Source organism: Culex quinquefasciatus, chromosome 2 (genome assembly GCF_015732765.1).
Source record: "Culex quinquefasciatus strain JHB chromosome 2, VPISU_Cqui_1.0_pri_paternal, whole genome shotgun sequence".
Lineage (NCBI taxonomy): Eukaryota > Metazoa > Arthropoda > Insecta > Diptera > Culicidae > Culex > Culex quinquefasciatus.
Window position 1 is genome coordinate 66,920,283 of NC_051862.1, and position 108,552 is coordinate 67,028,834.

Here is a 108,552-nt window from a genome sequence, read left to right on the forward strand (position 1 = left end):
AAAAGAATAGACTCCTGGCAAAATATTTCGAATCACACCGAAAAATGTCGGGAAACCCAACTTTTGCCACGGAGCAAAATATTAGACCTGCTGAATTTGCTCAATTTGTTTTACTCAAAAAAAAAAATAATCAGGAAGATTTTCAAAAATTAAAGAATAATCAGTTTATTAAAATTTTGCAACTTTTTTTTATTTTTCATCCACTGTTGATGAGTTGTTTTTTGTCTCAATTTTCCATATCAATTATTTCTCGTGATTGCACAGCTTTTCCTGCCAATCCAAACATTCTACCAGAACCATATCACAACTTCAGCGCTCCCGAACTAAATCACACAAGCAGCAGTTGCTGCTGCTTGCAAAACTGACCTCTCCACGGCTTAAACCCACAGGACCCCGTGTATCTTCGTACAAAAAAAAACTTTTGAAACGCACTCGCTGCAGGGAGCACGAATGATCGATACTAATAGAATTAAGATCTTGTCATTATCCGAGCGCATTATGAGCCGGCCGGCGATGGTGGGCCACCGATAGTCCAATGACCAGCTTAAACCCGCAGCGGGACATTTCTTCCCTATATAGTAGAACTCCGTCTGGACGGTAGTTATGGGCACTGCATGAAGAGCAATCAGTGACCGCAATTCTGCGCATAATTGAATACCGATCCCAAAGGGTAATGCTGCTTGTTCGACGAGTTGATTGCGTTTGAAGATTAAAGGTATTTTATGGCGGATTTGGATGGGAAGGTTTGCTTACCTTTGATGATGTAGGGATTGATCAAGTTTGAGGGAAAAAGTGGTTGTTTTGAATTTTTTTTTTATTTCATATACATAATTTCATTTGAATACTTCACCCTTAAAAATATAATGCTATTCAAAAACTTCATATCGTTGCACCTGTAAAATTTAGACCAATTCTCTCCTCACGGATACCGGTCATGCTTCATCTTTATCCCTCCGGGAACCGCCGAAGGAGCCAGCGTAAACACTTCATAATCGGCAATGGAAAAGTTGTAATCGCCAAAAAGGTTTCCAAATGTGGCATTTGGTCCATCGTACGAGTGAGGAAAGTTCGAATACGATTCCATGTTGATATTGCAATTGTTCGAAATTAACAAATCTGCTCCGGCGCCGAAAATTGGTCCACAACTGAAAAGAAAAAAATCATGACAATTACTAAAATATTATCAAAATTTTGCCAAACTCACTCCGGGTGGTAGCAAATCGCGTACGGTTTCTTCACGATCTCGAACTTGCTCGGCGGCTCGTTGTTGTAGTTCAGCGCGAACAGAAACGCCTTCTCCGAGTGGATGTATCCGCCCTTGCGGTTGGTTTTGGCGAAGGCCACGTCCGTGAAGCCACCGCTGATGGCGCCCTGGGAGCCCTGAAAATTTCAAGATTTATTAGTTTATTAGAACCAGAACACTTCAGAACCAGAACCAGAACCAGAACCAGAACCAGAACCAGAACCAGAACCAGAACCAGAACCAGAACCAGAACCAGAACCAGAACCAGAACCAGAACCAGAACCAGAACCAGAACCAGAACCAGAACCAGAACCAGAACCAGAACCAGAACCAGAACCAGAACCAGAACCAGAACCAGAACCAGAACCAGAACCAGAACCAGAACCAGAACCAGAACCAGAACCAGAACCAGAACCAGAACCAGAACCAGAACCAGAACCAGAACCAGAACCAGAACCAGAACCAGAACCAGAACCAGAACCAGAACCAGAACCAGAACCAGAACCAGAACCAGAACCAGAACCAGAACCAGAACCAGAACCAGAACCAGAACCAGAACCAGAACCAGAACCAGAACCAGAACCAGAACCAGAACCAGAAACCAAATTCCTCACCTGTGCAATAATAAACAACGGTGCCACTCCATCACAGTGCCGATGAAATGCCGCCGCCGAGAACCCGTTCGTCGACGCCCGGTACATCAATCTCCAGGTCTGCTTCGGCGCCCCGTAGAACCCGTTCAGCGTGCCCTGCATGTGAATCTTGTCGTTCTTCAGAATCGCCGAACCATGAAACAGATTCAGCATCAACCGGGGCTGCAGTCGCTTATCGTTCTCCGCCAGTCCGGGACCAGCCTGGATGGGTGCGGCCGACGCCGGAAGTTTGTTCGAATGTAGCGCCGCCCGACGGTACCGTTCCAGGGACAGCTCGATCGGAACCGCTCCCGTCGGTTCGACTTCCTCTGCGAACACTTGGCTATCGATGAGGAACAACCGCACGTGGGAAATGACCGGTGCCAGCTGTTGGCACACCCGTTGACGCTCCTCCTCGGTCCAGTGGGCCGTCGGTTGGGTCACTCCGGCTTGGTTCTTGGCCCAGGCCAGCACGCATCGCCACACGTCCTCCTCCTCGAGACCGAGCTGGGGGTGGAAAAATGAACAATAAAAATATGTTAGGCAACAAACAGAAGCGTCAAGAAACTGCAATCTTCCACCCCGGTGCGTAAAGTGCGGTGAGACCCACTTCACCGAAAGGTGCAATCTTCCGCGGAAAGACCAGCTGGGGGAAAACGCCCAGCAGCACAAAGCGCGCGTCAAGTGTGCGAACTGTGGTGGAAACCACACGGCGAATTTCCGTGGCTGTGCCGCGCGGAAAAAGTACATCGAGGAGCAGGACAAGAAGAAGAAAGCGCCAGCGTCCCGCCAACCTCCAAAGACATCGAGCTCGAACGCTGCAGCAGCTGGCGGTGGAGCGGTTCCATCGACCAACCCAGCGTTCCCTCCCGGTTGGGGAGGTTCGTACGCTAGAGTAGCCGCTTCTGGGAGTGGTACTTCACCGGGACAAGCAGACGTCACCGGAGATGACCTCTTCACGCTTCCCGAGTTTTTCGCTCTTGCTGGAGAGATGCTCACGCGCTTTCGTGCCTGCCGGAACAAGGCAGAACAATTCCAAGCTCTTAGTGAGCTGATGATGAAGTACATCTACAACGGATAAGCTGCCTTGTGCAGCAAAGTTTTTCGACGTCAATGGACAAAACATACTGTGATTTAGTTTTAAGCTATTCTATTTCTATCCTTTTCCTTAGTAAATCTAGAAGGTTTTTTTTTTTAATTTTTCCTTCTCTTGCCAAATCCATTGTTAGAATATCCAATTACATCAAAATGAATTATAGTTCAAATCATAGTTGAAAGGAACTCCAAAACTCTATTAGGTTATAAGAATTACGAAATTGTGAATTGATTATTTACTAATAAAAACTAATTGAATTGAATTGAATTGAAAACAGAAGCGTCCCCCTTCCATTTTTAATTGGGTCCTAAAATGAAGCTTAGATTGCTGATATTATTGTTTACAGCGATAAAGCTTATTTTTCTGAGTACAATGACCCTTTATACGACCACAAAGAGTTTAAGATGGATTTTTAAATCAATTTCGAAAAATTAAACTCGCGGTCCGTCTTGACAGAAAAGCTCCTACTTGACAGCTTGTTCCAAGGGGACCATAGTTGATCCATCGAAAAAATGTTGTCTTGCCAAAAAAAAAATTTGCATTAAAATGAAAAAAAGTGATCACAAATGGTTTTTAATCGTGTTTTTTACCGTTGTACATAAAAATTTACATAGGGCTTTAGTACCCAATTCTCAGAACCCCTGCAGGCTACGGGCCTGAGTAATATAGGTTTTACACCGTGACGTCATTTGACAGCTCGTGTGCACTCTTTACATGGTCTTCGTCGATTATCGACGAATTTCCCCGAACAAAATCGACGACCGCATCGAACTGTGCTAAGTCCATGTAAACAGTGCACTCCTTTCTAACCTCCAAATCGAGTCGGCGTAAAACCTAATTGCAAAAATCTAAAGAATCACAAATAGTTGCAAAGAGAAAGATGATTTTCTAAATTTAATTTTAATGCGTTTTTGATGCATACCATTTGATAACTTCCGCATGGATATGCATCGTATCGCCAAAAACTCATTAGTGATGAATACAAAGTTCACTATAAATGCAGGTATAATCCTCGACAAACCTTACAGTTTAATCAACTCACAAGCTTTCAAACAGTCCCGGAACAAACCCCATCTCAAACCATGAAGATTTGGCCATTCCTGGCCACCGTCGCCCTACTGGCCTCAACCAAAGCCCAGGACGCTGCCTTCGACCCATTCGTACCCAATGTTCCAGAAGGTGGTTCCGATCCGGTACTCACCGCTTCCATTGATCCCGACTCCACACCTTCAGCGAGACCGTACGGCAACGGAGAGCCCCTCCCGACCATTGCCCCGGAGCAACCGGACCAGAAGAAGACCTGTGGTCAGCGGAACCACGGCATTGGGCAGGGCAAGGGAAAGGGTTTCGATAAGGGAGCCAAGGGCAAGGGCGGCAACATGGGACGGGGGCCGAACAAGGAAAATAAGGGTAACAAAGGGAAAGGGCAGGGACGTGGGCAGGGGAATAATTAGAATTCTGGAGTGGAAAACATGTAATGCATTATAATCTAACAAAGTGTGTTAAATAAATCTGAAATTTTTTTTTTATTTTGCTTTTTTATTTTGTTTTTAATATTTTGCTTTTTTGTGATGTACATGGCGATTTGGTTCAAATTTTACCAAACTAATCGAATTTTAATGTTTATCAAAGATTTAATGGTCTTTCCACTCCGCATTGATCTTTATGGCATTACTCGATTCCATTATAAAGTCATTTGAAAAAAGACCTCGATAAAAAATATACAAAATGTTATGATTCATTAATAACTAGCCTAATAATTCGAGCTTTATAAGATAACAAATTAAATCGTTGATATGGTTGCTTTTTTTCATTAATTTTTAACTTAATTCTCCATCGAATTAAATTTGAAAAAGAAATTATTCCGAGAAAAATTACTTTCAATTATTACATTGAAAAATAACTTTCAATAATTATTACAGGTAACTTTTGTTGTATATAAACATGTTTCGTAACTTTTAGAAGAAATTTCATGAGTAATGTTTAGGAAAAGATTTTTTTGATTTTTCAAGTACGTCCAAAAAAAGTATCAGCTGATTGTACCAGCAAAAAGCTCATGGCATTTAAAAATAAAGGTAGAAAAATATTTTGTGAGCTCAAGTAGTATAAAATAGGTAAAGATAATTTCTTATGAAATATAAAACATGAATTTTAAAATTAATTCATACAAATGATGTCAGGATCTAAACTACAAATTGAAAAAAAAAATCATGCTTAGCGTTACAATTTGCTTCCGCAAAGAGAAACTATGGTTATCAAAAACTCATTAGTAACTAATTTCCACTATAAAAGGTTTTCTAAAATGATTTTTTATCACAGTTACTCTAGCTACTTTAACCAACCTCAGAACCAACCCTAGCCAAACCATGAAGATAGTTGTCCCGACGACACGACAAGACACTCGGTGCAAAAATCTGCGTAAAATCTGGTCCCACCGTGAATCCCGTGAAATCACCGTGATTGACAAAAGTCACGGTAAATTGAAAGACCCCTCGGATTTCGCTTAAATTAAAGTTATCTCGCAACACTGTGTGAATGTAAATATTTACATTGATCAAAATCTGTCAAAATCATTTTATTTCGAAACTTCAAAGGATCAGATTTCTTTCTGGCCATACTGGCAGAACCCACTTCAACATTGCCGGAAGCCACGCACTCCAAGGCTCCAACTTCCTTTTTCGGCAGAAACCCGGTTCCGGAATGTGCCAACGAACCTCTCCCTGGCACCGCAGGATTCGGCAGCGTGCCACGGGCCTCGTCGCTCCGGCCCGGACGGGTTGGACCACCTCCTCTTCTCAGGCCTGTCCTTCGTTGGGTGGTTGGAGTTATGATGAGGGAATCGCTGATTCCAACGATTTGTGTGGAGTATCCGGCGAAGGGACATCGGAAGTGAAACATTGCAGGATCGAGCCCACTCACGCGTGGGAGCTGGGGTTGGGGAGCAGCGGAGGATGCGCCTGTTCAAGTTAGGACGAGGTCCGGTCATTTTGGCCATACTGGCGGAACCCTTGTCGCGATGATATCACGGAAGACGGAGTTGATTATCATTGAGAGATGTATTTCGATTCAGCTAATAATCCACTCCGGTGATGTCATCGCAACAAGGATTCCGCCAGTATGGTCAAAATGACCGGACCCCGTCCCAGCTTGAACACGCGCATCGACCGCTGCTTCCTAATCCCAGATCCCACGCGTGAATGGGCTCGATCCTCCAGTGCTCCACATCCGACATCCTTTCGCCGGAAACTCCACACAAACCGTTGGAAAGCCTAATTTCCATAAAACTTGTGATTTTGACTTTTTTCAAACTCGATTCCAATAAACCTTCGTTTGGTTTTAAAGAATTATGTTAATTATTACGTGGTTTAAAACGTGGCTTAAACTTTAAAATTGAAAATTTGGTTTAATATTAATATTCTTATTATTCCTAATGAATGTTTCTGGAAATCTATGCAAACATTTAACATTTTTTAGGTAACAGATTAAAGAAGCATGGCTTTGAATTTGATTTTTTTCAGTTAGTATCCTATAAAAATAAATGTTGATAATATGCCAGTTTTCCTATCAAACTTGCACACCATTAGAAATAACTTTGATTTTGTTTTAATTCATACATTTACATATTCAGTAACTGAATATGTAAATGTATCCTTTCTTTTTTACAATGCATTTCACAAAAATACTACACCACAAAATTGCAATAATTTATTTTTTTTTATTTTGTATAAATTATGATAATTGAATGAAAAATTCGTCAGAAATAAAATTGCAAATATCTTTTTAATTGATCAGTTTGAGTTTGTTTTACTTTGAAAATGAATAGAATATTTAAAATTTATAATATGTTGTATTCGAAATCCTTTGAAAATTTTACGTAAGTTTACAGTCAGGGGTGCCCAACCTTTTGGCCCTGCGGGCCAGATCTGATTTTTCTAAAGCAGAGGCGGGCCGGAACTAATGTTGGTGAAAGTAAAAAACAGTAAACATTTTTTTTCATAAAATTTATTTTAATAGGTTAACTGCCGTTCTACGCATAATTGTCCCATGTCAGTTTTGGACGATTTTGACTTTATGACATTTTTAAGTTTAGTTTGATGTGAACTTTAAGAAAAACACATAAAATCTGGTACTTTGTTCGGAAACTCATTGAAAACAACACCAAGTCTGTTTGTCCCATCGTTAAACTTCTACGCATAATTGTCCCACCAAGTATTTTCTTACACGGAATCATTAGTTTTACTAAGCATTATGTCTTGTTTACCTGTTGTATTGCAAGAGAATCACAAATGAGGGTGATAAACTGCTAACTGGGGCGATTAGGGACACATAGGGCGAATAGGAACTCACGGGACAATTATGCGTAGAAACACAGAAATCGGTCGAAAAATTTCAATCGCGTTTTTCTCAGTTGCACTTTTTTGAACATGGGACAATTATGCGTAGAACGGCAGTTAATTCAAGTAAACAAATACATAAACAAGTGTTGCAAACAAAATTCAAATAACTTGATTTTAAGAAAGAAATACAAAGATTACTTTAAAAGATGTGTTTATTTGATTTACTTTTATTTTGTTTTGGACAAAATTGTATTGTAATTTTTTTTTGTCGATTGAAATTCAATTCCCTGCCATCATTAACTAAAAAAAATATCAAAATTTCGTCGTTGCAAGTTTTTATTCAAGTTTGAAAAATCAACGAGACAAGATAAAATTTATTAAAGCGAAATTTGGACTCAAATCTTCTCTACGAAAAAACAATTTTTGCGTTGTGGTGCACCTTTATTCAAAAATTTTACAAAACATTTCAAAATTATTTTAAAGACATGAAATTTAAAAAAGTGTATACAAATATATATCTGATTCGTCATTCTTCAAATTTCTTAGAATTATTGAAGATTATGAAAAAATTCTATCTGATGTCTTGACTTCTTTAGATTGTTTTTTTTTTATTTTTTTTTCATATTTACAGCGATATATATTTTCAATATGATTAATTTGCCTTCTTTAAGCTTTTTCCCAGCAAAACTTTATCATTGAAAAGTTGCTCTGAAAAAAATAATAATTTATCAAAATCTTCAAAAAAGAAACAATTGAATTAGAAATAAAAACAGCCAAAACTGTAAGAAATTAGAATTCAGTGTCTTTTGCAATATTTTTGCATATTTTTCAAGTTTAATAATTAATTCTGATAACATCAATATTGAAATGATAAGAATTAAATTCAAACATAAAGAATGTTTAGATGTGAAATAAAATCATTTAAAAAAATACAAAGGCATAATCCTAACAAACGTTGAATGAGCAACATTGAATGTCAGAAGCAAAATAAACAAATTAATGTTTTGTTGTGATATCTGAAAAATTGATCTGAAGATATTTTTTTTTATTTTGACATTCAATTTATTTATTGAATATTTTGTGAAGGGCCGGTCATAGAACTATTTTGAAAGGCCGTCGCGGGCCGGATGAATTGGCTTCAAGGGCCGGATCCGGCCCGCGGGCCGGACGTTGGGCAGGCCTGGTTTACAGTATTGGAGTAGTAAATTCGATTGGAAAAATGCCATTTAGAATGAAAATATTGTTTAACAATTTGTAGGATTAAGTGTGGAATAGGTATTCGCCTACCTACTTGATACCGAATTCGACGTATTAATCCCATATAAATCCTTTTTTCAAAAATGTTTTATTTGATTTTTAATTTATTTGACTTAAGAGCGAGTTTTTCACCGATGTGAAACAGGTCGTATCAAGGTGCTCCGATTTGAATGAAACTTTCAGGGTTTGTTTGTCTATATATGAGATGAACTCATGCCAAATATGAGCCCTCTACGATAAAGGGAAGTGGGGTAAAACGGGCATTGACGTTTGAGGTGCAAAAAACATGAAAAATCTTAAAATTGCTCGCATTTCCGTAAAACTTTATCAATTCCAACTCTCTTAGATGCATTCGAAAGGTATTTTGAAGCCCTTCAAAATGTGCTATAGACATCCAGGATTAGTTTGACTTTTTCTCATAGCTTTTGCAAATTACTGTTAAAAATGGATTTTTTATAAACCTAAATAACTTTTGGCAACAGCCTCCAACACCCATACTCCCATAGGTCAAAAGTTAGGGAATTTCATGGACTATAAGCCTACGGTATTAACTTTTTGGCCAATCGCAGTTTTTCTCATAGTTTTACGATTTTTCTAGAACAAACATTTTACAACGTTAGTTTTTGCCCTGTAGGCCTCCATAGTGACACTTTTTGGTCTTAATTTTGACATATTCGGAATCCTCAGACAATTTCACGTAAGTTAGAAGTATTGGAGTTGTAAATTTGATTGAAAAAATTGCCATTTAGAGTGAATTAAAATATGTTTTAACAATTTGTTTGATTAGGGGTAAAACAGGGTTTCGCCTACTTGATACAGCATTTGACGTATTGATCATAGGGTAAATAAGATCTATTTCTTTTTTCAAAAATGTTTTGTTTAATTATTTTTTAAATCAAAATTACAACTCCAATACTTCTAACTAACGTGAAATTGTCCGAGGATTCCGAATATGACAAAATTGAGACCAAAAAGTGCCGTCTTCTTGGTCTACAGGGCAAAAACTAACGTTGTAAAATGATTGTTCTAGAAAAATCGTTAAACTATGAGAAAAACTGCGATTGGCCAAAAAGTTAATACCGTAGGCTTATAGTCTATGAAATTCCCTAACTTTTGACTTATGGGAGTATGGGTGTTGGAGGCTGTTGCCAAAAGTTATTAAGGTTTAAAAAAGAACCATTTTTAACAGTAATTTGCAAAAGCTATGAGAAAATATCAAACCAATCCTGGATATCTATAGCACATTTTGAAGGGCTTTAAAATACCTTTCGAATGCATCTAAGAGAGTTGGAATTGATGAAGTTTTACGGAAATGCGAGCAATTTTAAGATTTTTCATGTGTTTTGAAACTCAAACATCAATGCCCGTTTTAACCCACTTACCTTTGTCGTAGAGGGCTCATATTTGGCATGAGTTCATCTCATGTATAGACAAACAAACCCTGAAAGTTTCATCCAAATCGGTGCACCTCGATACGACCTCTAGAACAAACCGAGCAGAATCTACAAATACTGCCTCTTAAGGAGGTTCCAAAAACACCCAGCAAGCAAAATACAGTCGAATCTCTGGCTGTCGATCTTCTCGATATCAATAATTCTCCATCTATCGATGAATTCTTCAGTCCCTTCAATCTGCATACTTCAATTATCTTCATTCCTCGATATTTTCCTTTGCTTGAAGGATCTCTTCCTCGACGGTCCCTTGGATTCTGTTTGCTTTAAAAATCTCTTCCGGTTGTCAATAATTTCACTTTCTCATGGCTTGCATAGACATTTTTCTTGGTGAAACGAAGCTTTGAAGGGTGTTTGACATTAGTTTGTTTTTGTTTGATGGACGTTGCCATGTCTCTCTCCTATAGCTGGTATCAAGAAAAAAATATTTTCAATCGAGTCTTCATTTTGCATCGTTCTGTAAACTGATGATTCTCTTCCTCGACGGTCCCTTGGATATTGACAACCAGAGAGTCGACTGTATACAAATTTGGTTCATCGGACCGTTTTTGAAAAAAAAAAAAAAAAACTCCAGGAATGTTGTTAACTGTTAAAATTTTAAATATTCTTAAAGAGAAAAAAAAACATATTTGATTTATTTCAATGAAGTTTGTAAAATTTTAACTAAGAACAAACTTCCCGATTTGTCATTCAGTTTTTCCAGGTTTTCTGCCGGTGGAAATGAATTCCCGTAGTTTTCCTTGTTCTTTTCCCGCGGTGGCCAGTCTGCTCTTGTTTCTCAGAATTCGGAGTTATTAAATCTCCAGAAGCCGACATGAGTGGTTTTTTAATTGAAAAAAGAAAAACTATAGATGTATTGAATCCTAAATGAAGTTCTCAACAATTTCTTAATCATTTAATGACCTCGTTTAATATCCACGTGGCGCTTCACCAACTTTCCGTTTAATCTGACCTTCGTCCATCTCACATTAGTCGATGTTCTCACCGTGCTAGTTGATCTCTTGCCTAATTCTACTCTTCTGCTTGTTTCTGAGTTAAAGTTTCACTAAATAAACAACAACTGCTAGTTTTTTTTTTTTTCAATTTGTTGCAGAGGCTCTCTTGCTAAACTACTCAAAACGTTAGCTCTTCAATCTGGGCCTCATTCAGATTGGTCGTTCTAATTTTACACCGACGAACGAATAAAAATCTTCTCCCAAATTACTCGCGAACTTCAAAGCTTCTGAACGGTCGAGTGCTAGCAAGTGATTTTAAGAATTTTTGACGTCGTCGACGGTGGAACAAACAAATCGTCATTGCCTAGCTCCCACTAAATTGCCCACTTCTACGATGATCTTCTTTGGATGTATAACATCTGCGCCTCCCTTGGATCAACGCCCGGCTCGTGTTGCTCGGCTTTTCCATCATTCTGCTCTGGTTCCGGCCGGCTCACTGCTTTCACCGCTTACGGATGCTCTTTTCGGAGTAAGTTGAACACTGAATTCTACCGGAACAGCGTTTCCGCGCCCTGAAATGACATGGCCAAAATGAATTATGTTTCCACTAAAACTGCAGATATTTTTTTCTTACCTTTCATCGATTATTTGAATCTGATGCCTTCTGCTGCAGAAGACAAATGATCGACGAGTTCTAGCCGTCCACGTACACCCAACTAAAACGGAAATGGACAAAGGACATGGGCCACAGGACATTTGCCACCGTTCCGGAATCAGGAAATTGGAAAAATTAATCCGAACCCGTCAAAAAACGTAAACAAAACTGAATTTCTTGAGGTGACAGTTCTCGATGTCAAAAGTTGCAGTGCTGCCAAATTTGATGCATTTTTGAGGAAACCTCAGTTTGACGTTTCCAGTTCCAAAGGAAACGGAGGGGTACGTCGATTTGGGGCCCACTTTTTGGACGCGAGTGGCTTGTCGTGTCGTCGGTTGTCCTTTTCCCATTTCTGGCCACCGTCGCCTTTCTGGCCTCAACCCGAGCCCAGAAAGCAGCCATCGACCCAACCATACCGATTGCCTTGATTTAGGAGGTCGTTTCCGTTCCAGTTTCGTCTGCTCTCGCAGTGCCAGAGATTACACCTTCGGATGCGCCATACTCTGGAGGGGCCAAGGAAGAAGTGGTTAAGCAGGACCAGAAGAAGAAGGATTGTGGCAAACGGAACCACGGAATTGGCCAGGGTAAGGGAAAGGGTTTCGAAAAGGGAAATAAGGGTCAGGGTGGCAATGTGGGACAAGCCAACAAGGAGGGCAAAGGAAACAAGGGACATGGACAAGGTCAGGGTAAAAACTAAGATAAATTTATATTCAATTAGCCTTCAAAATTGGAAATAAAAAGCAAAAGTACTTCTGTCTACTCTATTTTTATTTTATTTGGAAGCATATTTGGGCCACTTATAACAGAAGGTACAGTCATGCCTCGGTTTAGCACCGCAAATGGCGGATGCATAAACGAGGTGTGCTTAAGGGGTTACATACATGTAGAAAATCGCAAAATTTCATATTACAGATTTTTTTTAAATCCACTTAAAAGATGATTTTCAATCACTCCTGAAAGTTTCATAAAGATATTTCATGATTTAACTGAGTTAGAGACGATTTATGCTCAGAATTTTGCCATGCGCAAAGCCAACTGTCTAACTTTCTGAGCGTTTTTCTCTGAACACCAAGTTGATTTACGGGTGCCACAATATCTCGAGGACCAAATTGGCTGAAATTTTGGGTGAAGACTCCCAAGACATGTTCCGTGTGCATGAAGAAGCCCGATTTTGAAACGTTGAATTTTCAAAAAATACAAAAATAAAAAACTGGCGATTTTTTATATGAAAAACAGAAAAATATTTTTATCTTTTTTTAAATGAACTTTTTGAAAATCGGCCTTCGTCATGCACACGGAACCGGTTTATTGAATCTTCACCAAAATTTTGAGCCGATTTGGTAGAAGCAATGTTGAGATATCGTGGCACCCGTTTTCTAAAACTTCTAACTTCAAATAGCTATATCTCGGCAATGATACAACCAAATGTCTTCAAATTTGTTTTGTTAATAGGTGAAAATGTATATTTCAATGCCCTGAAAACAGATTTAGAAAAAAGTTTAATTGTGTGCTCAAACCGACCTCCGACATTTTTGCCGATTTACATGTATGTAACCCCTTAACTGAGCACAGAGCTAATGGGATTTTAAATTGAATAAAACTCATCTAAATTTGAAAAATTATAGTGTTTTGGAATCGGGATGATGTCAGTTATCCATTATAATTACATGAAAGAAATACTCAAAATTATTGTTACTGAATTTTTCTAATATTTCGAAAGAGATAAAACAAATTTTTGAAAATACTCAGCATTTTCTCAAAACTACGTATTTTCGAAAAGTACTGAACAATTTAGTTTTCTACAATATGGGTATTTAACTATCCGAATTTTTTCATACATTTATGATATTTTTTCGAAATGCTCAACATTTACACAAAACATCGTAAATTTGAAAAAAAAATATGAAAATACGCGTAAAACAAATATTTTTTTTTTTATTTTTTTTTACTCAAAATTTTCACTAAACTACGTATTATCGAAAAAAAATTCAACATGTCATTTTTTTCTGCAAAAAGGGTAACAAATGATCGGGAATTTTTCATACATTTATGAGAAAAATATTTTTTTTTGTTTTTCACAATAAGCTCGATTGCAAAACACTATAATTTTTTTAAGTTTGGATGATTTATCATAGTATTATAGACAATGTTTCCCATGTGACCAAAATCGCATTAGCTCTAAGGCTATTGTATATAGAAATCCCAAGTTTGGTGCTGATTGGACCATCCCTCTATTTTTGGCACTGTCCTCTTTTTTGACGATTTTTTAATATTTTTTTAATCATAACTTTGCAACTATTTGAGCAAAAGACTTTCTACAGGTTGCATTTTATAGAAAATTGTCCAAGGAGAGAAAATCTCTGTGCTTAAATGCCCCCTAATATAATATTTTAACTTTTTAAGTACCATAAACTGGGGTGACTTTGATAGGTTTTTCAAATGCCCGTCAAATTAATATCTAAACATTTTTGAGAATTTTGAGTATGTAAGCATTAAGGGATAGCTTATTATCAAACATATATGCAAAAATGTGACTCTTACATTGGATGTAATCAAATTTATATCAATGTCACCCCGGGCTATCAAAGTCACCCCAGTTTACGGTATTAAAGTTCAATTTTGACAAATTCCATTTTTTTTTATTTTATCACTATCGTGTTCCCCGAACAATTTTACATAATAATCAATGTAAACCTCAAACTAAAACTATTGGCGAGAAACAGCGATATTACTGAAAAAACCCGATTTAATCCCACCTGGGGTGAGACAGAGCCTTTCTTACTAAAGAATATAACAATGGTAAAACTTTTTTCAATTCATAACATCGACTTTGTTTATTTATAACGTCAGCACAAAAGAAAGTCTTATGATGAAAGCAAAGTATTATAAATGATATGATTTCCAAAAGAAATAAAAACGCAATTTTCACAAAAGAAAATATTCAATCGTACAATATGCTTGTACGTTTGTAATCAAACAAGCGTTTATGCCAAACGCGATCATAGCAAGCTTCCCATGCGCCATTGACAATGCACACCGCGGTTTTGGTTTTTAGCTTCGGTGAAACGCGTGTGCCGCAGGAAGCTAGCCTAAGAAGCTTCTAAGAAAGTGACAGAGTCAGAGATAGCTATTTTCAACAACCGCACCACTACACACTTAATAGCGAGAACCTTAGGTAGAAAGCCATTGGCGTCGCCAGCATTGAAAACTTTGAAAACGATATAAACGATGAAAGCTTGGAAAGCTCCTATTGGAATCCAATGAACCCTGTTAGATAAACTTACGACAAATGAAGTCTACATTTAGGCGTTTTTAAGAGCGCACGGAAAACAAATTGATTGTAGCCGGATGAATGTCCTATGTCACAAAAGTTTTGAATAAACATTGGACAGATATGCAAAAACGGACAGGGCAAAAGAAACCGAAAAGCTACGATATCTTACATATTGAAGGAAACATCGGTGGACAAGCTACTACAAAATGAGTATAAGTCGAGCCAAAATATATGCGCCAGCATTCTCGCGCCAGCATTCGAAGCTCAACTTGACAACTTGTCGCCTTGGCGACGAAGCGATGCAGTGTGATTTTTTGACGATTTTTCCGATTAAAATTCACGCTGAATCGACATATTTACGAAGATGGAAATGACGTCCTGGCTTAAAGTAAAACCTATACCTTTCTTTAGTAAGAAAGGCAAAAAGTAAATCGTTCTAAAACTTGATCGGGATTGCCGATCGATGTCGAATTTGTTTCAGATGCTCACTCATGGTCTGTACTATGAATGTAGCAAGAAATTTTGAATAAAGTCAGAAATGAAAAACGTTGGTGAAGGTCACCAGGTGGGCTTTTACCTTTTTTTAGGGATTTTTTTTCTTTTGGTAGGTTAATCAAATGGCTCTAACTCCAGAACCAGATTATGGATCTGGATGAAAATTTGGGAGGTTGTAGAGCTCGAAAAATGCAATTTTTGAGATAAATAAAAAATATGAAAATGAAAAAAATTGACCATATTTTCATTTGAAAACTGTGTATTTTGTTGAAAAGTCTGGCCGCATCCGAAAACAGATGGATATTTTGAAATTTGCGTGGCAACTCGCCCAGGTTCAGCACACTAGCTTTCATCTGCACTCAGAAAAATCGAAATCGGATTTATGGGAGCTGAGAACGGCGCGACACAAAATTTTGCAAAATTTTACCACATACGAACATCACTCGACCTCCACGGAATTTATTTTCTCAAAATTCGAGGATTCGAGATAGACGAGTTCTGTCAAGGTGAATCGATAGAGCGTCGAAAATCGATGCAGTGTGATTTTTGACGATTTTTCCGATTAAAATTCACGCTGAATCGACATATTTACGAAGATGGAAATGACGTCCTGGCTTAAAGTAAAACCTATACCTTTCTTTAGTAAGAAAGGCAAAAAGTAAATCGTTCTAAAACTTGATCGGGATTGCCGATCGATGTCGAATTTGTTTCAGATGCTCACTCATGGTCTGTACTATGAATGTAGCAAGAAATTTTGAATAAAGTCAGAAATGAAAAACGTTGGTGAAGGTCACCAGGTGGGCTTTTACCTTTTTTTAGGGATTTTTTTTCTTTTGGTAGGTTAATCAAATGGCTCTAACTCCAGAACCAGATTATGGATCTGGATGAAAATTTGGGAGGTTGTAGAGCTCGAAAAATGCAATTTTTGAGATAAAAAAAAATATGAAAATGAAAAAAATTGACCATATTTTCATTTGAAAACTGTGTATTTTGTTGAAAAGTCTGGCCGCATCCGAAAACAGATGGATATTTTGAAATTTGCGTGGCAACTCGCCCAGGTTCAGCACACTAGCTTTCATCTGCACTCAGAAAAATCGAAATCGGATTTATGGGAGCTGAGAACGGCGCGACACAAAATTTTGCAAAATTTTACCACATACGAACATCACTCGACCTCCACGGAATTTATTTTCTCAAAATTCGAGGATTCGAGATAGACGAGTTCTGTCAAGGTGAATCGATAGAGCGTCGAAAATCGATGCAGTGTGATTTTTGACGATTTTTCCGATTAAAATTCACGCTGAATCGACATATTTACGAAGATGGAAATGACGTCCTGGCTTAAAGTAAAACCTATACCTTTCTTTAGTAAGAAAGGCAAAAAGTAAATCGTTCTAAAACTTGATCGGGATTGCCGATCGATGTCGAATTTGTTTCAGATGCTCACTCATGGTCTGTACTATGAATGTAGCAAGAAATTTTGAATAAAGTCAGAAATGAAAAACGTTGGTGAAGGTCACCAGGTGGGCTTTTACCTTTTTTTAGGGATTTTTTTTTCTTTTGGTAGGTTAATCAAATGGCTCTAACTCCAGAACCAGATTATGGATCTGGATGAAAATTTGGGAGGTTGTAGAGCTCGAAAAATGCAATTTTGAGATAAATAAAAATATGAAAATGAAAAAATTGACCATATTTTCATTTGAAAACTGTGTATTTTGTTGAAAAGTCTGGCCGCATCCGAAAACAGATGGATATTTTGAAATTTGCGTGGCAACTCGCCCAGGTTCAGCACACTAGCTTTCATCTGCACTCAGAAAAATCGAAATCGGATTTATGGGAGCTGAGAACGGCGCGACACAAAATTTTGCAAAATTTTACCACATACGAACATCACTCGACCTCCACGGAATTTATTTTCTCAAAATTCGAGGATTCGAGATAGACGAGTTCTGTCAAGGTGAATCGATAGAGCGTCGAAAATCGATGCAGTGTGATTTTTGACGATTTTTCCGATTAAAATTCACGCTGAATCGACATATTTACGAAGATGGAAATGACGTCCTGGCTTAAAGTAAAACCTATACCTTTCTTTAGTAAGAAAGGCAAAAAGTAAATCGTTCTAAAACTTGATCGGGATTGCCGATCGATGTCGAATTTGTTTCAGATGCTCACTCATGGTCTGTACTATGAATGTAGCAAGAAATTTTGAATAAAGTCAGAAATGAAAAACGTTGGTGAAGGTCACCAGGTGGGCTTTTACCTTTTTTTAGGGATTTTTTTTTCTTTTGGTAGGTTAATCAAATGGCTCTAACTCCAGAACCAGATTATGGATCTGGATGAAAATTTGGGAGGTTGTAGAGCTCGAAAAATGCAATTTTGAGATAAATAAAAATATGAAAATGAAAAAATTGACCATATTTTCATTTGAAAACTGTGTATTTTGTTGAAAAGTCTGGCCGCATCCGAAAACAGATGGATATTTTGAAATTTGCGTGGCAACTCGCCCAGGTTCAGCACACTAGCTTTCATCTGCACTCAGAAAAATCGAAATCGGATTTATGGGAGCTGAGAACGGCGCGACACAAAATTTTGCAAAATTTTACCACATACGAACATCACTCGACCTCCACGGAATTTATTTTCTCAAAATTCGAGGATTCGAGATAGACGAGTTCTGTCAAGGTGAATCGATAGAGCGTCGAAAATCGATGCAGTGTGATTTTTGACGATTTTTCCGATTAAAATTCACGCTGAATCGACATATTTACGAAGATGGAAATGACGTCCTGGCTTAAAGTAAAACCTATACCTTTCTTTAGTAAGAAAGGCAAAAAGTAAATCGTTCTAAAACTTGATCGGGATTGCCGATCGATGTCGAATTTGTTTCAGATGCTCACTCATGGTCTGTACTATGAATGTAGCAAGAAATTTTGAATAAAGTCAGAAATGAAAAACGTTGGTGAAGGTCACCAGGTGGGCTTTTACCTTTTTTTAGGGATTTTTTTTTCTTTTGGTAGGTTAATCAAATGGCTCTAACTCCAGAACCAGATTATGGATCTGGATGAAAATTTGGGAGGTTGTAGAGCTCGAAAAATGCAATTTTGAGATAAATAAAAAATATGAAAATGAAAAAATTGACCATATTTTCATTTGAAAACTGTGTATTTTGTTGAAAAGTCTGGCCGCATCCGAAAACAGATGGATATTTTGAAATTTGCGTGGCAACTCGCCCAGGTTCAGCACACTAGCTTTCATCTGCACTCAGAAAAATCGAAATCGGATTTATGGGAGCTGAGAACGGCGCGACACAAAATTTTGCAAAATTTTACCACATACGAACATCACTCGACCTCCACGGAATTTATTTTCTCAAAATTCGAGGATTCGAGATAGACGAGTTCTGTCAAGGTGAATCGATAGAGCGTCGAAAATCGATGCAGTGTGATTTTTGACGATTTTTCCGATTAAAATTCACGCTGAATCGACATATTTACGAAGATGGAAATGACGTCCTGGCTTAAAGTAAAACCTATACCTTTCTTTAGTAAGAAAGGCAAAAAGTAAATCGTTCTAAAACTTGATCGGGATTGCCGATCGATGTCGAATTTGTTTCAGATGCTCACTCATGGTCTGTACTATGAATGTAGCAAGAAATTTTGAATAAAGTCAGAAATGAAAAACGTTGGTGAAGGTCACCAGGTGGGCTTTTACCTTTTTTTAGGGATTTTTTTTCTTTTGGTAGGTTAATCAAATGGCTCTAACTCCAGAACCAGATTATGGATCTGGATGAAAATTTGGGAGGTTGTAGAGCTCGAAAATGCAATTTTGAGATAAATAAAAATATGAAAATGAAAAAATTGACCATATTTTCATTTGAAAACTGTGTATTTTGTTGAAAAGTCTGGCCGCATCCGAAAACAGATGGATATTTTGAAATTTGCGTGGCAACTCGCCCAGGTTCAGCACACTAGCTTTCATCTGCACTCAGAAAAATCGAAATCGGATTTATGGGAGCTGAGAACGGCGCGACACAAAATTTTGCAAAATTTTACCACATACGAACATCACTCGACCTCCACGGAATTTATTTTCTCAAAATTCGAGGATTCGAGATAGACGAGTTCTGTCAAGGTGAATCGATAGAGCGTCGAAAATCGATGCAGTGTGATTTTTGACGATTTTTCCGATTAAAATTCACGCTGAATCGACATATTTACGAAGATGGAAATGACGTCCTGGCTTAAAGTAAAACCTATACCTTTCTTTAGTAAGAAAGGCAAAAAGTAAATCGTTCTAAAACTTGATCGGGATTGCCGATCGATGTCGAATTTGTTTCAGATGCTCACTCATGGTCTGTACTATGAATGTAGCAAGAAATTTTGAATAAAGTCAGAAATGAAAAACGTTGGTGAAGGTCACCAGGTGGGCTTTTACCTTTTTTTAGGGATTTTTTTTCTTTTGGTAGGTTAATCAAATGGCTCTAACTCCAGAACCAGATTATGGATCTGGATGAAAATTTGGGAGGTTGTAGAGCTCGAAAAATGCAATTTTGAGATAAATAAAAATATGAAAATGAAAAAATTGACCATATTTTCATTTGAAAACTGTGTATTTTGTTGAAAAGTCTGGCCGCATCCGAAAACAGATGGATATTTTGAAATTTGCGTGGCAACTCGCCCAGGTTCAGCACACTAGCTTTCATCTGCACTCAGAAAAATCGAAATCGGATTTATGGGAGCTGAGAACGGCGCGACACAAAATTTTGCAAAATTTTACCACATACGAACATCACTCGACCTCCACGGAATTTATTTTCTCAAAATTCGAGGATTCGAGATAGACGAGTTCTGTCAAGGTGAATCGATAGAGCGTCGAAAATCGATGCAGTGTGATTTTTGACGATTTTCCGATTAAAATTCACGCTGAATCGACATATTTACGAAGATGGAAATGACGTCCTGGCTTAAAGTAAAACCTATACCTTTCTTTAGTAAGAAAGGCAAAAAGTAAATCGTTCTAAAACTTGATCGGGATTGCCGATCGATGTCGAATTTGTTTCAGATGCTCACTCATGGTCTGTACTATGAATGTAGCAAGAAATTTTGAATAAAGTCAGAAATGAAAAACGTTGGTGAAGGTCACCAGGTGGGCTTTTACCTTTTTTTAGGGATTTTTTTTTCTTTTGGTAGGTTAATCAAATGGCTCTAACTCCAGAACCAGATTATGGATCTGGATGAAAATTTGGGAGGTTGTAGAGCTCGAAAAATGCAATTTTGAGATAAATAAAAATATGAAAATGAAAAAATTGACCATATTTTCATTTGAAAACTGTGTATTTTGTTGAAAAGTCTGGCCGCATCCGAAAACAGATGGATATTTTGAAATTTGCGTGGCAACTCGCCCAGGTTCAGCACACTAGCTTTCATCTGCACTCAGAAAAATCGAAATCGGATTTATGGGAGCTGAGAACGGCGCGACACAAAATTTTGCAAAATTTTACCACATACGAACATCACTCGACCTCCACGGAATTTATTTTCTCAAAATTCGAGGATTCGAGATAGACGAGTTCTGTCAAGGTGAATCGATAGAGCGTCGAAAATCGATGCAGTGTGATTTTTGACGATTTTTCCGATTAAAATTCACGCTGAATCGACATATTTACGAAGATGGAAATGACGTCCTGGCTTAAAGTAAAACCTATACCTTTCTTTAGTAAGAAAGGCAAAAAGTAAATCGTTCTAAAACTTGATCGGGATTGCCGATCGATGTCGAATTTGTTTCAGATGCTCACTCATGGTCTGTACTATGAATGTAGCAAGAAATTTTGAATAAAGTCAGAAATGAAAAACGTTGGTGAAGGTCACCAGGTGGGCTTTTACCTTTTTTTAGGGATTTTTTTTTCTTTTGGTAGGTTAATCAAATGGCTCTAACTCCAGAACCAGATTATGGATCTGGATGAAAATTTGGGAGGTTGTAGAGCTCGAAAAATGCAATTTTGAGATAAATAAAAATATGAAAATGAAAAAATTGACCATATTTTCATTTGAAAACTGTGTATTTTGTTGAAAAGTCTGGCCGCATCCGAAAACAGATGGATATTTTGAAATTTGCGTGGCAACTCGCCCAGGTTCAGCACACTAGCTTTCATCTGCACTCAGAAAAATCGAAATCGGATTTATGGGAGCTGAGAACGGCGCGACACAAAATTTTGCAAAATTTTACCACATACGAACATCACTCGACCTCCACGGAATTTATTTTCTCAAAATTCGAGGATTCGAGATAGACGAGTTCTGTCAAGGTGAATCGATAGAGCGTCGAAAATCGATGCAGTGTGATTTTTGACGATTTTTCCGATTAAAATTCACGCTGAATCGACATATTTACGAAGATGGAAATGACGTCCTGGCTTAAAGTAAAACCTATACCTTTCTTTAGTAAGAAAGGCAAAAGTAAATCGTTCTAAAACTTGATCGGGATTGCCGATCGATGTCGAATTTGTTTCAGATGCTCACTCATGGTCTGTACTATGAATGTAGCAAGAAATTTTGAATAAAGTCAGAAATGAAAAACGTTGGTGAAGGTCACCAGGTGGGCTTTTACCTTTTTTTAGGGATTTTTTTTTCTTTTGGTAGGTTAATCAAATGGCTCTAACTCCAGAACCAGATTATGGATCTGGATGAAAATTTGGGAGGTTGTAGAGCTCGAAAAATGCAATTTTGAGATAAATAAAAATATGAAAATGAAAAAATTGACCATATTTTCATTTGAAAACTGTGTATTTTGTTGAAAAGTCTGGCCGCATCCGAAAACAGATGGATATTTTGAAATTTGCGTGGCAACTCGCCCAGGTTCAGCACACTAGCTTTCATCTGCACTCAGAAAAATCGAAATCGGATTTATGGGAGCTGAGAACGGCGCGACACAAAATTTTGCAAAATTTTACCACATACGAACATCACTCGACCTCCACGGAATTTATTTTCTCAAAATTCGAGGATTCGAGATAGACGAGTTCTGTCAAGGTGAATCGATAGAGCGTCGAAAATCGATGCAGTGTGATTTTTGACGATTTTTCCGATTAAAATTCACGCTGAATCGACATATTTACGAAGATGGAAATGACGTCCTGGCTTAAAGTAAAACCTATACCTTTCTTTAGTAAGAAAGGCAAAAAGTAAATCGTTCTAAAACTTGATCGGGATTGCCGATCGATGTCGAATTTGTTTCAGATGCTCACTCATGGTCTGTACTATGAATGTAGCAAGAAATTTTGAATAAAGTCAGAAATGAAAAACGTTGGTGAAGGTCACCAGGTGGGCTTTTACCTTTTTTTAGGGATTTTTTTTTCTTTTGGTAGGTTAATCAAATGGCTCTAACTCCAGAACCAGATTATGGATCTGGATGAAAATTTGGGAGGTTGTAGAGCTCGAAAAATGCAATTTTGAGATAAATAAAAATATGAAAATGAAAAAATTGACCATATTTTCATTTGAAAACTGTGTATTTTGTTGAAAAGTCTGGCCGCATCCGAAAACAGATGGATATTTTGAAATTTGCGTGGCAACTCGCCCAGGTTCAGCACACTAGCTTTCATCTGCACTCAGAAAAATCGAAATCGGATTTATGGGAGCTGAGAACGGCGCGACACAAAATTTTGCAAAATTTTACCACATACGAACATCACTCGACCTCCACGGAATTTATTTTCTCAAAATTCGAGGATTCGAGATAGACGAGTTCTGTCAAGGTGAATCGATAGAGCGTCGAAAATCGATGCAGTGTGATTTTTGACGATTTTTCCGATTAAAATTCACGCTGAATCGACATATTTACGAAGATGGAAATGACGTCCTGGCTTAAAGTAAAACCTATACCTTTCTTTAGTAAGAAAGGCAAAAAGTAAATCGTTCTAAAACTTGATCGGGATTGCCGATCGATGTCGAATTTGTTTCAGATGCTCACTCATGGTCTGTACTATGAATGTAGCAAGAAATTTTGAATAAAGTCAGAAATGAAAAACGTTGGTGAAGGTCACCAGGTGGGCTTTTACCTTTTTTTAGGGATTTTTTTTTCTTTTGGTAGGTTAATCAAATGGCTCTAACTCCAGAACCAGATTATGGATCTGGATGAAAATTTGGGAGGTTGTAGAGCTCGAAAAATGCAATTTTGAGATAAATAAAAATATGAAAATGAAAAAATTGACCATATTTTCATTTGAAAACTGTGTATTTTGTTGAAAAGTCTGGCCGCATCCGAAAACAGATGGATATTTTGAAATTTGCGTGGCAACTCGCCCAGGTTCAGCACACTAGCTTTCATCTGCACTCAGAAAAATCGAAATCGGATTTATGGGAGCTGAGAACGGCGCGACACAAAATTTTGCAAAATTTTACCACATACGAACATCACTCGACCTCCACGGAATTTATTTTCTCAAAATTCGAGGATTCGAGATAGACGAGTTCTGTCAAGGTGAATCGATAGAGCGTCGAAAATCGATGCAGTGTGATTTTTGACGATTTTTCCGATTAAAATTCACGCTGAATCGACATATTTACGAAGATGGAAATGACGTCCTGGCTTAAAGTAAAACCTATACCTTTCTTTAGTAAGAAAGGCAAAAAGTAAATCGTTCTAAAACTTGATCGGGATTGCCGATCGATGTCGAATTTGTTTCAGATGCTCACTCATGGTCTGTACTATGAATGTAGCAAGAAATTTTGAATAAAGTCAGAAATGAAAAACGTTGGTGAAGGTCACCAGGTGGGCTTTTACCTTTTTTTAGGGATTTTTTTTCTTTTGGTAGGTTAATCAAATGGCTCTAACTCCAGAACCAGATTATGGATCTGGATGAAAATTTGGGAGGTTGTAGAGCTCGAAAAATGCAATTTTGAGATAAATAAAAAATATGAAAATGAAAAAATTGACCATATTTTCATTTGAAAACTGTGTATTTTGTTGAAAAGTCTGGCCGCATCCGAAAACAGATGGATATTTTGAAATTTGCGTGGCAACTCGCCCAGGTTCAGCACACTAGCTTTCATCTGCACTCAGAAAAATCGAAATCGGATTTATGGGAGCTGAGAACGGCGCGACACAAAATTTTGCAAAATTTTACCACATACGAACATCACTCGACCTCCACGGAATTTATTTTCTCAAAATTCGAGGATTCGAGATAGACGAGTTCTGTCAAGGTGAATCGATAGAGCGTCGAAAATCGATGCAGTGTGATTTTTGACGATTTTTCCGATTAAAATTCACGCTGAATCGACATATTTACGAAGATGGAAATGACGTCCTGGCTTAAAGTAAAACCTATACCTTTCTTTAGTAAGAAAGGCAAAAAGTAAATCGTTCTAAAACTTGATCGGGATTGCCGATCGATGTCGAATTTGTTTCAGATGCTCACTCATGGTCTGTACTATGAATGTAGCAAGAAATTTTGAATAAAGTCAGAAATGAAAAACGTTGGTGAAGGTCACCAGGTGGGCTTTTACCTTTTTTTAGGGATTTTTTTTTCTTTTGGTAGGTTAATCAAATGGCTCTAACTCCAGAACCAGATTATGGATCTGGATGAAAATTTGGGAGGTTGTAGAGCTCGAAAAATGCAATTTTGAGATAAATAAAAATATGAAAATGAAAAAATTGACCATATTTTCATTTGAAAACTGTGTATTTTGTTGAAAAGTCTGGCCGCATCCGAAAACAGATGGATATTTTGAAATTTGCGTGGCAACTCGCCCAGGTTCAGCACACTAGCTTTCATCTGCACTCAGAAAAATCGAAATCGGATTTATGGGAGCTGAGAACGGCGCGACACAAAATTTTGCAAAATTTTACCACATACGAACATCACTCGACCTCCACGGAATTTATTTTCTCAAAATTCGAGGATTCGAGATAGACGAGTTCTGTCAAGGTGAATCGATAGAGCGTCGAAAATCGATGCAGTGTGATTTTTGACGATTTTTCCGATTAAAATTCACGCTGAATCGACATATTTACGAAGATGGAAATGACGTCCTGGCTTAAAGTAAAACCTATACCTTTCTTTAGTAAGAAAGGCAAAAAGTAAATCGTTCTAAAACTTGATCGGGATTGCCGATCGATGTCGAATTTGTTTCAGATGCTCACTCATGGTCTGTACTATGAATGTAGCAAGAAATTTTGAATAAAGTCAGAAATGAAAAACGTTGGTGAAGGTCACCAGGTGGGCTTTTACCTTTTTTTAGGGATTTTTTTTTCTTTTGGTAGGTTAATCAAATGGCTCTAACTCCAGAACCAGATTATGGATCTGGATGAAAATTTGGGAGGTTGTAGAGCTCGAAAAATGCAATTTTGAGATAAATAAAAATATGAAAATGAAAAAATTGACCATATTTTCATTTGAAAACTGTGTATTTTGTTGAAAAGTCTGGCCGCATCCGAAAACAGATGGATATTTTGAAATTTGCGTGGCAACTCGCCCAGGTTCAGCACACTAGCTTTCATCTGCACTCAGAAAAATCGAAATCGGATTTATGGGAGCTGAGAACGGCGCGACACAAAATTTTGCAAAATTTTACCACATACGAACATCACTCGACCTCCACGGAATTTATTTTCTCAAAATTCGAGGATTCGAGATAGACGAGTTCTGTCAAGGTGAATCGATAGAGCGTCGAAAATCGATGCAGTGTGATTTTTGACGATTTTTCCGATTAAAATTCACGCTGAATCGACATATTTACGAAGATGGAAATGACGTCCTGGCTTAAAGTAAAACCTATACCTTTCTTTAGTAAGAAAGGCAAAAAGTAAATCGTTCTAAAACTTGATCGGGATTGCCGATCGATGTCGAATTTGTTTCAGATGCTCACTCATGGTCTGTACTATGAATGTAGCAAGAAATTTTGAATAAAGTCAGAAATGAAAAACGTTGGTGAAGGTCACCAGGTGGGCTTTTACCTTTTTTAGGATTTTTTTCTTTTGGTAGGTTAATCAAATGGCTCTAACTCCAGAACCAGATTATGGATCTGGATGAAAATTTGGGAGGTTGTAGAGCTCGAAAAATGCAATTTTGAGATAAATAAAAATATGAAAATGAAAAAATTGACCATATTTTCATTTGAAAACTGTGTATTTTGTTGAAAAGTCTGGCCGCATCCGAAAACAGATGGATATTTTGAAATTTGCGTGGCAACTCGCCCAGGTTCAGCACACTAGCTTTCATCTGCACTCAGAAAAATCGAAATCGGATTTATGGGAGCTGAGAACGGCGCGACACAAAATTTTGCAAAATTTTACCACATACGAACATCACTCGACCTCCACGGAATTTATTTTCTCAAAATTCGAGGATTCGAGATAGACGAGTTCTGTCAAGGTGAATCGATAGAGCGTCGAAAATCGATGCAGTGTGATTTTTGACGATTTTTCCGATTAAAATTCACGCTGAATCGACATATTTACGAAGATGGAAATGACGTCCTGGCTTAAAGTAAAACCTATACCTTTCTTTAGTAAGAAAGGCAAAAAGTAAATCGTTCTAAAACTTGATCGGGATTGCCGATCGATGTCGAATTTGTTTCAGATGCTCACTCATGGTCTGTACTATGAATGTAGCAAGAAATTTTGAATAAAGTCAGAAATGAAAAACGTTGGTGAAGGTCACCAGGTGGGCTTTTACCTTTTTTAGGATTTTTTTCTTTTGGTAGGTTAATCAAATGGCTCTAACTCCAGAACCAGATTATGGATCTGGATGAAAATTTGGGAGGTTGTAGAGCTCGAAAAATGCAATTTTGAGATAAATAAAAATATGAAAATGAAAAAATTGACCATATTTTCATTTGAAAACTGTGTATTTTGTTGAAAAGTCTGGCCGCATCCGAAAACAGATGGATATTTTGAAATTTGCGTGGCAACTCGCCCAGGTTCAGCACACTAGCTTTCATCTGCACTCAGAAAAATCGAAATCGGATTTATGGGAGCTGAGAACGGCGCGACACAAAATTTTGCAAAATTTTACCACATACGAACATCACTCGACCTCCACGGAATTTATTTTCTCAAAATTCGAGGATTCGAGATAGACGAGTTCTGTCAAGGTGAATCGATAGAGCGTCGAAAATCGATGCAGTGTGATTTTTGACGATTTTTCCGATTAAAATTCACGCTGAATCGACATATTTACGAAGATGGAAATGACGTCCTGGCTTAAAGTAAAACCTATACCTTTCTTTAGTAAGAAAGGCAAAAAGTAAATCGTTCTAAAACTTGATCGGGATTGCCGATCGATGTCGAATTTGTTTCAGATGCTCACTCATGGTCTGTACTATGAATGTAGCAAGAAATTTTGAATAAAGTCAGAAATGAAAAACGTTGGTGAAGGTCACCAGGTGGGCTTTTACCTTTTTTAGGATTTTTTTCTTTTGGTAGGTTAATCAAATGGCTCTAACTCCAGAACCAGATTATGGATCTGGATGAAAATTTGGGAGGTTGTAGAGCTCGAAAAATGCAATTTTGAGATAAATAAAAATATGAAAATGAAAAAATTGACCATATTTTCATTTGAAAACTGTGTATTTTGTTGAAAAGTCTGGCCGCATCCGAAAACAGATGGATATTTTGAAATTTGCGTGGCAACTCGCCCAGGTTCAGCACACTAGCTTTCATCTGCACTCAGAAAAATCGAAATCGGATTTATGGGAGCTGAGAACGGCGCGACACAAAATTTTGCAAAATTTTACCACATACGAACATCACTCGACCTCCACGGAATTTATTTTCTCAAAATTCGAGGATTCGAGATAGACGAGTTCTGTCAAGGTGAATCGATAGAGCGTCGAAAATCGATGCAGTGTGATTTTTGACGATTTTTCCGATTAAAATTCACGCTGAATCGACATATTTACGAAGATGGAAATGACGTCCTGGCTTAAAGTAAAACCTATACCTTTCTTTAGTAAGAAAGGCAAAAAGTAAATCGTTCTAAAACTTGATCGGGATTGCCGATCGATGTCGAATTTGTTTCAGATGCTCACTCATGGTCTGTACTATGAATGTAGCAAGAAATTTTGAATAAAGTCAGAAATGAAAAACGTTGGTGAAGGTCACCAGGTGGGCTTTTACCTTTTTTAGGATTTTTTTCTTTTGGTAGGTTAATCAAATGGCTCTAACTCCAGAACCAGATTATGGATCTGGATGAAAATTTGGGAGGTTGTAGAGCTCGAAAAATGCAATTTTTGAGATAAAAAAAAATATGAAAATGAAAAAAATTGACCATATTTTCATTTGAAAACTGTGTATTTTGTTGAAAAGTCTGGCCGCATCCGAAAACAGATGGATATTTTGAAATTTGCGTGGCAACTCGCCCAGGTTCAGCACACTAGCTTTCATCTGCACTCAGAAAAATCGAAATCGGATTTATGGGAGCTGAGAACGGCGCGACACAAAATTTTGCAAAATTTTACCACATACGAACATCACTCGACCTCCACGGAATTTATTTTCTCAAAATTCGAGGATTCGAGATAGACGAGTTCTGTCAAGGTGAATCGATAGAGCGTCGAAAATCGATGCAGTGTGATTTTTGACGATTTTTCCGATTAAAATTCACGCTGAATCGACATATTTACGAAGATGGAAATGACGTCCTGGCTTAAAGTAAAACCTATACCTTTCTTTAGTAAGAAAGGCAAAAAGTAAATCGTTCTAAAACTTGATCGGGATTGCCGATCGATGTCGAATTTGTTTCAGATGCTCACTCATGGTCTGTACTATGAATGTAGCAAGAAATTTTGAATAAAGTCAGAAATGAAAAACGTTGGTGAAGGTCACCAGGTGGGCTTTTACCTTTTTTAGGATTTTTTTCTTTTGGTAGGTTAATCAAATGGCTCTAACTCCAGAACCAGATTATGGATCTGGATGAAAATTTGGGAGGTTGTAGAGCTCGAAAATGCAATTTTTGAGATAAATAAAAATATGAAAATGAAAAAATTGACCATATTTTCATTTGAAAACTGTGTATTTTGTTGAAAAGTCTGGCCGCATCCGAAAACAGATGGATATTTTGAAATTTGCGTGGCAACTCGCCCAGGTTCAGCACACTAGCTTTCATCTGCACTCAGAAAAATCGAAATCGGATTTATGGGAGCTGAGAACGGCGCGACACAAAATTTTGCAAAATTTTACCACATACGAACATCACTCGACCTCCACGGAATTTATTTTCTCAAAATTCGAGGATTCGAGATAGACGAGTTCTGTCAAGGTGAATCGATAGAGCGTCGAAAATCGATGCAGTGTGATTTTTGACGATTTTTCCGATTAAAATTCACGCTGAATCGACATATTTACGAAGATGGAAATGACGTCCTGGCTTAAAGTAAAACCTATACCTTTCTTTAGTAAGAAAGGCAAAAAGTAAATCGTTCTAAAACTTGATCGGGATTGCCGATCGATGTCGAATTTGTTTCAGATGCTCACTCATGGTCTGTACTATGAATGTAGCAAGAAATTTTGAATAAAGTCAGAAATGAAAAACGTTGGTGAAGGTCACCAGGTGGGCTTTTACCTTTTTTAGGATTTTTTTCTTTTGGTAGGTTAATCAAATGGCTCTAACTCCAGAACCAGATTATGGATCTGGATGAAAATTTGGGAGGTTGTAGAGCTCGAAAAATGCAATTTTGAGATAAATAAAAATATGAAAATGAAAAAATTGACCATATTTTCATTTGAAAACTGTGTATTTTGTTGAAAAGTCTGGCCGCATCCGAAAACAGATGGATATTTTGAAATTTGCGTGGCAACTCGCCCAGGTTCAGCACACTAGCTTTCATCTGCACTCAGAAAAATCGAAATCGGATTTATGGGAGCTGAGAACGGCGCGACACAAAATTTTGCAAAATTTTACCACATACGAACATCACTCGACCTCCACGGAATTTATTTTCTCAAAATTCGAGGATTCGAGATAGACGAGTTCTGTCAAGGTGAATCGATAGAGCGTCGAAAATCGATGCAGTGTGATTTTTGACGATTTTTCCGATTAAAATTCACGCTGAATCGACATATTTACGAAGATGGAAATGACGTCCTGGCTTAAAGTAAAACCTATACCTTTCTTTAGTAAGAAAGGCAAAAAGTAAATCGTTCTAAAACTTGATCGGGATTGCCGATCGATGTCGAATTTGTTTCAGATGCTCACTCATGGTCTGTACTATGAATGTAGCAAGAAATTTTGAATAAAGTCAGAAATGAAAAACGTTGGTGAAGGTCACCAGGTGGGCTTTTACCTTTTTTAGGATTTTTTTCTTTTGGTAGGTTAATCAAATGGCTCTAACTCCAGAACCAGATTATGGATCTGGATGAAAATTTGGGAGGTTGTAGAGCTCGAAAAATGCAATTTTGAGATAAATAAAAATATGAAAATGAAAAAATTGACCATATTTTCATTTGAAAACTGTGTATTTTGTTGAAAAGTCTGGCCGCATCCGAAAACAGATGGATATTTTGAAATTTGCGTGGCAACTCGCCCAGGTTCAGCACACTAGCTTTCATCTGCACTCAGAAAAATCGAAATCGGATTTATGGGAGCTGAGAACGGCGCGACACAAAATTTTGCAAAATTTTACCACATACGAACATCACTCGACCTCCACGGAATTTATTTTCTCAAAATTCGAGGATTCGAGATAGACGAGTTCTGTCAAGGTGAATCGATAGAGCGTCGAAAATCGATGCAGTGTGATTTTTGACGATTTTTCCGATTAAAATTCACGCTGAATCGACATATTTACGAAGATGGAAATGACGTCCTGGCTTAAAGTAAAACCTATACCTTTCTTTAGTAAGAAAGGCAAAAAGTAAATCGTTCTAAAACTTGATCGGGATTGCCGATCGATGTCGAATTTGTTTCAGATGCTCACTCATGGTCTGTACTATGAATGTAGCAAGAAATTTTGAATAAAGTCAGAAATGAAAAACGTTGGTGAAGGTCACCAGGTGGGCTTTTACCTTTTTTAGGATTTTTTTCTTTTGGTAGGTTAATCAAATGGCTCTAACTCCAGAACCAGATTATGGATCTGGATGAAAATTTGGGAGGTTGTAGAGCTCGAAAAATGCAATTTTTGAGATAAATAAAAATATGAAAATGAAAAAAATTGACCATATTTTCATTTGAAAACTGTGTATTTTGTTGAAAAGTCTGGCCGCATCCGAAAACAGATGGATATTTTGAAATTTGCGTGGCAACTCGCCCAGGTTCAGCACACTAGCTTTCATCTGCACTCAGAAAAATCGAAATCGGATTTATGGGAGCTGAGAACGGCGCGACACAAAATTTTGCAAAATTTTACCACATACGAACATCACTCGACCTCCACGGAATTTATTTTCTCAAAATTCGAGGATTCGAGATAGACGAGTTCTGTCAAGGTGAATCGATAGAGCGTCGAAAATCGATGCAGTGTGATTTTTGACGATTTTTCCGATTAAAATTCACGCTGAATCGACATATTTACGAAGATGGAAATGACGTCCTGGCTTAAAGTAAAACCTATACCTTTCTTTAGTAAGAAAGGCAAAAAGTAAATCGTTCTAAAACTTGATCGGGATTGCCGATCGATGTCGAATTTGTTTCAGATGCTCACTCATGGTCTGTACTATGAATGTAGCAAGAAATTTTGAATAAAGTCAGAAATGAAAAACGTTGGTGAAGGTCACCAGGTGGGCTTTTACCTTTTTTAGGATTTTTTTCTTTTGGTAGGTTAATCAAATGGCTCTAACTCCAGAACCAGATTATGGATCTGGATGAAAATTTGGGAGGTTGTAGAGCTCGAAAAATGCAATTTTGAGATAAATAAAAATATGAAAATGAAAAAATTGACCATATTTTCATTTGAAAACTGTGTATTTTGTTGAAAAGTCTGGCCGCATCCGAAAACAGATGGATATTTTGAAATTTGCGTGGCAACTCGCCCAGGTTCAGCACACTAGCTTTCATCTGCACTCAGAAAAATCGAAATCGGATTTATGGGAGCTGAGAACGGCGCGACACAAAATTTTGCAAAATTTTACCACATACGAACATCACTCGACCTCCACGGAATTTATTTTCTCAAAATTCGAGGATTCGAGATAGACGAGTTCTGTCAAGGTGAATCGATAGAGCGTCGAAAATCGATGCAGTGTGATTTTTGACGATTTTTCCGATTAAAATTCACGCTGAATCGACATATTTACGAAGATGGAAATGACGTCCTGGCTTAAAGTAAAACCTATACCTTTCTTTAGTAAGAAAGGCAAAAAGTAAATCGTTCTAAAACTTGATCGGGATTGCCGATCGATGTCGAATTTGTTTCAGATGCTCACTCATGGTCTGTACTATGAATGTAGCAAGAAATTTTGAATAAAGTCAGAAATGAAAAACGTTGGTGAAGGTCACCAGGTGGGCTTTTACCTTTTTTAGGATTTTTTTCTTTTGGTAGGTTAATCAAATGGCTCTAACTCCAGAACCAGATTATGGATCTGGATGAAAATTTGGGAGGTTGTAGAGCTCGAAAAATGCAATTTTTGAGATAAATAAAAATATGAAAATGAAAAAATTGACCATATTTTCATTTGAAAACTGTGTATTTTGTTGAAAAGTCTGGCCGCATCCGAAAACAGATGGATATTTTGAAATTTGCGTGGCAACTCGCCCAGGTTCAGCACACTAGCTTTCATCTGCACTCAGAAAAATCGAAATCGGATTTATGGGAGCTGAGAACGGCGCGACACAAAATTTTGCAAAATTTTACCACATACGAACATCACTCGACCTCCACGGAATTTATTTTCTCAAAATTCGAGGATTCGAGATAGACGAGTTCTGTCAAGGTGAATCGATAGAGCGTCGAAAATCGATGCAGTGTGATTTTTGACGATTTTTCCGATTAAAATTCACGCTGAATCGACATATTTACGAAGATGGAAATGACGTCCTGGCTTAAAGTAAAACCTATACCTTTCTTTAGTAAGAAAGGCAAAAAGTAAATCGTTCTAAAACTTGATCGGGATTGCCGATCGATGTCGAATTTGTTTCAGATGCTCACTCATGGTCTGTACTATGAATGTAGCAAGAAATTTTGAATAAAGTCAGAAATGAAAAACGTTGGTGAAGGTCACCAGGTGGGCTTTTACCTTTTTTAGGATTTTTTTCTTTTGGTAGGTTAATCAAATGGCTCTAACTCCAGAACCAGATTATGGATCTGGATGAAAATTTGGGAGGTTGTAGAGCTCGAAAAATGCAATTTTGAGATAAATAAAAATATGAAAATGAAAAAATTGACCATATTTTCATTTGAAAACTGTGTATTTTGTTGAAAAGTCTGGCCGCATCCGAAAACAGATGGATATTTTGAAATTTGCGTGGCAACTCGCCCAGGTTCAGCACACTAGCTTTCATCTGCACTCAGAAAAATCGAAATCGGATTTATGGGAGCTGAGAACGGCGCGACACAAAATTTTGCAAAATTTTACCACATACGAACATCACTCGACCTCCACGGAATTTATTTTCTCAAAATTCGAGGATTCGAGATAGACGAGTTCTGTCAAGGTGAATCGATAGAGCGTCGAAAATCGATGCAGTGTGATTTTTGACGATTTTTCCGATTAAAATTCACGCTGAATCGACATATTTACGAAGATGGAAATGACGTCCTGGCTTAAAGTAAAACCTATACCTTTCTTTAGTAAGAAAGGCAAAAAGTAAATCGTTCTAAAACTTGATCGGGATTGCCGATCGATGTCGAATTTGTTTCAGATGCTCACTCATGGTCTGTACTATGAATGTAGCAAGAAATTTTGAATAAAGTCAGAAATGAAAAACGTTGGTGAAGGTCACCAGGTGGGCTTTTACCTTTTTTTAGGGATTTTTTTTCTTTTGGTAGGTTAATCAAATGGCTCTAACTCCAGAACCAGATTATGGATCTGGATGAAAATTTGGGAGGTTGTAGAGCTCGAAAAATGCAATTTTGAGATAAATAAAAATATGAAAATGAAAAAATTGACCATATTTTCATTTGAAAACTGTGTATTTTGTTGAAAAGTCTGGCCGCATCCGAAAACAGATGGATATTTTGAAATTTGCGTGGCAACTCGCCCAGGTTCAGCACACTAGCTTTCATCTGCACTCAGAAAAATCGAAATCGGATTTATGGGAGCTGAGAACGGCGCGACACAAAATTTTGCAAAATTTTACCACATACGAACATCACTCGACCTCCACGGAATTTATTTTCTCAAAATTCGAGGATTCGAGATAGACGAGTTCTGTCAAGGTGAATCGATAGAGCGTCGAAAATCGATGCAGTGTGATTTTTGACGATTTTTCCGATTAAAATTCACGCTGAATCGACATATTTACGAAGATGGAAATGACGTCCTGGCTTAAAGTAAAACCTATACCTTTCTTTAGTAAGAAAGGCAAAAAGTAAATCGTTCTAAAACTTGATCGGGATTGCCGATCGATGTCGAATTTGTTTCAGATGCTCACTCATGGTCTGTACTATGAATGTAGCAAGAAATTTTGAATAAAGTCAGAAATGAAAAACGTTGGTGAAGGTCACCAGGTGGGCTTTTACCTTTTTTTAGGGATTTTTTTCTTTTGGTAGGTTAATCAAATGGCTCTAACTCCAGAACCAGATTATGGATCTGGATGAAAATTTGGGAGGTTGTAGAGCTCGAAAAATGCAATTTTGAGATAAATAAAAAATATGAAAATGAAAAAATTGACCATATTTTCATTTGAAAACTGTGTATTTTGTTGAAAAGTCTGGCCGCATCCGAAAACAGATGGATATTTTGAAATTTGCGTGGCAACTCGCCCAGGTTCAGCACACTAGCTTTCATCTGCACTCAGAAAAATCGAAATCGGATTTATGGGAGCTGAGAACGGCGCGACACAAAATTTTGCAAAATTTTACCACATACGAACATCACTCGACCTCCACGGAATTTATTTTCTCAAAATTCGAGGATTCGAGATAGACGAGTTCTGTCAAGGTGAATCGATAGAGCGTCGAAAATCGATGCAGTGTGATTTTTGACGATTTTTCCGATTAAAATTCACGCTGAATCGACATATTTACGAAGATGGAAATGACGTCCTGGCTTAAAGTAAAACCTATACCTTTCTTTAGTAAGAAAGGCAAAAAGTAAATCGTTCTAAAACTTGATCGGGATTGCCGATCGATGTCGAATTTGTTTCAGATGCTCACTCATGGTCTGTACTATGAATGTAGCAAGAAATTTTGAATAAAGTCAGAAATGAAAAACGTTGGTGAAGGTCACCAGGTGGGCTTTTACCTTTTTTTAGGGATTTTTTTTTCTTTTGGTAGGTTAATCAAATGGCTCTAACTCCAGAACCAGATTATGGATCTGGATGAAAATTTGGGAGGTTGTAGAGCTCGAAAAATGCAATTTTGAGATAAATAAAAAATATGAAAATGAAAAAATTGACCATATTTTCATTTGAAAACTGTGTATTTTGTTGAAAAGTCTGGCCGCATCCGAAAACAGATGGATATTTTGAAATTTGCGTGGCAACTCGCCCAGGTTCAGCACACTAGCTTTCATCTGCACTCAGAAAAATCGAAATCGGATTTATGGGAGCTGAGAACGGCGCGACACAAAATTTTGCAAAATTTTACCACATACGAACATCACTCGACCTCCACGGAATTTATTTTCTCAAAATTCGAGGATTCGAGATAGACGAGTTCTGTCAAGGTGAATCGATAGAGCGTCGAAAATCGATGCAGTGTGATTTTTGACGATTTTCCGATTAAAATTCACGCTGAATCGACATATTTACGAAGATGGAAATGACGTCCTGGCTTAAAGTAAAACCTATACCTTTCTTTAGTAAGAAAGGCAAAAGTAAATCGTTCTAAAACTTGATCGGGATTGCCGATCGATGTCGAATTTGTTTCAGATGCTCACTCATGGTCTGTACTATGAATGTAGCAAGAAATTTTGAATAAAGTCAGAAATGAAAAACGTTGGTGAAGGTCACCAGGTGGGCTTTTACCTTTTTTTAGGGATTTTTTTTTCTTTTGGTAGGTTAATCAAATGGCTCTAACTCCAGAACCAGATTATGGATCTGGATGAAAATTTGGGAGGTTGTAGAGCTCGAAAAATGCAATTTTGAGATAAATAAAAAATATGAAAATGAAAAAATTGACCATATTTTCATTTGAAAACTGTGTATTTTGTTGAAAAGTCTGGCCGCATCCGAAAACAGATGGATATTTTGAAATTTGCGTGGCAACTCGCCCAGGTTCAGCACACTAGCTTTCATCTGCACTCAGAAAAATCGAAATCGGATTTATGGGAGCTGAGAACGGCGCGACACAAAATTTTGCAAAATTTTACCACATACGAACATCACTCGACCTCCACGGAATTTATTTTCTCAAAATTCGAGGATTCGAGATAGACGAGTTCTGTCAAGGTGAATCGATAGAGCGTCGAAAATCGATGCAGTGTGATTTTTGACGATTTTTCCGATTAAAATTCACGCTGAATCGACATATTTACGAAGATGGAAATGACGTCCTGGCTTAAAGTAAAACCTATACCTTTCTTTAGTAAGAAAGGCAAAAAGTAAATCGTTCTAAAACTTGATCGGGATTGCCGATCGATGTCGAATTTGTTTCAGATGCTCACTCATGGTCTGTACTATGAATGTAGCAAGAAATTTTGAATAAAGTCAGAAATGAAAAACGTTGGTGAAGGTCACCAGGTGGGCTTTTACCTTTTTTTAGGGATTTTTTTTTCTTTTGGTAGGTTAATCAAATGGCTCTAACTCCAGAACCAGATTATGGATCTGGATGAAAATTTGGGAGGTTGTAGAGCTCGAAAAATGCAATTTTGAGATAAATAAAAAATATGAAAATGAAAAAATTGACCATATTTTCATTTGAAAACTGTGTATTTTGTTGAAAAGTCTGGCCGCATCCGAAAACAGATGGATATTTTGAAATTTGCGTGGCAACTCGCCCAGGTTCAGCACACTAGCTTTCATCTGCACTCAGAAAAATCGAAATCGGATTTATGGGAGCTGAGAACGGCGCGACACAAAATTTTGCAAAATTTTACCACATACGAACATCACTCGACCTCCACGGAATTTATTTTCTCAAAATTCGAGGATTCGAGATAGACGAGTTCTGTCAAGGTGAATCGATAGAGCGTCGAAAATCGATGCAGTGTGATTTTTGACGATTTTCCGATTAAAATTCACGCTGAATCGACATATTTACGAAGATGGAAATGACGTCCTGGCTTAAAGTAAAACCTATACCTTTCTTTAGTAAGAAAGGCAAAAAGTAAATCGTTCTAAAACTTGATCGGGATTGCCGATCGATGTCGAATTTGTTTCAGATGCTCACTCATGGTCTGTACTATGAATGTAGCAAGAAATTTTGAATAAAGTCAGAAATGAAAAACGTTGGTGAAGGTCACCAGGTGGGCTTTTACCTTTTTTTAGGGATTTTTTTTTCTTTTGGTAGGTTAATCAAATGGCTCTAACTCCAGAACCAGATTATGGATCTGGATGAAAATTTGGGAGGTTGTAGAGCTCGAAAAATGCAATTTTGAGATAAATAAAAAATATGAAAATGAAAAAAATTGACCATATTTTCATTTGAAAACTGTGTATTTTGTTGAAAAGTCTGGCCGCATCCGAAAACAGATGGATATTTTGAAATTTGCGTGGCAACTCGCCCAGGTTCAGCACACTAGCTTTCATCTGCACTCAGAAAAATCGAAATCGGATTTATGGGAGCTGAGAACGGCGCGACACAAAATTTTGCAAAATTTTACCACATACGAACATCACTCGACCTCCACGGAATTTATTTTCTCAAAATTCGAGGATTCGAGATAGACGAGTTCTGTCAAGGTGAATCGATAGAGCGTCGAAAATCGATGCAGTGTGATTTTTGACGATTTTCCGATTAAAATTCACGCTGAATCGACATATTTACGAAGATGGAAATGACGTCCTGGCTTAAAGTAAAACCTATACCTTTCTTTAGTAAGAAAGGCAAAAAGTAAATCGTTCTAAAACTTGATCGGGATTGCCGATCGATGTCGAATTTGTTTCAGATGCTCACTCATGGTCTGTACTATGAATGTAGCAAGAAATTTTGAATAAAGTCAGAAATGAAAAACGTTGGTGAAGGTCACCAGGTGGGCTTTTACCTTTTTTTAGGGATTTTTTTTTCTTTTGGTAGGTTAATCAAATGGCTCTAACTCCAGAACCAGATTATGGATCTGGATGAAAATTTGGGAGGTTGTAGAGCTCGAAAAATGCAATTTTGAGATAAATAAAAAATATGAAAATGAAAAAATTGACCATATTTTCATTTGAAAACTGTGTATTTTGTTGAAAAGTCTGGCCGCATCCGAAAACAGATGGATATTTTGAAATTTGCGTGGCAACTCGCCCAGGTTCAGCACACTAGCTTTCATCTGCACTCAGAAAAATCGAAATCGGATTTATGGGAGCTGAGAACGGCGCGACACAAAATTTTGCAAAATTTTACCACATACGAACATCACTCGACCTCCACGGAATTTATTTTCTCAAAATTCGAGGATTCGAGATAGACGAGTTCTGTCAAGGTGAATCGATAGAGCGTCGAAAATCGATGCAGTGTGATTTTTGACGATTTTCCGATTAAAATTCACGCTGAATCGACATATTTACGAAGATGGAAATGACGTCCTGGCTTAAAGTAAAACCTATACCTTTCTTTAGTAAGAAAGGCAAAAGTAAATCGTTCTAAAACTTGATCAGGATTGCCGATCGATGTCGAATTGTTTCAGATGCTCACTCATGGTCTGTACTATGAATGTAGCAAGAAATTTTGAATAAAGTCAGAAATGAAAAACGTTGGTGAAGGTCACCAGGTGGGCTTTTACCTTTTTTTAGGGATTTTTTTTTCTTTTGGTAGGTTAATCAAATGGCTCTAACTCCAGAACCAGATTATGGATCTGGATGAAAATTTGGGAGGTTGTAGAGCTCGAAAAATGCAATTTTGAGATAAATAAAAAATATGAAAATGAAAAAATTGACCATATTTTCATTTGAAAACTGTGTATTTTGTTGAAAAGTCTGGCCGCATCCGAAAACAGATGGATATTTTGAAATTTGCGTGGCAACTCGCCCAGGTTCAGCACACTAGCTTTCATCTGCACTCAGAAAAATCGAAATCGGATTTATGGGAGCTGAGAACGGCGCGACACAAAATTTTGCAAAATTTTACCACATACGAACATCACTCGACCTCCACGGAATTTATTTTCTCAAAATTCGAGGATTCGAGATAGACGAGTTCTGTCAAGGTGAATCGATAGAGCGTCGAAAATCGATGCAGTGTGATTTTTGACGATTTTCCGATTAAAATTCACGCTGAATCGACATATTTACGAAGATGGAAATGACGTCCTGGCTTAAAGTAAAACCTATACCTTTCTTTAGTAAGAAAGGCAAAAAGTAAATCGTTCTAAAACTTGATCGGGATTGCCGATCGATGTCGAATTGTTTCAGATGCTCACTCATGGTCTGTACTATGAATGTAGCAAGAAATTTTGAATAAAGTCAGAAATGAAAAACGTTGGTGAAGGTCACCAGGTGGGCTTTTACCTTTTTTTAGGGATTTTTTTCTTTTGGTAGGTTAATCAAATGGCTCTAACTCCAGAACCAGATTATGGATCTGGATGAAAATTTGGGAGGTTGTAGAGCTCGAAAAATGCAATTTTGAGATAAATAAAAAATATGAAAATGAAAAAATTGACCATATTTTCATTTGAAAACTGTGTATTTTGTTGAAAAGTCTGGCCGCATCCGAAAACAGATGGATATTTTGAAATTTGCGTGGCAACTCGCCCAGGTTCAGCACACTAGCTTTCATCTGCACTCAGAAAAATCGAAATCGGATTTATGGGAGCTGAGAACGGCGCGACACAAAATTTTGCAAAATTTTACCACATACGAACATCACTCGACCTCCACGGAATTTATTTTCTCAAAATTCGAGGATTCGAGATAGACGAGTTCTGTCAAGGTGAATCGATAGAGCGTCGAAAATCGATGCAGTGTGATTTTTGACGATTTTCCGATTAAAATTCACGCTGAATCGACATATTTACGAAGATGGAAATGACGTCCTGGCTTAAAGTAAAACCTATACCTTTCTTTAGTAAGAAAGGCAAAAGTAAATCGTTCTAAAACTTGATCAGGATTGCCGATCGATGTCAATTTGTTTCAGATGCTCACTCATGGTCTGTACTATGAATGTAGCAAGAAATTTTGAATAAAGTCAGAAATGAAAAACGTTGGTGAAGGTCACCAGGTGGGCTTTTACCTTTTTTTAGGGATTTTTTTTTCTTTTGGTAGGTTAATCAAATGGCTCTAACTCCAGAACCAGATTATGGATCTGGATGAAAATTTGGGAGGTTGTAGAGCTCGAAAAATGCAATTTTGAGATAAATAAAAAATATGAAAATGAAAAAATTGACCATATTTTCATTTGAAAACTGTGTATTTTGTTGAAAAGTCTGGCCGCATCCGAAAACAGATGGATATTTTGAAATTTGCGTGGCAACTCGCCCAGGTTCAGCACACTAGCTTTCATCTGCACTCAGAAAAATCGAAATCGGATTTATGGGAGCTGAGAACGGCGCGACACAAAATTTTGCAAAATTTTACCACATACGAACATCACTCGACCTCCACGGAATTTATTTTCTCAAAATTCGAGGATTCGAGATAGACGAGTTCTGTCAAGGTGAATCGATAGAGCGTCGAAAATCGATGCAGTGTGATTTTTGACGATTTTCCGATTAAAATTCACGCTGAATCGACATATTTACGAAGATGGAAATGACGTCCTGGCTTAAAGTAAAACCTATACCTTTCTTTAGTAAGAAAGGCAAAAAGTAAATCGTTCTAAAACTTGATCAGGATTGCCGATCGATGTCAATTGTTTCAGATGCTCACTCATGGTCTGTACTATGAATGTAGCAAGAAATTTTGAATAAAGTCAGAAATGAAAAACGTTGGTGAAGGTCACCAGGTGGGCTTTTACCTTTTTTTAGGGATTTTTTTTTCTTTTGGTAGGTTAATCAAATGGCTCTAACTCCAGAACCAGATTATGGATCTGGATGAAAATTTGGGAGGTTGTAGAGCTCGAAAAATGCAATTTTGAGATAAATAAAAAATATGAAAATGAAAAAAATTGACCATATTTTCATTTGAAAACTGTGTATTTTGTTGAAAAGTCTGGCCGCATCCGAAAACAGATGGATATTTTGAAATTTGCGTGGCAACTCGCCCAGGTTCAGCACACTAGCTTTCATCTGCACTCAGAAAAATCGAAATCGGATTTATGGGAGCTGAGAACGGCGCGACACAAAATTTTGCAAAATTTTACCACATACGAACATCACTCGACCTCCACGGAATTTATTTTCTCAAAATTCGAGGATTCGAGATAGACGAGTTCTGTCAAGGTGAATCGATAGAGCGTCGAAAATCGATGCAGTGTGATTTTTGACGATTTTCCGATTAAAATTCACGCTGAATCGACATATTTACGAAGATGGAAATGACGTCCTGGCTTAAAGTAAAACCTATACCTTTCTTTAGTAAGAAAGGCAAAAAGTAAATCGTTCTAAAACTTGATCAGGATTGCCGATCGATGTCAATTGTTTCAGATGCTCACTCATGGTCTGTACTATGAATGTAGCAAGAAATTTTGAATAAAGTCAGAAATGAAAAACGTTGGTGAAGGTCACCAGGTGGGCTTTTACCTTTTTTTAGGGATTTTTTTTCTTTTGGTAGGTTAATCAAATGGCTCTAACTCCAGAACCAGATTATGGATCTGGATGAAAATTTGGGAGGTTGTAGAGCTCGAAAAATGCAATTTTGAGATAAATAAAAAATATGAAAATGAAAAAAATTGACCATATTTTCATTTGAAAACTGTGTATTTTGTTGAAAAGTCTGGCCGCATCCGAAAACAGATGGATATTTTGAAATTTGCGTGGCAACTCGCCCAGGTTCAGCACACTAGCTTTCATCTGCACTCAGAAAAATCGAAATCGGATTTATGGGAGCTGAGAACGGCGCGACACAAAATTTTGCAAAATTTTACCACATACGAACATCACTCGACCTCCACGGAATTTATTTTCTCAAAATTCGAGGATTCGAGATAGACGAGTTCTGTCAAGGTGAATCGATAGAGCGTCGAAAATCGATGCAGTGTGATTTTTGACGATTTTCCGATTAAAATTCACGCTGAATCGACATATTTACGAAGATGGAAATGACGTCCTGGCTTAAAGTAAAACCTATACCTTTCTTTAGTAAGAAAGGCAAAAGTAAATCGTTCTAAAACTTGATCAGGATTGCCGATCGATGTCAATTGTTTCAGATGCTCACTCATGGTCTGTACTATGAATGTAGCAAGAAATTTTGAATAAAGTCAGAAATGAAAAACGTTGGTGAAGGTCACCAGGTGGGCTTTTACCTTTTTTTAGGGATTTTTTTTTCTTTTGGTAGGTTAATCAAATGGCTCTAACTCCAGAACCAGATTATGGATCTGGATGAAAATTTGGGAGGTTGTAGAGCTCGAAAAATGCAATTTTTGAGATAAATAAAAAATATGAAAATGAAAAAAATTGACCATATTTTCATTTGAAAACTGTGTATTTTGTTGAAAAGTCTGGCCGCATCCGAAAACAGATGGATATTTTGAAATTTGCGTGGCAACTCGCCCAGGTTCAGCACACTAGCTTTCATCTGCACTCAGAAAAATCGAAATCGGATTTATGGGAGCTGAGAACGGCGCGACACAAAATTTTGCAAAATTTTACCACATACGAACATCACTCGACCTCCACGGAATTTATTTTCTCAAAATTCGAGGATTCGAGATAGACGAGTTCTGTCAAGGTGAATCGATAGAGCGTCGAAAATCGATGCAGTGTGATTTTTGACGATTTTCCGATTAAAATTCACGCTGAATCGACATATTTACGAAGATGGAAATGACGTCCTGGCTTAAAGTAAAACCTATACCTTTCTTTAGTAAGAAAGGCAAAAGTAAATCGTTCTAAAACTTGATCAGGATTGCCGATCGATGTCAATTGTTTCAGATGCTCACTCATGGTCTGTACTATGAATGTAGCAAGAAATTTTGAATAAAGTCAGAAATGAAAAACGTTGGTGAAGGTCACCAGGTGGGCTTTTACCTTTTTTTAGGGATTTTTTTTCTTTTGGTAGGTTAATCAAATGGCTCTAACTCCAGAACCAGATTATGGATCTGGATGAAAATTTGGGAGGTTGTAGAGCTCGAAAAATGCAATTTTGAGATAAATAAAAAATATGAAAATGAAAAAAATTGACCATATTTTCATTTGAAAACTGTGTATTTTGTTGAAAAGTCTGGCCGCATCCGAAAACAGATGGATATTTTGAAATTTGCGTGGCAACTCGCCCAGGTTCAGCACACTAGCTTTCATCTGCACTCAGAAAAATCGAAATCGGATTTATGGGAGCTGAGAACGGCGCGACACAAAATTTTGCAAAATTTTACCACATACGAACATCACTCGACCTCCACGGAATTTATTTTCTCAAAATTCGAGGATTCGAGATAGACGAGTTCTGTCAAGGTGAATCGATAGAGCGTCGAAAATCGATGCAGTGTGATTTTTGACGATTTTCCGATTAAAATTCACGCTGAATCGACATATTTACGAAGATGGAAATGACGTCCTGGCTTAAAGTAAAACCTATACCTTTCTTTAGTAAGAAAGGCAAAAGTAAATCGTTCTAAAACTTGATCAGGATTGCCGATCGATGTCAATTGTTTCAGATGCTCACTCATGGTCTGTACTATGAATGTAGCAAGAAATTTTGAATAAAATCAGAAATGAAAAACGTTGGTGAAGGTCACCAGGTGGGCTTTTACCTTTTTTTAGGGATTTTTTTCTTTTGGTAGGTTAATCAAATGGCTCTAACTCCAGAACCAGATTATGGATCTGGATGAAAATTTGGGAGGTTGTAGAGCTCGAAAAATGCAATTTTTGAGATAAATAAAAAATATGAAAATGAAAAAAATTGACCATATTTTCATTTGAAAACTGTGTATTTTGTTGAAAAGTCTGGCCGCATCCGAAAACAGATGGATATTTTGAAATTTGCGTGGCAACTCGCCCAGGTTCAGCACACTAGCTTTCATCTGCACTCAGAAAAATCGAAATCGGATTTATGGGAGCTGAGAACGGCGCGACACAAAATTTTGCAAAATTTTACCACATACGAACATCACTCGACCTCCACGGAATTTATTTTCTCAAAATTCGAGGATTCGAGATAGACGAGTTCTGTCAAGGTGAATCGATAGAGCGTCGAAAATCGATGCAGTGTGATTTTTGACGATTTTCCGATTAAAATTCACGCTGAATCGACATATTTACGAAGATGGAAATGACGTCCTGGCTTAAAGTAAAACCTATACCTTTCTTTAGTAAGAAAGGCAAAAGTAAATCGTTCTAAAACTTGATCAGGATTGCCGATCGATGTCGAATTGTTTCAGATGCTCACTCATGGTCTGTACTATGAATGTAGCAAGAAATTTTGAATAAAGTCAGAAATGAAAAACGTTGGTGAAGGTCACCAGGTGGGCTTTACCTTTTTTAGGGATTTTTTTCTTTTGGTAGGTTAATCAAATGGCTCTAACTCCAGAACCAGATTATGGATCTGGATGAAAATTTGGGAGGTTGTAGAGCTCGAAAAATGCAATTTTGAGATAAATAAAAAATATGAAAATGAAAAAAATTGACCATATTTTCATTTGAAAACTGTGTATTTTGTTGAAAAGTCTGGCCGCATCCGAAAACAGATGGATATTTTGAAATTTGCGTGGCAACTCGCCCAGGTTCAGCACACTAGCTTTCATCTGCACTCAGAAAAATCGAAATCGGATTTATGGGAGCTGAGAACGGCGCGACACAAAATTTTGCAAAATTTTACCACATACGAACATCACTCGACCTCCACGGAATTTATTTTCTCAAAATTCGAGGATTCGAGATAGACGAGTTCTGTCAAGGTGAATCGATAGAGCGTCGAAAATCGATGCAGTGTGATTTTTGACGATTTTCCGATTAAAATTCACGCTGAATCGACATATTTACGAAGATGGAAATGACGTCCTGGCTTAAAGTAAAACCTATACCTTTCTTTAGTAAGAAAGGCAAAAGTAAATCGTTCTAAAACTTGATCAGGATTGCCGATCGATGTCAATTTGTTTCAGATGCTCACTCATGGTCTGTACTATGAATGTAGCAAGAAATTTTGAATAAAGTCAGAAATGAAAAACGTTGGTGAAGGTCACCAGGTGGGCTTTTACCTTTTTTTAGGGATTTTTTTTCTTTTGGTAGGTTAATCAAATGGCTCTAACTCCAGAACCAGATTATGGATCTGGATGAAAATTTGGGAGGTTGTAGAGCTCGAAAAATGCAATTTTTGAGATAAATAAAAAATATGAAAATGAAAAAAATTGACCATATTTTCATTTGAAAACTGTGTATTTTGTTGAAAAGTCTGGCCGCATCCGAAAACAGATGGATATTTTGAAATTTGCGTGGCAACTCGCCCAGGTTCAGCACACTAGCTTTCATCTGCACTCAGAAAAATCGAAATCGGATTTATGGGAGCTGAGAACGGCGCGACACAAAATTTTGCAAAATTTTACCACATACGAACATCACTCGACCTCCACGGAATTTATTTTCTCAAAATTCGAGGATTCGAGATAGACGAGTTCTGTCAAGGTGAATCGATAGAGCGTCGAAAATCGATGCAGTGTGATTTTTGACGATTTTCCGATTAAAATTCACGCTGAATCGACATATTTACGAAGATGGAAATGACGTCCTGGCTTAAAGTAAAACCTATACCTTTCTTTAGTAAGAAAGGCAAAAGTAAATCGTTCTAAAACTTGATCAGGATTGCCGATCGATGTCAATTGTTTCAGATGCTCACTCATGGTCTGTACTATGAATGTAGCAAGAAATTTTGAATAAAGTCAGAAATGAAAAACGTTGGTGAAGGTCACCAGGTGGGCTTTACCTTTTTTAGGGATTTTTTTCTTTTGGTAGGTTAATCAAATGGCTCTAACTCCAGAACCAGATTATGGATCTGGATGAAAATTTGGGAGGTTGTAGAGCTCGAAAAATGCAATTTTGAGATAAATAAAAAATATGAAAATGAAAAAAATTGACCATATTTTCATTTGAAAACTGTGTATTTTGTTGAAAAGTCTGGCCGCATCCGAAAACAGATGGATATTTTGAAATTTGCGTGGCAACTCGCCCAGGTTCAGCACACTAGCTTTCATCTGCACTCAGAAAAATCGAAATCGGATTTATGGGAGCTGAGAACGGCGCGACACAAAATTTTGCAAAATTTTACCACATACGAACATCACTCGACCTCCACGGAATTTATTTTCTCAAAATTCGAGGATTCGAGATAGACGAGTTCTGTCAAGGTGAATCGATAGAGCGTCGAAAATCGATGCAGTGTGATTTTTGACGATTTTCCGATTAAAATTCACGCTGAATCGACATATTTACGAAGATGGAAATGACGTCCTGGCTTAAAGTAAAACCTATACCTTTCTTTAGTAAGAAAGGCAAAAAGTAAATCGTTCTAAAACTTGATCAGGATTGCCGATCGATGTCAATTGTTTCAGATGCTCACTCATGGTCTGTACTATGAATGTAGCAAGAAATTTTGAATAAAGTCAGAAATGAAAAACGTTGGTGAAGGTCACCAGGTGGGCTTTTACCTTTTTTTAGGGATTTTTTTCTTTTGGTAGGTTAATCAAATGGCTCTAACTCCAGAACCAGATTATGGATCTGGATGAAAATTTGGGAGGTTGTAGAGCTCGAAAAATGCAATTTTGAGATAAATAAAAAATATGAAAATGAAAAAAATTGACCATATTTTCATTTGAAAACTGTGTATTTTGTTGAAAAGTCTGGCCGCATCCGAAAACAGATGGATATTTTGAAATTTGCGTGGCAACTCGCCCAGGTTCAGCACACTAGCTTTCATCTGCACTCAGAAAAATCGAAATCGGATTTATGGGAGCTGAGAACGGCGCGACACAAAATTTTGCAAAATTTTACCACATACGAACATCACTCGACCTCCACGGAATTTATTTTCTCAAAATTCGAGGATTCGAGATAGACGAGTTCTGTCAAGGTGAATCGATAGAGCGTCGAAAATCGATGCAGTGTGATTTTTGACGATTTTCCGATTAAAATTCACGCTGAATCGACATATTTACGAAGATGGAAATGACGTCCTGGCTTAAAGTAAAACCTATACCTTTCTTTAGTAAGAAAGGCAAAAGTAAATCGTTCTAAAACTTGATCAGGATTGCCGATCGATGTCGAATTGTTTCAGATGCTCACTCATGGTCTGTACTATGAATGTAGCAAGAAATTTTGAATAAAGTCAGAAATGAAAAACGTTGGTGAAGGTCACCAGGTGGGCTTTACCTTTTTTAGGGATTTTTTTCTTTTGGTAGGTTAATCAAATGGCTCTAACTCCAGAACCAGATTATGGATCTGGATGAAAATTTGGGAGGTTGTAGAGCTCGAAAAATGCAATTTTGAGATAAATAAAAAATATGAAAATGAAAAAAATTGACCATATTTTCATTTGAAAACTGTGTATTTTGTTGAAAAGTCTGGCCGCATCCGAAAACAGATGGATATTTTGAAATTTGCGTGGCAACTCGCCCAGGTTCAGCACACTAGCTTTCATCTGCACTCAGAAAAATCGAAATCGGATTTATGGGAGCTGAGAACGGCGCGACACAAAATTTTGCAAAATTTTACCACATACGAACATCACTCGACCTCCACGGAATTTATTTTCTCAAAATTCGAGGATTCGAGATAGACGAGTTCTGTCAAGGTGAATCGATAGAGCGTCGAAAATCGATGCAGTGTGATTTTTGACGATTTTCCGATTAAAATTCACGCTGAATCGACATATTTACGAAGATGGAAATGACGTCCTGGCTTAAAGTAAAACCTATACCTTTCTTTAGTAAGAAAGGCAAAAGTAAATCGTTCTAAAACTTGATCAGGATTGCCGATCGATGTCGAATTGTTTCAGATGCTCACTCATGGTCTGTACTATGAATGTAGCAAGAAATTTTGAATAAAGTCAGAAATGAAAAACGTTGGTGAAGGTCACCAGGTGGGCTTTACCTTTTTTAGGGATTTTTTTCTTTTGGTAGGTTAATCAAATGGCTCTAACTCCAGAACCAGATTATGGATCTGGATGAAAATTTGGGAGGTTGTAGAGCTCGAAAAATGCAATTTTGAGATAAATAAAAAATATGAAAATGAAAAAAATTGACCATATTTTCATTTGAAAACTGTGTATTTTGTTGAAAAGTCTGGCCGCATCCGAAAACAGATGGATATTTTGAAATTTGCGTGGCAACTCGCCCAGGTTCAGCACACTAGCTTTCATCTGCACTCAGAAAAATCGAAATCGGATTTATGGGAGCTGAGAACGGCGCGACACAAAATTTTGCAAAATTTTACCACATACGAACATCACTCGACCTCCACGGAATTTATTTTCTCAAAATTCGAGGATTCGAGATAGACGAGTTCTGTCAAGGTGAATCGATAGAGCGTCGAAAATCGATGCAGTGTGATTTTTGACGATTTTCCGATTAAAATTCACGCTGAATCGACATATTTACGAAGATGGAAATGACGTCCTGGCTTAAAGTAAAACCTATACCTTTCTTTAGTAAGAAAGGCAAAAGTAAATCGTTCTAAAACTTGATCAGGATTGCCGATCGATGTTTGTTTCAGATGCTCACTCATGGTCTGTACTATGAATGTAGCAAGAAATTTTGAATAAAGTCAGAAATGAAAAACCAAGGTCTTTTACCTTTTTTAGGGATTTTTTTCTTTTGGTAGGTTAATCAAATCTAACTCCAGAACCAGATTATGGATCTGGATGAAAATTTGGGAGGTTGTAGAGCTCGAAAAATGCAATTTTGAGATAAATAAAAAATATGAAAATGAAAAAAATTGACCATATTTTCATTTGAAAACTGTGTATTTTGTTGAAAAGTCTGGCCGCATCCGAAAACAGATGGATATTTTGAAATTTGCGTGGCAACTCGCCCAGGTTCAGCACACTAGCTTTCATCTGCACTCAGAAAAATCGAAATCGGATTTATGGGAGCTGAGAACGGCGCGACACAAAATTTTGCAAAATTTTACCACATACGAACATCACTCGACCTCCACGGAATTTATTTTCTCAAAATTCGAGGATTCGAGATAGACGAGTTCTGTCAAGGTGAATCGATAGAGCGTCGAAAATCGATGCAGTGTGATTTTTGACGATTTTCCGATTAAAATTCACGCTGAATCGACATATTTACGAAGATGGAAATGACGTCCTGGCTTAAAGTAAAACCTATACCTTTCTTTAGTAAGAAAGGCAAAAAGTAAATCGTTCTAAAACTTGATCAGGATTGCCGATCGATGTGTTTCAGATGCTCACTCATGGTCTGTACTATGAATGTAGCAAGAAATTTTGAATAAAGTCAGAAATGAAAAACGTTGGTGAAGGTCACCAGGTGGGCTTTACCTTTTTTAGGGATTTTTTTCTTTTGGTAGGTTAATCAAATGGCTCTAACTCCAGAACCAGATTATGGATCTGGATGAAAATTTGGGAGGTTGTAGAGCTCGAAAAATGCAATTTTGAGATAAATAAAAAATATGAAAATGAAAAAAATTGACCATATTTTCATTTGAAAACTGTGTATTTTGTTGAAAAGTCTGGCCGCATCCGAAAACAGATGGATATTTTGAAATTTGCGTGGCAACTCGCCCAGGTTCAGCACACTAGCTTTCATCTGCACTCAGAAAAATCGAAATCGGATTTATGGGAGCTGAGAACGGCGCGACACAAAATTTTGCAAAATTTTACCACATACGAACATCACTCGACCTCCACGGAATTTATTTTCTCAAAATTCGAGGATTCGAGATAGACGAGTTCTGTCAAGGTGAATCGATAGAGCGTCGAAAATCGATGCAGTGTGATTTTTGACGATTTTCCGATTAAAATTCACGCTGAATCGACATATTTACGAAGATGGAAATGACGTCCTGGCTTAAAGTAAAACCTATACCTTTCTTTAGTAAGAAAGGCAAAAAGTAAATCGTTCTAAAACTTGATCAGGATTGCCGATCGATGTCGAATTTGTTTCAGATGCTCACTCATGGTCTGTACTATGAATGTAGCAAGAAATTTTGAATAAAGTCAGAAATGAAAAACGTTGGTGAAGGTCACCAGGTGGGCTTTACCTTTTTTAGGGATTTTTTTCTTTTGGTAGGTTAATCAAATGGCTCTAACTCCAGAACCAGATTATGGATCTGGATGAAAATTTGGGAGGTTGTAGAGCTCGAAAAATGCAATTTTGAGATAAATAAAAAATATGAAAATGAAAAAAATTGACCATATTTTCATTTGAAAACTGTGTATTTTGTTGAAAAGTCTGGCCGCATCCGAAAACAGATGGATATTTTGAAATTTGCGTGGCAACTCGCCCAGGTTCAGCACACTAGCTTTCATCTGCACTCAGAAAAATCGAAATCGGATTTATGGGAGCTGAGAACGGCGCGACACAAAATTTTGCAAAATTTTACCACATACGAACATCACTCGACCTCCACGGAATTTATTTTCTCAAAATTCGAGGATTCGAGATAGACGAGTTCTGTCAAGGTGAATCGATAGAGCGTCGAAAATCGATGCAGTGTGATTTTTGACGATTTTCCGATTAAAATTCACGCTGAATCGACATATTTACGAAGATGGAAATGACGTCCTGGCTTAAAGTAAAACCTATACCTTTCTTTAGTAAGAAAGGCAAAAGTAAATCGTTCTAAAACTTGATCAGGATTGCCGATCGATGTCGAATTGTTTCAGATGCTCACTCATGGTCTGTACTATGAATGTAGCAAGAAATTTTGAATAAAGTCAGAAATGAAAAACGTTGGTGAAGGTCACCAGGTGGGCTTTTACCTTTTTTTAGGGATTTTTTTTTCTTTTGGTAGGTTAATCAAATGGCTCTAACTCCAGAACCAGATTATGGATCTGGATGAAAATTTGGGAGGTTGTAGAGCTCGAAAAATGCAATTTTGAGATAAATAAAAAATATGAAAATGAAAAAAATTGACCATATTTTCATTTGAAAACTGTGTATTTTGTTGAAAAGTCTGGCCGCATCCGAAAACAGATGGATATTTTGAAATTTGCGTGGCAACTCGCCCAGGTTCAGCACACTAGCTTTCATCTGCACTCAGAAAAATCGAAATCGGATTTATGGGAGCTGAGAACGGCGCGACACAAAATTTTGCAAAATTTTACCACATACGAACATCACTCGACCTCCACGGAATTTATTTTCTCAAAATTCGAGGATTCGAGATAGACGAGTTCTGTCAAGGTGAATCGATAGAGCGTCGAAAATCGATGCAGTGTGATTTTTGACGATTTTTCCGATTAAAATTCACGCTGAATCGACATATTTACGAAGATGGAAATGACGTCCTGGCTTAAAGTAAAACCTATACCTTTCTTTAGTAAGAAAGGCAAAAAGTAAATCGTTCTAAAACTTGATCAGGATTGCCGATCGATGTCGAATTTGTTTCAGATGCTCACTCATGGTCTGTACTATGAATGTAGCAAGAAATTTTGAATAAAGTCAGAAATGAAAAACGTTGGTGAAGGTCACCAGGTGGGCTTTACCTTTTTTAGGGATTTTTTTCTTTTGGTAGGTTAATCAAATGGCTCTAACTCCAGAACCAGATTATGGATCTGGATGAAAATTTGGGAGGTTGTAGAGCTCGAAAAATGCAATTTTGAGATAAATAAAAAATATGAAAATGAAAAAATTGACCATATTTTCATTTGAAAACTGTGTATTTTGTTGAAAAGTCTGGCCGCATCCGAAAACAGATGGATATTTTGAAATTTGCGTGGCAACTCGCCCAGGTTCAGCACACTAGCTTTCATCTGCACTCAGAAAAATCGAAATCGGATTTATGGGAGCTGAGAACGGCGCGACACAAAATTTTGCAAAATTTTACCACATACGAACATCACTCGACCTCCACGGAATTTATTTTCTCAAAATTCGAGGATTCGAGATAGACGAGTTCTGTCAAGGTGAATCGATAGAGCGTCGAAAATCGATGCAGTGTGATTTTTGACGATTTTCCGATTAAAATTCACGCTGAATCGACATATTTACGAAGATGGAAATGACGTCCTGGCTTAAAGTAAAACCTATACCTTTCTTTAGTAAGAAAGGCAAAAGTAAATCGTTCTAAAACTTGATCAGGATTGCCGATCGATGTCGAATTGTTTCAGATGCTCACTCATGGTCTGTACTATGAATGTAGCAAGAAATTTTGAATAAAGTCAGAAATGAAAAACGTTGGTGAAGGTCACCAGGTGGGCTTTACCTTTTTTAGGGATTTTTTTCTTTTGGTAGGTTAATCAAATGGCTCTAACTCCAGAACCAGATTATGGATCTGGATGAAAATTTGGGAGGTTGTAGAGCTCGAAAAATGCAATTTTGAGATAAATAAAAAATATGAAAATGAAAAAAATTGACCATATTTTCATTTGAAAACTGTGTATTTTGTTGAAAAGTCTGGCCGCATCCGAAAACAGATGGATATTTTGAAATTTGCGTGGCAACTCGCCCAGGTTCAGCACACTAGCTTTCATCTGCACTCAGAAAAATCGAAATCGGATTTATGGGAGCTGAGAACGGCGCGACACAAAATTTTGCAAAATTTTACCACATACGAACATCACTCGACCTCCACGGAATTTATTTTCTCAAAATTCGAGGATTCGAGATAGACGAGTTCTGTCAAGGTGAATCGATAGAGCGTCGAAAATCGATGCAGTGTGATTTTTGACGATTTTTCCGATTAAAATTCACGCTGAATCGACATATTTACGAAGATGGAAATGACGTCCTGGCTTAAAGTAAAACCTATACCTTTCTTTAGTAAGAAAGGCAAAAGTAAATCGTTCTAAAACTTGATCAGGATTGCCGATCGATGTCGAATTGTTTCAGATGCTCACTCATGGTCTGTACTATGAATGTAGCAAGAAATTTTGAATAAAGTCAGAAATGAAAAACGTTGGTGAAGGTCACCAGGTGGGCTTTACCTTTTTTAGGGATTTTTTTCTTTTGGTAGGTTAATCAAATGGCTCTAACTCCAGAACCAGATTATGGATCTGGATGAAAATTTGGGAGGTTGTAGAGCTCGAAAAATGCAATTTTGAGATAAATAAAAAATATGAAAATGAAAAAATTGACCATATTTTCATTTGAAAACTGTGTATTTTGTTGAAAAGTCTGGCCGCATCCGAAAACAGATGGATATTTTGAAATTTGCGTGGCAACTCGCCCAGGTTCAGCACACTAGCTTTCATCTGCACTCAGAAAAATCGAAATCGGATTTATGGGAGCTGAGAACGGCGCGACACAAAATTTTGCAAAATTTTACCACATACGAACATCACTCGACCTCCACGGAATTTATTTTCTCAAAATTCGAGGATTCGAGATAGACGAGTTCTGTCAAGGTGAATCGATAGAGCGTCGAAAATCGATGCAGTGTGATTTTTGACGATTTTCCGATTAAAATTCACGCTGAATCGACATATTTACGAAGATGGAAATGACGTCCTGGCTTAAAGTAAAACCTATACCTTTCTTTAGTAAGAAAGGCAAAAAGTAAATCGTTCTAAAACTTGATCAGGATTGCCGATCGATGTCGAATTGTTTCAGATGCTCACTCATGGTCTGTACTATGAATGTAGCAAGAAATTTTGAATAAAGTCAGAAATGAAAAACGTTGGTGAAGGTCACCAGGTGGGCTTTACCTTTTTTAGGGATTTTTTTCTTTTGGTAGGTTAATCAAATGGCTCTAACTCCAGAACCAGATTATGGATCTGGATGAAAATTTGGGAGGTTGTAGAGCTCGAAAAATGCAATTTTGAGATAAATAAAAAATATGAAAATGAAAAAATTGACCATATTTTCATTTGAAAACTGTGTATTTTGTTGAAAAGTCTGGCCGCATCCGAAAACAGATGGATATTTTGAAATTTGCGTGGCAACTCGCCCAGGTTCAGCACACTAGCTTTCATCTGCACTCAGAAAAATCGAAATCGGATTTATGGGAGCTGAGAACGGCGCGACACAAAATTTTGCAAAATTTTACCACATACGAACATCACTCGACCTCCACGGAATTTATTTTCTCAAAATTCGAGGATTCGAGATAGACGAGTTCTGTCAAGGTGAATCGATAGAGCGTCGAAAATCGATGCAGTGTGATTTTTGACGATTTTCCGATTAAAATTCACGCTGAATCGACATATTTACGAAGATGGAAATGACGTCCTGGCTTAAAGTAAAACCTATACCTTTCTTTAGTAAGAAAGGCAAAAAGTAAATCGTTCTAAAACTTGATCAGGATTGCCGATCGATGTCGAATTGTTTCAGATGCTCACTCATGGTCTGTACTATGAATGTAGCAAGAAATTTTGAATAAAGTCAGAAATGAAAAACGTTGGTGAAGGTCACCAGGTGGGCTTTTACCTTTTTTTAGGGATTTTTTTTTCTTTTGGTAGGTTAATCAAATGGCTCTAACTCCAGAACCAGATTATGGATCTGGATGAAAATTTGGGAGGTTGTAGAGCTCGAAAAATGCAATTTTGAGATAAATAAAAAATATGAAAATGAAAAAAATTGACCATATTTTCATTTGAAAACTGTGTATTTTGTTGAAAAGTCTGGCCGCATCCGAAAACAGATGGATATTTTGAAATTTGCGTGGCAACTCGCCCAGGTTCAGCACACTAGCTTTCATCTGCACTCAGAAAAATCGAAATCGGATTTATGGGAGCTGAGAACGGCGCGACACAAAATTTTGCAAAATTTTACCACATACGAACATCACTCGACCTCCACGGAATTTATTTTCTCAAAATTCGAGGATTCGAGATAGACGAGTTCTGTCAAGGTGAATCGATAGAGCGTCGAAAATCGATGCAGTGTGATTTTTGACGATTTTCCGATTAAAATTCACGCTGAATCGACATATTTACGAAGATGGAAATGACGTCCTGGCTTAAAGTAAAACCTATACCTTTCTTTAGTAAGAAAGGCAAAAGTAAATCGTTCTAAAACTTGATCAGGATTGCCGATCGATGTCGAATTTGTTTCAGATGCTCACTCATGGTCTGTACTATGAATGTAGCAAGAAATTTTGAATAAAGTCAGAAATGAAAAACGTTGGTGAAGGTCACCAGGTGGGCTTTTACCTTTTTTTAGGGATTTTTTTTTCTTTTGGTAGGTTAATCAAATGGCTCTAACTCCAGAACCAGATTATGGATCTGGATGAAAATTTGGGAGGTTGTAGAGCTCGAAAAATGCAATTTTTGAGATAAATAAAAAATATGAAAATGAAAAAAATTGACCATATTTTCATTTGAAAACTGTGTATTTTGTTGAAAAGTCTGGCCGCATCCGAAAACAGATGGATATTTTGAAATTTGCGTGGCAACTCGCCCAGGTTCAGCACACTAGCTTTCATCTGCACTCAGAAAAATCGAAATCGGATTTATGGGAGCTGAGAACGGCGCGACACAAAATTTTGCAAAATTTTACCACATACGAACATCACTCGACCTCCACGGAATTTATTTTCTCAAAATTCGAGGATTCGAGATAGACGAGTTCTGTCAAGGTGAATCGATAGAGCGTCGAAAATCGATGCAGTGTGATTTTTGACGATTTTCCGATTAAAATTCACGCTGAATCGACATATTTACGAAGATGGAAATGACGTCCTGGCTTAAAGTAAAACCTATACCTTTCTTTAGTAAGAAAGGCAAAAAGTAAATCGTTCTAAAACTTGATCGGGATTGCCGATCGATGTCGAATTGTTTCAGATGCTCACTCATGGTCTGTACTATGAATGTAGCAAGAAATTTTGAATAAAGTCAGAAATGAAAAACGTTGGTGAAGGTCACCAGGTGGGCTTTTACCTTTTTTTAGGGATTTTTTTTTCTTTTGGTAGGTTAATCAAATGGCTCTAACTCCAGAACCAGATTATGGATCTGGATGAAAATTTGGGAGGTTGTAGAGCTCGAAAAATGCAATTTTTGAGATAAATAAAAAATATGAAAATGAAAAAAATTGACCATATTTTCATTTGAAAACTGTGTATTTTGTTGAAAAGTCTGGCCGCATCCGAAAACAGATGGATATTTTGAAATTTGCGTGGCAACTCGCCCAGGTTCAGCACACTAGCTTTCATCTGCACTCAGAAAAATCGAAATCGGATTTATGGGAGCTGAGAACGGCGCGACACAAAATTTTGCAAAATTTTACCACATACGAACATCACTCGACCTCCACGGAATTTATTTTCTCAAAATTCGAGGATTCGAGATAGACGAGTTCTGTCAAGGTGAATCGATAGAGCGTCGAAAATCGATGCAGTGTGATTTTTGACGATTTTTCCGATTAAAATTCACGCTGAATCGACATATTTACGAAGATGGAAATGACGTCCTGGCTTAAAGTAAAACCTATACCTTTCTTTAGTAAGAAAGGCAAAAGTAAATCGTTCTAAAACTTGATCAGGATTGCCGATCGATGTCGAATTGTTTCAGATGCTCACTCATGGTCTGTACTATGAATGTAGCAAGAAATTTTGAATAAAGTCAGAAATGAAAAACGTTGGTGAAGGTCACCAGGTGGGCTTTACCTTTTTTAGGGATTTTTTTCTTTTGGTAGGTTAATCAAATGGCTCTAACTCCAGAACCAGATTATGGATCTGGATGAAAATTTGGGAGGTTGTAGAGCTCGAAAAATGCAATTTTTGAGATAAATAAAAAATATGAAAATGAAAAAAATTGACCATATTTTCATTTGAAAACTGTGTATTTTGTTGAAAAGTCTGGCCGCATCCGAAAACAGATGGATATTTTGAAATTTGCGTGGCAACTCGCCCAGGTTCAGCACACTAGCTTTCATCTGCACTCAGAAAAATCGAAATCGGATTTATGGGAGCTGAGAACGGCGCGACACAAAATTTTGCAAAATTTTACCACATACGAACATCACTCGACCTCCACGGAATTTATTTTCTCAAAATTCGAGGATTCGAGATAGACGAGTTCTGTCAAGGTGAATCGATAGAGCGTCGAAAATCGATGCAGTGTGATTTTTGACGATTTTCCGATTAAAATTCACGCTGAATCGACATATTTACGAAGATGGAAATGACGTCCTGGCTTAAAGTAAAACCTATACCTTTCTTTAGTAAGAAAGGCAAAAGTAAATCGTTCTAAAACTTGATCAGGATTGCCGATCGATGTCGAATTGTTTCAGATGCTCACTCATGGTCTGTACTATGAATGTAGCAAGAAATTTTGAATAAAGTCAGAAATGAAAAACGTTGGTGAAGGTCACCAGGTGGGCTTTTACCTTTTTTTAGGGATTTTTTTTTCTTTTGGTAGGTTAATCAAATGGCTCTAACTCCAGAACCAGATTATGGATCTGGATGAAAATTTGGGAGGTTGTAGAGCTCGAAAAATGCAATTTTGAGATAAATATAAAAATATGAAAATGAAAAAAATTGACCATATTTTCATTTGAAAACTGTGTATTTTGTTGAAAAGTCTGGCCGCATCCGAAAACAGATGGATATTTTGAAATTTGCGTGGCAACTCGCCCAGGTTCAGCACACTAGCTTTCATCTGCACTCAGAAAAATCGAAATCGGATTTATGGGAGCTGAGAACGGCGCGACACAAAATTTTGCAAAATTTTACCACATACGAACATCACTCGACCTCCACGGAATTTATTTTCTCAAAATTCGAGGATTCGAGATAGACGAGTTCTGTCAAGGTGAATCGATAGAGCGTCGAAAATCGATGCAGTGTGATTTTTGACGATTTTCCGATTAAAATTCACGCTGAATCGACATATTTACGAAGATGGAAATGACGTCCTGGCTTAAAGTAAAACCTATACCTTTCTTTAGTAAGAAAGGCAAAAAGTAAATCGTTCTAAAACTTGATCAGGATTGCCGATCGATGTCGAATTTGTTTCAGATCTCACTCATGGTCTGTACTATGAATGTAGCAAGAAATTTTGAATAAAGTCAGAAATGAAAAACGTTGGTGAAGGTCACCAGGTGGGCTTTTACCTTTTGCAAGTCTTTTTTTCTTTTCGTAAGCTAATCAAATGACCTAATCCAGAACCGATTTGGGTTTGTGAAGAAAATTCTCCGACGTTGAATCAATCCGATTAGATTTGTCAATTTTATAAATAAAACCACCAAGATGTAAGTTAAACGCGACTTACACCATACGTTTCATTCTAAGTCAAAGTTACAAGTAAAATAACCGAGTACGCGGTCGCACCGAAAACCGAAAAATTTAGAATAATTTGTTTGTGAGATACAACTAAGCCTGCCCTATCGAGCCAAGAGTGAAGAAGGAGATCAGAAAAATCGAAAGCCCAATATCACAAGAATGACGCATCACCAAATTGTTCTGGGCAAGACCTAGCAAAACCTAGTTCACACTGTTCTTCTCTCGCAGATGTGCTCGATCAGGACAGACGGATTTGAGATGAGTGCCAGGGTTGTAGTTATGGTGCTCTGCCAGTCTCAAACATTCTCACCCACCCAGAAATTCCTCGATTTATGAACAAACCAAAAATCTCAAGGGAATTGGGATTTTGGATGAAAGAATGGCTATCCTAATCAATTAATAAAAGCAAGTTGAGCGCTCAGCTCACCCACCATGAAAGATCCTGCTAATAGATTTTCACATCGTTATTGTTTAAAGTTCGATCCTTGGTTGCTGAAACTTGAGTTGATCCCTGGTTCTGCAATCCTTCCAGCAGTCCTCTTCACCGATCTAGTTTTCCTGGTAGATTGTTGCTTAGTGATCTGAGTCAGCTTCAGCTTCTCCCAGCAGTGACTTTTACCGTCCGGTCCACTTGAGTTGACTTGAGTCCTGAAAATGTATGCTCTCCTGTCCTTGAAATACCTGACCAAATCCCCTTGAATGGTCATGACCTTGTTCCGTTCATTGTTATTGGATGTTGGAGTGGAGTTCCGCAAAGCTTCAACCTATACGACCGTGCTTGGCTTGGTCGTAAGTCTATCCTGACCTTGGGACCTGGCCGACTGCCCTGCAGTAGCCAATTGTGTGACTCCGCCCGAGTAGGTCAAAAAGTGGAAGTTATTGCAATATCCTGATCGACTGCCCTGCAGTGATCGTGAACTCATTTCCGCCCGGGGAATGTTGCACCAGCTGCCCTTGCAGTGGTAGAAAGGTCTGGTACGGTTCATGGTGACCAGACCAGCCAGCCGGGGTCACTCCACAGTGACGCAGCACTTGCGTTGGTGTTGGATGGTAAACGGTGTTGATGACGCCTCATCGAAACCACAGCCTAGTGGCACCCGTTTTCCGGAACCTTTGGATGACGTCCCGATGACGCCAGACCGCCTCTAAAGTGTCCACTCCAGAGGTTGCAGTGCTCCTGACTGCTTTGGGATGGGAGCCCTGCGCTCCACTTGTCCAGGTTGGACCCTGAACCCTTGGTTCGGAATGTGCAGCGCGTCCATGGCTGCTTTGGATGGGAGCCCAGTGCTCCGCTTGTTCAGGTTGGACCCTGAACCCTTGTTCCTGAAATGTGCAGCGCTTCCTTGGCAGCTTAGGGTGGAGCCCAGTGCTCCGTTAGTCCAGGTGGGATCCTGAACCCTTGCTCCGGAATGTGCAGCGCGTCCTTGGCTGCCTCTACTTGGTTGGATGGAAAACGAACTCCTTTCGCTCCGTGGGCGTACAGCGTACCGGTGACCGCACGTGGCGTGCGGGTTTGACCTTCGCTGTCCTGTTGTCCTCTCTCGGCAGAGACCGCTGACCGTATACCGTGGAAGTTGCAGCTCACCTTGACTGCACCTTGATCTTGTCCAAGTTGACCTTGGTTTGGATGGTGGCATCCCGTTGACACCACGCTGGAAGGATTGGTACGTCCCGTTGACGTGACCGATGACACGTGGCGACCTCTCGCCGATCGTGGTGGATGATGACGTCCCAGTGACGTCCCCTTGGGTTGACCTGGTTCAGCCTTTCTGAACCACCTTTGCGCTCCGACCTCCGGACCCTGCCCAGAGTAGCGCGGATGTGTGGGTGTGCTTCGTCCTTACAAGTTGACTAACCCGATTGACGAAATTTCCTTGTGCAGCCTCCCTGCACTTACTCAATGAGCGGGTAGTGTGAATGTGGTTACAATTCGTGTTTTGAATGGACGTGTTAGTTGAGAGTACGATTCATTGTTCACCTTCCAGGAACTTTGTGAACTTGAGAACCCTTCAATTCAAGCAAGCATGCAGTACATGGCAACTTGCTACATTTCATTGACCTGTGCGTTGACCTAAATCAATGCTCAACTCTTGCTTTTTGACAATTTTCCTAAAAATTCAGCTGAATCGACATATTTACGAAGATGGAAATGACGTCCTGGCTTAAAGTAAAACCTATACCTTTCTTTAGTAAGAAAGGCAAAAGTAAATCGTTCTAAAACTTGATCAGGATTGCCGATCGATGTCGAAATTGTTTCAGATGCTCACTCATGGTCTGTACTATGAATGTAGCAAGAAATTTTGAATAAAGTCAGAAATGAAAAACGTTGGTGAAGGTCACCAGGTGGGCTTTTACCTTTTTTTAGGGATTTTTTTTTCTTTTGGTAGGTTAATCAAATGGCTCTAACTCCAGAACCAGATTATGGATCTGGATGAAAATTTGGGAGGTTGTAGAGCTCGAAAAATGCAATTTTGAGATAAATAAAAAATATGAAAATGAAAAAAATTGACCATATTTTCATTTGAAAACTGTGTATTTTGTTGAAAAGTCTGGCCGCATCCGAAAACAGATGGATATTTTGAAATTTGCGTGGCAACTCGCCCAGGTTCAGCACACTAGCTTTCATCTGCACTCAGAAAAATCGAAATCGGATTTATGGGAGCTGAGAACGGCGCGACACAAAATTTTGCAAAATTTTACCACATACGAACATCACTCGACCTCCACGGAATTTATTTTCTCAAAATTCGAGGATTCGAGATAGACGAGTTCTGTCAAGGTGAATCGATAGAGCGTCGAAAATCGATGCAGTGTGATTTTTGACGATTTTCCGATTAAAATTCACGCTGAATCGACATATTTACGAAGATGGAAATGACGTCCTGGCTTAAAGTAAAACCTATACCTTTCTTTAGTAAGAAAGGCAAAAGTAAATCGTTCTAAAACTTGATCAGGATTGCCGATCGATGTCGAATTTGTTTCAGATGCTCACTCATGGTCTGTACTATGAATGTAGCAAGAAATTTTGAATAAAGTCAGAAATGAAAAACGTTGGTGAAGGTCACCAGGTGGGCTTTTACCTTTTTTTAGGGATTTTTTTTCTTTTGGTAGGTTAATCAAATGGCTCTAACTCCAGAACCAGATTATGGATCTGGATGAAAATTTGGGAGGTTGTAGAGCTCGAAAAATGCAATTTTGAGATAAATAAAAAATATGAAAATGAAAAAAATTGACCATATTTTCATTTGAAAACTGTGTATTTTGTTGAAAAGTCTGGCCGCATCCGAAAACAGATGGATATTTTGAAATTTGCGTGGCAACTCGCCCAGGTTCAGCACACTAGCTTTCATCTGCACTCAGAAAAATCGAAATCGGATTTATGGGAGCTGAGAACGGCGCGACACAAAATTTTGCAAAATTTTACCACATACGAACATCACTCGACCTCCACGGAATTTATTTTCTCAAAATTCGAGGATTCGAGATAGACGAGTTCTGTCAAGGTGAATCGATAGAGCGTCGAAAATCGATGCAGTGTGATTTTTGACGATTTTCCGATTAAAATTCACGCTGAATCGACATATTTACGAAGATGGAAATGACGTCCTGGCTTAAAGTAAAACCTATACCTTTCTTTAGTAAGAAAGGCAAAAAGTAAATCGTTCTAAAACTTGATCAGGATTGCCGATCGATGTCGAATTTGTTTCAGATGCTCACTCATGGTCTGTACTATGAATGTAGCAAGAAATTTTGAATAAAGTCAGAAATGAAAAACGTTGGTGAAGGTCACCAGGTGGGCTTTACCTTTTTTAGGGATTTTTTTCTTTTGGTAGGTTAATCAAATGGCTCTAACTCCAGAACCAGATTATGGATCTGGATGAAAATTTGGGAGGTTGTAGAGCTCGAAAAATGCAATTTTGAGATAAATAAAAAATATGAAAATGAAAAAAATTGACCATATTTTCATTTGAAAACTGTGTATTTTGTTGAAAAGTCTGGCCGCATCCGAAAACAGATGGATATTTTGAAATTTGCGTGGCAACTCGCCCAGGTTCAGCACACTAGCTTTCATCTGCACTCAGAAAAATCGAAATCGGATTTATGGGAGCTGAGAACGGCGCGACACAAAATTTTGCAAAATTTTACCACATACGAACATCACTCGACCTCCACGGAATTTATTTTCTCAAAATTCGAGGATTCGAGATAGACGAGTTCTGTCAAGGTGAATCGATAGAGCGTCGAAAATCGATGCAGTGTGATTTTTGACGATTTTCCGATTAAAATTCACGCTGAATCGACATATTTACGAAGATGGAAATGACGTCCTGGCTTAAAGTAAAACCTATACCTTTCTTTAGTAAGAAAGGCAAAAAGTAAATCGTTCTAAAACTTGATCAGGATTGCCGATCGATGTCAATTGTTTCAGATGCTCACTCATGGTCTGTACTATGAATGTAGCAAGAAATTTTGAATAAAGTCAGAAATGAAAAACGTTGGTGAAGGTCACCAGGTGGGCTTTACCTTTTTTAGGGATTTTTTTCTTTTGGTAGGTTAATCAAATGGCTCTAACTCCAGAACCAGATTATGGATCTGGATGAAAATTTGGGAGGTTGTAGAGCTCGAAAAATGCAATTTTGAGATAAATAAAAAATATGAAAATGAAAAAAATTGACCATATTTTCATTTGAAAACTGTGTATTTTGTTGAAAAGTCTGGCCGCATCCGAAAACAGATGGATATTTTGAAATTTGCGTGGCAACTCGCCCAGGTTCAGCACACTAGCTTTCATCTGCACTCAGAAAAATCGAAATCGGATTTATGGGAGCTGAGAACGGCGCGACACAAAATTTTGCAAAATTTTACCACATACGAACATCACTCGACCTCCACGGAATTTATTTTCTCAAAATTCGAGGATTCGAGATAGACGAGTTCTGTCAAGGTGAATCGATAGAGCGTCGAAAATCGATGCAGTGTGATTTTTGACGATTTTCCGATTAAAATTCACGCTGAATCGACATATTTACGAAGATGGAAATGACGTCCTGGCTTAAAGTAAAACCTATACCTTTCTTTAGTAAGAAAGGCAAAAAGTAAATCGTTCTAAAACTTGATCGGGATTGCCGATCGATGTCAATTGTTTCAGATGCTCACTCATGGTCTGTACTATGAATGTAGCAAGAAATTTTGAATAAAGTCAGAAATGAAAAACGTTGGTGAAGGTCACCAGGTGGGCTTTTACCTTTTTAGGGATTTTTTTCTTTTGGTAGGTTAATCAAATGGCTCTAACTCCAGAACCAGATTATGGATCTGGATGAAAATTTGGGAGGTTGTAGAGCTCGAAAAATGCAATTTTGAGATAAATAAAAAATATGAAAATGAAAAAAATTGACCATATTTTCATTTGAAAACTGTGTATTTTGTTGAAAAGTCTGGCCGCATCCGAAAACAGATGGATATTTTGAAATTTGCGTGGCAACTCGCCCAGGTTCAGCACACTAGCTTTCATCTGCACTCAGAAAAATCGAAATCGGATTTATGGGAGCTGAGAACGGCGCGACACAAAATTTTGCAAAATTTTACCACATACGAACATCACTCGACCTCCACGGAATTTATTTTCTCAAAATTCGAGGATTCGAGATAGACGAGTTCTGTCAAGGTGAATCGATAGAGCGTCGAAAATCGATGCAGTGTGATTTTTGACGATTTTTCCGATTAAAATTCACGCTGAATCGACATATTTACGAAGATGGAAATGACGTCCTGGCTTAAAGTAAAACCTATACCTTTCTTTAGTAAGAAAGGCAAAAAGTAAATCGTTCTAAAACTTGATCAGGATTGCCGATCGATGTCAATTGTTTCAGATGCTCACTCATGGTCTGTACTATGAATGTAGCAAGAAATTTTGAATAAAGTCAGAAATGAAAAACGTTGGTGAAGGTCACCAGGTGGGCTTTTACCTTTTTTTAGGGATTTTTTTTTCTTTTGGTAGGTTAATCAAATGGCTCTAACTCCAGAACCAGATTATGGATCTGGATGAAAATTTGGGAGGTTGTAGAGCTCGAAAAATGCAATTTTGAGATAAATAAAAAATATGAAAATGAAAAAATTGACCATATTTTCATTTGAAAACTGTGTATTTTGTTGAAAAGTCTGGCCGCATCCGAAAACAGATGGATATTTTGAAATTTGCGTGGCAACTCGCCCAGGTTCAGCACACTAGCTTTCATCTGCACTCAGAAAAATCGAAATCGGATTTATGGGAGCTGAGAACGGCGCGACACAAAATTTTGCAAATTTTACCACATACGAACATCACTCGACCTCCACGGAATTTATTTTCTCAAAATTCGAGGATTCGAGATAGACGAGTTCTGTCAAGGTGAATCGATAGAGCGTCGAAAATCGATGCAGTGTGATTTTTGACGATTTTCCGATTAAAATTCACGCTGAATCGACATATTTACGAAGATGGAAATGACGTCCTGGCTTAAAGTAAAACCTATACCTTTCTTTAGTAAGAAAGGCAAAAAGTAAATCGTTCTAAAACTTGATCAGGATTGCCGATCGATGTCAATTGTTTCAGATGCTCACTCATGGTCTGTACTATGAATGTAGCAAGAAATTTTGAATAAAGTCAGAAATGAAAAACGTTGGTGAAGGTCACCAGGTGGGCTTTACCTTTTTTAGGGATTTTTTTCTTTTGGTAGGTTAATCAAATGGCTCTAACTCCAGAACCAGATTATGGATCTGGATGAAAATTTGGGAGGTTGTAGAGCTCGAAAAATGCAATTTTGAGATAAATAAAAAATATGAAAATGAAAAAAATTGACCATATTTTCATTTGAAAACTGTGTATTTTGTTGAAAAGTCTGGCCGCATCCGAAAACAGATGGATATTTTGAAATTTGCGTGGCAACTCGCCCAGGTTCAGCACACTAGCTTTCATCTGCACTCAGAAAAATCGAAATCGGATTTATGGGAGCTGAGAACGGCGCGACACAAAATTTTGCAAAATTTTACCACATACGAACATCACTCGACCTCCACGGAATTTATTTTCTCAAAATTCGAGGATTCGAGATAGACGAGTTCTGTCAAGGTGAATCGATAGAGCGTCGAAAATCGATGCAGTGTGATTTTTGACGATTTTTCCGATTAAAATTCACGCTGAATCGACATATTTACGAAGATGGAAATGACGTCCTGGCTTAAAGTAAAACCTATACCTTTCTTTAGTAAGAAAGGCAAAAAGTAAATCGTTCTAAAACTTGATCAGGATTGCCGATCGATGTCAATTGTTTCAGATGCTCACTCATGGTCTGTACTATGAATGTAGCAAGAAATTTTGAATAAAGTCAGAAATGAAAAACGTTGGTGAAGGTCACCAGGTGGGCTTTTACCTTTTTAGGGATTTTTTTCTTTTGGTAGGTTAATCAAATGGCTCTAACTCCAGAACCAGATTATGGATCTGGATGAAAATTTGGGAGGTTGTAGAGCTCGAAAAATGCAATTTTGAGATAAATAAAAAATATGAAAATGAAAAAAATTGACCATATTTTCATTTGAAAACTGTGTATTTTGTTGAAAAGTCTGGCCGCATCCGAAAACAGATGGATATTTTGAAATTTGCGTGGCAACTCGCCCAGGTTCAGCACACTAGCTTTCATCTGCACTCAGAAAAATCGAAATCGGATTTATGGGAGCTGAGAACGGCGCGACACAAAATTTTGCAAAATTTTACCACATACGAACATCACTCGACCTCCACGGAATTTATTTTCTCAAAATTCGAGGATTCGAGATAGACGAGTTCTGTCAAGGTGAATCGATAGAGCGTCGAAAATCGATGCAGTGTGATTTTGACGATTTTCCGATTAAAATTCACGCTGAATCGACATATTTACGAAGATGGAAATGACGTCCTGGCTTAAAGTAAAACCTATACCTTTCTTTAGTAAGAAAGGCAAAAGTAAATCGTTCTAAAACTTGATCAGGATTGCCGATCGATGTCAATTGTTTCAGATGCTCACTCATGGTCTGTACTATGAATGTAGCAAGAAATTTTGAATAAAGTCAGAAATGAAAAACGTTGGTGAAGGTCACCAGGTGGGCTTTACCTTTTTTAGGGATTTTTTTCTTTTGGTAGGTTAATCAAATGGCTCTAACTCCAGAACCAGATTATGGATCTGGATGAAAATTTGGGAGGTTGTAGAGCTCGAAAAATGCAATTTTGAGATAAATAAAAAATATGAAAATGAAAAAATTGACCATATTTTCATTTGAAAACTGTGTATTTTGTTGAAAAGTCTGGCCGCATCCGAAAACAGATGGATATTTTGAAATTTGCGTGGCAACTCGCCCAGGTTCAGCACACTAGCTTTCATCTGCACTCAGAAAAATCGAAATCGGATTTATGGGAGCTGAGAACGGCGCGACACAAAATTTTGCAAAATTTTACCACATACGAACATCACTCGACCTCCACGGAATTTATTTTCTCAAAATTCGAGGATTCGAGATAGACGAGTTCTGTCAAGGTGAATCGATAGAGCGTCGAAAATCGATGCAGTGTGATTTTTGACGATTTTCCGATTAAAATTCACGCTGAATCGACATATTTACGAAGATGGAAATGACGTCCTGGCTTAAAGTAAAACCTATACCTTTCTTTAGTAAGAAAGGCAAAAGTAAATCGTTCTAAAACTTGATCAGGATTGCCGATCGATGTCGAATTGTTTCAGATGCTCACTCATGGTCTGTACTATGAATGTAGCAAGAAATTTTGAATAAAGTCAGAAATGAAAAACGTTGGTGAAGGTCACCAGGTGGGCTTTACCTTTTTTAGGGATTTTTTTCTTTTGGTAGGTTAATCAAATGGCTCTAACTCCAGAACCAGATTATGGATCTGGATGAAAATTTGGGAGGTTGTAGAGCTCGAAAAATGCAATTTTGAGATAAATAAAAAATATGAAAATGAAAAAAATTGACCATATTTTCATTTGAAAACTGTGTATTTTGTTGAAAAGTCTGGCCGCATCCGAAAACAGATGGATATTTTGAAATTTGCGTGGCAACTCGCCCAGGTTCAGCACACTAGCTTTCATCTGCACTCAGAAAAATCGAAATCGGATTTATGGGAGCTGAGAACGGCGCGACACAAAATTTTGCAAAATTTTACCACATACGAACATCACTCGACCTCCACGGAATTTATTTTCTCAAAATTCGAGGATTCGAGATAGACGAGTTCTGTCAAGGTGAATCGATAGAGCGTCGAAAATCGATGCAGTGTGATTTTTGACGATTTTCCGATTAAAATTCACGCTGAATCGACATATTTACGAAGATGGAAATGACGTCCTGGCTTAAAGTAAAACCTATACCTTTCTTTAGTAAGAAAGGCAAAAGTAAATCGTTCTAAAACTTGATCAGGATTGCCGATCGATGTCGAATTTGTTTCAGATGCTCACTCATGGTCTGTACTATGAATGTAGCAAGAAATTTTGAATAAAGTCAGAAATGAAAAACGTTGGTGAAGGTCACCAGGTGGGCTTTACCTTTTTTAGGGATTTTTTTCTTTTGGTAGGTTAATCAAATGGCTCTAACTCCAGAACCAGATTATGGATCTGGATGAAAATTTGGGAGGTTGTAGAGCTCGAAAAATGCAATTTTTGAGATAAATAAAAAATATGAAAATGAAAAAAATTGACCATATTTTCATTTGAAAACTGTGTATTTTGTTGAAAAGTCTGGCCGCATCCGAAAACAGATGGATATTTTGAAATTTGCGTGGCAACTCGCCCAGGTTCAGCACACTAGCTTTCATCTGCACTCAGAAAAATCGAAATCGGATTTATGGGAGCTGAGAACGGCGCGACACAAAATTTTGCAAAATTTTACCACATACGAACATCACTCGACCTCCACGGAATTTATTTTCTCAAAATTCGAGGATTCGAGATAGACGAGTTCTGTCAAGGTGAATCGATAGAGCGTCGAAAATCGATGCAGTGTGATTTTTGACGATTTTCCGATTAAAATTCACGCTGAATCGACATATTTACGAAGATGGAAATGACGTCCTGGCTTAAAGTAAAACCTATACCTTTCTTTAGTAAGAAAGGCAAAAAGTAAATCGTTCTAAAACTTGATCAGGATTGCCGATCGATGTCAATTTGTTTCAGATGCTCACTCATGGTCTGTACTATGAATGTAGCAAGAAATTTTGAATAAAGTCAGAAATGAAAAACGTTGGTGAAGGTCACCAGGTGGGCTTTTACCTTTTTTTAGGGATTTTTTTTTCTTTTGGTAGGTTAATCAAATGGCTCTAACTCCAGAACCAGATTATGGATCTGGATGAAAATTTGGGAGGTTGTAGAGCTCGAAAAATGCAATTTTGAGATAAATAAAAAATATGAAAATGAAAAAAATTGACCATATTTTCATTTGAAAACTGTGTATTTTGTTGAAAAGTCTGGCCGCATCCGAAAACAGATGGATATTTTGAAATTTGCGTGGCAACTCGCCCAGGTTCAGCACACTAGCTTTCATCTGCACTCAGAAAAATCGAAATCGGATTTATGGGAGCTGAGAACGGCGCGACACAAAATTTTGCAAAATTTTACCACATACGAACATCACTCGACCTCCACGGAATTTATTTTCTCAAAATTCGAGGATTCGAGATAGACGAGTTCTGTCAAGGTGAATCGATAGAGCGTCGAAAATCGATGCAGTGTGATTTTTGACGATTTTCCGATTAAAATTCACGCTGAATCGACATATTTACGAAGATGGAAATGACGTCCTGGCTTAAAGTAAAACCTATACCTTTCTTTAGTAAGAAAGGCAAAAGTAAATCGTTCTAAAACTTGATCAGGATTGCCGATCGATGTCAATTGTTTCAGATGCTCACTCATGGTCTGTACTATGAATGTAGCAAGAAATTTTGAATAAAGTCAGAAATGAAAAACGTTGGTGAAGGTCACCAGGTGGGCTTTACCTTTTTTAGGGATTTTTTTCTTTTGGTAGGTTAATCAAATGGCTCTAACTCCAGAACCAGATTATGGATCTGGATGAAAATTTGGGAGGTTGTAGAGCTCGAAAAATGCAATTTTGAGATAAATAAAAAATATGAAAATGAAAAAAATTGACCATATTTTCATTTGAAAACTGTGTATTTTGTTGAAAAGTCTGGCCGCATCCGAAAACAGATGGATATTTTGAAATTTGCGTGGCAACTCGCCCAGGTTCAGCACACTAGCTTTCATCTGCACTCAGAAAAATCGAAATCGGATTTATGGGAGCTGAGAACGGCGCGACACAAAATTTTGCAAAATTTTACCACATACGAACATCACTCGACCTCCACGGAATTTATTTTCTCAAAATTCGAGGATTCGAGATAGACGAGTTCTGTCAAGGTGAATCGATAGAGCGTCGAAAATCGATGCAGTGTGATTTTTGACGATTTTCCGATTAAAATTCACGCTGAATCGACATATTTACGAAGATGGAAATGACGTCCTGGCTTAAAGTAAAACCTATACCTTTCTTTAGTAAGAAAGGCAAAAGTAAATCGTTCTAAAACTTGATCAGGATTGCCGATCGATGTCAATTGTTTCAGATGCTCACTCATGGTCTGTACTATGAATGTAGCAAGAAATTTTGAATAAAGTCAGAAATGAAAAACGTTGGTGAAGGTCACCAGGTGGGCTTTTACCTTTTTTTAGGGATTTTTTTTCTTTTGGTAGGTTAATCAAATGGCTCTAACTCCAGAACCAGATTATGGATCTGGATGAAAATTTGGGAGGTTGTAGAGCTCGAAAAATGCAATTTTGAGATAAATAAAAAATATGAAAATGAAAAAAATTGACCATATTTTCATTTGAAAACTGTGTATTTTGTTGAAAAGTCTGGCCGCATCCGAAAACAGATGGATATTTTGAAATTTGCGTGGCAACTCGCCCAGGTTCAGCACACTAGCTTTCATCTGCACTCAGAAAAATCGAAATCGGATTTATGGGAGCTGAGAACGGCGCGACACAAAATTTTGCAAAATTTTACCACATACGAACATCACTCGACCTCCACGGAATTTATTTTCTCAAAATTCGAGGATTCGAGATAGACGAGTTCTGTCAAGGTGAATCGATAGAGCGTCGAAAATCGATGCAGTGTGATTTTTGACGATTTTCCGATTAAAATTCACGCTGAATCGACATATTTACGAAGATGGAAATGACGTCCTGGCTTAAAGTAAAACCTATACCTTTCTTTAGTAAGAAAGGCAAAAAGTAAATCGTTCTAAAACTTGATCAGGATTGCCGATCGATGTCAATTGTTTCAGATGCTCACTCATGGTCTGTACTATGAATGTAGCAAGAAATTTTGAATAAAGTCAGAAATGAAAAACGTTGGTGAAGGTCACCAGGTGGGCTTTACCTTTTTTAGGGATTTTTTTCTTTTGGTAGGTTAATCAAATGGCTCTAACTCCAGAACCAGATTATGGATCTGGATGAAAATTTGGGAGGTTGTAGAGCTCGAAAAATGCAATTTTGAGATAAATAAAAAATATGAAAATGAAAAAAATTGACCATATTTTCATTTGAAAACTGTGTATTTTGTTGAAAAGTCTGGCCGCATCCGAAAACAGATGGATATTTTGAAATTTGCGTGGCAACTCGCCCAGGTTCAGCACACTAGCTTTCATCTGCACTCAGAAAAATCGAAATCGGATTTATGGGAGCTGAGAACGGCGCGACACAAAATTTTGCAAAATTTTACCACATACGAACATCACTCGACCTCCACGGAATTTATTTTCTCAAAATTCGAGGATTCGAGATAGACGAGTTCTGTCAAGGTGAATCGATAGAGCGTCGAAAATCGATGCAGTGTGATTTTTGACGATTTTTCCGATTAAAATTCACGCTGAATCGACATATTTACGAAGATGGAAATGACGTCCTGGCTTAAAGTAAAACCTATACCTTTCTTTAGTAAGAAAGGCAAAAAGTAAATCGTTCTAAAACTTGATCAGGATTGCCGATCGATGTCAATTGTTTCAGATGCTCACTCATGGTCTGTACTATGAATGTAGCAAGAAATTTTGAATAAAGTCAGAAATGAAAAACGTTGGTGAAGGTCACCAGGTGGGCTTTTACCTTTTTTTAGGGATTTTTTTTTCTTTTGGTAGGTTAATCAAATGGCTCTAACTCCAGAACCAGATTATGGATCTGGATGAAAATTTGGGAGGTTGTAGAGCTCGAAAAATGCAATTTTTGAGATAAATAAAAAATATGAAAATGAAAAAAATTGACCATATTTTCATTTGAAAACTGTGTATTTTGTTGAAAAGTCTGGCCGCATCCGAAAACAGATGGATATTTTGAAATTTGCGTGGCAACTCGCCCAGGTTCAGCACACTAGCTTTCATCTGCACTCAGAAAAATCGAAATCGGATTTATGGGAGCTGAGAACGGCGCGACACAAAATTTTGCAAAATTTTACCACATACGAACATCACTCGACCTCCACGGAATTTATTTTCTCAAAATTCGAGGATTCGAGATAGACGAGTTCTGTCAAGGTGAATCGATAGAGCGTCGAAAATCGATGCAGTGTGATTTTTGACGATTTTCCGATTAAAATTCACGCTGAATCGACATATTTACGAAGATGGAAATGACGTCCTGGCTTAAAGTAAAACCTATACCTTTCTTTAGTAAGAAAGGCAAAAAGTAAATCGTTCTAAAACTTGATCAGGATTGCCGATCGATGTCGAATTTGTTTCAGATGCTCACTCATGGTCTGTACTATGAATGTAGCAAGAAATTTTGAATAAAGTCAGAAATGAAAAACGTTGGTGAAGGTCACCAGGTGGGCTTTTACCTTTTTTTAGGGATTTTTTTTTCTTTTGGTAGGTTAATCAAATGGCTCTAACTCCAGAACCAGATTATGGATCTGGATGAAAATTTGGGAGGTTGTAGAGCTCGAAAAATGCAATTTTTGAGATAAATAAAAAATATGAAAATGAAAAAAATTGACCATATTTTCATTTGAAAACTGTGTATTTTGTTGAAAAGTCTGGCCGCATCCGAAAACAGATGGATATTTTGAAATTTGCGTGGCAACTCGCCCAGGTTCAGCACACTAGCTTTCATCTGCACTCAGAAAAATCGAAATCGGATTTATGGGAGCTGAGAACGGCGCGACACAAAATTTTGCAAAATTTTACCACATACGAACATCACTCGACCTCCACGGAATTTATTTTCTCAAAATTCGAGGATTCGAGATAGACGAGTTCTGTCAAGGTGAATCGATAGAGCGTCGAAAATCGATGCAGTGTGATTTTTGACGATTTTCCGATTAAAATTCACGCTGAATCGACATATTTACGAAGATGGAAATGACGTCCTGGCTTAAAGTAAAACCTATACCTTTCTTTAGTAAGAAAGGCAAAAAGTAAATCGTTCTAAAACTTGATCAGGATTGCCGATCGATGTCAATTGTTTCAGATGCTCACTCATGGTCTGTACTATGAATGTAGCAAGAAATTTTGAATAAAGTCAGAAATGAAAAACGTTGGTGAAGGTCACCAGGTGGGCTTTTACCTTTTTAGGGATTTTTTTCTTTTGGTAGGTTAATCAAATGGCTCTAACTCCAGAACCAGATTATGGATCTGGATGAAAATTTGGGAGGTTGTAGAGCTCGAAAAATGCAATTTTGAGATAAATAAAAAATATGAAAATGAAAAAAATTGACCATATTTTCATTTGAAAACTGTGTATTTTGTTGAAAAGTCTGGCCGCATCCGAAAACAGATGGATATTTTGAAATTTGCGTGGCAACTCGCCCAGGTTCAGCACACTAGCTTTCATCTGCACTCAGAAAAATCGAAATCGGATTTATGGGAGCTGAGAACGGCGCGACACAAAATTTTGCAAAATTTTACCACATACGAACATCACTCGACCTCCACGGAATTTATTTTCTCAAAATTCGAGGATTCGAGATAGACGAGTTCTGTCAAGGTGAATCGATAGAGCGTCGAAAATCGATGCAGTGTGATTTTTGACGATTTTTCCGATTAAAATTCACGCTGAATCGACATATTTACGAAGATGGAAATGACGTCCTGGCTTAAAGTAAAACCTATACCTTTCTTTAGTAAGAAAGGCAAAAAGTAAATCGTTCTAAAACTTGATCAGGATTGCCGATCGATGTCGAATTGTTTCAGATGCTCACTCATGGTCTGTACTATGAATGTAGCAAGAAATTTTGAATAAAGTCAGAAATGAAAAACGTTGGTGAAGGTCACCAGGTGGGCTTTTACCTTTTTTTAGGGATTTTTTTTTCTTTTGGTAGGTTAATCAAATGGCTCTAACTCCAGAACCAGATTATGGATCTGGATGAAAATTTGGGAGGTTGTAGAGCTCGAAAAATGCAATTTTTGAGATAAATAAAAAATATGAAAATGAAAAAAATTGACCATATTTTCATTTGAAAACTGTGTATTTTGTTGAAAAGTCTGGCCGCATCCGAAAACAGATGGATATTTTGAAATTTGCGTGGCAACTCGCCCAGGTTCAGCACACTAGCTTTCATCTGCACTCAGAAAAATCGAAATCGGATTTATGGGAGCTGAGAACGGCGCGACACAAAATTTTGCAAAATTTTACCACATACGAACATCACTCGACCTCCACGGAATTTATTTTCTCAAAATTCGAGGATTCGAGATAGACGAGTTCTGTCAAGGTGAATCGATAGAGCGTCGAAAATCGATGCAGTGTGATTTTTGACGATTTTCCGATTAAAATTCACGCTGAATCGACATATTTACGAAGATGGAAATGACGTCCTGGCTTAAAGTAAAACCTATACCTTTCTTTAGTAAGAAAGGCAAAAGTAAATCGTTCTAAAACTTGATCAGGATTGCCGATCGATGTCGAATTGTTTCAGATGCTCACTCATGGTCTGTACTATGAATGTAGCAAGAAATTTTGAATAAAGTCAGAAATGAAAAACGTTGGTGAAGGTCACCAGGTGGGCTTTTACCTTTTTTTAGGGATTTTTTTTTCTTTTGGTAGGTTAATCAAATGGCTCTAACTCCAGAACCAGATTATGGATCTGGATGAAAATTTGGGAGGTTGTAGAGCTCGAAAAATGCAATTTTTGAGATAAATAAAAAATATGAAAATGAAAAAAATTGACCATATTTTCATTTGAAAACTGTGTATTTTGTTGAAAAGTCTGGCCGCATCCGAAAACAGATGGATATTTTGAAATTTGCGTGGCAACTCGCCCAGGTTCAGCACACTAGCTTTCATCTGCACTCAGAAAAATCGAAATCGGATTTATGGGAGCTGAGAACGGCGCGACACAAAATTTTGCAAAATTTTACCACATACGAACATCACTCGACCTCCACGGAATTTATTTTCTCAAAATTCGAGGATTCGAGATAGACGAGTTCTGTCAAGGTGAATCGATAGAGCGTCGAAAATCGATGCAGTGTGATTTTTGACGATTTTCCGATTAAAATTCACGCTGAATCGACATATTTACGAAGATGGAAATGACGTCCTGGCTTAAAGTAAAACCTATACCTTTCTTTAGTAAGAAAGGCAAAAAGTAAATCGTTCTAAAACTTGATCAGGATTGCCGATCGATGTCAATTGTTTCAGATGCTCACTCATGGTCTGTACTATGAATGTAGCAAGAAATTTTGAATAAAGTCAGAAATGAAAAACGTTGGTGAAGGTCACCAGGTGGGCTTTTACCTTTTTTTAGGGATTTTTTTTTCTTTTGGTAGGTTAATCAAATGGCTCTAACTCCAGAACCAGATTATGGATCTGGATGAAAATTTGGGAGGTTGTAGAGCTCGAAAAATGCAATTTTTGAGATAAATAAAAAATATGAAAATGAAAAAAATTGACCATATTTTCATTTGAAAACTGTGTATTTTGTTGAAAAGTCTGGCCGCATCCGAAAACAGATGGATATTTTGAAATTTGCGTGGCAACTCGCCCAGGTTCAGCACACTAGCTTTCATCTGCACTCAGAAAAATCGAAATCGGATTTATGGGAGCTGAGAACGGCGCGACACAAAATTTTGCAAAATTTTACCACATACGAACATCACTCGACCTCCACGGAATTTATTTTCTCAAAATTCGAGGATTCGAGATAGACGAGTTCTGTCAAGGTGAATCGATAGAGCGTCGAAAATCGATGCAGTGTGATTTTTGACGATTTTCCGATTAAAATTCACGCTGAATCGACATATTTACGAAGATGGAAATGACGTCCTGGCTTAAAGTAAAACCTATACCTTTCTTTAGTAAGAAAGGCAAAAGTAAATCGTTCTAAAACTTGATCAGGATTGCCGATCGATGTCGAATTTGTTTCAGATGCTCACTCATGGTCTGTACTATGAATGTAGCAAGAAATTTTGAATAAAGTCAGAAATGAAAAACGTTGGTGAAGGTCACCAGGTGGGCTTTACCTTTTTTAGGGATTTTTTTCTTTTGGTAGGTTAATCAAATGGCTCTAACTCCAGAACCAGATTATGGATCTGGATGAAAATTTGGGAGGTTGTAGAGCTCGAAAAATGCAATTTTGAGATAAATAAAAAATATGAAAATGAAAAAAATTGACCATATTTTCATTTGAAAACTGTGTATTTTGTTGAAAAGTCTGGCCGCATCCGAAAACAGATGGATATTTTGAAATTTGCGTGGCAACTCGCCCAGGTTCAGCACACTAGCTTTCATCTGCACTCAGAAAAATCGAAATCGGATTTATGGGAGCTGAGAACGGCGCGACACAAAATTTTGCAAAATTTTACCACATACGAACATCACTCGACCTCCACGGAATTTATTTTCTCAAAATTCGAGGATTCGAGATAGACGAGTTCTGTCAAGGTGAATCGATAGAGCGTCGAAAATCGATGCAGTGTGATTTTTGACGATTTTTCCGATTAAAATTCACGCTGAATCGACATATTTACGAAGATGGAAATGACGTCCTGGCTTAAAGTAAAACCTATACCTTTCTTTAGTAAGAAAGGCAAAAGTAAATCGTTCTAAAACTTGATCAGGATTGCCGATCGATGTCGAAATTGTTTCAGATGCTCACTCATGGTCTGTACTATGAATGTAGCAAGAAATTTTGAATAAAGTCAGAAATGAAAAACGTTGGTGAAGGTCACCAGGTGGGCTTTTACCTTTTTTTAGGGATTTTTTTTTCTTTTGGTAGGTTAATCAAATGGCTCTAACTCCAGAACCAGATTATGGATCTGGATGAAAATTTGGGAGGTTGTAGAGCTCGAAAAATGCAATTTTGAGATAAATAAAAAATATGAAAATGAAAAAAATTGACCATATTTTCATTTGAAAACTGTGTATTTTGTTGAAAAGTCTGGCCGCATCCGAAAACAGATGGATATTTTGAAATTTGCGTGGCAACTCGCCCAGGTTCAGCACACTAGCTTTCATCTGCACTCAGAAAAATCGAAATCGGATTTATGGGAGCTGAGAACGGCGCGACACAAAATTTTGCAAAATTTTACCACATACGAACATCACTCGACCTCCACGGAATTTATTTTCTCAAAATTCGAGGATTCGAGATAGACGAGTTCTGTCAAGGTGAATCGATAGAGCGTCGAAAATCGATGCAGTGTGATTTTTGACGATTTTCCGATTAAAATTCACGCTGAATCGACATATTTACGAAGATGGAAATGACGTCCTGGCTTAAAGTAAAACCTATACCTTTCTTTAGTAAGAAAGGCAAAAAGTAAATCGTTCTAAAACTTGATCGGGATTGCCGATCGATGTCGAATTTGTTTCAGATGCTCACTCATGGTCTGTACTATGAATGTAGCAAGAAATTTTGAATAAAGTCAGAAATGAAAAACGTTGGTGAAGGTCACCAGGTGGGCTTTTACCTTTTTTTAGGGATTTTTTTTTCTTTTGGTAGGTTAATCAAATGGCTCTAACTCCAGAACCAGATTATGGATCTGGATGAAAATTTGGGAGGTTGTAGAGCTCGAAAAATGCAATTTTGAGATAAATAAAAAATATGAAAATGAAAAAATTGACCATATTTTCATTTGAAAACTGTGTATTTTGTTGAAAAGTCTGGCCGCATCCGAAAACAGATGGATATTTTGAAATTTGCGTGGCAACTCGCCCAGGTTCAGCACACTAGCTTTCATCTGCACTCAGAAAAATCGAAATCGGATTTATGGGAGCTGAGAACGGCGCGACACAAAATTTTGCAAAATTTTACCACATACGAACATCACTCGACCTCCACGGAATTTATTTTCTCAAAATTCGAGGATTCGAGATAGACGAGTTCTGTCAAGGTGAATCGATAGAGCGTCGAAAATCGATGCAGTGTGATTTTTGACGATTTTTCCGATTAAAATTCACGCTGAATCGACATATTTACGAAGATGGAAATGACGTCCTGGCTTAAAGTAAAACCTATACCTTTCTTTAGTAAGAAAGGCAAAAAGTAAATCGTTCTAAAACTTGATCGGGATTGCCGATCGATGTCGAATTGTTTCAGATGCTCACTCATGGTCTGTACTATGAATGTAGCAAGAAATTTTGAATAAAGTCAGAAATGAAAAACGTTGGTGAAGGTCACCAGGTGGGCTTTTACCTTTTTTTAGGGATTTTTTTTTCTTTTGGTAGGTTAATCAAATGGCTCTAACTCCAGAACCAGATTATGGATCTGGATGAAAATTTGGGAGGTTGTAGAGCTCGAAAAATGCAATTTTGAGATAAATAAAAAATATGAAAATGAAAAAAATTGACCATATTTTCATTTGAAAACTGTGTATTTTGTTGAAAAGTCTGGCCGCATCCGAAAACAGATGGATATTTTGAAATTTGCGTGGCAACTCGCCCAGGTTCAGCACACTAGCTTTCATCTGCACTCAGAAAAATCGAAATCGGATTTATGGGAGCTGAGAACGGCGCGACACAAAATTTTGCAAAATTTTACCACATACGAACATCACTCGACCTCCACGGAATTTATTTTCTCAAAATTCGAGGATTCGAGATAGACGAGTTCTGTCAAGGTGAATCGATAGAGCGTCGAAAATCGATGCAGTGTGATTTTTGACGATTTTCCGATTAAAATTCACGCTGAATCGACATATTTACGAAGATGGAAATGACGTCCTGGCTTAAAGTAAAACCTATACCTTTCTTTAGTAAGAAAGGCAAAAAGTAAATCGTTCTAAAACTTGATCGGGATTGCCGATCGATGTCGAATTTGTTTCAGATGCTCACTCATGGTCTGTACTATGAATGTAGCAAGAAATTTTGAATAAAGTCAGAAATGAAAAACGTTGGTGAAGGTCACCAGGTGGGCTTTTACCTTTTTTTAGGGATTTTTTTTTCTTTTGGTAGGTTAATCAAATGGCTCTAACTCCAGAACCAGATTATGGATCTGGATGAAAATTTGGGAGGTTGTAGAGCTCGAAAAATGCAATTTTGAGATAAATAAAAATATGAAAATGAAAAAATTGACCATATTTTCATTTGAAAACTGTGTATTTTGTTGAAAAGTCTGGCCGCATCCGAAAACAGATGGATATTTTGAAATTTGCGTGGCAACTCGCCCAGGTTCAGCACACTAGCTTTCATCTGCACTCAGAAAAATCGAAATCGGATTTATGGGAGCTGAGAACGGCGCGACACAAAATTTTGCAAAATTTTACCACATACGAACATCACTCGACCTCCACGGAATTTATTTTCTCAAAATTCGAGGATTCGAGATAGACGAGTTCTGTCAAGGTGAATCGATAGAGCGTCGAAAATCGATGCAGTGTGATTTTTGACGATTTTCCGATTAAAATTCACGCTGAATCGACATATTTACGAAGATGGAAATGACGTCCTGGCTTAAAGTAAAACCTATACCTTTCTTTAGTAAGAAAGGCAAAAAGTAAATCGTTCTAAAACTTGATCGGGATTGCCGATCGATGTCGAATTGTTTCAGATGCTCACTCATGGTCTGTACTATGAATGTAGCAAGAAATTTTGAATAAAGTCAGAAATGAAAAACGTTGGTGAAGGTCACCAGGTGGGCTTTTACCTTTTTAGGGATTTTTTTCTTTTGGTAGGTTAATCAAATGGCTCTAACTCCAGAACCAGATTATGGATCTGGATGAAAATTTGGGAGGTTGTAGAGCTCGAAAAATGCAATTTTGAGATAAATAAAAAATATGAAAATGAAAAAATTGACCATATTTTCATTTGAAAACTGTGTATTTTGTTGAAAAGTCTGGCCGCATCCGAAAACAGATGGATATTTTGAAATTTGCGTGGCAACTCGCCCAGGTTCAGCACACTAGCTTTCATCTGCACTCAGAAAAATCGAAATCGGATTTATGGGAGCTGAGAACGGCGCGACACAAAATTTTGCAAAATTTTACCACATACGAACATCACTCGACCTCCACGGAATTTATTTTCTCAAAATTCGAGGATTCGAGATAGACGAGTTCTGTCAAGGTGAATCGATAGAGCGTCGAAAATCGATGCAGTGTGATTTTTGACGATTTTCCGATTAAAATTCACGCTGAATCGACATATTTACGAAGATGGAAATGACGTCCTGGCTTAAAGTAAAACCTATACCTTTCTTTAGTAAGAAAGGCAAAAAGTAAATCGTTCTAAAACTTGATCGGGATTGCCGATCGATGTCAATTTGTTTCAGATGCTCACTCATGGTCTGTACTATGAATGTAGCAAGAAATTTTGAATAAAGTCAGAAATGAAAAACGTTGGTGAAGGTCACCAGGTGGGCTTTACCTTTTTTAGGGATTTTTTTCTTTTGGTAGGTTAATCAAATGGCTCTAACTCCAGAACCAGATTATGGATCTGGATGAAAATTTGGGAGGTTGTAGAGCTCGAAAAATGCAATTTTGAGATAAATAAAAAATATGAAAATGAAAAAATTGACCATATTTTCATTTGAAAACTGTGTATTTTGTTGAAAAGTCTGGCCGCATCCGAAAACAGATGGATATTTTGAAATTTGCGTGGCAACTCGCCCAGGTTCAGCACACTAGCTTTCATCTGCACTCAGAAAAATCGAAATCGGATTTATGGGAGCTGAGAACGGCGCGACACAAAATTTTGCAAAATTTTACCACATACGAACATCACTCGACCTCCACGGAATTTATTTTCTCAAAATTCGAGGATTCGAGATAGACGAGTTCTGTCAAGGTGAATCGATAGAGCGTCGAAAATCGATGCAGTGTGATTTTTGACGATTTTCCGATTAAAATTCACGCTGAATCGACATATTTACGAAGATGGAAATGACGTCCTGGCTTAAAGTAAAACCTATACCTTTCTTTAGTAAGAAAGGCAAAAAGTAAATCGTTCTAAAACTTGATCGGGATTGCCGATCGATGTCGAATTTGTTTCAGATGCTCACTCATGGTCTGTACTATGAATGTAGCAAGAAATTTTGAATAAAGTCAGAAATGAAAAACGTTGGTGAAGGTCACCAGGTGGGCTTTTACCTTTTTTTAGGGATTTTTTTTTCTTTTGGTAGGTTAATCAAATGGCTCTAACTCCAGAACCAGATTATGGATCTGGATGAAAATTTGGGAGGTTGTAGAGCTCGAAAAATGCAATTTTGAGATAAATAAAAATATGAAAATGAAAAAATTGACCATATTTTCATTTGAAAACTGTGTATTTTGTTGAAAAGTCTGGCCGCATCCGAAAACAGATGGATATTTTGAAATTTGCGTGGCAACTCGCCCAGGTTCAGCACACTAGCTTTCATCTGCACTCAGAAAAATCGAAATCGGATTTATGGGAGCTGAGAACGGCGCGACACAAAATTTTGCAAAATTTTACCACATACGAACATCACTCGACCTCCACGGAATTTATTTTCTCAAAATTCGAGGATTCGAGATAGACGAGTTCTGTCAAGGTGAATCGATAGAGCGTCGAAAATCGATGCAGTGTGATTTTTGACGATTTTCCGATTAAAATTCACGCTGAATCGACATATTTACGAAGATGGAAATGACGTCCTGGCTTAAAGTAAAACCTATACCTTTCTTTAGTAAGAAAGGCAAAAAGTAAATCGTTCTAAAACTTGATCGGGATTGCCGATCGATGTCGAATTGTTTCAGATGCTCACTCATGGTCTGTACTATGAATGTAGCAAGAAATTTTGAATAAAGTCAGAAATGAAAAACGTTGGTGAAGGTCACCAGGTGGGCTTTTACCTTTTTTTAGGGATTTTTTTTTCTTTTGGTAGGTTAATCAAATGGCTCTAACTCCAGAACCAGATTATGGATCTGGATGAAAATTTGGGAGGTTGTAGAGCTCGAAAAATGCAATTTTGAGATAAATAAAAAATATGAAAATGAAAAAATTGACCATATTTTCATTTGAAAACTGTGTATTTTGTTGAAAAGTCTGGCCGCATCCGAAAACAGATGGATATTTTGAAATTTGCGTGGCAACTCGCCCAGGTTCAGCACACTAGCTTTCATCTGCACTCAGAAAAATCGAAATCGGATTTATGGGAGCTGAGAACGGCGCGACACAAAATTTTGCAAAATTTTACCACATACGAACATCACTCGACCTCCACGGAATTTATTTTCTCAAAATTCGAGGATTCGAGATAGACGAGTTCTGTCAAGGTGAATCGATAGAGCGTCGAAAATCGATGCAGTGTGATTTTTGACGATTTTCCGATTAAAATTCACGCTGAATCGACATATTTACGAAGATGGAAATGACGTCCTGGCTTAAAGTAAAACCTATACCTTTCTTTAGTAAGAAAGGCAAAAAGTAAATCGTTCTAAAACTTGATCGGGATTGCCGATCGATGTCGAATTTGTTTCAGATGCTCACTCATGGTCTGTACTATGAATGTAGCAAGAAATTTTGAATAAAGTCAGAAATGAAAAACGTTGGTGAAGGTCACCAGGTGGGCTTTTACCTTTTTTTAGGGATTTTTTTTCTTTTGGTAGGTTAATCAAATGGCTCTAACTCCAGAACCAGATTATGGATCTGGATGAAAATTTGGGAGGTTGTAGAGCTCGAAAAATGCAATTTTGAGATAAATAAAAAATGAAAATGAAAAAATTGACCATATTTTCATTTGAAAACTGTGTATTTTGTTGAAAAGTCTGGCCGCATCCGAAAACAGATGGATATTTTGAAATTTGCGTGGCAACTCGCCCAGGTTCAGCACACTAGCTTTCATCTGCACTCAGAAAAATCGAAATCGGATTTATGGGAGCTGAGAACGGCGCGACACAAAATTTTGCAAAATTTTACCACATACGAACATCACTCGACCTCCACGGAATTTATTTTCTCAAAATTCGAGGATTCGAGATAGACGAGTTCTGTCAAGGTGAATCGATAGAGCGTCGAAAATCGATGCAGTGTGATTTTTGACGATTTTTCCGATTAAAATTCACGCTGAATCGACATATTTACGAAGATGGAAATGACGTCCTGGCTTAAAGTAAAACCTATACCTTTCTTTAGTAAGAAAGGCAAAAAGTAAATCGTTCTAAAACTTGATCGGGATTGCCGATCGATGTCGAATTTGTTTCAGATGCTCACTCATGGTCTGTACTATGAATGTAGCAAGAAATTTTGAATAAAGTCAGAAATGAAAAACGTTGGTGAAGGTCACCAGGTGGGCTTTTACCTTTTTTTAGGGATTTTTTTTTCTTTTGGTAGGTTAATCAAATGGCTCTAACTCCAGAACCAGATTATGGATCTGGATGAAAATTTGGGAGGTTGTAGAGCTCGAAAAATGCAATTTTTGAGATAAATAAAAAATATGAAAATGAAAAAAATTGACCATATTTTCATTTGAAAACTGTGTATTTTGTTGAAAAGTCTGGCCGCATCCGAAAACAGATGGATATTTTGAAATTTGCGTGGCAACTCGCCCAGGTTCAGCACACTAGCTTTCATCTGCACTCAGAAAAATCGAAATCGGATTTATGGGAGCTGAGAACGGCGCGACACAAAATTTTGCAAAATTTTACCACATACGAACATCACTCGACCTCCACGGAATTTATTTTCTCAAAATTCGAGGATTCGAGATAGACGAGTTCTGTCAAGGTGAATCGATAGAGCGTCGAAAATCGATGCAGTGTGATTTTTGACGATTTTTCCGATTAAAATTCACGCTGAATCGACATATTTACGAAGATGGAAATGACGTCCTGGCTTAAAGTAAAACCTATACCTTTCTTTAGTAAGAAAGGCAAAAGTAAATCGTTCTAAAACTTGATCGGGATTGCCGATCGATGTCGAATTGTTTCAGATGCTCACTCATGGTCTGTACTATGAATGTAGCAAGAAATTTTGAATAAAGTCAGAAATGAAAAACGTTGGTGAAGGTCACCAGGTGGGCTTTACCTTTTTTAGGGATTTTTTTCTTTTGGTAGGTTAATCAAATGGCTCTAACTCCAGAACCAGATTATGGATCTGGATGAAAATTTGGGAGGTTGTAGAGCTCGAAAAATGCAATTTTTGAGATAAATAAAAAATATGAAAATGAAAAAAATTGACCATATTTTCATTTGAAAACTGTGTATTTTGTTGAAAAGTCTGGCCGCATCCGAAAACAGATGGATATTTTGAAATTTGCGTGGCAACTCGCCCAGGTTCAGCACACTAGCTTTCATCTGCACTCAGAAAAATCGAAATCGGATTTATGGGAGCTGAGAACGGCGCGACACAAAATTTTGCAAAATTTTACCACATACGAACATCACTCGACCTCCACGGAATTTATTTTCTCAAAATTCGAGGATTCGAGATAGACGAGTTCTGTCAAGGTGAATCGATAGAGCGTCGAAAATCGATGCAGTGTGATTTTTGACGATTTTTCCGATTAAAATTCACGCTGAATCGACATATTTACGAAGATGGAAATGACGTCCTGGCTTAAAGTAAAACCTATACCTTTCTTTAGTAAGAAAGGCAAAAAGTAAATCGTTCTAAAACTTGATCGGGATTGCCGATCGATGTCGAATTTGTTTCAGATGCTCACTCATGGTCTGTACTATGAATGTAGCAAGAAATTTTGAATAAAGTCAGAAATGAAAAACGTTGGTGAAGGTCACCAGGTGGGCTTTTACCTTTTTTTAGGGATTTTTTTTCTTTTGGTAGGTTAATCAAATGGCTCTAACTCCAGAACCAGATTATGGATCTGGATGAAAATTTGGGAGGTTGTAGAGCTCGAAAAATGCAATTTTGAGATAAATAAAAAATATGAAAATGAAAAAATTGACCATATTTTCATTTGAAAACTGTGTATTTTGTTGAAAAGTCTGGCCGCATCCGAAAACAGATGGATATTTTGAAATTTGCGTGGCAACTCGCCCAGGTTCAGCACACTAGCTTTCATCTGCACTCAGAAAAATCGAAATCGGATTTATGGGAGCTGAGAACGGCGCGACACAAAATTTTGCAAAATTTTACCACATACGAACATCACTCGACCTCCACGGAATTTATTTTCTCAAAATTCGAGGATTCGAGATAGACGAGTTCTGTCAAGGTGAATCGATAGAGCGTCGAAAATCGATGCAGTGTGATTTTTGACGATTTTTCCGATTAAAATTCACGCTGAATCGACATATTTACGAAGATGGAAATGACGTCCTGGCTTAAAGTAAAACCTATACCTTTCTTTAGTAAGAAAGGCAAAAAGTAAATCGTTCTAAAACTTGATCGGGATTGCCGATCGATGTCGAATTTGTTTCAGATGCTCACTCATGGTCTGTACTATGAATGTAGCAAGAAATTTTGAATAAAGTCAGAAATGAAAAACGTTGGTGAAGGTCACCAGGTGGGCTTTTACCTTTTTTTAGGGATTTTTTTTTCTTTTGGTAGGTTAATCAAATGGCTCTAACTCCAGAACCAGATTATGGATCTGGATGAAAATTTGGGAGGTTGTAGAGCTCGAAAATGCAATTTTGAGATAAATAAAAAATATGAAAATGAAAAAAATTGACCATATTTTCATTTGAAAACTGTGTATTTTGTTGAAAAGTCTGGCCGCATCCGAAAACAGATGGATATTTTGAAATTTGCGTGGCAACTCGCCCAGGTTCAGCACACTAGCTTTCATCTGCACTCAGAAAAATCGAAATCGGATTTATGGGAGCTGAGAACGGCGCGACACAAAATTTTGCAAAATTTTACCACATACGAACATCACTCGACCTCCACGGAATTTATTTTCTCAAAATTCGAGGATTCGAGATAGACGAGTTCTGTCAAGGTGAATCGATAGAGCGTCGAAAATCGATGCAGTGTGATTTTTTGACGATTTTTCCGATTAAAATTCACGCTGAATCGACATATTTACGAAGATGGAAATGACGTCCTGGCTTAAAGTAAAACCTATACCTTTCTTTAGTAAGAAAGGCAAAAAGTAAATCGTTCTAAAACTTGATCGGGATTGCCGATCGATGTCGAATTTGTTTCAGATGCTCACTCATGGTCTGTACTATGAATGTAGCAAGAAATTTTGAATAAAGTCAGAAATGAAAAACGTTGGTGAAGGTCACCAGGTGGGCTTTTACCTTTTTTTAGGGATTTTTTTTTCTTTTGGTAGGTTAATCAAATGGCTCTAACTCCAGAACCAGATTATGGATCTGGATGAAAATTTGGGAGGTTGTAGAGCTCGAAAAATGCAATTTTGAGATAAATAAAAATATGAAAATGAAAAAATTTACCATATTTTCATTTGAAAACTGTGTATTTTGTTGAAAAGTCTGGCCGCATCCGAAAACAGATGGATATTTTGAAATTTGCGTGGCAACTCGCCCAGGTTCAGCACACTAGCTTTCATCTGCACTCAGAAAAATCGAAATCGGATTTATGGGAGCTGAGAACGGCGCGACACAAAATTTTGCAAAATTTTACCACATACGAACATCACTCGACCTCCACGGAATTTATTTTCTCAAAATTCGAGGATTCGAGATAGACGAGTTCTGTCAAGGTGAATCGATAGAGCGTCGAAAATCGATGCAGTGTGATTTTTGACGATTTTCCGATTAAAATTCACGCTGAATCGACATATTTACGAAGATGGAAATGACGTCCTGGCTTAAAGTAAAACCTATACCTTTCTTTAGTAAGAAAGGCAAAAAGTAAATCGTTCTAAAACTTGATCGGGATTGCCGATCGATGTCGAATTTGTTTCAGATGCTCACTCATGGTCTGTACTATGAATGTAGCAAGAAATTTTGAATAAAGTCAGAAATGAAAAACGTTGGTGAAGGTCACCAGGTGGGCTTTTACCTTTTTTTAGGGATTTTTTTTCTTTTGGTAGGTTAATCAAATGGCTCTAACTCCAGAACCAGATTATGGATCTGGATGAAAATTTGGGAGGTTGTAGAGCTCGAAAAATGCAATTTTGAGATAAATAAAAAATATGAAAATGAAAAAATTGACCATATTTTCATTTGAAAACTGTGTATTTTGTTGAAAAGTCTGGCCGCATCCGAAAACAGATGGATATTTTGAAATTTGCGTGGCAACTCGCCCAGGTTCAGCACACTAGCTTTCATCTGCACTCAGAAAAATCGAAATCGGATTTATGGGAGCTGAGAACGGCGCGACACAAAATTTTGCAAAATTTTACCACATACGAACATCACTCGACCTCCACGGAATTTATTTTCTCAAAATTCGAGGATTCGAGATAGACGAGTTCTGTCAAGGTGAATCGATAGAGCGTCGAAAATCGATGCAGTGTGATTTTTGACGATTTTTCCGATTAAAATTCACGCTGAATCGACATATTTACGAAGATGGAAATGACGTCCTGGCTTAAAGTAAAACCTATACCTTTCTTTAGTAAGAAAGGCAAAAAGTAAATCGTTCTAAAACTTGATCGGGATTGCCGATCGATGTCGAATTTGTTTCAGATGCTCACTCATGGTCTGTACTATGAATGTAGCAAGAAATTTTGAATAAAGTCAGAAATGAAAAACGTTGGTGAAGGTCACCAGGTGGGCTTTTACCTTTTTTTAGGGATTTTTTTTTCTTTTGGTAGGTTAATCAAATGGCTCTAACTCCAGAACCAGATTATGGATCTGGATGAAAATTTGGGAGGTTGTAGAGCTCGAAAAATGCAATTTTGAGATAAATAAAAATATGAAAATGAAAAAATTGACCATATTTTCATTTGAAAACTGTGTATTTTGTTGAAAAGTCTGGCCGCATCCGAAAACAGATGGATATTTTGAAATTTGCGTGGCAACTCGCCCAGGTTCAGCACACTAGCTTTCATCTGCACTCAGAAAAATCGAAATCGGATTTATGGGAGCTGAGAACGGCGCGACACAAAATTTTGCAAAATTTTACCACATACGAACATCACTCGACCTCCACGGAATTTATTTTCTCAAAATTCGAGGATTCGAGATAGACGAGTTCTGTCAAGGTGAATCGATAGAGCGTCGAAAATCGATGCAGTGTGATTTTTGACGATTTTTCCGATTAAAATTCACGCTGAATCGACATATTTACGAAGATGGAAATGACGTCCTGGCTTAAAGTAAAACCTATACCTTTCTTTAGTAAGAAAGGCAAAAAGTAAATCGTTCTAAAACTTGATCGGGATTGCCGATCGATGTCGAATTTGTTTCAGATGCTCACTCATGGTCTGTACTATGAATGTAGCAAGAAATTTTGAATAAAGTCAGAAATGAAAAACGTTGGTGAAGGTCACCAGGTGGGCTTTTACCTTTTTTTAGGGATTTTTTTTTCTTTTGGTAGGTTAATCAAATGGCTCTAACTCCAGAACCAGATTATGGATCTGGATGAAAATTTGGGAGGTTGTAGAGCTCGAAAAATGCAATTTTTGAGATAAATAAAAAATATGAAAATGAAAAAAATTGACCATATTTTCATTTGAAAACTTTGTATTTTGTTGAAAAGTCTGGCCGCATCCGAAAACAGATGGATATTTTGAAATTTGCGTGGCAACTCGCCCAGGTTCAGCACACTAGCTTTCATCTGCACTCAGAAAAATCGAAATCGGATTTATGGGAGCTGAGAACGGCGCGACACAAAATTTTGCAAAATTTTACCACATACGAACATCACTCGACCTCCACGGAATTTATTTTCTCAAAATTCGAGGATTCGAGATAGACGAGTTCTGTCAAGGTGAATCGATAGAGCGTCGAAAATCGATGCAGTGTGATTTTTTGACGATTTTTCCGATTAAAATTCACGCTGAATCGACATATTTACGAAGATGGAAATGACGTCCTGGCTTAAAGTAAAACCTATACCTTTCTTTAGTAAGAAAGGCAAAAGTTCGATTTTGAATTTGAAAAAAAAAACAAAAGTGCTCGGATCGGGCTCAATATTTTCTAGGGGTTCGCTGGCCGAAATAATTAGACCCGTATTTTATGTTTGGCCATTAGGGTGACCTACGCCGTGTTAGGGTGGTCCAAAAAAAGCAATTTTCGTCGATTTTCGCAAAAATCACTTTTTTAAATAAATCATAACTCCCCGCCATTTCAACCGATTTTAGCTGTCTTATACGCAAAAGAAAGGTGATCAGTTGGCCTTTCAAAGAAAATAGTAAGAAGTATCAAAATCTAGTCTAACATATAAAAGGTCGTATGAAACTTTGAAATGCCGTTTTGACGGTGTCTGGACCAAAGAGCCTATGTCTGGAAATATTTTTATCGGATTCCTCGGACAATTTTACATAACATACTAAAAACTGGGAGGAGTTTATCAACAGGATTCTGAGATATGATTTTTTGAAGATAAAATCCGTGTTTTCGACGCACCGCGCGCAAAAAATGGGAAAATGACGAAAACGATAAAAAATCAACTTTTTTTTACTAAAACTGCAATAACTTAAAAATTTCAGCGATGACCTGTTATTGTTTGGGTACCAAAATTTTCGTAATTGAAAGACGCAACTTCGACAGACAGATACCATTTGGCCTAGGACGTCAAATAAAGTAGTAAATAATTTATTCCACTAAATTTTGCAATTCCGATTACTTTACTACAAAACAAATTTATTAGCATTCACGATCATCGCAACCTTAGTTCTTACCCTGTCCCTTTCCCTTACTGGCCTGTCCCCTCTCCTTGTTGGCCTGTCCCTTGGTGTCTCCCTTGTTGCCCTTGGTCTCCTTCTCGCCACCCTTGCCCTTACCGTGTCTCTTTCCATGGCCACGCTTGCCATGGCCCTTGCGCTCATGCGAATCCGATCCGTTCTCCTCCGAGGAATCATCCTTCTTGGTTCCAGCAGCAGCCGTCGTGGTGTCCGGTTTGGGCGAGCTGTTTGTGGTTTCCGGTGCTGCCGGAGCAGGAGCACCGGCCCCAGTTACGACGGAGGGGTCCGCAGCTACGGTCAAATCCTGGGCGGACACCGTGGACAGATAGGCGAAGGAGGCCACCAGAGCGAGGAAGAAGGTGATCTTCATGGTTTGGTTGGGTTTGGAGGATGTTGGTTGTTTTAAACTGAATGGTTGAACAATCTTTGATGATGGTGAGAGATTTTCGGTTTGTTTTTATACAAAATTTTACCCCCATTTTTTAATGGGCATTTAATAGCGCTACTAACTTTCCAGCCCCGAAAACCGACCATGGTATAATATTTCTTAACAATCGACAGTCTGATACACTTTTCAACTTTATTATTTCTATCATTAGCCATCACAATCCCAAATTGAAACATTTTGTTAACTAGTCTATACATGACAATACATTTTATTTCTATAGTTTAACCACGTTTCCCCTTGAAAACAAAACAAAAATGAGCTAAAAGTTTAAATTAAACCACTCACCCACACTATCAAAACAAACGTTTGGTAGTTTGTGTGAACTCCGTGTAAAAGGGGTGTCAAACTAAAAAGTGACCCGTTCGTTTGACATTAGTTGGTGTTAAAACATCGGGGTTTGAGTGTATTTTTATTTTATTTTTATTTTTGAAATTCATTGATATTCTGCAATTTATTTACAGTAGAGTTTTGTGATATTTTTTGATTCAAAATTTAAAAAAATAAGCTTGAAATTTGGAATTTGTTTTTTTAAGAGGATGGTTTAGGATAGTTTTGGTTTTGAAAAAACAATGATTTTTGAATAAAAATCTAAGAAATTGTAAAACTAAATTTCCAAAATTATAGATTCGATTTCCAATCGAATTTACACGTTTTTTCCTTAAAGTGCACCGTGTCAAGTTATAGGCATTTTAAGATGGACTTTAAAAAAATTGTATTTTTTTTGCAAATTTGAGTTCATGAGCAATTCTCTACGAAATCGGTCTTTTTTAGAATTTTATTTTTGTATTTTTAATCCGACTGAAACTTTTTGATGCCTTCGGTATGCCCAAAGAAGCCATTTTGCATCATTAGTTTATCATATCTCAGCAACTAAGGGTCGTATCAACAAAGTTCATTAAAGCAAAATGTAGAGAATTTTCTCAGCTTTTCAAAAATATTTTTTTCAAAAGTGGCCATACATGTAAGCACTAATTTAAAAAAAAATGGAAAACTGCGACTATTTTCAAAAAGTTACCTAAAAATAGCTTTAACTTGAAAACGATGCACTTTATCAAAATTTCAGTAATGTACTTTTAGATTGCAAATTTGATTTTACATCAAAAAATAAAGTTGACAAATTTTTGCGAAATATTTCGATTTTTTGAAAAAATCACTATTGATTCAAAAATTCATAACTCGGTCAAAGATTTTTTGCACAACCTGGAAATTTCTGAAAATTTGGCATTTGATGTCCCCTAAAACATATAAAAAAAAAAAAAATAAATATAGTGTTTTTTGCAAATCAAGTTTTAGTGACAAAAATTTAAATAAAAAATCACCAAATTTTTTTGAACCGTGTATCATTTTTTTTTCAGTGCAGTCCGTATCCATACCTACAACTTTGCCGAAGACACCAAATCGATCAAAAAAATCCTTCAAAAGATACAGATTTTTGAATTTTCATACATCCTTTTTTATGGACAGCTGCCAAATTTGTATGGAAAATTATATGGACAAACTAATGATGCAAAATGGCTTCTTTGGGCATACCGAAGGCACCAACAAAGTTTCAGTCGGATTAAAAAATACAAAAAAAAATCGAATGACCGAAATCTGAGAGAACTGCTCGAGTGTCACCCAAACAACTCACCATTTTCTAATGTCGATATCTCAGACCGAGCCACGTAGCCTAGTGGTAACGCTTCCGCCTCGTAAGCGGTAGATCGGGGTTCAAATCCCGGCTCGGACCAACACAACTGGTGATCTTTTCCCTTCTGGATTTGATTGCTTAGTAAAGGGAAGGTAGTGTATCGTCACAAACTGGACCTTATCACGACACCTTAGGGAGGCGACCTATGGAATGTTAACATTAACCTAAACATGTTAACATTAGTTGAGTGAAAAACTGCCACTGAATCCGCTTTGTAAATGCCGGCCCCGATACTCTTCACGGGTGTTCCCCTCAGGAACTGGGAAAGATTTACTTTACTATATCTCAGCAACTAATGGTCCGATTTAGAAATGTTAAAATATGAAACATTCGTGAAATTTTCTGATCGTTTCGAAAAAAAATGTTTTCAATTTTTTTGAATCAAGACCAACATTTCAAAAGGCCCAAACATTCATTATTACACCCTTTTGATCATATGACCCATTTCTGGAGGTTTGTTTTAAAAAGGTCCAATAAACCAAATTTTCAATTTTTGCTTTTTGGGTGTTTTTTAATACCCCTGACTCTGGACTGGAAGTTTGGTTTATTGGACCTTTTTAAAAAAACTCCAGATTTTTTTTTCTCTAAACATCCATTTTAACCTTTTCTTTTTGTAAATATTTCGAGTAAATAGTCAAAACATGTTATGTTCACTGACCTACAAAAAATTACAAAAAATGACTATACAAGCTTAATTCAAGGAGAGTCATAACCTTTGGGTCTGCAGAAAACAAGTAAAAACATATTTTATAAGTCGGATTTTTAACTAAAGAACTGTCATCAACGGGGCGAATCGGGACTACAGTCTGAACAGGGCAGTTTTTAGAGCACTTATAAGTTTCAAATTTGGATTTTGATGGACTTATTTAGTTTTTCTGTGTCTGCTCTTACCGAAACCAATAAAAAAAAATACCAAAATGTTGTGCAACAACATGTATAAAACTGCTATCCGCATTCGCCCTTTGTGTCCCGTTTAGCCCCAAATTACGATGCCCATGTTTGAAAGAATGAAAAAACTCACCAAATTTATACCAGAATCAAGAATAGGTCGTTTTAAAGGACGGGAAAAAAGGACAAAAAGGTTCAAAACAGGTACTGGAATTGTTGAAGTGTTAAATTTTTGCAAACAATGTTTTGGATATTCCACTTTTCCCGAATTTCGCAGATTTCGGCAAATTTCCAACTATTTTCAGACTTGTGTGGCCTAGCCTACTAGTTTTACCCAATACATTTAAATCAGTTTTAGAATTATTTTAAAAAGCAGTTAAAAGAATTCGAGTTAACCAAAATGCCATACTTACATTATCATACGAAATGACCTGAATCAGTCCCTCCTTGGTGAGGTTCAGAAACGCATTCGTCTTGACGCACTCGGACGCATTCTCCGCAATGTATGTGATGCACTTTTCCAAAAACGGAGCTGCGAATTTCGCACCTGAAAATAATTATGATTTTCCCAATTAAATTGTGCACTACTTTAATCAAATTTCTAATTTTTCTAGCAAACTACACTAAAAACACATTTCGATTTTGAATTCATTTTCCTTCCATTTATTCTTACTTTACAGCAGTATTTTTTACGTTATAGCAAAAAGATTGTTTTAATTCGTAAACGATTCGCCTTCAAATTCTTCCCGGACGAAACTTCGTTCACTAGTCTTACAAGATAACTGAATCGGCATTTAAATGAAATTAATCCTCAGAAGATGGTTCTCTCTCCCCTCACACAAGTTCACACGAGAGATAGTAAAATATTTAAGTTAGTTCAAGTTGATGGTCAGCTCCGTCCCCGCCTCAATTCGACTGAACGTTCTGGATGAGCGTGATGTTGTCCCCCTTAAGCATGATCCGGCCGAGGGTGCGTCGGTTCTGCTTCTTGATGTTGTACTCCTCGGCTTCGTCCAGCACCAGGTTCATGTACTCGTCGAATCCGACTGCAATAGAAACGCAATCCGGATTAGAACTCTGTTTACTTTCCTTCCTCCGGGAACCGGATCAGTTTGAGGTTAGAACCGAGCGCTTACCGATGTGTCCCTCTATCCGGAGGTGGGTGTTCTCGTACAGCCAAACCTGCACGCGGGACCGGTTCTGCAGGTAGCGGAAGATCAGGTTGATGGGCTGGACCATCACCTTCTGCACCTTGGAGCCCTTGAACGACATTTTGGAGGCCGGTTTTTTGTCTGCCTTTAAGCTCTTGCGGGGGAAATTACACAAAACGTTTGGCCGAAGCAAGAGGGACGCGGTCGAAGAATGAAAACAAGCCGCTTGACAGATGTGGGCAGGTGTCAGATGTGGACCCTTGTGGTGAATTTTTGGGGAGTACCGCTGCAAGCATTTAGCTATAATTTGATTACAGCGGCAACATATGTCTGTGATGCAACCTGGTGGCGAGTAACTGCTTTACAAAAAGTTGATCTAGTGGCAGTTAAGCGAAAAGACATAAATACAATTTTATGGCAAACTAAAATTGAGTAATTCCACGGAAACGTGATCGCATCCTAGTGGCGAGTAGGAGCACTGCACAGCGATGTTCGAAATATAGGCCCCCAAAACCAAAGCTAAAAACTCGATTCGCCACCTACATTCGAGTAGGAGAACTTTGACTTTTTGATTTTTTGACTAAGTTGCCTTTTTCATTGAAAATTCTGAGATCCGGATTGAAAACGCGAGAATGAGGTTAGATTGCAAATTTTGAAAATCATTCCAATTACCATTTTTCAAGCAGAGCTTTGCTTTTATGGTAGAAGTGACTTTAAAAAATATTTGTCCACTTGAATAATCTACATTCTCAATTGATTAGTTAGGTTTTGGTTGATTAAAACATTCCCTTATAGGCAATCAAACGTCATAATTACCCCCCACTAGAGGGCGCTGAAACTTGGGGTGATGTTTTCATTATAACCTACAGCGAGTAAGTTGGTTTGAAATTTGAAATTGTTTTATTTCATCATAAAATCGACATTAATAGCAAATTATACCATTTTCAGGTAAGAAATAAATAGTTAATTGATATAAACGAAAATATGTTTGTGATGGCCGATTTAACCTGTTCATTATCTGATTCAAAATAAGGAAATGTTTTAATCAACCAAAACCTAACTAATCAATTGAGTATGTAGAATATTCAAGTGAACAAATATTTTTTAAAGTCACTTCTACCATAAAAGCAAAGCTCTGCTTGAAAAATGGTAATTGGAATGATTTTCTAAATTTGCAATCTAACCTCATTCTCGCGTTTTCAATCCGGATCTCAGAATTTTCAATGAAAAAGGCAACTTAGCAAAAAAATCAAAAAGTCAACAGATAGAACTTTTTATTTCTTACCACCTGTTATCTTTATTTTATTCCAAAAGATCAATTTTCTTTTAAAAAACATTAAAATAGTTTTCACTCGCCTTTGCACTTATCGTGCAAAAACGTAAACGTAACCTTGCACCAAAGTTCTCCTACTCGAATGTAGGTGGCGAATCGAGTTTTTAGCTTTGGTTTTGGGGGCCTATTTTGAATCAGATAATGAACAGGTTAAATCGGCCATCACAAAAATATTTTCGTTTATATCAATTTAGCTACTTATTCCTTACATGTAAATGGTATAATTTGCTATTAAGGGGAGAGTGCATGGCCCGGGAGCGCTTTTTTGCTCATCATGGCAGTGCTGCCAGTAAATCAAGTTTGGTTTTTATTAACTCAAATTAGTTTTGAGATTTTTTTTATGTCGATTGATCTCAAATTTTGTGAAGAGTCTATGTTGATCATTTTCATGACCGAGTGGCCACTTGTCCACTCAGGAACCGGTTCCGTCGGATTCCGTGAATCCGGGTGCGGTCATTTGGTGGATTGTTTCAATCCTAATCATGTTACATATCAAATTCCATGAAATTTTGTAAGGAATTATTTTTGACCACTTTCATGACCAGGTGGCTACTTGTCCACTCCGGAACCGGTTCCGTCGGATTCCGTGAAACCTGTGTTTGATAATTTATAATTTTATAATTTTATAATTTTATAATTTTATGATTTTATAATTTTATAATTTTATAATTTTATAATTTTATAATTTTATAATTTTATAATTTTATAATTTTATAATTTTATAATTTTATAATTTTATAATTTTATAATTTTATAATTTTATAATTTTATAATTTTATAATTTTATAATTTTATAATTTTATAATTTTATAATTTTATAATTTTATAATTTTATAATTTTATAATTTTATAATTTTATAATTTTATAATTTTATAATTTTATAATTTTATAATTTTATAATTTTATAATTTTATAATTTTATAATTTTATAATTTTATAATTTTATAATTTTATAATTTTATAATTTTATAATTTTATAATTTTATAATTTTATAATTTTATAATTTTATAATTTTATAATTTTATAATTTTATAATTTTATAATTTTATAATTTTATAATTTTATAATTTTATAATTTTATAATTTTATAATTTTATAATTTTATAATTTTATAATTTTATAATTTTATAATTTTATAATTTTATAATTTTATAATTTTATATTTCCATGTTGTCGAATTCTTCATCACAGAGTTACCGATTTTACTTTCAGGATTTCTATCCGTGCAGTTGGACTCGCAATCCAAAGGTCGTCTATTTGAATCCCAGGGTGGATGAAAGCTTAGGTGTAAAAAGAGGTTTGCAATTACTTCAACAATCAAGCCTTCGGACACCTAGTTTCAAATAGGAATCTCGGAATCGAGAACGCTAAGGCACAGTGGGATAAAATCGGGAAAAGGCGATTACGTCCACAATGCGGCTGGTTCCCCAAGTTCGGCCAAGAAATTACTTATGTATAAAAAGTCGATTGGTCAAAAATAATTCCTTTCGAAATTTCATGACATTTGATATGCAGCATAATGAGGTTCGGAACAATCCGCCAAATGACCGCACACGGGTTCCACGGAATCTGGCGGAACCGGTTCCGGCGAGGTCATGAAAATGGTCAAACTTATTTCCTTTCGAAATTTCATGGCATTTGATATGCAGCATAGTGAGGTTCGGAACAATCCGCCAAATGACCGCACACGAGGTCCACGGAATCCGGCGGAACCGGTTCTGGCGAGGCCAAGTGGCCACCTGGTCATGAAAATGGTCAAACTTATTTCCTTTCAAAATTTCATGGCATTTGATATGCAGCATAATGAGGTTCGAAACAATCCGCAAAATGACCGCACACGGGTTCCACGGAATCCGGCGGAACCGGTTCCAGCGAGGCCAAGTGGCCACCTGGTCATGAAAGTGGTCAAACTTATTTCCTTTCGAAATTTCATGGCATTTGATATGCAGCATAGTGAGGTTCGGAACAATCCGCAAAATGACCGCACACGGGTTCCACGAAATCCGGCGGAACCGGTTCCGGCGAGGCCAAGTGGCCACCTGGTCATGAAAATGGTCAAACTTATTTCCTTTCGAAATTTCATGGCATTTGATATGCAGCATAGTGAGGTTCGAAACAATCCGCAAAATGACCGCACACAGGTTTCACGGAATCCGGCGGAACCGGTTTCGGCGAGGCCAAGTGGCCACCTGGTCATGACAGTGGCCAGAAACATGAACTTTTAAAAATTTAAAATTGAAAAAATGAGTTCATTTGAGGAAAAAAAAGTTTTTTGTTCAAGTCACATGGCTCAAAACTTTATTCAATCTCGTTGGAAACAAATCTGGCAGCACTTCCTTTTCAAGCGCTTTGCTGTGTCAAAACGTAAACATTCCAACATAAATGAAATTGATTTTTTTTTACAAAATGGATAGTTCTGTAAGTTTTTGGTATACAATGCTATACTTTCTATACATCAAATTGAAGGGAATTGTCTAAACTAAAACCTGTCGGGACCAGTTTTCCCAAAAAATGGTTTTGTTTTCTGCTACACGAAGGGGAACTTAGCGAAAATGTTACGTTCATCAAAAGTTGTTTACAAATTACATATTTCTATGAGCTAGAGATTACCAACAAAGCTCATATTTGCACAAGACATACTCTGAAATGTCCTCTAGGCCCGGTCGGGATTAGTTTTGCGAAAACTTTAACCCTTTTCGAGAAATTTGAATTTTAGTAAAAAGTTCCCGGGTGATGCACTCAATCGTTAATGTCGATTTTATGATGAAATAAAACAATTTCAAATTTCAAACCAACTTACTCGCTGTAGGTAATTGGTAGGGGAAATATACCCATTATAATCACTCTAAGCCGTTCGACAAATTATCATCACTTTTGCCGTCTAACGCTATTAAATCAACATTTTCAGATGTATCTATAATGGAAAGTTGCTTGCTCACTTTTATTTGAGCTATTTATTACTCTGGAACAGTCAAAAACACTTTATGAAAGCTGTAATTCATGATCAAAGTGCTAATAGGCCGATAATAGAAATGGGCTGATAAAGGGTATAGTTCCCCTAATTGGAATGATTTTCAAAATTTGCAATCTAACCTCATTCTCGCGTTTTCAATCCGGATCTCAGAATTTTCAATGAAAAAGGCAACTTAGCAAAAAAATCAAAAAGTCAATCGATAGAAGTTTTTATTTCTTACCTCCTGTTAACTTTATTTTATTCCAAAAGATCGATTTTCTTTTAAAAAACCTTTAAATAGTTTTCACTCGCCTTTGCACTTATCGCGCAAAAACGTAAACGTAACCTTGCACCAAAGTTCTCCTACTCGAATGTAGGTGGCGAATCGAGTTTTTAGCTTTGGTTTTGGGGGCCTATAGTTGTTTGATTTTTATATGAGAAAACTGTAAATTTAGAAAAAGATAGTAATTTGGACTATTTGGCAAGAAAGTCTGTCAAAAATCAATAAAAATTGTTGAATATACGTTAACACATCTGTTATCAACTATATAACAGTTTATTTCATTGATATATACGGGGTAACTAATTTTTTCGTGTTCCAAAACATGTTTTTTTAAGAAAAAGTTCACAAATTTTTGCGCGCCAAAAAAATGATGTTCATTATTTTAAAGCAAAAATATTTTCTCGTCTTTTGCAACCAGTTTCATTAAGATTGATGCAAGGAATCATAAGAAATAAGCGATTTTGTTCATCAATCCAGCAGAAAGGAATACGATTTTCGGCAAGTAACCTCATTTTGGCGCCACCTACATTTAATTAGACCCACATTCATTTGAACATATCGACTCAGAATCACCAGCTGAGCAAATGTCTGTGTGTTTGGCTGTATGTAGACAAGTGTACCGAATAAATATCACTGGAATATCTCGTCACTGGCTGAACCGATTTTGACCGTTTTGACTTAATTCGATTCGTCTTGGGTCCCTTTTGAGATTTATAAGATTTAGTAAAGCACATCAAAAGTTATGCTTAAAAAACTGCTGCATATAAATTTCACAGTTTGCAAAAAAGGGTGGTTTTGCATAAAAACCTGTCATATTATATTTTTTTAGAAAGGTTCTGAAATGACCTTTCTTATGTTTGAAGAATTTTTTAGATCTGACATACCTATCTCAAATTACAAGCAGTTTGAAAAAAATGTCTGAATTTACATAACCTCAATCTATTTCCCCAGAGGTTTTTTTTGTTAATTGTTTTTGTTTTCTAATATTCGATTGTGCATGGTGATTCAGTTCAATAGGGGGAGAGGGGGTAATATGCACCCCCTAAGGGAAAACTGTGATTTCTCAACCATTACAGCATTACTGTGGAAGAATTTTGTTCGATGTTCTAAAACAACAATTATTCTTCGTCATCCATGTGAAAAAAGTCCTAAAAAACCTCAAAATTGTTCGAAAATATCACATTTCTAAAAACATTTTTGATTCATTTCAAACAACCATGCGGGGCAATATGCACCGCAACATTGGGGCAAAATGCACTACAACAACGGGGCAAAATGCACCACAACATGGGGCAAAATGCACCGGGTAAAATCAGTTTTCACTAGTCACCACTAGATGACACCGCTGTTTTTACTAAGGAGCTTCACAGCGGTGCATTTTGCCCCGACCACGCTTTAAAATTTAATTAAAAATGCATTTGTTGATGTTTTTTGACTCATCTATCTACAGAATAATGAAGATTATGGCAAAAACTATTTACCTCAACACTTACAATATCAATAAATGCTTTTTATATTGTCCAAAAATCATAATAAAAGTGCAAAGAAAATTAGATAAAAACACAACATTTTAAAGTTTTGCAAATAACTTGAGCTGTTTCTGCGATGCTCAAATTTTTCCAGCATGGTTTAGCAATGTTAAGCTTCCAATTTCTATGATTTTTCCCCGGAAAGTTCTTCCAAATACCGAGAAAAGCAGGGGGTGCATTTTGCCCCGGGGGTGCATATTACCCCCTCTCCCCCTATATGAAAAATTACAGTCGATGATCGACGAATAGCCGATTTTACCGGTTTTAGGTCGCATGGACACAAATTAAAGGTAGTAAGATTTTAAGGCATATTAGTTTAAAGTTTCAAAAATTCTAGCTGATATCTGATGTCTAGTTTTGAAGGAAAAAACTCGTTTCATCGCCTTTAAATTTAACTTTTAAACTTAAAAATCAAGAAATCTCATAGAAGTGGTTTGTATTTTTGTGTCAGTGTATTTTTTCAAAAAGCCCGTCCAATTTCCTACAAGTTTTTCTTTGACCACTTTTTGATACGACATATACACAAAAATGGTTTATATAGACCTAGGATAGCATGTCTACAAAGTTTCATTGAAATCGGAGAGGGTCGGGTACAAAAGTACCAGAAAAATTCCTGATTTGAGCTGAAACTGCTCTATGTACACGTGAAGGTAAGTCTAGAAGGTTAAAATAATAAGTTTATTTTTCAAGTGATTTATAGCCATTCCTCATTGAGGTGCGTAAGGCAAACATGACTTTTGAACGCCAACTGTGTTTCACGACTAGAGGGTGACGATTCTTGAGATTTTCAATTTCCCGGGAATCGAGAGCTGAGTTTTTCCATTTCCCGGGAATTCCCGGGACCCGGGATTTTTTTTAACTAGCCAATAATGTCAATAACTTAAAAAGAAAAACAAAAAACGTTTCTTTTTAATGAATTCAGATACAATTAATTCATACTAATCCAAACGTAAATTTAACTAACCTCATTATTTTGGGGAACTATTTCTACATTTTGATTTTTTCCCTCAATCTACAAATACAAAATCGTTTCTTGAGCCTTTTTGGGACTCGAATTGCGGTTTTAAATGTTTACGAATCTTCATTTGCACTGATTGATTTTTCAAAAGTTGCACAAACTTTTTGTTGAACTTGTTATTAGTTTTTTTGAAAGTAAAAAAATAACTAATATATAATTTTCCATTTATGCAATATGGCATTCTGCAATATGATAAATAACGGCTCAAAACAAAAACTTTAAGTTGATTTTTTCCTTCTTAAGGTCAACTGTAAATGTTCACAATTAGCAGACTGAGTGTCCGCTTACAAAGAATTCCTGATTTTATTCCCAAAATATAATCTAACATGCAAAACACAAAATGACTTATTGGCATTAAAAATGTAATTACCTCGATAAAGCGAAATTGACTTACTTAGAATTTAAAAAAAAAAATTGACTATGAGTTTTGCTATACTCGAGAGAGAATATGGAAATTAAACTTATCTTAAAAAGGCTTTTCCCTCTTAGAAATAATAAATATTTCATTTATGGTCTGTAAATGCTTATTATGCTTCAATATTAATTTTGGGTTCCACATTTTTTGGTTACACTCAATTATTGTTATTGGAATTTTTGAAAAGGTAAAATTTACACTTTTGGAATAAGAAGATTAGAGAAGCACTGATCAATTCAAACTTGAAAATCGAACATTGAACATCAAATGTTCTAAACAATTTCGAATTTTTCAAATGTTTTTCTGACTAGTTTTTTTTTTTTAATTTTGGATCGATATTTATAAGTATAAAATTTCCCGGGAGTCTCGACCAAATTTCCCGGGAATCGAGAGGTCAAAAAATGGCCGATTTCCCGGGAACTCCCGCTCGTCACTCTCTATTCACGACTGAGTATTATGCTTCTACGCATTTCTGTATTTCTACCACGGACGTAGCAACGATTAACCTTGGCATTTCGTTCGACATTTTGTTATTAATTATTGGAACAGTTCACCTTATTTGCATCAGTTTGAGAAAACGCAATACAATGTATTGCACTTCTTGTGTATACAATCGAAAAAAGCTTATCTTCAGTTGTCATACCAAATGCTAAATATGGCATCCTATAATAGGAAGAAGATGGTGATTGTAGCATAGAGCATCTGCGTTAGAGCTTGCAGGACTTGCGGCTATGATGCCGAACCATTGTAACAAGAATGTACCGTACATACCTTTTACGTATTAAGAGAGAGATGACTGAAAATCGGGGTAAATTCAAAAGTTTTTATTGCTCAAAATGACATGCAAACCATAAGTATTTTGATCAATGGATTTCATTTAAATTGGAACTCTTATATCAACAGTCAATCGTAGTTTCATTACAATTCAGTTCACGTTTAATGAGAAATTCAGAAACAATCGTAGAATTGGTTTCGATCGTTCCCGCATTGTATCGTGAATACTTCCAAAAAAGTGTACAATTCACTTACCCGAAGCCTTATCCTGGATTTCCATAACGGCAGCCAAAAACGTGCAAGCATTCGCAACCGACATTGTCGTTCTGACGTGTTCCTCGCAGGCAATTTTTAACTCTTCCACGCCCAAATCCTGAGCTAGTGTCATCATTTCAAACACCTTCGAATCTTGCAGCATGATCTAAAATTGATTGAAATGCTTTTGGTAGTGAATTTTAAAGTATTGCATTATGGTTCACGTCTTTTTAAAAGAGGTAAGTCTGAAAGTGTATGTCTTTGCTAAAACCACGAACGTTTTTAGCAGTGACACCCACCCTAAGCTTAAGTTTCTTTGGCAAAGGCACAAACCGCTCTGGTCCGAGTCATACCTTCGCAGTGTAAACGTAGAGGATAAACTGCCGAAAGATGTCCGCTTCGATGTGTGGCAGTCGAATCGGTGAGGGAGCGCCTGGGGCAGATGGCAACACCGAACAACCCGGAATGCGACAGATCTCACCGCGTTTTGTGTTTTGGAACGATTTGCATCTAAAACGATTTTGTTAGTTAAAGCTTCAACTAGATTTTTCCGAACCAACCTAGCCATCAAGATGATCCGGTGTGCGAAGATTCGCTCCTCGGAGGTTCCGAGGATAAACACCACGTCCGCGGTGTCCTGATCCTCGGACAGCTTCTGCAGATCGTCGAGCAGCTGGGGCAGCCCGGCCAGCACCTTGTCACAGATCACGGACTGCGCACGGCTTCCCATCGCACCCTCGCTCGTGGTATCGCTGTGATAGCTGATTTCGTATTTCATTCAAACTAGCTTTGTAAGCGTTTTTCTCGAGAGGAAAAATCGATCGCGATCGCGAAATTTCAATTCTAGCTCTTCAACGTGCTCTAGCGCAAATGTAAACAAACAAACGATCGGTAGGTCACGTTTTCGCGATTTGTTTTGAAAACACACCTTACACAAAACGACACTCAAACAAACGCGCCGAAAACATAAACAACATGTGCTTTTGTACCACTACCACACGTGCAGCCGCGATCGCAACTTCCTTGCGCAAATATTGGTGCCAGGTAAAGGCAACTCTTTCTCAACACTCACACCACAAGCCAACGATCAACGAACGAAAATAATGATCCTCAAATCTTGCCCAAAATTTAGGAAACTTGAATTCATCCAAAATCGTTTCAATCGATTGATTTTCCTATAATTTTTTCTCAAAAACACTAAACTTCATCACAATGCACAATTTGAAACTAATTTAAGGCACTTTTGATCACGAAATATCACGAAACAAGCTGAAAATATGAAGAGCTAAGCCCACTTGTACGCAACCATGGCAACTGGAAGCAGAGATCAGAACCGGCTCAGTCACCTTTCTTCGATCCTCTCTTGCTTTGGGATTTCTTTCTGACACTTACACATCAACATCACCTGCAAGAAATACCTGTCGGAATGGTCGGTTGTTTGTGGCGTTTTATGTTTTGATCTGGTATTTTATGTGTATAGGGTATGGTGGTCAAGATTTGACACGTTCTAATTTATCTTAAGGAATTATACATTAGAGTTTTTTTTACACCAAAGCTTGTTAAGTTTATGAAGCTGAAATCTGCAAGCAAAAAGTGTTATTAACAAAAACTTAGTTTACAATAAAGTTTTAAATTGCTAATAAAAACTTGATTTTTCTTTATTGTGTGGAAGTGTTGCATATCTTTAGGCTATGGATTATATTTAATTTCATTCGCATACAAATCAAACTCATCTTCAATTACAATCAGCAAGAGGAACCACTTCAACCTACCTACTCATAGTTGATTCACCACAAAATCACAGCCCTCGTCTCGATGAAAATGAGAAAATAAAATCACGACCCGAGCCCGAAATCAAATAACAATCAACAACGAACGAACAATAATGGCATATCTCCTTTCGTGCCACTGACACCGTCGATATCTTCGGTCTATAGAATTCTCATAAAATCATATCACCAGGATCAATTTCTCTCTGCTTCGGACACTACCGGAGAAGTTCTCTAGAAAATGTGTTCTTTTTTCTAACTTTATATTTTTTTCTTTCAATGAAACAATACACTCACCTAATCATCATCGGTTTATAACAGTTTCTACCAGTAAAAATATGTAGCTTTCAAAAACGAATGATGCAAACGAGCGCAAAGCAGAAGAAACGAAAGGAATCAGAGGGAAAGAGAGTTGCTCTCTTGCTCACTGTCTTGCATCCTGAATAAGACCTTGAACCTTGAGAAAGACATAAAATGTCGTTTCTCAAAATCACAGAGAATCGCACAAAAGTTCGCAAGAGTCGACCGGTCAGAAATTATTCTCATTTCTAAGTCAACAATCATCATCGCATCGCATTTGGAAGAGGGAACGTAATTAATTTTAGCTGCTCATAGTTGCCACCTAGAAGAGAATATCCTTGCCAGCGGCAGAAGAAGAATCATCCTTTTTCGAGGTTGTTCCAAATGATTTGTCCGAGCGTTGAATGGACACCGAAAATTTCACAATCAGAAAGATGATATCGAATTTGCGATTGATTGCAAACGAGAAGGGGGAAAAGGGGAAAAAGCATCGCATTTGTTCATGATGAGTTAGTGGGTTCAGGGAGGATAGAAATCGAGTTGAGTGTTATCCTTTTCCTTTCACCAGGATAAGTGTTTATTTATGGTGTGGATAGGTTTTTCGTCAAAGTAGGGCACACGAGGGATGCGTGAATGAAACGATGGAATTCAATCAATTGTTGAGGGTGTGTGTATTGTTATGAGTATTATTGTTTTGGGGGATTTGACTATCTAAATGAAATCAACGATGAGTGAGCTCTTCTTCAGAATATCATTTCTAAGGTAAAATGATTTAGATGCTGATACTTGAAATTTGTATTATACAGATTTTTCGATCCCAAAAATCCCTAAAATCTGTATATACAGATATTTTTTAAATGATTTAATTTAAAAATTTTGATACTTTAGTAATTGAATTACGCTTTAATATAATTAAAATGCTTAAATCTGTTGTCACATCAAAGATTCGGTAAAATTAAATCATCTGAATTATTTAAAAAAACTCTCCTCAAAATCCAGGTTCGCAGAAAACTCGGGTTTAAGTATGGATTAAACTTAGTCTAACTAAGATCTGGTCTCAAAATCTATATTATTATTACTTAAGTAGTCATTACTTGAGACAGGGTTGCCAAATTTCAGACTCGTTTGGAAAGTCTTTTAATTATCTATACAAAGGAAAGTCAGATGACAAATCCGGACATAGTATTCACACAGATTCAGTGAGATCAAGAATAAAAAAAAAAACTACATGAATATAACTAAAGCGGTTATAACTTGAGACAGGGTTGCCAGACTTTTATACTAGTTTCGAAGGTCTTTCAATTGAGTCCTAAAATGAAGCTTAGATTGCTGATATTATTGTTTACAGCAATAAAGCTTATTTTTCTGAGTACAATGACCTCTCGTACGACCACAAAGAGTTTAAAATGGATTTTAAAATCAATTTTGAAAAATTAACCTCGCGGTCCTTCTTGACAGAAAAGTTTCTACTTGACAGCTCGTTTCAAGAGGACCATAGTTGATCCATCGAAAAAATGTTGTCTTGTCATTTTTTTTTTTTTGCATTAAAATGAAAAAAAGTGATCAGAAATGGTTTTTGAACGTGTTTTTTACTGTTGTACATAAAAATTGACATGGGGCTTTAGTACCCAATTACCTATCCAACGATAGGTCGGATGATGGATCCGGAAAGGTTTTCGTATAGAGAAATAAGATCCAGATTCAAATATGTACATAAATATCACCTAAGTGGTCAAAACTTAAGACAGGGTTGCCAGATCTTCAAACTTGATGGGAAAGATGTCCCCTATAGATTTTCAGAGGTTTTTTTATGAAATAAGTGAATATTCCCTCAAAATTTAGTTAAGATCAGTGAAAATCAGGTCCAAAACTGTGCCTTGTTAATTGGGAATGGTCCATGTTTAAGCTCAAAACCTTTTTCTTTGAAGAAAAAAGTTGGAAAACTATTTTTTTTCTTGTCACCTTAAACATATAATTTTTAATTGAATTCAACTTTACAAGCTACTTACCTCAGCTTTTTTGTTCTCAACTCAACTTCCGTTTAAATATCTCCACCAAGTCCAACAACCTCATAAAATCATTGACTGGAACACAATCGGCCGTCAAAGTTTCTCCCGCAAGAGTCTTCAATTTTGGGCTCAGAAACTTTTCTCACCATTTCACCTTTACCAGTCCTAGGTGGGGCCAAGTTTGTTGGAAAATTAGGATTTTCCATTTTTCCATGTCAATAAACGCATTGATAAGCGTTCGTGCCTTTCGAAAAACTTTTCGGAGGAAACTTCCCTTCTCGAACCTGACACTAATTTCAATCAAACGAATGATCTGAGTGAACACCGGATGAGGTGAGGGGAACAATAAAGAAGGGTTTAATTAATGGTGACACGTCGGGAAAAGGTATTCGAAGGGAAAGTTTTGTGTCACGAGTCAGCGAACTTTTGTTATTGGATTTCAAGGTGATTTTGGGAAGAATTATGAGAGTCATTTTCAAATAATATGAGTTTATCATATTATGCATTTAAAAAATATTTTTAAGTTTTAACAATTTCGCCAAAAAAACACACAAAAATATCAAAACAAACACCAACATCAATATGTGCTTTCCAACAAGACAGTTATTAAAACCAGCTTTCAATCAAACCGTTCGTGATTGATATTTAATTGATTTTCTCCGCATAAAATTCCTGTCACCGAACAAAAAAACATCCCAAACAATCGCTCCCCACTCGTTAAAATAACATCAAAATTGGATCTGGGGTGCAAGGAAAGATCCCCCCGAAAAAAACCCACTTTGCCGGATACCCGTTCAAAATTACATTTTGATTCCATTTTAAGGGTAAACCAAATTCAATTATTTGCGCTCTGCCGGCACACGATAATGTGACTCTCTTTTCCTTTTTTTTTGGACACGCAGCAATAGGAAGAGGAAAATTTCCAGAATTGACTGTGCGTGATGATGTTTACTCTAGCTCTCGTAACGTTCGGAAAACCCCCCGGAAGTGACGACGTGGAAATTGGGAAAATGGAACCGCACAAGCTGTTGTGCGGGATGTGATTTTGGTGGCCGAGAGGGGTTGAGCCAAATACTTTGCATTCCATTAAAAAGAAGCGTTCTTGTTGTCGTTCGTTGTATTTTGCGAATGTGTTTAAATGGATTTTAGCACTCTTTCAGTGTCAATTGAAGCGATTTTTATCATTCCTAATTTTGCATAAGTACTGAGATGGAAACAAGTTGCATAATCTAGTGTTTACATGGAAGGATTTTGTTAAGCAAAGTGTCACAGACAAAAATGGAACAAAATTGTATAAACAAGAAATGATTTTAGCAAACGACAAATCAGGGAAGCTTGATTATTCAAATGTTACAAAACCTGTTGTAATCTGTAATGATCATCAAAATGTTGTATTGATTTTAATCTTTTTATCTATTTATCTATGCCAAATGAAATGAAAAGCGACCCCAGAACACAAATCGCCCAACTCTGTGAAAACATGCACTCTCGGTCCTCTATGAAAAGGCAAAAGTAAATAAAAGGGAGCTATGATAGATAAGTGCTGGGAAAGAAGCAATTGGGAAATAAATCACGCGAA

At 37.2% G+C, this 108,552-nt stretch overlaps 2 protein-coding genes across 2 annotated transcripts; both read right to left on the reverse strand.

Annotated features, from left to right (window-relative positions):
* Positions 1 to 859: 859 nt before the first annotated feature.
* LOC6047363 (serine-enriched protein) lies at positions 860 to 104,019 on the reverse strand. The gene is made up of 7 exons (XM_038256398.1): positions 103,456 to 104,019; positions 103,249 to 103,405; positions 102,896 to 103,061; positions 93,596 to 93,729; positions 1,858 to 2,382; positions 1,205 to 1,380; positions 860 to 1,145 (listed from the first exon to the last, which is right to left on the reverse strand). The coding sequence occupies exons 1-7, from the start codon at positions 103,671 to 103,673 to the stop codon at positions 920 to 922; spliced, it is 1,602 nt and encodes a 533-aa protein (XP_038112326.1). The 5' UTR covers positions 103,674 to 104,019; the 3' UTR covers positions 860 to 919.
* Positions 93,823 to 94,537, reverse strand: LOC6051422 (probable small nuclear ribonucleoprotein E). Its single transcript, XM_001867825.2, has 2 exons — positions 94,319 to 94,537; positions 93,823 to 94,228 (listed from the first exon to the last, which is right to left on the reverse strand). The coding sequence occupies exons 1-2, from the start codon at positions 94,452 to 94,454 to the stop codon at positions 94,089 to 94,091; spliced, it is 276 nt and encodes a 91-aa protein (XP_001867860.2). The 5' UTR covers positions 94,455 to 94,537; the 3' UTR covers positions 93,823 to 94,088.
* Positions 104,020 to 108,552: the final 4,533 nt, after the last annotated feature.

Bases quoted from the DNA above. Each gene is read 5' to 3' on its own strand.
- LOC6051422 (XM_001867825.2), bottom strand. From the start codon at position 94,454: ATGTCGTTCAAGGGCTCCAAGGTGCAGAAGGTGATGGTCCAGCCCATC. The intron at 94,229-94,318 runs GTAAGCGCTCGG...TTTCTATTGCAG, and splicing joins CCGGATAGAGGGACACATCG to TCGGATTCGACGAGTACATG.
- LOC6047363 (XM_038256398.1), bottom strand. From the start codon at position 103,673: ATGAAATACGAAATCAGCTATCACAGCGATACCACGAGCGAGGGTGCG. The intron at 103,406-103,455 runs GTTGGTTCGGAA...AAATCGTTTTAG, and splicing joins CGGATCATCTTGATGGCTAG to ATGCAAATCGTTCCAAAACA. The intron at 1,146-1,204 runs GTGAGTTTGGCA...TTTTCTTTTCAG, and splicing joins GCGATTTGCTACCACCCGGA to TTGTGGACCAATTTTCGGCG.